The sequence below is a fragment of the Muscardinus avellanarius genome (assembly GCF_963383645.1).
Source record: "Muscardinus avellanarius genome assembly, chromosome: 10".
Taxonomy (NCBI): domain Eukaryota; kingdom Metazoa; phylum Chordata; class Mammalia; order Rodentia; family Gliridae; genus Muscardinus; species Muscardinus avellanarius.
The window spans coordinates 26,738,782-26,882,960 of NC_137796.1; the positions used below are offsets into that span (position 1 = coordinate 26,738,782).

General features: G+C 38.6%; 1 pseudogene across 1 annotated transcript; it reads left to right on the plus strand.

Annotated features, from left to right (window-relative positions):
- The first annotated feature begins 47,317 nt into the window (after window positions 1-47,317).
- Window positions 47,318-109,183, plus strand: LOC308268368 (SWI/SNF-related matrix-associated actin-dependent regulator of chromatin subfamily E member 1-like; annotated as a pseudogene). The gene is made up of 3 exons: window positions 47,318-47,403; window positions 62,129-62,774; window positions 109,021-109,183. The product of its transcript is annotated as an SWI/SNF-related matrix-associated actin-dependent regulator of chromatin subfamily E member 1-like (transcript).
- The last annotated feature ends 34,996 nt before the right edge of the window (window positions 109,184-144,179 follow it).

The window sequence follows — 144,179 nt, forward strand, 5'->3', positions numbered from 1 at the left end:
AGTCTCATATGTAAAATAAGAGCTAATCAGTAAATACTAAACAAGAGAGAGATGATTCAAATCCAGGTCTGCAGACATCATTCTCAAACTTGAAGTTAAATCTACTTTGCCTTTCAGCGCTTCAAACTAACTGGACAAGTATGTAACTTACCAGTTTACTCATCTGCACAATCAAGCTAATAGGCTTACTTTATAGGAATACTGAGAGGATGGGTGTGGGGATGTTTAAAAGGGGGGCCTAGCGCGAGCTCATTGGAGGTACTGCCCTCTGAAGGTATTGACAGTCCTCCTGGGACCCATGTCAGAGGTCTTCCCTGGGAGAGAGATGGTTGTAAAAGAGGAAGACTGGTCCCCCCCTGGTTTCTCTCTGGCTCCTGTCTCATCTCATTGCTCCCACCATTGTGATCTCCAACCATGTGGTCCTGATCAGATCCAAGCCAATGCTGATGACATTCATTGAACCTCCTATGAGCTATTCCTTGAACCAGACCTATGAGCTAAATAAACCTCTTTTCTTTATATATTACCAACCTTAGGTATTTTGTTATAGCAATGGAAAACAGGACTAAAGTTACACAACAACTGATTTTTTTAATCAATTAATGACACAGCAAATTGACATCAAATTAAGGTTAAAAACATGTAGTTTGGTGTTTTTCTTATATGCCACAATTACATCCCTAGAAATATTCTTAAAAGGCATCAACAGAGTTAAACATAAATGGAGTATGTGTTAAGTAAGCAATAAAATTAGTTAACCAACTTCTTACTATATACTTTTTCTAAACAGACTCATATTAAATGTTCTTCTCAGTAAGATGTTGATTTATAGCAATATTTAATGTGGCAAGTAAGTTCCATCTTATTATATTTTGGTTAAGGAAGAGTCTTAATTTTCTGGGATGTATTGACTAGAAGTCTCCTGTGGAGTCAGTCTTGTCAGTTGGTTTATTAGTTAATTAAGTGTCATTTTATACTTTATTTTCTAAATTTCAGGCACTCAACAGAGCTCACTCTAAGATTCTCTTCTCTATTAGCTATCTCCATAATTAGTCTCATCTTAGAATACCTATTATTCAATGCACAATAGAACAGAACAATTAATTTGGACCACATGCAATTATGTTGAAAGGTCAGGTGCTACCCATAATAAAACTCTGTTCCAAAATGTGTTTGGGGAGAGCATTAATATGGTTATCCAAGAGACTTTTTAGGGGCAGAAAATCTCCAAATGCAATTAAATGGGCTGTAAAATAATCACTAGCAATTTTTCATTTTTAAAGTAGGAGGCTTTTTGAATGTTGTACAAAATGAATACTTCTAAGACCAATCAACTTTGGGAGATTTACATCAGGAAGTGACAAATTCATACCCTAAAGCTAAAAAGCACATTATTTGGACTGAAACTTCCTGTGTGAGTTTCAAAAGTTGTAAAGAGCTTTCCTGGAGCAGTCACTACAAACCCCTCAAATGCACTTAATAAGGAAAATGCTGGATTTATCCATCTTGGGTAATTTTAACTATAGAGCCATAAAAATTACAGTTAGAAGTATAGATGTGTGGATTATAAAGAATCCCCTGTATCCAAATGTCCATGAATTTATAATTCTGTATTCTTCAACAATATTATGTTTGCCTGTTAAATGCAAATTTCTGAAGTAGATTTCACTCTGGAGGAAATTCCAAAGGTACCTCTGTCGCTATTAAATGTGTATGTATATTTTATGGCCCTAGGCAGGTTTATAAAATGCTCATTGTTTCCCTCATTTGGGGGAGATTCTGCTGATAGAAGAAAAATGATGGAGACACAGAAAGGCAGAAAAGTACAATATGAATCAACAACAAAACACTTTTCTTTGCGCTAACCTATTATAACACACATGTAGAGACAAACAATATTTTAGTTTAAGATGAAAGGGAAGAAATATTACAGTAGGAGTGATGAGGTATCTTATTTATTTCATGGTAACAAGAAAACATTAAACATGAATCTTTATAAAGGTACACTTCATTCAAGAATCATGCATGCATTAAACAAATATCTATTGTGTGATGTAGCAGTGATTATGTGAAGTAAAGCATGATTAAGATATAGTCATTACCAATGATTTGCCTTTATAACGGAAATATTGAGAGTCCATTTGCATGCCATATATAGGTTTGCACTCTGAAAATAGATCTCAATTTCAATCTTTATCCAACTTTTTACTAGCTATATGACCTTGGGCAAGTTCCTTGGGGTCTATTTTTCACATCTGTAAAGTGATCGTTTAAATACTAGTAACTACCAGGTACTCTCAATTTCTAGTGACAGGATAATTAGCTCAAACTAGCTTAAACAAAAAGGGCATCCATTTGCCCACGTAACCCAGGACCTGAGAGGTTAAAGGTAGAATTGACCTTGAGAAGACCAAGAGCCTAGGACTTAAAATCCTGTGAATTTTGGATTTCAGAAGTCCATACCATTATTAGTAATTGGTACATTATTATCAGAACAATTTTCTCCTATATTTTCATGGTATTTTTAGAGCTCTTACTCCACTAAGTCAGAAAAGAAAAAAATTATTTTCTTAAAGCATAAAATAGGAAAAAATTTGAATGTTTATTTAGAAGGGGTCTGTGCAAATAACTTGGAAGTTAACCTCCATTAAATTCTTGGGAGAATCCATATTTTACTAAATCACAAATTCCAAAGAGTAAAGCACTTTGCTTCTTTCATCCACAAAACCCATCTTTGATTTACTAAGTAGGTCCTACATAAATACCCTGAATTGGGTGTGTGAGTTGGTCTGGGTGTGTATGTGTGTGTGTGCACCCATGCATGTGTGTATATGAAGAAGCGTGGTGGGGTTCTGGTTTGGATCTGAAATGTTCTCCTAAAAAAGCTCATGTGTTAAAACCCTGGTCCCAGTGTAGCAAGGTTCAGAGGTGGACATGGCTGGAGAAGGTGGATCACTGGAGGCATAGCCTTTAAAGCTATATCTACCCCACACCCCTTCTCTTTGCTCTCTCTGTTTCCAGCAGCCCTAAGCTGAGAGCAGCTTTCCTCTGCCAAGCGACTATGACATTTCTGGCCCGGAGCTGGCAGACCATGGACAGAACCTCTGAGTCTGTGAACTCAGTACACTTTTACTCCTCTAAGTTGTGCTTATCAGGTCTTTTGGTCACAGCGACAGAAAAGTGGACTTTAACACCTGGTTACTTCAGAGCCCACGTGAAAACCTGTCAAAGTCTTCCTATTTCATAGATTGCCAAGTCTAATCTCATTAGCACAGGACCTCACAAGGTCCTTTGCAATATGCCCTGCAGTCTACCTTCCCATCTTTCCTCTCTGTTCACTCACTTCAGTTACATCTAATTAACTGACATTTTCAAAAATGCCGGACACTTCTCCATCTCCAAGTTTATTTTTAAGAACACATTTCTTTCTTGTTGAGGTGATTTTTACATTTTCGCGTTTTAAAAAGCCCTCCCCATCCTTTGGGGCCCAGTTTAGATAGATCCTCCACCAGGGAGTGTTTTCTTACCTGCCTATTCTGAAGTTATTTGAACAGGCATATTTAGTACCTAAAATATCCAAAGTGTTTGAGGTAAAATGATGGATACAACATACTGCTTTTTTGAAGAAACTCACCTTTTAATGGGTTAGGTTTTTCTTTCTTTTTTTTTTTTTTTTTTTGCAGTACTGGAAATTAAACCCAGAGGCATTCTACCTTTGAGCTACACCCCCAGCCCTATTTTTTTATTCTTTATTTTTTTGAAACAGGGTCTCACTAAGTTGAGTAGGGCCTCACTAAACAGCTGAGGTTGGCCACAAACCTGTGATCTTCCTGCCTCAGCCTCCCAAGTACTGGGATTACAAGCATGCGCCACTACACTGTCTAGATTTTTCTTTTTATAAGGAAATTAGTATTCAGAATTTATTTATTTTATTTTCATATACTTTCATTGGTGCATTATAGTCTCACATCATAATGTAAATCATAGTGATAGCAACATACATGCACCCAGCACTTGGTGGGCTTTTCCCCAGCACCCTTTCCATGCTCTCCCCTTCCCCAAACAGGGTATTGAGATTGATATTGGTTTTCTCACATATGCACATAATGTCAATAAAAGTGATTCCTTCATTGTTCTCCCTCTTCCCTTCCCTTCCTCTGGACCAGATGGAGTTATACATAGAGTACAAAAGGAGCTGCCCCATCCAGGCTGGGGACAGCAAGGATGCTTCCTGAAGGATGATCCTCTATGCCACTGTTACTCTCCTACTATGTCTCATTGAGTTCCCAAGAGAAACTCAATGAGGGTGTGCAGGTCTGTCTTCTCATTTAAAATATTAGTAATAACATAAGTAATAATCATAACAAAATTGGAGTACCTATTATTTGCCAGTTCCTGGGCCATTTTTTTTCCCACAGACTAGCTCAATTAATATTACTAGTTGCATCTCTATGAAGAAATTAAGCAGCCGGGCGTGGTGGCACACGCTTGTAATCTCAGCATTCGGGAGGCTGAAACAAGAGGATTGTGGTTCGCGGACAGCCTCAGCTACTTAGTGAGGCCCTCCGCAACTTAGTGAAACCGTATTTCAAAGTAAAGAATAAAAAATAGGGCAGGGTGTGTAGCTCTGAGGTCAAATGCGCCTGGGTTCCATCCCTAGACCCTCAAAAAAAAAAAAAAAAAGAAATGTAAGCATGCCAGGCATGGTGGCACACCTTGTAATATCAGCATTTGGGAGGCTGAGACAGGAGGATTGCAGTTCATGGACAACCTCAGCTGCTTAGTGAAGCCCTTTGCAACTCAGTGAGACCCTATTTCAAAATTAAAACTAAAGCCGGGCGTGGTGGCGCACGCTTGTAATCCCCGCGCTTGGGAGGCAGAGACAGGAGGATCGCGCAGGTTCGAAGCTAGCCCCACATACTGGCTTAGGAGACCCTGTTTCCAAATAAAAATGCAAAAATATGTCTGGGAGTGTAGCCCGGAGGTAGAAGGGCTTCCAGGAACCCCAGTACCACCAAAAAAAAAAAAAAAAAAAAAAAAAAAAAACTAAAAAATAGGGCTGGGGGCATAGCTTGGAGGTAGAATCCACTAATAATAATAATAATAATAATAATAATAATAATAATAAAGCATGACCTAAGCTGGGTGTGGTGGTGCACGCCTGCAATCTCCATCCCTGGGAGGCTGAGACAGGAGGATCACAGCTTCCAAGGCAGCCTCAACAACTTACGGAGAACCTATCTCAACATTAAATAAATGAGAAAAGAAAGGAAGAAAGGAAAGATGGATGGATGGATGGATGGATGGATGGATGGAAAGAAAGAAAGAGAAAGAAGAAAGAAAAGAAGAAGTTAGTCAGAGATAGAATACCCTTGGTTTCAGTCTCCAATACCAAAAATATCAAACAAACCCATAATCTACTTGGAAGTAGATTTGTTTATCTTTTTTAGTATGAGCATTAGTTCCAGTGCCTAGCATATATTTATTAAATAAACAAACAAGCGGCTAAAGGAATACCTGAGTGAAGTTTTATTTTTTATTTATTTATTTTTTATTTATTTATTTATTTATTTATTTATTTATTTATTTATTTATTTTTGTGGTACTGGGGTTCCTGGAAGCCCTTCCACCTCCGGGCTATACTCCCAGACCTATTTTTACATTTTTTAAAATTTGGAAACAGGGTCTCCTAAGCCAGCGCGCACAGCTGGCATCGAACCTGTGCAATCCTCCTGTCTCTGCTTCCCAAGCATGGGGATTACAAGCGTGCACCACCACGCCCGGCTACCTGAGTGAAGTTTTAAGGCTTGCTAGATGTACTGCCCTATGACATTTACCAGCAATAAACAGGTTCCTAGCTAAATGTTCTATTGTTTTCTTAAGATGCTTTGGGTCCTTTTTCTCATTTACTCCCCACATGCTAATTTCCACTCACTGTCCAACATTTCCATTTTTCTATTTTTTTCATGCTGTATTTTTAACACTCGAGATTATTGATATTTTCCTGCTGAAGTTTGTTCTTAGTGACAGCTGTGGAATACATCTCAGAGCAAGGAGCAGTGGTCGCTTCCTGAGACCGACCCTAACTTTCTCAGGAAAAAAAAAAGTACTGCATTTTTTCACCACGGGTCTCATTTCACAACAAACGTAGGGGATAAGATGACAGAATCCTGGGCTTTTATCCCGTGTCTCATTGTTCATCCTCCTAAGTATAGAGGAGAAGATTTGGATTATTCCAAATGAAAGACAGCGAAGTAGATGTCTCTGACACATGAAGCCACCATATCAGAGTTTCTTAGCAATGATAATCCTGTCACAGCTGTTAGAATTTAGTCCTTTATCCATGTGACATTTTAACAGGAGGCGAATCCAAGTCATTATGAACAGATAGAAACCATTGCATCCAAAATGGCTTATATTAGCAACTTCATCCTGCTGGCAAGCCTTGTTTCAGAAACTGGTAAACATTATTCTTTCGCGTTTGAGTTTTTTCCCCCTCCACAAATCTGAGCCTACTTCAGGCTTTTATCCTATAAAAATTTTAAATGCCAGCTTAAAATGTTCATTTAATCACATCCTAGGAGGTGAGAGATGGAAAGATATGACCACTTTACCAGCTAAGTGATGGAGAAAAGAGCGGCTGTGTTTGCTTGCTATTCATGTTCTCTCCGTACCAGCAGCCTCAATATCAGAGTGAGGAGGGAGCCGTGGATATTGTAGAATAAATTGGATGGATATTTGGGAAAGGCATTTTAGTAGAAGGAGAGTAAGAGCTTTCAAGTAAATTACTAGTGTACATCTATATTTCCCAGATGACTCTGAATTCTTTATACAAACTGACATGGGTTGGATAAATATATTACTATCCTCTTTACCTGATCCAAACAAGAAACAGACAGAAAAGGTGTGAAATTTAAAAAGTAAATGAAAACAAACACATGATAAGGGACAGTTTGCAGTTCCAAGGTCTATAATGTGGAAGCGTCTATAGACACACATCCCCAGCCTTACATAATGCTGGCAATTATTCTTACTTCTCTTCCCCTGGTGGGTAAGTGCTCAGCTAATGATGCTTGCTGAATGAATTATGAGAAAGGAGTGCGCTTTTTATTTTTTTCCTTTTGGATAGGCAGACCTGTTTTCAAACCAAAGGTACAACAGTAAAAGCTACTAAAAAGATACAATAAAACAACATACGCCAGACAGCATTGCAAGGTAGAAATGCACAATATTGTGGGGAATTATTGTGATAGGTATTTGTACCTGCGTACCATTTAAACTTCCCAGGCAGGATTTACTTATACTGAAATATACTTGCTTTTGCTTTTCTTGAGATCTTCTGACTACAGTGAGCAAAAGAATCAGTTGAAGATAAAACCAATAAGAAAGGGGACATCGAGTCAATCAGTAATCAGTACTTGTTTCCAGTTGTGCCGAAAAACCATGATGTGTACTATTCTCTGGCCTAGAACTTTCATCGTATTGTGTTCTATCTCCCATCATAGGCGTCATATGACCCTCAGGCAACTGAGCTTAACTCTCAGTTTTCACAAGGTACCTTGTACATATCCCAGGGCTATCAGAGGCCCTACAATTCGAGCTTTGCACTAAGACAGTGGTGTCCAGCTCTTATTCATTGCATCACAAAAACAAAATTTTAAGTATAAATTGAGTACCTGAAACATATAAAGTGAAAACATGAAACAGGTTGATTTGGAAGTAAAGAAACCCATGAGCCACTCTTTCAACCCCTCTCCTCCCTAAGAGAAGGCGTGCAACCATCAGGCCTATTCAAACTATCCGACTAGACCGGTTATGAAGAAGCATGATGCCTAAAGGGTCTCCCTTAGTACTGAAGGCTAACGGAATGAGAGAACACGGGAGCTGACACGAAAGACCAAGGTGTACGTCCTGGCCCTGACAGGAACCTGAACATGAATGGGAACCTTTCTAGATAAAGAAGAGGCATTCGTGCTAGCCTTTGTTTACAGTTTTTCTTTTACACACCATAAAATTTATACGTATATCTTCAGATGTTCAGTGACTCGGCCAATATCAGATAATATAGAAGTGACCCCCCAAAACTCCACCCTGACCTTGTCAGTTGAAGCAGGCGCTCATCACAATATTTCCTGAAATTCTAAGAGTCACGGGTTCAACACTCATGTCAAGGGAGAAGAGGATCTTGATTTGAAAGCTTATTTTAGGAGGGAAGGGAAGAAGAGAGGAAGTAAGTTGGAAGGAGGAAGGAAGGAAGGAAGGAAGGAAGGAAGGAAGGAAGGAAGGAAGGAAGGAAGGAAGTAAATGAAGAAAAAAGTGAGAGAGAGACAAGGAGAGGGAGAGGAAGGAGATAACTATCTAGCTCTCTATTTTTGGCCTTTTTAGCTGTCTTTCTGTAATAATTCTTTACTGGTCCTAGGATAGATTTTTTTTTCCTCTCAGAGCTCTTACCTTTTGTTCTTGAAATTTCTAAAATAAATATAACAACAAAAGAGCAACTACGTGTGTGTATCTGTTCTAACTCTGAGCTACATCTCCAGCCTTTTTTTTTTTTTTTTTTCTTTTTTTGGTGGTTGGGGGTGGAACCCACAGGCTTTCTACCTCTGGGCTATACTCCCAGACCTTTTTTATATTTTATTTGGAAACAGGGTCTCACTAAGTTGCTGAAAGCCTCACTAAGTAGCTGAGGCTGGCTTTGAACTCATGCAATCCTCCTGTCTCAGCCTCCCAAGCGCAGGGATTACAAGCGTGCGCCACCACGCCCGGCTTCCAGCCTTTCTTTTCAATGTTTTATATTTGAAATAGGGTCTCGCTAGGTTGCTGAGCACCTCGCTAAGTTGCTAAGGCAGCTCCCCAACATGTGATCCTCCTGTCTCAGCCTTTCAAGTAATGGGATTACAGGCATGCATCACCATTTCCAGCCACAACTATTTTTTTTTTAATATGCATTGTTCTGGACACTCAATACTTAATTCTCAACATATATAGCAAAAAAAAAAAAAGGAGGTGATACTTTATGCCTTTTTCAATTGTGAGAACTGGGACAAAGAATAGCATTCAAGTAATATACCAATATTCTCGATGCCCATATGTTTTGAGTACAGGCTGCTATTAACTGAAAGCCACCTTCTTATAAGAAGTGCCTCCTGCTGGCAAGAACTAGGGCATCTGGAAATGTGTGAGAAGCCACGCCTTTCATCCTGATATAGAGTTACAAATCGATGGCCCCCTTCCTCAAGGTGAGACAACCCTATGGCTGTGCATGGGATGAGACTTGCAGCGTGATGGAGTGGGAATGTGGGTGGACTTTGTCCATACAAAGCAACTCTAAAGATGAGCAAAAGAGTCAAAATTAAATTTTTCAGAACTCAGAATTTGACCAAAGGCAAACAATGAGCTCAAGATGCGACATTCATGTCCTGGACTGTTCCCATCTGCGCCTCCCCACCTCCACATGCTGATTCCTCCAGCGCTGCTGGCGCACAGGCTGGACAGGCAAGGCTGACCACCAAAACCACACAGCATTGCCTCTGCAAGAGAGAGGCTGCACTTGATTTGGAGTGTTTTCAGTTTTAAGGGGCAACCTCGGTGGCAGGAAAACAGAGGAAAATAGTATTTCTGCTAGCCTGAGATTGGTTTCAATTTCAAGTAAGCAATGGACCTCACCAGGGAATTAAAGGTGAGACAGCCCCAAGATTTGGTAAGCTCAGAGCACAACCGAGGTTGGGCGGAGGCTACCTTATGTGCAGCAGAGAAAGAAGAGTGTCCAACTCACACATATATCCCTGGCTGGCGGAGATCAGGTGCACACACAAAGGAGATGCAAGAAACTGGGGCAGAAATTAAAAGTCGGACCAGGCTCAAATATGGCCTGACCTTGGAATATACTCCTGAGCCCACCCACAAATCCCTCTCCTGGTAGATGGTGGAGGCTGCCTTAGTCAGCATTCTCACTACCATAATCCAAAGATCTGACCATGTCACTTAGAAGAAGAAAGATTTATTTGCTTATGGTTTTCTTTGTAAGGCTGGGGACCATGGCTCGCAGGACATGGCAGCCAGAAGCAGAGAGAGGGAGAGGTAAAGTTTTGCTCTCACATCATGGAGGCTGTAAGCAAGCAAACAAGCAAGGGAGGAGGAACCTTGTAGAATCCCCAAGGCCACAGCTTCAAGAGCCTACCTTCTCCACCCACACCCTATTGGCCCAGGCCACCACCCAGATAAACCCATTGTAATGCTGGGATTACATCAGCTCCAAACACCAACTTACGAGCTCTTTATGGGCCATTCTATAGCTAACTGTAACAGGAGCCTTGCTGGTTCCAGGTGTTAAAACACTTCTCTAACCATTCTAGGAAGCCAAGCCCCAAAATAACAGCAAGCAAAAGAAACCTCAGACTTCACAGATTTAGTTCAGGCAAGTTACTAAGACAAACAGCAACAACACCCAGAAGGAAATAAATCAGAACCCGGAGCTATTGCAATTTTCAATCTAAAATGTTTAACATTTAACCGGCAATTGTGAGAGATGCAAAGAGAAAAGAAACTATGATCTATATTTGTTTCAAAATACAGACTAAAAAATTGTACTGGAGGTATAGCTCAGAGGTAGAATGCCCCTGGGTTCCATCCTCAGTACTACAAAAATATTAATAAAAATAATAACAATGCCTAAAGTCTTTACAAATTATATAAAAAGTATTAATCGACAGATAAAATACATTGGTGAGCCCCAAGAAGGATAAACATAAGAAGATCCATCTAGACAACTCATAATCAAAGAGAAAATTTTGAAAGTATTAATTGAAAAATGATTTCTCATAGAGCAAAATGTATGACTTTATATATACCTATAAGAAGAAATGTATCAAATTTCTTAAAGGAGAATAAGGAAATAAAGCAAAATGCAAGCAGAAGAAATGAAACAATAAAGATCACACTGGAGCCAAGCATGGTGGCATTTGCTTATAATCCCAATAATTGAAAGGCTGAGACAAGAGACTTGCAGGTTCAAGGACTTCCTCGGCAGCAGAGTGAGACCTTGTTTCAAAACAAAGATTAAAAAGAACTGAAGGTATATCTTGGACTAAACCTCCTCCCTAGGTTAAACCTCCAGCACCAAAGAAGCCCCGAAAGACAAAAGGAAATTATACTGGAAATCAATGAAATAAAGTACAGAAATACAATAGAGAAAATGAAAAACTGTCTTCTGAAAGATCAACTAACATATTCATACCTAAGTTGACAAGAAAATGAGAGTAAACTCACATTAACAACTTCAATATGAAAGAAAGAAGGAATATCATTACTGACTCTACATAAATTACACATTTATAAAAGAATATTGTGTACAGCTTTATGCCAGCAATCTAGACAACTTAGAGGAAATGAATAAATTCGTAAGAAAATGGAAATAACCAAAATTGTTTCAAGAAGACATAGACAATTTGAAAAAAGATAGCAACATGTAAATAATTTAAATGAGTCATTTAAAAATCTTCCCACAAAGAAAAACGTATGTGGTTTCGCTGATAATTTTTATCAGATATTTTCTATAACAGAGAAGGGAACGCTTCCAACTCATTCTATGAAATTAATATGACCTTTCACTAAGGCAAACAAATACCTCAAAAGAAAATCAACATTCCGTGTGGTCATAAAAAATCTTCAACAAACACCAACTACATTCAACAATGTACAGAAATGATTATGTACTATATTATGTAGGACTTATCCCAGAAAGACATGGTTGATTTGACATCCAAACCCCAGAGAGTGTGATACACCATTGTTAACACTAGAGTGAATAAAAATTCCTGGACACCTCAATTTCTGTTGTTATTTTTATTAGGTGCCATTTTAGCCCTGGGATATTAAAATTTTTTACATTACTGTCAAAGAATCTCATATTTTGGCCTGAACCATTCTTTTCAAATCTATCTCTTATCCTAGTCCCCATTCACCCTGAATTTCAGTGTAAGAGAATGACTCACTCTTACCTGGATGGCATATAACCTAACTCTATGGAAAATACTAAGCATTAAAGTTAAACAAACACTTCCTTACATATCAGTGTGCATTCAGCCAAATGTAATTAAAGTGATTTAAAGATACCACGGATTCTTGACAGTTGTCTCCTAGGGAGCAAGCCTGATGCTATATTAAAATGTGTTTCATTTTATCTACTGGAAATTCAAGAGCAATGCTCTTTGCAATTCAAAAGAGACGGAAATCTCAGAATAAAAAATTCATTTTCAATCCCTGCAGAGTTCATTACGAACAACACAGTGCTAGAAATTAAAACATTTAAATGCATTTAATAAAGTTCTATAATGAGATGACATTTATGTTTAGATAGATTCTCTAGTTTCTCTCGTCCTCTTTTATCTCTCTAAGTTCTAGGGCTAGGGAAAAAGTGAACTGCCAATATGATTTAATTGGTTAATTATGACTAGATTCACTAGCAAAGTAGAGTTGAAGCAATTATATAGATTATTATTGTGGGGTGTGTGTGTATGTGTGTGTGTGTGCGTGAGACAGGATTAAATTCCAGGGGCATTCTAGCTCTCAGCTACAGTCCCAGCCCTATTTTATTTTTTATCTTCAAACAAGGTGTCACTAAATTGTTGAGGCTGGCCTCCAAGCTGCTATTCTCCTGTCTCAGCCTCCCAAGTATGGGGATTATAGGCATTCACCATCGTGCCTGGTTTACTTAGATTATTAAAGTTCAAAATATCCCCATATCCCGGTATTCTAGTCAAAGTGAGTTATGATTGTTGAACTAATTGAGAGCAAACTGTTTATAGCTATGAAAAAGAACATGCTTAGAAAATAAAATTGGAGTGTCTAAGCTAGAATTAATCGATCAGAAGAGGAAGTTAAGGCAACTGAGAAAGTTTATTTAATTTTTAGATTTTTTATTCCTGTCTCACATACTGTACCTCAGCTAAATTATATATGTATGTGTATATATATATTTCAAATAAAAATATCTTTGCCTAATTATACATATAATCAACTAATATAATGAGTGGTATGTATTTTGAAATGTTAATTTTATTTATGTATTTAATATGGAACTTGGAATTGAAACCAAGGGCATTGTATTTCTGAACTGCACCCCAGCCCTTTTTTAGAATATTTTTTTTCAAACAGGGTCTCACTAGGTTTCTAAGAATCTTGCTATGAAGCTGGAGTCTCAAGTCCAAAATTCTCCTGTCTCTACCTCCCAAATATGGGGATTACAGGCATGTACCACCGGACCTGGCTAAGATATTTAAATGTATAAAGAGCTTGCCATATATTTAATATTACTATTAGGGCCAAATATATACTTTCTTTTAAAATCTCCAACATTGGTCATACCTGATTCCCAGTGTCTTTGTGTAAATACAGGGTGAATCTCTTGATCAGCTTTGGAAGCAGAATGTTCCCACGCCATATTTCTAAATTGTTAACCTTCTTGCAGGTGAAGAAGATTAAATTTAAGGCTAATTCATGATGAGTTAATAATAATATAAAAATAATGATAATGATGATAATGAGTGAAATGTATGCATCTTATTTTTCCTGTCCTTATACATTTTCTATACTAAATATGCTTTTAAATATCAGTAGAAATTAAACTTCAATACTCATATTGATTATGATAATCAGGATTTGATATTATCTATACTAACTCTTTGTTCTGCATAGTTTGTTTTATAGTTCCCAAAATGATGATTTAATTAAAGGCTGAACTTACTTAAGAAAAAAATATAATATCCCCACATCTGGTAGTTATGACTTGCCAATTTGTACCTCACATAATCAAATTTTATTACACACACTTCTTATATTATTGGTCAGGATCTTTAATGGCTATAAAATCTCTGCGATGGATTTTAGGCAGACATTTGAATAACAATCTCATCCAGAATTTGTCTTGTTCATGCCCCATCTCACACATCTACTCTTTTTGTGTACACTTCACGCTCAGAGAAGCTGCCTCTTTATGGTAGTATCTGTAATACTAGATTTCTAAGGTATCTTTTCAACAACTCTTGAGTAAAAACAATTGCCTGTTTTAAATAGTACCAAGAGGCCGGGCATGGTGACACACACTTGTAATCCCAGTACTTGGGAGGCTGAGACAGAGGATTGCAGGTTTGCGGTCAGCTTCGGCTACTTAGTGAGACCTCCACAACTCAGTGAGACCCTGTTCCCATAAAGAATACAAAATAGGGCTCTGGGTGTAGCTCAGAAGTAGAATGCACCTGGGTTCCATCCCTAGTGCAGCAAAAATTCAATCAATCAATCAACCAATCAATCAATAGTACCAAGAGGAGTCCCAATGTAAAATCCCACCAACCTGATAAAGGGTCCCAATTTTCCATTTTCTGATCAGTTCGTTGTGTCCAGAAAGATATAATGCTCGATTGTCCAACACTAAATCTGCTATTGTGATGAGCCTCATTCAAAACCCACTGGAGTCACTACTCATAAAGGTGAAGACATGGAATCAGCCAGGCTACACATCAACAGATGAATGGGTAAAGAAAATGTGGCATATATGCACAATCCCACGTGTGGGTCACAAAGAATGGAATCCTGTTATTTGCAGAAAAATTGATAAAGTTTGAAGACATTATGTTGACATTTGCTTGAAACAGACAAGCAAGTACTATTTTTCCCATTTGTGGAAACTAAAAAAAAAAAAAAAATCAACTTGCAAGTAGAAAAATGATGACTGGAGATTAGGAAGCATGTGAGAAGGTGGAGTAGTGGGAAAAGAAGAGAGGAAGGGTGGTTGGATATGATCAGTGCATGCTCGCTCTCTATCTATCTTGTTTACTATAGATTTTTTTAAATAAAAAATGGCACCCTTAGTTGGGCATTGTGACACATGCCTATAATCCAGTATTTAGGAAGCTGAGACAGGAGGATCACAGGTTCCAGGCTAGCCTCAACAACTTAGCAAGACTCTTAGCAATCTAGTAAGACTGTGTTTTATAATAGCAACTTAGCAAGGACTTCAGCAACTTAGTGAAACCCTTATTTCAAAATAAAAAAGGTGGTATACAGAAAGAGAAGGGACATATATTTTTTCTAATATGCCCAAGCTAGGGAGTATTAGGAATACTAGAGGGACTCCAGAAAATGGAGGGGAAACCTCAGCAAAGCTAGAATGGAAGGGTAGGAGAGGAAGAAGGCTGAGGTTGATTAGTGGAGGAGCTACATTCGAATATGTGTAAAAGTATGAATGTAGCGTGGTCAACCTGGACACTCATTGTTGGGAGGGGGAAGGGGAAGTAGGGAGAGGAGAGGGTACCAAGCACAGTCTGAATGTATGCCATTTTCAATAAGATACACATAAAAAATAAATTTAAAAAATATGGTTTGCTTGCTAAAAAAAATGAATAAATATAAATGGTGGTATAACTTAGAGGTAGAATGACCCTGGGTCCAATCCCTAGTACCAAAAATAAATAAATAAATAAATAAATGCCACCCTTAGATTAATTTAAGCCCTGGCCTAGTCAGTCATTCCACAGTGAGAAATTGCTCACAAATAAACAAAGAAACAGCAGCAGGTATACCATCTACATATTTTCAAATTAAACACTTGTGCTCAATACTAAAGCTCTTAAGAAAGCAGAAGCTTCATGTGTGACAGCTCTTCACTTAGAAGTCATAACATGTGACCACTAGCTGTAGGGTCACCATGTTAATTTGGCTCTTAAAAAAAACCACAATGATGAAAGAAAGCACCGTTATGGAGGAAAGCAATGTTTCTATCCTTGCAACTGATTGCTGATGGCATGTACATCAGAAAATAAATAATGCTGGCTAACTTGAAAAGGAAAATTAAACATAAATAAATAGCTGTTCTTTTCTCAATGGAACTGATAATTACAGAACCACACAGTTTGTTCTGCTACCTGCTTTACCCATAGTTCATGGTAAACAACTGGTAGGGGCTTTTAGCACTTTTAATTGTCTTGAAATTGATCTGATTCTTGTATGTATGTATTTCTTAGATGAGTTTTTTTAATTTGCTTTTGAATGCCAACAAACTGCAAACAATCATATTTAAATCACTTGAGTTAATTCGAGTAGTTCTTCCAGGGCTTCTCCAACTTCACGCATATTCTTCTCCAGCTCGGATCCTGATCCAGTAGGTCTGCAGTGGGACCTGAGATGATGCGTTTCTGTCAAGCTGGTCTAATGCCATTGACCTCATATCACTGTGGCTGCTCTGCACACCACACATGAAGTAGCAAAGGTTTGCACAAAGATTTGTGATTATCCCAGCATCAGGTGTGGAAAACACAGTGCAGGCACCTTTGAGAGGGCTGGAACCCCATTTGTCAAGGTGGGCAGCTTGCTGATCCACTGAGAATCTAATGTACTACCAAGTAAGAGAAATGTTACTGTTAAGTCTTCTCCACTCCAACCCTAAGCTATCAGGGCTCTAATCACCTCTTATCCTAGTCAATAAAGCCACTCAGTGGCCAGTCATCCTGTTCCTTCTTGTGCCTTTTTAAAGTTTCTTCTCCATCTTGAAACTCCAATTTGAAATAAGATATATACATGTCATACAACTCATTTTCTTTTTATTTTATTTTATTTTATTTTTATTGGTGCACTGTATTCATACATTATAGTAGGATACATACTTTTGTAGACATACATGCACACTTTTCCCAGTCAGCCCCCACCCAATCCCCACCCCATTCTCTCCCTATCCCTCCCTCCCATGCTTGGCTTAGTAGTTGACATCTAAAATTATGGCAATTTATCTAAAATTAAAAATAATAATCTCACATAACAGTTTCATTTGTCTGATACCAAGCTTTTGGTGACTTAAAGATAACATTTCAATATTTCTTTTTGCTTTCTTTCTTACCAGAGAATATTTTTTTTCTATTTTTTAGGTGAAACTATCATATATTTATATATTTATTTTTCAGAAAAAAATCTATCCTAATATGGAATATGGACTCTAGTTACCCAAAACGATCTTGAAAAAGAACAAAGCTAGAAGATATATATTTTCTGATTTCAAACCATATAAAGCTACAATAATTGAAACAGTGTAGTACTGTTATAAAGGCAGATATATAAACCATTGGAGTTAAATAAAAGCCTAGAGCTAAATTCTACCCTATATTGTCAAGTTATTTTTGACAAGGTTTCCACGAACATTTGGTGGTGGAAATATTAATCTTTTAACTAAATATTGTTAAAAAATAATAATTACATGGAAAAGAATAAAATTGGACCCTTACCTAATCCCATATACAAATATTAACTCAAAATAGATAATAGACCTAAATATAAATCTTAAGACTATAAACATTTAGGAGAAAATCTGGGTCATTAAACCTCACAACCTTGAAATTGGCAGTGATTTCTTGGTTATGATTTCAATGGCACAGGCAACAGAGGAGTATACAAACTCCCTAAAAAATAAAAAAAAAATTGTATATCCAAAGACAATGTAAACAGAGTTAACAGTTACTAATAGAATGGGATAAAATATTTCCAAATGCTATATCTGAAGGTATATTAATATTCCAACTAGAAATCCTAAAAATTAACAACAATAAAGGCAAACAATACCATTTAGAGATAGGTAAAAGACTAACATGAGTAATGAATCTCCACAGATAACCAATCTTAGTTGTCTGTTGGATGGAAAATCTTGTTTCTCTAGTTCTGGAGTGTGTTACCTATTTCTTCTTTGTAGTTAATCTCTTTGAGTATTTTCTCTAGTGCTGGTTTTGAAGACATAAATTCCTTCAGTTTCTGTTTGTCATGGAAGCTTCTTATTTCTCCATCTAATTTGATAGAAAGTTTTGCTGGGTAGGAAATTTTTGGCTGGAAGTTGTTTTCTTTCAGAGTTTGGAATATGTTACTCCAAGCCCTTCTGGCTCTCATAACTTGGTTTGGGAAGTCTGGAGTGATCCTAATTGGTTTGCCTCTGAATGTCACTTGGCCCTTTGCTTTTGTTGCCTTTAAGATTCTCTGCTTGGCTTCCACATTGGTCATTTTGACAATTATGTGGCGTGGGGATCCTCTTCTCCGATCCTGTCTAAAGGGAGTTCTATAAGTTTCCTGGACCTGTGTATCGACCTCTTGCTCTATGTCTGGAAAATTTTCTGCTATTACTTCCTTGAAGAGATTGTTGATCCCTTTGGTTTCACTTTCTTTTCCCTCCTCTATTCCAATTATTCTTAGGTTAGCTCTCTTAAAATGGGCCCATATTTCTTCAATATCAGATTTCTGCTGTTGGATATTTTTTTCTAGATTAGAAACTATGCGTTTATTTTTGGTTTGCTCATCTTCTAAGAGTGAGATTCTGTTCTCCATGTGTTCTAATTGGTTGTTTGTGCTTTGAATTGAGGCCTTTACTTCATTAATTGCATCCTTTATCTCTTTTTGGCTCTCTCTGAGTTCTTTTCGAAGCACCTCTATTATTTCTACAGTTATTTTCCTGATTTGATCTTCTAGAAATCTCTGATTTTCAGTTTTATCGGGTTCTGATGTTGTGGGGTTGTGGGCATTTATTGCTCCAGTATTATTCCTCTTTCCCATGATTTCGGAAGTTTGTGCCTTCTCTAGGTTCTTCCCTTGGGTCACTATGACTTCACTTAAGATGCTCTGGATCTCGAGTCAGTAGTATCTCAGACCCCACTACTCCTTTACCGGGTTGTATCACAGAGTCTCCGACCCAGAGAGTCGATAGAGGCTGCTTTAGACTGTGGGGGGTGCCGGGTTGCACGTTCTCCTATGGTGTGATATCTCTGCCACCGCCCCTCCCCCACTGGGTCAAGTCCCAGGAAGTACAATACTGGGATTTCTCCTCTGTGGCCCGCAATTTGACTCACTGTTCTTGAGTACGCAGATGTAGCTGTACTGGACTCGCTGAATTCGGTGCTACGCCCTCGGCTGTGGGGCTGGTGTTTTTCTTCTTGGTTTTGATTTCCACTCTGAATCCCTGCAGCGTGTGCTGAGCTTGGCCACTGGGAGCTTTAGATGCTCTCTGCGCGGAGAAATCCCGCCTGGCTGTTCCGCAATGGCTCACCTCGGCTTGCTGTAGCCGTCCCGTGAATTCGCTGCTGCCGCCGGCAGTATGGCGCTGCTGCCGCGTCTGCCGCATCCTCAGGCATGAGGCCGATTATCTCCTCTGTGGCTCTGTTCTCAGTCCGCTTTCTCTCTGGAGCCTGGTGATTTTTTGTTTCACTGGTGATGGTGTTTTCTGGCTTTGAAAGGCGCTGATTTTGTGGTAATGGAGATTGGTTGTTAGCGGGGCTCTTAAGCCCCGCTTTTCTCGGTCGCCTTCTTCCCGGAAGTCCTCTATTTTTCATCCTCATTTTCTTTTTAAAGTAACCTGGTCATGTCCAAATAACCCAGCTCTGTAATCACTCTCAGAACTTTCCAGTTATCTCATTGCTAGTGTGTCTTTTTCAGTGTCATCTCCAACCACATTCTGACTTGATAGTTGCCCTCAGTACCTAACTATGAAACAAAACTCTTAATTTACTGGGCATGGAAGTGCATACCCATGATCACAGAACTTGGCTGAATCAGGAGGATCCCAAGTTTGAGACCGTCCCCAGAAATTTAGCAAGACCCTGTTTCAATAAAAAAAAAAAGAGCTGTGGCTATAGCTTAGAGGTAGAACTTGCCTGGGTTCAATCCCTAACCGCATGTACACACACATGTGCGCGTGCGCGCACACACACACACACACACACACACACCTATTATTACTCTCTTCAGCTTAAAAATGACTTTTTCAAATATCCCTCTTTATCTGGCTAATTAGTATTCATCTTTGAAGATTCAAGAGTAACCTTAAAAAGACCTCTCTGCCTTTTAACAGCACTGTACCACCTTCTCTCTCTCTCTCTCTCTCTCTCTCTCTCTCTCTCTCTCACACACACACACACACACACACACACACACACACCTTTCTCACTACACACAATGAGTTTTATTGTAAGTATCTGTTCCTGTCTCTACCAATAGTGAGAATCTCCTGGAAAGCAGGTCCTACTTAGCGAGCACCTTTCTATATCTTTTCTCTTAACTCACGATGAGGACTCCATAAGTGAACTTCTTTCTAAACTGAGTGAATGAAGTCACAATTCAAATCATGGAGACTTAAATATATTTTTACCAAAAAAAAAGAAAGAAAAATATGGGATTATTTTAGATCATTTAAGCTTTCCTTTTTCTCTACAAACTAGTATTTAGAAAGCACTGAGAAAGGCCTTATATTTAATGAAACAATAAGTAGTAAAAAAATAGTTACAGAATCAGATGAAGAAACATAGTGGTGGACACACAGTGATTATGTACCATATTGTACTTATTATCCTTATTTTTATTTAGTTCATGGACAAAATATACCTGTATTATCTGTACCTCATAAACTATCCAAAGTCTTCTTGCTATTTCTACATTTTTATTTCCCTTGGACCCTTCCTTCTTTGTTTCCTAATTTTTGCATTACCGTTTCCTTCTACTGTTTGACAGGTAACACTTTGAGTAGATGCTTCAAAGGATGGCTCCCTAGTTCATTTAGAAAGACATACTAAATCTTTGATAAGACCTTGAAAAGGGACAGAATCTTTTAATGTATGATCAAACTTCAGTTCCTGACCCATTTAATTGGGTGGCCAAAGGGAATTGGGAGGATGACAAAGCCATGGGCTTGAATATACCATGGTAAGGTATAAATTATAGAGTCTTTGTGTCTCAAAACTCCACATACAGAGATAACACAATGTACATAGAGCTCTGGAAATAGTAAGAGCTTAATAAATGTTTCTAAGATAAGGTAAATATATGATTGGATTGGTAAAATACGGATATTTTGCTTCTGATGGTCACTCTAAATTAAGGGCCCCAAATGACTATTAATAGCTAGAAAAATAGCCGGGCGTGGTGGCTCACGCTTGTAATCCCCGTGCTTGGGAGGCAGAGACAGGAGGATCGCGCAGGTTCGAAGCCAGCCGCGCGCCCTGGCTTAGGAGACCCTGTTTCCAAACAAAAATGTAAAAGTAGGTCTGGGAGTGTAGCCCAGAGGTAGAAGGGCTTCCAGGAACCCCAGTACCACCAAAAAAAAAAAAAAAAATAGCTAGAAAAATAAATAAAAGTTTTGATTCAGTGAATCACCAGCACCACAAAAAAAGCAAAGAAAGAAGATAAAAAGATAAAAAAGAAAGAGAAGCTGCTGCAATCCTGGACTAGAGGAACACCTGCCCACAGGTAGGGGCCTCAGGATCCTGGGCCATCATAAGTCCCCGGGTTAGAAGAGCAGCCTGGCTTTACCCTTCCTCCAGAAGCCTGATTTCCAACCTGGGCCCCAGTGAAGGAGCCCAGCCAGAAGCCAGCCGAGTACGAGTCTGAGAAAGCACCTGCAATGTTCTGTCAATAGAGCTGGTGGATTAGGCAAGAGGAAGAAAGCAAAGCCTGGCTCCCAAGTAAACACTAAAGCAACCAGTGTGAGCTGAGCAGGACTGCGCTCTCCATCATCACTAGGTCTCTTGACAGCCCACTTTCTAGACTGAAAGCTGTTTGGGGGAGGAAACTGTGTATGAAGCCCTGAATACAAAAACATCTATAAAACAGGCATCCCCTGACAGTCTGCCACTTTGACTCAAACAGCTGAGGCATCTCTGAATTCCTTCTGGACAGCCCATGTTCTACTCCCTCATCTCGGTGCTCAGAAGCGCAGTTCAATTTCAATTTCAGGGCAACAAAAAAGCAAGTTTTCATATAAATATGTTGCAAATATTGCATGGGGTTGCACCAAAACAAATTTTTTGTTTGCCTGAAGTTTGAATTTAATCAGGGGTCCTGTTTTTTTTTTTAATCTGCTAAATCTTACAGCACTAGCCCAGAGGAATGCAGAAAGGATGCACCCTTGGGTATTCACCTGTGCAGGTCACCCACATAGCTGAGGATACAAGGGGCACCGCAAGGTGTGATAATAAAGTCATTGCTGATGAAGACTGGCAGGCCCTCTGATACTTTTCACAGCTGTAAGGGAGTCCAGCTGGTACAGGAAAGAGCTTCAGAGACTCTCTAGGGACTCTTCACCCTGCCTGCAAGGTGTAGAAAAGCCCTGGTTGTTAACTCCTCAGCAGATGGCTTACCCACTACACCCAACCTCCAAGCTCTCTCTCTGACAAATAGGTCACAGACACCAGAAAGAACCAGATTTGATTTCCTTGGTCACTGTTAGAAACTATGGACCAGTTGCTTAATTGCAGTGTTTTATATAGTAGTCCATGTTGTTTAAGCCCCGTCTCTGAAACCAGACATGGTGGTACATGCCTGTAATCAACAGTACTTGAGATTCTGAAAACAGGAGGATTACCTCAGTTTCAAGGCCAGCCTCAGCAATGTGGCAAGGCCCCCTGCAATTCAGTGAGACCCCATTTCAAAATAAAAAATAAAATAGGGTTAGGGATGCAGCTCCGATGTAGAATGCCCCTGGGTTCAATTCCCCAAAACCACAAAATAAAAATATAAAATAAAACAAAATAAGATAAAATAAAATAATAAACCCTGACTCTGATATTCAGTAACTCTGAGTCTTGAGGAATAAAGTTTACACTTTTTTATGAGCTTCGTTTTCACATCCGTATAACTATAATTCTAATAATAATGACATTGAATAATTTATAGGGGTGATGAAGATTACATGGGCCTGGCATGTCAAGTTAGGATGTTGTACCTGGCAGAAAATAAAAGAAAGGGGAGCTGGGTGTGGTGGCACACGCTTGTAATCCCCGCGCTTGGGAGGCTGAGACAGGGGGATCGCACAGGTTCGAAGCCAGCCTCAGCTACTTAGTGAGGCTCTCAACAACTTAGTGAGACCCTGTTTCCAAATAAATTATAAAATAGGTCTGGGAGGACAGCCCGGAGGTAGAAAGCCCCTAGGTTCCATTCCTAGTACCACCACCCAAAAAAAAGGGAGGGCCTTTACTATACTTGTTTACAGGTAATTGTGGCTAACATTTATGAACCACTCTACATGACTTCTTTTTTCCAAGCTGTTTCTTCCAGCACCATTTGATACCCGACATGACCCTGTTCAAGCAGACCTCCATATGAACCCTTCTTTGGTACCCCTGAGATGATGGTCAACTGGCAATGGTATCCACATGAGAACTCTATCATGCCTGGTTCTACCCTCGGCTGCAAACTATTTGATGACAAAGCTTGCTTCATCATTTCTCTAATTTCCATGCCTAGATTTTGTAGAATATCACAATATAACAAGTGTTGGATAAATGTTTAGATGACATTGACTGTCCCTTCAATAAAGGTAATTAAAGGTTACAAATTATGATACCAAAATAATATTAACAATAAAACCAACAGCAACTACCTCATGTGAGGGGTTGACTCGTGTGCCAGACACTGCACTCGAAGCTTCACGTTGAATCCCCAGAAACCATCCCATAGGACTGTATCTATTAATAGGAATATCACATTTCACAGATTAATAAGATGAGGTATTGGAAGGGCAATTTTCCCCAGCTCTCACAGATAGAATAATGAAGACCTAATATTAGCATAATTAACAAAATTGCTCTTCGTTGAGGGTTCAAGCGACACATTGCATTTATTGGAATCTCAGCTCTAAGGAGCAAAGCAAAGATCAAAATGGAACCTGGTCTAAAAAGACACTGGAATCCAAACAACAACACAAAGCCAGTCATCAGGACCCATGGTGACGTGACCTGCATCCCAGGCTCGGGGGACCCTGATAGCTCACCATTCTATGTGCATTCCATCAAGAACTGAGTAAGGGATGGGTGTTCTGGATTCTGCTCTCTTTTTACTATTCTTGCAAACCTGCATGTGTGCTTTGCATTTTATGTGTCAGTTACCTTACAGCTTCTATTTATCAGTTTTCAAAAGCAACACTTCCTCATGAGCAATACTTAACCTTTTAAAAGTTTCCATTCCCTTCTTTCACCTTGATTTATTTATTTGGTTGGCTATTTATTTATTTATTTTTACTTTAATATTTTATTTATTTTTTATTGCTGCAGTGCATTTATACATCATAATGTGATAAAAAAAACAACTTGTGTAGACATACATGCACTCATCGCCCAGTTAGCCCCTACCTAATCCACATCCCATTCTCTCCCCATCCCTCCTTCCCACACTTGGCTTAGTGGTTGACATCGATATGTTTAAGTACATCATGTGCTTTAGAGAGCTTCCTTCTTCCCCCCCTCCCATACCCTCAGTTAGGTTGCTTTATTTGCTCCTCTATAGGATCTCCTTTTTCATCTAGAGTTCCTCCTATGACCCATTCCTCCTTAGCTTTCACATATTAGGGGAAGCATCCGATGTCTTATATTTTTTGACTGACTAATCTTGCTTAGCATAATGTCCTCCAGATCCATCCATTTCCCTGAAAATTATTTATTTATTTAATTTTGGTACTGGACATTGAACCCAGGGTAGTCTATCTCTGAACTTTTTTTATTTATTGTTTTTTTTTTATTTTGAAACAGGATCTCATTCAATTACTGAAGCTAGTCTCAAACCTAAAATCCTCTTGTCTCAGCTTCCCAAGTATTGAAATTATAGGCATGCCCCACCTTGCCTGGCTTCACCTTGATTCTTACTTTCATGTTTTATTTTGAACTCTTAATGAATTACTCAACTCTAAGAAACCAATAGTCTGTCTTTCTGCTTAAATAGCATTGTATTGCAGGGAACTTAAACTGTGCCTACAGGTAGCATCTCTACTTCTACCTGGAACGAATCATAATTTTTTAAAGCAAATCCCTGTCTTTCCTGCAGTTGTTTTAACCATTGATGAAATGAGCTTCAGCCTGGATTCTAATGCCTGATTTTCTTGAGGGAAAAAAATGCAAAAGCTTAGCTATATGATACTATAGATCTTTTTCTTGAAACCATCTGCTAGATTCTCCGATTCTGTAGGGAAATAGATCTGTTTAATGATCAAAACAGGGGGAAGAAAGTTCCACGTTTTTACCTTTCTGGCTGCAGACTATTTTCTAGTCTCTTTGTTCTTTTCTTGGGGTTTCCTGTCACTAACTTTGGTTTGTGAGTAAACACGCTGTATTCATTACCACTGACTTCCTATGATTAAAGTGAATGCGGTATTCAGAATTTAAACTTTCATCATTTTGAATGCTTCTGGTCTCTTTATTTATTTTTTCCTTTAAGACATGCCTCTACTTGCTTTGATCCACACTGAAATCACTAAATATAGTATCAGGGGGAGAAAGAGAGGGCTTCATTCCTCTGCTGTAGAGCCCGGCTTTCCAATCTGGGCCCTGCTGGCATTTGGGGCTAGATAATTATTTGTGGTAGCTATCCCGTGTGCATAGGATGTTTGGCAGCATCCCTGGCATCTATCCACCAGACACCAACAGCACCTTTATCCAGTTTGATAACCAAAAATATTTCCAAATATTATTGAGTGTCCTCTAGGGGTTGAAGTGGGGGTGCAAACATGTTCCCATCTTGCAGCTATGGTTAAAAAAATAATAACCAAAATACAATGACCACCTGTACATACCAAGCACTTAGCCTATGTTTTCTAATTCTACTCTTCCCAACAGCATTCCAAGATAGGCAGTAATTTCCCTGCTTCACAGATGGATAAAATGATATTCAGAGTAATATAATAGTATGCCTATGAGCTCACCATTCAAAATCAGCCAGAAAAGGTGAGTCTGACCCTAAAATTTCTACTCTCTCTTCTCATCTCTGCCACCTAGAGCACTGATCTACAAGCTCACCATGGCTGCCCACCATCCCAGTGACTCTGAGCCTTTTCTTCCTACCAAGATGTACTTAGCATGAGATAGTTACACAATCGCCAATCAATGTTACGATCATTCAACCACTTTCTCTCTTAGCCAACAAGATATCTCAGACTTCTTAAAAATCTAACATTAAAGCTATGGCCATAACATTTCTAAATGTATAAATAAAATATATATCCTATAAAATATTTAAAACATGATTTTTACAGAATTGAAAGCTATGACTATAACAGCATCAGTTTAAAATTTGTAAATTAATTCTAAACTAAATTTTAGTAGTTTTCAATTGAGAGAGGATACGTGCCTCAGCTCAGTCTTCTTTTTCAAAGTTCTTGCCAAGGATGGATCCATATTTAATGCTGTACCAAGTGGTGATCAATGTAAGGAAGCTTTGCCATTGAAAGATTTCCTAGAGCACTCCACTGAAGGATGTTGTGATAATCCAAGGGGGTGGCTTCCTACTTTCTACTCTTCACAAACTGATGACTTCCTCAGTCTGAACAATTGACACTGTGTGCTCAACAGAACAGATTGAGCCATGGGCTATTAGTCAATATTTCTCTGTAAACAAAAAAAAATCTTAGATAAGTGTTTTGGGTAATGATTGAAAATAGCAGAAGAGAACAAAGTCCTTCTTTCTGGGTTGTGTGCACCTTTAAGAGGAATAAATACTGTACTATAAGTATGTGCCCCACACTTCTTTGACCATTGATCCTCCATGTCCATCCTCTCAAAGAATCAGTGCCTTGAGAAATATTTTCTGAAAGATTTTATTGTATTTTCTCTTCTAAAAATTTTATCTGAATGAAATCCTCTAGAGTGCTCGGTTCTCTAATTTTTTCAGTTATTTTACAGTCAATTTTCTGCACTTATTTCATTTTATCAAACACTTTAAATGAGGGCACATAAATCACTTTGGGCCCAGCGTTAATCTTTGAAAGCTGTGAAACACTCAGATATAATGTAGAATTTCTTCTTTCTGGACAAATACATAATGTGCCAACTTGGGCACCAAGCAGGGAAGCTTTCTGTCATCTTTTCCACTTTCATTTGACAGTTTTTCCAGCAAAAACCCCACCTGCATCTATCTACAAGATGCGGAGGGGATAAATATCAGTCAAAGCTCATCTTTGGTCTGAGTAGATAACCTATCAACTCTGTTTTGCTGGTGAAGACATATGTCTTGCTGGCGCGCGCGCGTGCGTGCGTGTGTGTGTGTGTGTGTGTGTGTGTGTGTTTAGAGTATTCTAATCATTTAATGCCCACTGCTACCTACATTCCCTCTTCATTGATGGGCATGATAAGGACTTAGGAGAGCACAGAGTGTAGAGCTCAACAGAAACATTTCTGCTTGAAAAGGGTGTTAAGAGGATAACTACATTTTAGCTGCATTTAATATTAGCCAGCAGGAATAAGAACCATACTAGATCAGCAAATCTTAGCTCTCTGTGAACATAAAGCTTCACACTGGAGAGAGATGTATTTGTGGTGGGCACTAGGTTGCTCATCCAGGCCAAGGGCTTCCTTCTCCCTTGTTGCGGTGGGTTTCAGAAGGTGATAAATATCACTACTTGGTCCAATAAAAAGACTTAATAAGGACAGAAATAGAAACAGTTTGGTTGGCCTACATTTATACTTTTTTTTTTCTTTTCGGACTTCTTACCACTCTTTCTGAATGGTTGTTCATCCAGTTTGGAAAAGGTTTCCTGCTGAGAATATAAAATATGTGGCATCTTTTTCCTAAAACTTTATTGATTAAGATGTCACTCTCATCTATAAATTTAGTCTCTGGGTCCTAATTCTTTCTCAACCATCCAGATTGTCTCTCCTCTCTCCTACCTGCTTGAACTCCTCAGTGAAGTTATCTATACTTCCAACCTCTCTTTCTCATCTTACACCTCCATGATCATAGATTTTCCCCCTCCGAATAAAAATAAATTCCTCCAAAGGTCACCTATGGCTTTATAATTGCCATGTTTGACAAGAGTTTTTATCACTTCTACCTTTCTTCCTTTTTCTGGAAGCAAAAAAATATTTTTCCTTTCTCTTATTCATAGGCTTGTCTACTCCGTTATCTCCAAATTACCAGCAGGCCTGGGAAGGAGCCCACCTCACTTTGTCTTAGGTGAGGCTTCTGAAATCTACATCCAACCTCAAATCTCTATCAACACGTCATATCTACTAGACCTGAATATCAAATTATCTGCTATACAAATATAAAAGGGCATTTGAGAAACCTCCTTTTTTTTTTTTTTTCTTTCTCCCACCATTTCCATTTGATTTTTGGCAGTTCTCTCCCACTTTGGTGAATATCACCAAAAATTTGGTAGTGAGCCTGGTCTCGTTACTGATAGGCCTTTTAGGCCTGTTACGTTACTACTTCAATCAATAGGTCTTGATGACTTCATTTCCAACACAATTCCCAAAACAGGATCTTCCTCCCCTTCATAATTTCCTCCGCTTTAGTCCAAGTAGTCACCATGATTCTCCTGTGTTCATCCCTCAGCAAGCTCCTCTTTTGCTTTCTCAAGAATCTAAGAACCATCTGCGTATCTGAAGAACTAAAGAGGGACATAAAACGTTACGAGTTTCTACAACATGCTACAAGCTTTATTGAGAAGGTGGGGAGAACGCATGGACCACCAGGTTTCTGGTCTGAGTTGCAGGCCCACGCTTCCCCTCTCTCATGGCCCTCTCTTCCTCAGACCTTAAACTCCAGCAGCAGGAGGAGCACAGTGCTGTTTCCCATCCCCACATCTGTTCTCGTTATTTTATTTCTGTTCCTCCAGTTTTCCTCTCCATCCTCCCCTTGCTTCAGAAGGACCAGGTTCTCATACCCTTTCAGGTTTTATTGGGTTCAGCCAGTGGGAAACTCAAAGATCAGAGGGCTGATCAGAGGTCAGGGTGTTTATTTCCAGGATATTTATTTCTGGTTTGCAGTATTTATTTCCCTGCAAGGCAATAGTTTGACAATAGCTTCTCTAATGAAGGCCATATTCCTCTTTAGAGCTATAGCTAGGTCTTGCTCAGTTTGGGTAACTGATCCTTCCTCTTGTCCCTTTAAGCCAGATTTTTCTTGACCTGAGAATTCTTCTACATCCCTGTTGATTTTTCTTAACTTCGCATTTACATTCATGAATGATCCCTTCACTAGAATATCTTTGATCGCCCCTCTGGAGTTTGCTATCTGCCGAGATGCTGACCTATGCAAGGCCTTTGACTGACATTTTTTCTGATTCCTAGTCCCCACTTCAATATATATATATATATTGGCTGGTTCACATCCATCCTTTAAGATTCAACTTAACCTGAAGATCCAGGAAAAGTTGTCTGGAAGGAAAAATATTTGAAATGCATGCCAAATGTCTCCTTCTCTTTCTATAATTGCACTTATCACTCATTATTCTAATGATCTATTTCCTCTAATGGGAGGTGGAATTCTTTAAGCAGAATTTGTTTTGAATACTGTTTCCAACTACCTCATGCATAGCGAGTTCTGATTGAATAAATAAATGAGTTATTGAAAAAAATGTTTTGATTCTGTTCCCAGGTTGCAATGACCTCCACTGATATTGTCCTCATGTCATATAATAATCTCTGCAGTTTCCTCTCAGTTCTCATTAGTTGGACATCTTTAGGATATTCTTTATGATAATAGGCATTCATTTTTACAATTGAAACTATCACTGGAACATTAAGTAGATATTAATCATCTATATATATTAGTATAAATTAATTTAATAAAATTCTGTTAGATGTTAATAGTGATAAAATAATAAATTTGACTGGGATTATAAAAGAATTATTTGGTGTCATTAGACACTTTGAAATTTAGGTGGGACACAGTAGGGTGTTTTAATGATGGTTTTACCAACTAATATTTCTGAACATTGGCATATAAGCCACAAGTACCCTTAAGCATAGGAACTAAACTTAGAGAAATTTGTCAACTAATTAAACTTCAATTACAAAGTATTTCCTGAGCTTTTTCTACTTTTTTTGAGGGGGGGTGCAGGAAATGAAACTCAAGGGACTTCTACCTCTGAGCTTCATCCCAATCCTATTTTATTTTTTATTTGGAAACAGGTCCTTGCTAAATTTCTGAGAGCCTCACTAAGTTACTGAGACTGGCTTGGAACCTGTGATCCTCTTGTCTCAACCTCCCAAGTACTGGGTATTACATAAATTTGACACAGGAAAAAAATAAATCACTTATTCTTTTTTCCTCCTCAACTTAGGATCATCTCTCTCTCTTCTTTCTCTCGTTTTTTTCTTTTTTTTTTTGCCTTTTTGCTATACTTGCTAGTAGTTAATAAATCATAAAGTCTTTTTTATTCCTATTATAATTTTCAATATGAATCCATCTCCAAAGTGAGCTACCAGAGGTTTTACTTGTTAGAGGAAGACAGTTGGAAATGATACTATAATCTTCTGTCTACTTCCCCCAAAGTCAGGTTTCTTCTTTTAACCTAAGTATGTCTTTAGTTTATCTAGTACATATTTCTTTTTTTGACCAGTGTAGTGAGATGCAGTCTATCAACTCAGTTTAGTAAATAGTAATCAAGTGCATGACCTGGTAAGTATTATGGATATGAAGAGGGAGCTGACCACATCTATACCCAGTTTAGTTATTTCTTTTGATGCTAATTCCTGGATCCTAGTATAGATTTGTTAAAAGTCCAGTGTCTTTTTTTTTTGTTTTTTATTTCACCAGAGTAAAAGTGACATAGAAAGAGGAATACAGAGTTACCTGAAGAATCTTCAAGGGAGGCAACCTATAAGATAGAAAAACAAATCTCCTCACCATCCTTAGGACCCAAGACTGTACTCATTCAAAGACTACAAGAAGCCAGGCCTGGTGGCACACACCTCTAATCCCAGTACATAGAAGACTGAGGCAGGAGGATTGCAGGTTCAAGGTCATCCTCAGCAACTTAGTAAGACCCTGTTTCAAAATTTAAACAAATAACTAAATAAAAGGGGACTGAGGTATATTATAGAAGCAAAATGCCCCTATCTTCAATCCAATATATATGCTATATATATATACAATAAATATACTATATATATTTATATATATTTATTTGTGTGTATATATACATCCTATATATGTGTGTGTGTGTATATATATATATAAATATATATAGTAGTTAACAGAGCATAAAGTCTTTGTTCTTACTATTATAATTTGCAATATGAATCCATCTATAAAGTAAGCTACAATAAGGTTTACTTGTTAGAGGAAGACAATTGGAAATGACTCTAAAATCATTCTGTCTACTTCCCCCAAAGTCAGGTTTCTTCTTTTAACATAAACATACCTTTAGTTTATATAGTATGTGATCATATATATATATATATATATATATACATATATATATATATATATATATATAATTTTGTGAAGATTTGTGAGATACAAACCAGTATTAAAAAAATTCCCAATCCCCAAGCCTAGGTAAGTAACACCATTGTACTAAGTAAGCCATGGTGGCACTTGTGCGTAACCTTTCTACTCTGTCATCTCCAGCATGCGCATTCTCCATGACATGGATTTTTCCTTTCATGTAGGCTTTGGAATCCACAGCTGGACCATAATAAAGAATATAATAATTTAAGTCAGCTGATCTTGGTTTTTTTGAGTTTGGTGATAGAAATGTCTAAGAATCTCTATCAATTAAAAGTTCTTATTTGGGAGAAGAAGGGATTGGGAAGGAAGGGCAGCTAATTGCTGGCTGGAGTATAAAGAAAGAAAAGCCATCATGCTCTGTAACAGAACCACCAAATAGCTTTGAGAAAGGACAGCATTTGTCTTTTCTGTGCTGTGAAGACATTTTGAACTTGCTAAAGAGCCCAACTGTTCAGCCTACGTGGAGGCCGAAATATCAGCAGCTCCATACGACAATGGAGGCACGATCAGGAAGGACATTAAAATGGGAACCACTTGAAGCAAGTGGCAAAGGGAAATCAATCAGCGTTGTTATTTTTTGCTTCTCCTGGAGAGCTAGCAAGGCCACGCATAAAGACAGTGGCAAAAATGTGCCTTTGAAAAATCTCACTATAATTATCTGTCTAATGGTGCAGTGTAACTCTCGTTCAAGGAAAGGGCAACATCACCTCTGGGTGTCAGGTCCCACGTTTCATGATGACTATTAATCACTATAATGGCCATAATATCACTGTGCACCTGTCTAGTGCTTTGGCTTTTCTGCTGCACTTTCGGGGACATAACATCATGGGGGAGGCAGCGGGCAGACCAACCCTGCATAGTAGGCTTTGATTTCTATTTTGACTCTTCCATATGAGCCTAGAGAAACCTAAGCAACGTGCCTAATGTTCCTATGGCTCCCTACATGGGAAATGAGGACGACAATATCAGTCTTAATTAACCACAGCGAAGCTACAGATAATGTTCCAGAAGATACTGGTCACATAGGTATTCAATAAAGAATGAGCATTCGTTTTACTAGCATGATCAGAACCTCAATGTTCATTCTAAAGTTAAGCAGGACATATATAAAATACTCAGAAATAAATATGAGGAAACTGGGGTAACAATAGTTGTTTAAGATAACATGGGTTGGTTTTATGTTATTCTTGTTGTTGGGTTTTTGTTTTGTTTGTTTGGGTACTGAGGATTAAACACAGGGGCATTCTATCCCTGGGCTACAACCCTAACCCTATTTTACTTTTATGCCGGGCGTGGTGGCGCACGCTTGTTATCCCCGCGCTTGGGAGGCGGAGACAGGAGGGTCACGCAGGTTCAAAGCCAGCCACGCTGGCTTAAGAGACCCTGTTTCGAAAAATATATATAAAAAATAGGTCTTGGAGTGTAGCCTGGAGGTAGAAGGGTTTCCAGGAACCCCAGTATCACAAAAATAAAAAATAAAAATAAACATCTATTTTACTTTTTTATTTTGAAAACTGTCTCACTTTAGTTGTTGAGGGCCTCATTAAATTGTGGAGTCTGGCCTCACACCTGTGATCCTCCTCTATCGGTCTTCCAAGTGCTGGTATTACAGACATAGCCTCCACACCCAGCTAACACAGCTTGTTAATAAAAGTATCAGACTTCCACCCCTAGTCTGAGTAAACCAGAACCTTCAGGACCTCTTTCCACTGGGAGAATATTGACAATAAGAATAGTTGTTACAAGGGAGTGAGAACAGAGAAAGACTTTCACCCACTTTTTATTTGTAAAATATGCATTCTGAACATAAGTAGGGTAAGTATACTATGCATTCCAAAATAGGTCTAATATCCATATATTAGCACACCATCTTTCCCAATGATGAACTTGGGAAAATATACTTCCTGGGTCTATATAAATCATTTTCACACCAAAACAAAATTGGAGACGGGAGTGTGCTTAGAGTTTAGGTCCTTTAATTCATCTGGAAGAACTTTTTCTAAAATATATATAAATTATACTCTGCCACAGATGCTGAGCCAAATTAAGCTATGTCCTAGAAATCCACGTCTTGAGAAGCCACTGCTATATGTTGCATTTTCCTTCAATTAAATCACATTTTGGGGGTCTCTAATGATATTAATAAATCACATAACTAGAACTGTAAGCAGAGGCAATGTGATAGGGTAAGAGGTGGAGAAGCTACGGAGGAGCTTGTTAAATTATTGATTTAGGTAATCCGCAGACGGCAAATCATTATTTTGTTACCTGATAGATTTGAAGGTCTTGTACCACAAAAGATCTTTTAAGCAGCAGGACTGATGCTTTAAGTTGGGAAACAGTGTATCAATAAAGGTCAGTGTGACAATATGATTTATTCAAATGCCACAGGACTGTGAGCAGTTTTTACTTTCCAGAAGAAGTGGGAGGTTTTTTGTTTTGTTTTTTGTTTGTTTGTTTGTTTGTTTTCTTTTTTTTTTTTTTTGGTGTTCAGATTCTTTCACAGAAACCATATTGGAAATGTTGCATTATTTATCATTGCTTTGCTTTTTAGAGATGAAAAGAGCCCATTTATTTGCCTTTCATGATGGTCTCTACCTGGTAAGAGAAGGCAGGGCCTACAGCAAAAATCAATTGGTTAATAAAATAGTTAATTGACTAAGTGCTTGTTCTGATGGGTCAAAAGCGCAGAGAGTACACAACTGAAGTCAGGGTGCTTAATTGAAATGGGCTGGCTGGACCTGAAGAAGCACCACCATGCAGGTAGAAAGAGATGCTGGAAAGACATCTGCATCTATTATCACACTGCAGAATGGGAGTGAATTAAAAGTAGCCCCGTTACGCTTTTACTCCATAGAAGGGACTTGTGGCTAGCACGGCAGAGAGGAAAAATTCGATGAATTATTTCCCAAAACATGAGAACCCATTAGTTGTATATGTCATATTAAAATATGGCATATGAAATAGAAACTGGGAAAAATTAGCTAATAATACTCTGATTATTTGACAAAGTATGTTTATTACTACAAATAGATGGCGATAATGATGTATGGTGAAAACTTATTTGTATGAAAGGTTTGCGAATTTTACTTTTTTTTTTTTTTTTTTGGTACTGGGAATTGAATCCAGAGGCATTCTCCCTGTGAACTACCAGCTCAGCCCTATTTTATTTTTTATTTGGAAACAGAGTCTCTTAGTGAGGGTCTTGCTAAATTGCTGAGGCTGGCCTCAAACCTGTGATCCTCTTGTCTCAGCATTACAGACATACACAACTATACTTGGCTAAATTCACCTTTTTTTTTTTTAACAAAGTGAAAGAAAATCTGCAAATGGCAACTAACACTGCCTACTTGTTTTATTAGCAATAACATGGCAATGTGAATGATCCCTCCTCAAAACTATGAAAATTCTACACTATGCTCAGAGAAAACAGGAGTTCCCTCTGAATTTTTTTACCATGTCTTTTTAAATTTTTAAAATCAAGGTAAAGTTTGCATATGATAAGATTCACTAATTTGGTGTGTATCTTGGTGAGCTTTGTTTTGTTTTCTGGATTTTCTATTTGTTTGTTTCTGGCTTTTGTTTTGTTTTTGTAGTACTTGGGGTTAAGCAAAGAGGCACTCTTGCACTGAGCTACATCCCCACTTCTTTTTACTTTTTATTTTGAGACAGGGTCTCACTAAGTGGCCCAGGCTGGCCTCCTGACATTCCCCTGCCTCAGCCTCCCAAGGAGCTGGAATTCATACTGTACACCACTATGCCCAGCATAAATGAACTTTTTAACAGTATTATTGAGGTATAATCGACTAGCTGTACAACTGATTAGCTGTACGTTTTTAAAATGCATATTTGGCTAAATATGCATCATTTTAACTTAACCACAACTAAAGTAAAAATATAAATGATCACCTTCATCTCTTTGTACTCATAATTCCAGTTCCTCAAAAGCACTGACCCTTTTCCTATTGTCCACCAATCTACTTCCCATCATTATAGACATTGGTTTTCTAGAATTTGAAGTCTTTGTTTAAATTGTTTAGAATGTGTACATCATTTTTTACAAAGAGAACACTGTTTGATTTTTTTTTATTTTTATCAGAATTGTACTGAATCCATGAGTCAATTCTGGAGAAACCATCATCATGACATCATAACTTTGTTTTTTTTAATCCACAAATATCCACTCTGTCCATGTTCTTAGGTCATTTTTAATTTGTCTCAGCAATGTCTTGTACATTTATGTGTACGCATTTTTACTAACTTTTGTAATATTTAACTTAAGCATTTCATATTTCTGATGTCACTATAAGCAGTATTGATTTTTTCTGATTGAATATTAATACGTAAAAATACAACTGACTGTGTACATTGATACCCTATCCTGCACCTTGTTAAACTCACTTGTTAGTATGAGAGCTTTTTGGTAGATTCTATTAAATTTTCTACGTACATGACAATGTCATATGCAACAAATCACAGATTCACTGCCTCCTTTCCAATTGGATGACTTTTTCAAAATTTCTTGCCTTATTTCTCAGGCTAGATGCTGATGAACAAAAATAATATAGTAGACGTTTCTGCCTTCTTCCTGATTTAACCTCCCAAATTGAAATTATTCAATGTTTCACCACTAAGCATTTAGAAATGCAGATTTGGGTTGATACTCTTTATCAAGTTAAGACAATTCTGATTGATTTCCGATGTGCTTAGATTTGATCAGGAATGCATGTAATATTACTTCAAGAGCTCTTTTTTTTTTTGCATCTACTGAGATGATCATACTTCTTTTCTTTCTCCTTTCCCATTTGTTAATAAGGCAAATTACATGGATTTCTTAATGTCACTTCAACTTATATCTTAGAATAAATATCATTTGGTCATGCTTTATTAGTCTTTTTTACATGTTGTTGAATTCAATTTGCTAAAATTTAAAGACCTTTTTACTCTTATTTTTGAGAGATATTGCTTTGATGCAATTCTGCTCTTGTAATGGCCTTTTCTAGGTCTGGTGGGATAATGATGCTGGTTCCTAGAATATGTTGGAACATTTTCCTTCTCCAAATTTCTAGAAGATTTTGTGCAGAATCAGAATTATTTCTTTCTTAAGTGTTTGATAGAATTCTACAGTGAAGCTATCTGGGCCCTAAATGGTCTTTGTGAAAAAGTTTTTCCTATAAATTCAATCTCATTTATAGACATGAGTTTATGCATTTGATTTATTTTTTCTTGGATAAATTTTGGTAATTTTTATCTTTCAAGGAATGTTTCCATTTCATCTAAGTTGTCATGTTGTTTGAGTACCAAGCAGCCACGGTTCAAGGAGTCTATAATCGCCCATATAGTAATAAAGATGTTCATAATATTTCCTTATTATCAATTTAGTCTCAATAGTAGTAACTGTAGTGATAGGACTCCTCTTAATTTTTTTTTTGTGTGTGTGTATATGTGTATGTGGTACTCAGGATTGAACCCAGAGGCATTCTACCTTTGAGCTACACCCCTACCCCAACTTTATTTCTTATTTGGAAACAGGGCCTCACTAAGTTGATGAGAGTCTCACTGTTTGCTGAGGCAGGCTGTCCTTGAACCTGTGAGTGATCCTCCTGTCTCCGCCTCCCAAGTACTGGGATTACAGGCATGTACCATCACACCGGAAAATATGACTCCATTTACTCTTTCTTGTGTATGTGTGGGAGGGTGCTGAGGATTGAACACTGAGGCATTCTCTCTCTGAGCCACATTCACAGCCCAGTTTAAAACAGGTTCTCACTAAGTTTCTGAGGGTTTTGCTAAATTGCTGAGGCTGGATGCCAATTTGTGATCCTCTTGTCTCAACCTTCCAAGTACTAGGATTATAGGCATGTGCCACCACGCCCAGCTTCTTTAAATTGGAAATGTTGTGTGTTCATTTTTTTTCTGATCAATCTAGCTACAAGTTTATTCATGTTATTGATCTTCTTAAGATACCAGCTTCTGGTATTCTTGATTCTCACTACTGTTTTTTTTTTTTTTGCTTTCAATTTTATTGACTTCCAACCGAATTTTATTCTTCCCTTTCTACTACTTACTTTGGGATTTATCTTGCTCTTCTCTTTCTAGTTTCTTAAAGTGTAATGGGCAGTCATTGATTTGAGATCTGTTTTATTTTCCACCAGTCATGCTGACAAATACTATAGGTTAATCTGTAACAGATGACAAATTTCTTTCTGGATAAATATCATGTCTTTTTTTTTAGCTTGTATATTTGTCCTTACAACTTATCATGTGTGACTGGCTTACTGCATATTTCCAGAACAAACTTAAAGACTCTAGGAAACAAAATTGTCATGTCTACATTTATTATGAGATTTTAAAATTGAACATCACCTTATAGATTTGTCCAATTTCTATACTTTCTGGTGGTGGGTAACAAAGTTAATTGATTTGCACAAGGTTACAGAACTAAGGAGTGGCAGAACTAATTCTGCCAACCAATATTAAATACCTGGTAGGTAACAAGAACAAGGATTACAAAGAGGATCTTCTATTGCTGAATTCTGGCCTATTTCCAAAATACCTAGGAAGATATTTTAAATCACTCATATTGGAAGATAAGCTCCATAAGAGAAGGATTTTATTCAGTTCTGTATCTACCCGTTCTGCAAATTAAGCTGTATCTGTCATCTGAATATTTGAAGAATAAATTAATGACCCATCAATTTTCGTACTGTGTCAACATCTTTTGATGATTTTCAAGGTACTTAGGAATCTTGCCAGATTATCACTGGGAAAGTCGGAGACGGGACTTAAGGACTCAGATGAGGCAGGTTTCTGTTTCTCATAAAAGTGGCAAAGGTATAAAAAAAGGTTTCAGCCGTGTGTGCTCTGCAATTGCATGTAATAGAAGGAAGAGTCGATTTCCTATTCTGTAGAGAACACTTGCTTTGGGATGAATTTTTTTTTTTTTTTTTTTTTTGCATTTCTTTGCCCTGTTTGGGTACCAGGCAGCCACAGGGAGAGTCTATAATTGGCCACGCTATCACTTAGCCAATGGAGCTGAAGCCTCATGAAAGCAAGTTTGCTTCTCATGTTCACAGTAGTGTGTTGCCTCTTCCAAAATGAGGCTCTTCCAAATCATTATCAGTGAGAAATAATAAAAGGCAGTGGGCACTGGGTTTGCATTGCTTCTCTTTAAACCTTTTTACAAAGGTATACTTGACGGTGCTGTTTTTCAAAATCCTGTTCTGACAAGTTAAGTACTAGCATTTCTTTGTTGAAAGAAAGGTCTTTCATCTTTTTCCCCCCTTTTTCTTCTTCTTTTCCTGTTTAGGAAGGGTTTCTTCCTCTGAGAGAGCCTCATTTGGTGAGTAATGTGCCTATTGTGTGGCAGGCTAGAAATCCACGGATTCTTTTCCCACCATATCCTTTATTTTGTGCATAGGGAAATTGTTGGCTGTACAAACCACTTGAGTCTGAAGTCAAGCCACATTCTCTGTGTTTCAGTAATATGGATTTATCACTTGCAAATATTTTCTGAATGTCTAACATGCAGAGGAGCTAAAGAGGCTACAAAGTTCCCTTGTAAATAAAGCACATGTATGACACAAATTCCTTTCACTGCTTGCCTTCTACATTCCCAGTTCTGCACTAACATCATAAATTTAATGTTCAGAACATCTTCATAAGATAGGCAATAAAACAAACAGATTTTTAACATTCTCATATCAAAAAATTGATGAGTTGGCAAGGAGATGAATACTTTGGTAAATATGATAATCAGTATTATTGATCAAAACATCACATATACACCATAAATTTATGCAATTGTTATTTATAAATTTAAGTTTTGTTAAATAACTTTCCACAAGATACACGATAGAAGCTCATCCACCTCTTTCAAACTGGTCTTTTTGCCCACAATCTTCATATTCTTGCTACAATAATAGGTTATTCAGAGTTGAGAATTCCCAAAAGAGGTACACAGACAAGACCTCAGGTATAAGGGTGAATATCATGGTATTATACAGCATAGAAAAAATATAAGGAAGGTTTACACATCAAATTTAATGAAAAAAACAAAAATCACAAGACAAACAAAAGAAACATTTCAAATTAATCAATTTTAAAGCAAATTATGCATTTATACGAGATCGATATGTTGAAATGTTTAAAATTCATCCTAAACCGGGCATGGTGGCGCACGCTTGTAATCCCAGCATTTGGGAGGCTGAGACCTGGAGGATCGCAGTTCGCAGACAGCCTCAGCTACTTAGTGAGGCCTCTGCAACTCAGTGAGACCCGGTTTCAAAATAAAGAAAAAATAGGGCAGGGGGTGTAGCTCGGAGGTCAAATGCCCCTGGGTTCCATCCCCAGACCCGCAAAAAATAAATAAATAAATAAATAAAATAAAATAAAATTCATCCTAATACTTATACCTCACAGCTTTGAAAGTTTACAAAGCTACTTTTTTTTTTTTTTTTTTTTTTTTTTTTTGGTGGTACTGGGGTTCCTGGAAGCCCTTCTACTTCCGAGCTACACTCCCAGGCCTATTTTTACATTTTTATTTGGAAACAGGGTCTCCTAAGCCAGCTCACACGGCTGGCTTTGAACCTGCGCGATCCTCCTGTCTCTGCCTCCCAAGCGCGGAGATTACAAGCGTGTGCCACCACGCCCGGCTACAAAGCTACTTTTAAAGGTTTGATTGGTCCAGATTTTAGATGCCCTGTCAGGAAAGAGAAGCATGACTGGTAATTATTTCCAAGCACCCTCCAGACCCCAGTCTTCTGATTTGGAAAATTAAGAGACAGGATCTCTCCGTAGTTTTCAAACTGCATGCCTCAGGTTTCCTTTTTCTATTGAGGAGGCCCAGGGACCCAGGAGAAAAGCAGTGCAACAACTTTCCTATCCTCCCACCCTCATCCACCTACCCCATGACACACCTTCAATCGCAGCAGCTGCATCGCTACCAGTTGTTTATATTGGATTTCTGCTCAAGACTGTCTTTAAAGAAAACATTCCACCTTCTAACAATAAATTTTAAAGATCAAGTTTGATAGCTACCTGACTATAACTTTTGAGTCAGAAGCTCAAATCTTTAGACGCAATGATTCTAAGGTTAAGTAGTAATCTATGTCTAGAGCAGGAATCATAAGTGCATATTACTTCAAAGTCCATGAAGAAATAATAAACTTAATTTTTTTTATTTAAAAAAATGAGCTTGGCCAGGTGTGGTGGTGCACGCTTGTAATCCCCGCGCTTGGAGGCTGAGACAGGAGGATCGTGCAGGTTCGAAGCCAGCCTCAGCTGGCTTAAGAGACCCTGTTTCCAAATAAAATATAAAATAGGTCTGAGAGTATAGCCCGGAGGCAGAAGGCCCCTGGGTTCCATCCCCAGTACCACTTTAAAAAAAAAAAAAAAAAAAAAAAAAAGGAGCCTGGAGCCTGGTTTGAAACTATATAGATGATGCTAGCCTGTGACAACTTGAAAAAGTATGCCCCACTGAAAGAAATTTAGACTCTACCTTTTCATCTCTAAGACCATATTAACAAGCAAGTTTCTATCTTCAAATGTGTGACTTACAATGAAGAAATCACTAGAATGAGAAACTGTCCAAGAGGAACTCTGAGTGACAGAAACTGTGAAGGGAGGATTTTGACAATATTGACCATCTAGTATGGAATATGTATCATTATTATTTCAGAAGAACTTTGAAAGGGCATCATTATTGTTTCATGCAAGAACCCGATGAAGACTCTAAACATAACTCTGACTAATGAACTTTGTGCCCTATTATCCACACTGAGACAAGATGAGAAAACAGATCAAACACAAGCACACAGGTAACTCATTACCTCCTGTTTGTCCTCAATTTCCTCATATGTAAAATGACCTTCCGGTAGGCCTCTATCTACCATGACCTCTGTCTAGTTCATGAAATCTTTCTCTCCAGTTACGATCTTGGGTGGGTTACTTTTAAATAGCAGGCCATAGACTCTCCACACTTGCTAAGAATGACTGTGTGCATATGCACACACGCACACGCACACATATAGGGCCATGATGTGAATATGGTGAAACTTAATCCCTGCTGTTCATTGTTCTCTGCATCAAAGGGAGCCTGCCAGCCACTTCTCTGTGAATGCACGAGTCTCAGAGCAGGGTCAAGGAGAACCTTCTTCCTCAGGCTCCCAGTGCTGACTGTCTTATGTTTGACACCTCGTGCTGAGATACCTTACTTGGCTGGAAGCTCTGCACGAACTCAGCACAGTCTGATGAGGCACTTGGAAGAACCGAGTTGAGGCTGTCTTGAAACAGTGAAAAAGAGCTAGAGGGTCAATGTAGTCACTTTGTAAAGAATCAACCTGGCTAATGAAGGGGCCAGGGTAGTCCTAGTCTCCAGTGTTAATGCTGCCTTTTGATTCTGCAGGGGAAAGAAATTAATGCTTTTATTTTACAGTTAATCTGCTTTGTGACGCTGGATCTCACTTTTTGTCCCTTCCATTTTATTCCACTTCAGAATAGGAGTTTTCAGAGGGCACGAAAAGAATGGTAAGATTCTTCCAGAGTAATAAAGTGCAAAGATCTTAGAGGAATTAGGGAAACTGTGAGAAAGTTGTGAACACGGAAGAAGGTTAAGCATGCTTGAGGAGGGGGTTTGGGGGAAAGGTCTGAAAACAGGTCACCAACTGCTGCTTGCTCCTGAAGCACAATGATACTTACAAATCAGAAACTGCCTGGCAAAGTGTTTCACAGAGTTCTTAGTACCTACCAAGTGCTTAATAAATAACGGGTATAACTTGTTGTCAATACTGCCATTATAGGAAATAAAAGTTTTAGAAATACATTAACAAAATTACTATTTATAAAGCTTACTAGGTGATTTTGCAGAGTGCTTCACATATATTGACCCATTTAACCCACATACAACCTCATAAAGTAGATACTATTGCTGTGTCAGATGAGAAAACCAAGATAAAATGGCATGCCCAAGAACATCTAGTTGGTAAGTGGATGATTAGAATTCAAAACCAAGGTAATGTACTCCTAAGGCCATGTTTGAGTACCAGGCTCTAAGGTCTCTTCAGATCTTGAATGGCCAGGAATGTGAAGTTAAGAAATAGCAATTCGATTCTTTCTTTCAACAAGAAGCTATTTTTTAATTAAATTATGGTTTATATATATGACACAATGCCTTGCCACAATTTAAAAAAGGTTTTTTTAAATTTATTTTTATTGGTACATTGTAATCATACATCACATTGGAGTACAAGACTTGAGAGGATATACAAGCACACATCATCTAATCAGCCCTCATCCACTCCCCATCCAATTCCCTCCCCCTCCCTCATCCCATACTTGTCTGGTGATTAACTTTGATACATTTGTTTATGTACCTCCTGAATTTTAAAGAGGCTCCATCCTCCCCTATTCCATACCCTCTGATTGGTCACCTTAATTGCTTCACTATAGGGCCCTGTCTATGACTCGACCTCTTCCTATTGCCCCTTTCCTCCTAATTATTGCTGATTAGGGGAAGCATCTGGTTTTTATTTTCTGCGATATTTCTCTGTGCATGCCGCATTGCAAGTACCGACCCCACTCTTGACGGCCCCAGTAGTGGCCTGGCTACCCGGTGGACTGATCCAGACCTCGCTGGCTCAAGCAGCGGCCCTTCCTCATGGGAGGTCCCGATTCTGGCCTCGCTGATCCCCACACTGACCCAACCCCTCGGCTGGCTCCGATCCCAGCCTCACTGGGTGGTCACAGCACCGGCCAAAGCCACCCCTCGGTGGCCACAGCACCGGCCAAAGCTCAAGGCAGGCTCTGTCCCAGCCTCACTGACCCTGGCACCGGCCTAACCCCTCAACTGACTCCTCTCCTGGCCTCGAAGGCCCCATACTGGCCTTGCCTCATGGCAGGTTCCAATCCCGGCTTCGCTGGCCCTGGCACCAGCCTAACCCCTCGGCAGGCTCCGATCCCGGCCTCGGAGGCCCCAGCACTGGCCTTGCCTCACAGCAGGCTCCGATGCCGGCCATTGGCCCCGGCACCGGCCCAACCCCTCAGCAGGCTCTTATCCTGGCCTCAGAGGCCCCAGCACCAGCCTTGCCTCATGGCAAACTCCAATGCCGGCCTCGCTGGTCCCAGCACCAGCCTAACCCCTCAGCAGGCTCCAATCCTGGCCTCAGAGGCCTTAGTAGTGGCCTTGCCTCAGGACAAGCTCCAATCCCAGCTTTTCTGTGTCCATCACCGGCCTAACCCCTCAGCAGGCTCCAATCCTGGCCTCAGAGGCCTTAGTAGTGGCCTTGCCTCAGGACAAGCTCCAATCCCAGCTTTTCTGTGTCCATCACCGGCCTCACCCCTCAGCAGGCTCCAATCCGAGCACCCTCTTCGCCCAACCAATTGTCTCACATTCTCGAGGGTGTGTGGTGGTAACATTCTGCCTCTGGGGTTATTATTTCAAAGGTTCCAGGTGTAATGCATCAGATCTCTGCCTCCCCTGAGTACTGGCCACTGCCATTGCAACTGACTACACCACTTCAAATCTTTCCAAGCTCTTTTTCCCCTCTGAATGTTGTCCATTGTTCCTGAGCATGCGCGACAGTAGCATTCAATGTTTGGTGTAATTTCTCCAATAAATAAGGTTGGTAGGATCCGATTTCTGCTTCTCCTGAATACAAGTCTCCCCCGCCATCATAGAGACTACTTCCAACACCGCCTTTCTCCTAGGTCTCTGCTAAACTGTCTCCTTACAGGTGATATCCAATATTCTTAAGACTGTAGAGAAGAAGCAGTCCTCCTTCACGGGAAATTTTTCCAAAAGTTCCAGATCGTTTGGATAAGTTTTGTCTGCATCTCCAGTATACTGGCATCCACCACAGCCTTCTTGACCCCTCTCCAATATTTTTCATTTTTCTTTTTTGTTTCTTTTTTTTTTTTCTAATAAGAGAAGACAGTATGTGTGGTTTGAGGAGGTTGTGGGATCAGGCACTCAGTAGCACTGTGACCCGGGCCCGGTTTCCCCCGGGGTCCAGCGTGCTCCACATGACTCCGCCTGGGGTCCAGAGTCCTGTTACCCGGGCCCCGTCTCCTCTGGGCTCCGGCATGCCCCGCCTGACCCTTGCCCGGGACCCAGGGCCATGTGACCTGGCCTGGTTTCTCCAGGGGTCTGGCGTGCACAGCGTGGTCCAGCCCGGGGTGGGGGGGGGCAGAGTCAAAGCTATTTTTTTTATGGAATTAAAATGTCAGGCTATAACTAGGTATGGTAGCACACGTCTGCAATCCCAGTACTTGGGAAGCTGAGACAGGAAGACCACAGGTTTGAAGCCAGCCTCAGCAATTTAGCAAGGCTCTCAGCAACTTAGGGAGAACCTATTTTCAAATAAAATAAAATAGAGCTGGGGATGTAGCTCTGAGGTATAATGTAATGACCCTGTGTTTAATCCCTAGGAACACACACACACAAACACACACACACACACACACACACACACACACACACACACACAGAGTCAAACTATGCAAAAGAAAAAAAGTATTGGAGGATACAGAGGCTCCCAACACCAGAATCTTTTGATAAGTTATGGAAAGACAAAAAAGTCACAAATCAAAGCAGTGATGAGATAGAAGTAGAAAAAAGGGAAGCAGAGAAGAATACACCTGATCTGAGATGAGAGAGACAAAAGGAAATCTCAGAGACCTCCAACCTTTCGAGTCAGAGCAAATGAAAGAACAAAGGGGCACGATGATTGGAAATGATGATATAAAACTCATTTCACAGACAACACAACTGCAATTGATAGGTGAACTATGTGAATAAGTGAATGAAGCAAGGTGGCTGGATAATACATAAAATTTATAGAGCTGGTGATGCATGCCTGTAAATCCCGGTACTTAGGAGGAAACTGAAATAGGAGGATCACAGGTTCAAAGCCAGCCTCAGCAACACAGCGAGGGACTCAGCAACTTAGAAAGACAGTTTCCAAATAAAGATTAAAAACAGCTAGGGGTGTAGCTTGGAGGTAGAATGCCCCTGAGTTCAAACCTCAGCACCACACACATACACACACACACACACACACACACACACACACACACACAGAGTAAATTCATCCATCAATATTATTTATGATTCCTTCAAAAATTAAGTACCTATGGATAAATCTAATGAAATATATGCAAGCCTGCTAAATTGAAAACAATAAAATACGATTGAAACAAATAAAAGAAAAAATAAAGAATTATAAATAATGCCAAGTCTCCCCACATTGGACCCAATTCTAATCAAAATTCCTGTAGGAGGTGGGTGAAGATAAATTGACTAGCTAATACTACAACTTATATAGAAATGCAAAAAGGTAAAAAATAATCATAACAATCTTAAAGAGGGCAGAAATGGAGGGCATACATTACCAGATATTAAAACTAATAATAAAGTTATAGGAATTAATACAGGGCAGTACTGACATGAATTGATCAGTGAAACAGAGCATAAAAACAGATTCACACACAGTTTTCTGAGCATGCTTATTGAAAAAGAATATTCTTTTCAATAATTAGCATGGTACTATATATCTATAAAAAGGGAAAAATAGACTTCAACCTGTACCACACACTATACACAAAAGTTGATTTCAGATGGATTGTAGAACTAAATGTAGAAGAAAAATATAATAAACATTTGGTTAAAAACATATAGGAGAGCTTTACTACTTTGGGATAGATTTACATTTCTTAAACAGAAACCCAGACTTTCTAACAATAAAAGAAAAAAATTATAAATTATATCACATTCAACTTAAGAAGCTCAGTTTGTTATTAAAAGTATAAAATAGCAAATAAATAAACTAATGAGAAATTTTTTAAAAAGAGAGATTGAAACTTGGAGTTAGGCAAATGGGGATAGAAAAAGAGAGTGTCAGAGACAGGCCCCAGGGTGTAAAAAATAATGAGAGCATGTGAATGGGGTGAGTTAGTGTCACCCAAAAACATATGTCTAAGTCCTAACCCCTGGTACCTGTGAATACACTCTTATTTTAAATGGAGTTTCTGAAGATGTATCCAATTAAATATCTTGAGATGAAACCACCTTGGATTTAGGGAGGACCTTAAATCCAATGAGTGTTGTCCATAAAAGAGATGGAAAGGGGCAATTTGGGACACAGAATCAAAAGGGAGGGAGCCCTGGGAAGGCTCATGCGCAGTGGAAATGGAGATGAGGCATGCAGCCCCAAGTCAGGGAATGCCTCCGACTATCAGAAACCAGAAAGGAAAGGAAGCAAATACCTTCAACACATCAAGGAAGCTTGACCCTGCTGTTTGGTTGCAGACTTGTGACATCCACAACTGTGAAAAATTAATGCCTACTTTTATTATTATTATTCTTGCGGTACTGGGGATGGAACCCAGGGGCATTCTACCTCCAAGCTCCACCTCCCAGTCCTATTTTTTTATTCTTTATTTTGAAGCAGGTTCTCAATGAGTTGTGAAGGGGCTCACTCAGTAGCTGAGGCTGTCCTCGAACTGTGTTCTCCTGTCTCAGCTTCCCAAGTGCTGGGATTATAAGCGTACGCCACCTCGCCCGGCAATATCTACTGTTTTAAGCTACCAAGTTTGCAGAAAACTGTTACAGTAGCCCTGGAAAATAAAAACTATCAAAAGACTTATATCTAAAAAACCACATTATTTTGCAAATATCATTAAGAGATGTGAAAAAAGGGGGGAGGGAATGCTTCACCGGAAAATTCACGTAAGAAAGTGTGCAAGTGGCCAGTGAACATACATACGAAAAGATACTAGACTCCTTTCATTATTAGGAGAATTAAAACCAAATTAAAACCAAACTGTGATAGATAAAACTCTATGCCATGGCTTGAATGGCCCCACCAAAACTAATTTTAAAATTTAACATCCATTGTGAAGGACTGTAGGTAGGACTAAGTAGGATTCATGGGTTAACAGATTATCTTGAGAGTGCTTCTATTATCAAAGCCAGGTAGCTCTGTCCCTTGAATATTCCCCTCTTGCCATGTGATGTTCAAAATTAGGATGCCCTACTTCACTTCAGGACTCTGTAAAGAGCCCCTACCAGAAAGAAGGTTTTCAGTAAATGGAACCCATCAACTTCGGACCAAACAGCCTACAGAAACATGAGCTGAATAAGCCATCTACTCTTCACAAATTACCTGATTTCAGGTATTTTTGTTACAGAAGCAGAAAATTGACTATTATTATTATTATCATTATTGGCACTGGGGATTGATAATACTAGGTATTAAAAATATAACGAGATAATAATAATTATTATTAAAATAATTGATTTTAAATATTGGTTATTAAAATAACTTATAATATAATGATAGTAGTTAACATACTATAGATATGATCCCTGAAAGTATAGCCTTAATGATAGTAATTAAATAACAAAATAATTTATGATATGATTAATATAACTATTAATAATACATTATAACAATTATTATTATTATTATTATTATTATTATTATCATCATCATTTTCATTATTTGTTCAAGGTGTAAAATTCAGACCAGGTATGTTTTTCTCTCAAGTCTCTGTACTATGGCAAAGATTATCCTCAGAGAATACAGGAGTCATTGGGATTATATGTGGAGAAAGTTAAGAGCTCCAGAGTAGAAAGAGGTAAAGCAAAAAAAAAAAAAAATCATAGTAGGTGAAGTGAGAACATAATTTACAAATTATATTATTATAATTATAATTTTCAAATTATATCATATAATTTACAAATTATAATTTATAAATTATATTCTCTATAATTTACAAATTATATCATATAATTTATAAATTATATTCTCTATGATTTATAAATTATATAATTTATAAATTATATTCTCACTGTATATAATTATAAAAAGAGAGAGGAAGATTGGTCAGAGATAAAAGGAAAAAAGGATGAAGGGAGAAAAAAAGGAGGCAGAAGGGAGGGATAGATAATCAGTACTGATCTAGTGATTAAAGCTTCTTTTTACTGGAGACAAATCTCTGGAGCCTTATTACCCAATATCCCCATTTTACAGAACAAGGCTTCCCATGATCAACTAGCAGAAAAGCTAAGTTCCAGATTCTCGTTTCCAGCTCCATGTATTCTCTTTTGCCCCACGCAATCTTCAAAAGCCACTTCTCAACATTCAGATTCATGCACAATTGTCATAAAAGCTTCTCCTGTATTCAGCAAGGGGACTGACAAGAAATCAGAGTTTTAATTCCATCAGTTCCTCTAATGGCTGAATTAAATAGATCTTATGTGAAGGGGGTTGCTTAACCAACAGTCCTTCTGGGACTATTACAATATTTCTAGAGGACTTGTTTTTCATCCACCTGGATGCCTCTAACTGCTGCACATGTCTCCATATAACAAGTTCTATGGAAACATATAACTGGACCTCAGAGCGCTTTTTTAAACATTGTACTTCTACTCTGAAGCATTTTCACTGCAATTCTGTGAACTATTTAAATCTCATCTAAGTTAGTCATAAATTGAAGTGATCCAAAAGTTACAAATAGAAGGATAAAGTCTAGCCCAGTGGGGGAAACATTAAACCTCCTTGCAAGTCAGCAAAAGCAGAAGTGACAGCCTGGTAGCAATTTAAAATTACTCTGAGACCACGGCTGCCAATTAAAATAGACTTTCGTGGTAACAGATGAACATCTGGTATCTTCCATTCGGAAAGAAAAATTAAAAAGAGTTTACATTTTCATGGTAATGAAAAACTTAGATATAAGACTACAATGTTTTAGTTCAGGCTTTGCTTAAATTATATGTTCTTTCATTGTGCCTTCCAACAGTAAAATGTTTCTTTGTTTGGTTTTTAATAGTCATGAAAGATGGCTATTAAAACAAACCAGGCAAAAGTCAGAATCCAGGATTCATTCATAGCTGATCTAAAGGCTGAACATTATCCTCCTCTTATCCCCAGAAAAAAGAGATTTGGAAGAGATTATCCTAAAGATGCTACTTTGATGAAATGCATTTGATCTGAATTCTGCAGAGACATTCAGGGTAAAGGACTATTAGGTCCCTAAGGGGGAAATAATGAAAGAACAAAAGAAAAAGGGAAAAGAAGAGGAGTTAGAGAGAAAGGGGAGCATGAAGGAAAGGAAAAAAGGAGAAAGAGATGATGGATGGATAGATAGATAGATGATAGAGATAGATAATCAATATGACCTAGTGATTGAAGCTTGATTCCTACTTCATACCATATCCTTCTATGACCAATTTTTTGAATGTGTAGGTTCTTTAATCAATTATCGTTTGATTCAAAGAAACCTTACCAAGCATCATTTAACCTTTTAAGATAAGACTAGGATTGGTCATGGTGGTACATGCCTGTAATCCCAGTACTTGGGAAGCCAAGACAGGAGGATCACAGATTCAAGGCCAGCCTCAAGAAACTTAGTGAGGCCCTCAGCAACATGGTGAGACCCTGTTTCAAAAAAAATAGGACTGGAGATTGTCCTCAGATGAAGAATATCCCTAGGTTCAATCTCCAGTATCAAAGTAAGTAAGCAAATAAAAATAAGAAGACTAGGATAATAATCCATTTAAAGATATATGACTTAATTCAAACATTATATCTTCTGAGGATCCTCCATACAGTTTTCCAAAGTGGTTGCACTAATTTGTAACCCCATCAGCAATGAGTTCCCACTTCTCCATACTCTCACCAGCATTTGTTGTTTGTATTTTTAATGACTGCTATTCTTATTTGGGTGAGTTGAAATCTCAGGGTAGTTTTGATTTGCATCTCTCTGACTGCTAATGATGTTGAACATTTTTTCATATATTTATTGGCTATTTGAATGTCTTTTTTGTGAAGTATCTATTTAGTTCTCTTGCCCATTTTTGATTGAGCCATTTATTGTCTTAGCATCTTTGGAAGAATGGGAATGAACCTACCATACAACCCAGCAATATCACTTCTGAGTATCTACCCAAAAGAATAGAAAATGAACTACCATACTAATGCATACATATTTATGTTTATAGCTGCATAATTCACAATTGCCAAATGATGGAAGCAGCCAAGATGTCCATTAACAGATGAATGGATTACAAAACTATGGGATATGTACACCCTGGAATGTTACTCAGCCATAAAGAAGAACAAAATTATTTCATTTTCAGGGAAATGGATGGAACTGGAGAACATTATGCTAAGTGAGATTAGCCAGTCACAAAAAGTGAAAAGTCAGATGTTCTCCCTAATATACAAAAGCTAGGGAGGAAGTGGGACATAGGAGAAACTCTAGGCAAAGGAGAAAAATCAGACAAGTGAAGCTGTCGACCTAACTAAGGAAGATGGGAGAGGGGAAGAGAGAAGCAGCCTAATGCACATGATGTCCATTCACAAACACATCAAAGTCAGTCACTAAGCCAAACATGAGGAGGAGGGAGGGGGCGGAAACTGGGGAAGGGCTAAATGAGTAATATATGCCTGTATGCCTCTACACCCTGTACCTCATAATGATGTATGGTTATAATGCACCAATAAATTAAAAAATAATAAAATTCTAAAAGTTACATCTTTTGAGAAATATTCTCATCACTACCTCAATTCATGCATGCTATCTATTTCCTGTAATATTCCTATAAGCTTCTATTACAGCCATTAGGATTGAATCACATGGTTCATTCTCACGTCTTCTTGCCACTTGTTTCTAAATACATTTTAATATATTTCTTTCTACTTCTTATCCATGACCTAAAAACTCAGAAAGGACACCAAATAAAACTTGATGACTAAGTGAATAAACACAATTTTGAGAATCCAATAGAAAAGCATCAGAAGTGAACCTCACTCATTCTGCCAATCATTCACTCATCAATCTCATTGATTCAAAAGGAGAATCCTCATTTCTCCTCATGCTTAGAATTTATAGTTCCTACTTTTCTATTTCTTTAATAATGAGTGCTGGGGTGCATTAAGTAGTATTGAAATGTGATCATTTTCACACTTAACCTGACAGATCTATAGATACAAATGTTCCTCTAGACTTTACCCATCTTAGGTATCACCCATTTTCCCCACATCTTTTGCTTATCACCTGCTTTAAAAGTCTCTGGTGTTATTCTATTTCCAGACACACAATGCCTCTGTTTTTAATTTGACTCAGTACATTCAACCTTTCTTCAAATTGCTTCTCAAAGCCTTCAGTTAGCATGGGAATTAAGATCTTGGAACCAGAGGAAGGAAAATCAGGGGTAAGAAAAAGAGCTGTGTGATGTGAAATTCCCTGCAGGTAGCACTGAGTCCAGTCTATAAGGTACATATGTCACTTCTACCTTGGCATATGGTAATATTAAAACTGGTCCTAGGAGAGTCTCAAAGATTTCTTTCCATTCTCTAGAGAAAATAAGTATGAAAACATACATGCTACGAGTGAGTGCCATGAGCTTCATCAATGCTGGGGCTATGTTTTATTAATCTTTATACAAAGTGATATGTCACTTAACCCATTCATGCCTGTTACTTGCATGGGCAAAATGTGTGTATCATAGAATATCCCTATGCTGTCCTACCTAAAGATTCTACCCTCCCATTACTTTCTTCAAGGAAAAAAAAAGAATTATGATGTACAAAGTTAATCATTTGTGGTTAGCTTTTTCATTATTTAGATAAGAAAGTTGACAACCAGAAAACTTAAGCAACCTGCCTACTGTCACAAAGCTAGTAAGTTAAAAAAAAAGTAAGATTCAAACACCAGTTCTATCTAAATACTATAATCCATGAGGTAATCATTATGTTATTTTCTATTTATCTTGCCAACTCATTAAGGCATTTATATTGCTTAAAACTGAATATCCAAACACACACTCTAGCGGTAGGAGTAACTACTTACTGATATATAAGAAACAAAGACAAAAGAAGGGAACAATTCAGAAAAGGTTATTTCATACCTGAAGGTTTCCCTGCCAATCTCACTAACATGTAAAGGGAGGGAGGAGGGGTGAACAAGGTAGGTTACAGAGGAAACACACCATGTGATGCATGCATGTGTGTTTGTATTACTTTGAATCTCACTAAGATCTATAATTATAGTGCACCAATAAAAGTAGTAAAAAAACATAAAAAACAAAAGGGACTTCAGACAAATGAGAGAAACCAGTAAAATAGTGAAAGGGGGTCAGGGGAGGGAGGTGGGAAGAGGAAAAAGGAGAATTGATGAAAGCAGCAGTTCAAATAATGCTATGTCCATATATGAAAGCATCACTATCAATATACAGGGAACGAGAGGAAGGGGGAGGGTAGAGATGGGAATGTGGAGGGAAATGTACCAAGTGCCATGTGCACATATTCTGTATTACTTTGAAATTCACTATGATGTATAATTACAATGAATCAATAAAATTATAAAAAATAGAAGACGCCGGGCAGAGTGGCGCATGCTTGTAATCCCCATGCTTGGGAGGCGGAGACAGGAGGATCACACAGGTTCGAAGCCAGCCTCGCTGGCTTAAGAGACCCTGTTTCCTAATAAAAAATATATATATATATTAAAAAATAGGTGTCTGGGAGTTTAGCCCGGAGGTAGAAGGGTTTCCAGGAACCCCAGTACCACCAAAAAACAAACAAAAAAATTACAGCACCTTATGTGCTAGGCCTTGGGATTCTTTCTCAGGTGTGCAGAGATAAAACAAGTCCCCAGTTTATATTTAACAGGCTTTCTTAAATAGAAAAGAGGCTACCCTCTGCGTGTTGGACAAAACACTCACAGACCCACACACTCACCTCTTGGTATTCAAAGAAAACTTCTTATTTATCCTTACTTCCCCTTCTACCCTGCTCATTGCCCTCTTCTTTATTCTCTCTGGCTGGAGTGATTAGGTTAGGAAGCTGAGCTAATCCTGTTAGTGCCAGAATGACTTTTCTCACACTCTGTGTCCCCCAGCTCTTAGAAAGTCAGAAGGAATTACTGGGCATTGAATTCACCTTGCCAGAAAGATGACAAACAGGGCAGGGAGGGAGGGACAGGGAGCATGGCTGCCCAGCTGCCCTGTTCTTTAACCTTTCCCTCTGGAAGCCATTCTTCCCTCTGTGGGTGTCGGTGCTGGCCAGAGGCATGGCTAACTCTGCCCTTGAGATACAAAGAGAGCAAAGTTGACGTCAGCTGTTTCTCCCTGAGCAAACATTCCACTAATTCCACAGCCAGACAGCTTGCAAAATTGCCTTTGGAGGACTGCTGAGGTCTCCTTTCCCGTCAAGTTCACTTTGTATTTATTCAGCAAAGATGCACCTACCGCAGAGTGCACCCAGGGACTAGGTGTCAGAGTCCTGGCGAGCCCACTTCATGGATGATTAGCATTCTCTGACCTGGCCACCATTTTCAATCACTTGCAACTGTAGACATCTGGCTGCAGCAATTACTCCTATCCTTCAAAACCCTCTCCTCCTCAACCACATCAGGATAAGTTTCTTAAAGTGCTCTGTTTCAAATGATGCCTGGCTTAGAGCAGCTCTCTTTGACACAAAGTCTATATTAAAATACACTTCTCAAAAATATGAACCCTGGAAATCCCATGCGGATTCCCTATTAAGAGGCCTGGAATGAGATGAGGAACCATTTGTCAATTTGGTTCACATGAATGGTAGAATTCCTAAAATGAGTTCATTTGATTCTACATCAGTCCTGCTCAGCGCTTGGTCTGCAGAATGGCAGCATCGGCAGTACCTGAGACTTGAGGCAAATGGAAATTCTGGGGCACCACATAATATCTGCTGTGGCAAGGTCCCAGGATACCGTAGTTTCATGAGCTCTTCAGGTGATTCTTCTAGAGTTTAAGAAGCACTGGGGTAGATTATATGTAAAGCCAAAATAAAAGCAATCTGACTGTTGATATCTAAATATAATTGTTGAAACCTGGATTTCATAGCTAGGGCATATTATTCTACTAGGCCTCCTCAACAAAGTACCTTAGATTGGGTGGCTCCGATAGTAATAATTCATTTTCTCACAGTTCTAAAGATGAAAAGCTTAAAACCAGCAGGACCGATTTCTTCTGAGGACTATGAGACTAGGATGCTCCAGGCCTCTCTCTAGGGCTTGTGGACAGCTGTCTTTTCCCTGTGACTCCTCATATGTGTATCTCTGGGCAAGTTTCCTCATTTTGTAAGAACATCAATCAGACTGGATTAGGCTTCACCCCAGTGGCCTCATTTTAACTTGATCAACATGTAAAGACCTTAAGGTCTCTTCTGAGGTAGCTGGGGTTACAGGACTTCAACATATTAATTTGGCACAGGTGGCAGGGACACAATAAGTGCATAAGACTTGAGAATTTTCTAAGTTTTATAACACTAGGGAATGTCCTAAGTCTGAGTTTACAAATATGTGACTTTGGCTGTCACTTTCAATCTTGAGTCACCTTGGAGATTATACTAATCTTTGGTTCTCATATGAATTCTAGGAATTCAAGTTTTTGGTGAGTTTTGGTAGGCTTTACTGTATCTTCAAGGTGAGTGTCATAGAGATAGGAATGTCAGTTATGGCTTAGGACCTACCCTTACTCATTTCTCTTTCTTTCCTTCTTTCTTTCTTTCTTTCTTTCTTTCTTTCTTTCTTTCTTTTTTTTTTGTGGTGGTGGTACTAGGAATCAAACCCAGGGCCCCATGAATGTGCTAGTGCTATGCAAAAGCACTTAATCACTGACTACTGACTTATATCATCTCCAGTCCCCTCTTTCATTCTTTATCCATTTTTTATAGTGGTTACCCAATTTTTTAAAGCCCACACTCTTTACCAGAACCTAGGCTAACTATCAATGACTCACGGATGAAAAAGACATGGTTTGATCCTTCTCCTATACACTGAAAGGCTGTGCTTCAGTGCTGTCGTCTCTGATTTAAGTTAATATGGTTAAGACTGATGCATGTAACACGTGCTTCTCATTTCCTTTGAAATTCTTGGTATAGATAGTGTTAAATATGCTGTTCATTTCAATTTTTTAAAAGGAAAAAAATCATATTCTTCCAGATACAAATGACTGGTGAGATTCTAACTTCCAAATGCCTGAATGTTGTGAATGATCACTTATTTCTTTATGAGTAGCTGAAATGTGAACCATGAATCACGTCACAGTTCTATTAACTTCATTGATTAGGGTGCCTGCCTTTCTCCTTTCATGGACACAGATCTTCTGCCACCTTTTCAGTAGGACCATTGTCAATATTCGTATCAAAGTGAACTTCATCGACTGTTCTTTTTGCTGGGTGAGTTACCATGGTATAAGAAAAATTCCATAAAGCGTATTACTTATTCATTGATTAATCAACTAGTCTCTCAAATCAGTATAATGCCTAATACTCAAAATGCCCCCAACAGAACTCATGATGGTACCCTCCTCAAACCTCCTCCTTCCTTGCTTTTCTCAATATCATCCCATAGGCATTAACACCAACTACTTATTTCACTTCCCATATTCAATCAATAAATAAATTTGTCAGATATTAGCCTCACAAACAACTGATCATAAATCAGATCACTTCTCTCAGCTTCCATTTCTCCCATGGCCCTGAGCACCATACAGATTGCCTAGATGTCTGAAATAGCCTTCTGGATGCTTTTTTTTTTTGGTTCTCAGGATTGTACTCAAGGGAATCCTACCTCTAAGCTAAATGCCCAGTCCTATTTTATTTTATTTTATTTTATTTTATTTTGAAACATGGACCCACACTAAGTTGCTGAGACTGGCCTCAAACCTGTGATTCATCTGTCTCAGCCCCCCAAGCACTGGGATTACAGGTGTGTGCTACTGCACCTGGCTGATCTCAACCTTTCCACTAAAACACAGTAGTCGAAGTGATGGCACATGCTTGTAATTTCAGCACTTGGGGAGACTGAGACAGGAAGATCGCACAGGTTCAAAGCCATCCTCAGCTACTTAGTGAGACTCTCAACAACTTAGTGAGACCCTGTTTCCCCAGTACCACAAAAAAAAAAGAAATAAAAAAATAAAAAATGAAACCTCAAACACATCTCTCCATATCTCTAGTTGAAACTCTCCAAGGCTTTGCATCATGATTGAAATTCAATCCAAACTCTTTACCTTGATTTACAAAACTATGCACAACACTGCCCTTTTGGATCTCAGTGCATACAACGCACATAACTAGTAAGTTCTGCAATTAGATTCATACCCAATTTTGAATAATTACCAACATTTAATACATACTATGTGTCTGACACCAGGCTAAATGCAGAGGCTGGCCTCAAACCTGTGATTCTCCTGTCTGAGCTTCTTAAGTACTGGGATTATAAGTGTGCACCACGATGCTTGGCTCTGGCTAAGTCCTTTATAAGTAATTACTTGTTTAATATTTATATCTGTGCTGTGAGTAGCATTATCACCCTTATTTTTTTAATAAGAAAAGTGAGACTTAGATAAATTAAAGAGCTAGCGTATGGTCAGACAGGCAGGAATGGCAGAGGTGGGCTTTAAACCCAGGCAAGCAGTTCCCAGGCCATGCTGCTGACACTGGCTATTCTGCTGTTCTCTTGTGCCATAGAAGTTCTCTACATCTCAGCTTCCTTATCTTTAAGACTCAATTAAGATACTTACCTTGAAAGTTTGATTAAGGATTAAAGGGTCAATGCATCCATAAAGTTCAAAGTATAAAAAGTAAAGACTGATCACTATAATGAAGGAGAATCTAGCTCAGGGCTTACTCATGAGATACAATAAGAAATATAAACCTCTATGCTTGACAGTAGATTAAGACAGGCTGAAGAAAATAGAAATAAGATCATCTAGAAGATAGACTCAGATCCATGTCAACGCATTTTTTGTTTTAAAGGCTCTGAGGAAAACAGATAGTCAAAAGAAAGACACAGATGACCTAAAGTTCAATTTCTTAAATACACTAAGCCCAAAGCAACTGAGTTGATGTGAGATCAAAACTCCACCATGTTAATTTGCACCTCTTTTGGGTCCGGTCCCTCTGCACCACGTACACAGGCTTCCTGACAGAAGCCAGGCAGCCAGCGCAGGGGTGTGATCCCTGGAGAAGGCCACTTGGCATCTGAGTCTGAGGTGGTGTAAAACCGTGTCCTGCTGTGTTTCACAGTTTTACTTGGAGACGATTCACAGGATGGCCCTTGAGGTTTCTTTCTCAGCCAGGGGATACAACAGTGGTGATTTGACTTGCAAGAAAAATTAATTTTTCTAAGTTGGAAACTACCGTGACCAGTTAGGGGTCTCCCATTCCCAGCCAAATGTCATGAAGTACCAGAAGAAAAAGAGCTATCTTAGCAATGTCTCCCTGCATGTCCCCCGAGAGATACAGCAGCAGCTGCCAGCAGTGAGACTGAATGGATATCCATGATGTTCCTGTAGCTTCCAGAGCTTCCTCTCTCCTCCTCCTCTACCCTCTCTATTCAGACCGCTAGTTCCTGTGTCCGGCTCCTCAAATTCCATTCCAACCAGGGACTTCCACGTGCGTTCTTCTCCCTGACTCACTATCCTTCCCACTTGCCACAGACTGGACTGTGTCTCACCAAAAACATATGTTGAAGACCTAACTCTACTCTAGGACCTTAGAATGTAACCTTATCTGGAAAAGCAACTTTTGCAAGAGTTAAAACAAGCTCATCAGGGTTCTCCCTAACTCACAATAACGTGTGTGTGTGTGTGTGTGTGTGTGTGTGTGTGTGTGTGTGTAAAGGAAATTTGGGCACAGATTTAGACACACACAGAGGGAAAATGACATGAAGAGACAGAGAAGATGGCCATCTTAGGAATGTCAGAGGCTACCAGAAGGGAGGAGAGAGGCCCCAAATGAATCCTTCCCTACTTCCCTCAGAGGAAGGATGCTCAGTCTGTGGGCATGTGAGGTCTGGCCATGAGCTCTTGCCGGTGGATACTGAGAACAAAGAAACCCAAGAAAAGGTGTGAAAAGCAGGAAGACACTGACCCAGCCCATAAATTTACCAATTCTGGCCCAATGTTAAAGCCTACCAATCGGAGGAATATACAGCTACTTTTACTTCTTACCCGCTTCCCAAAATTTCCATAAAAAGTCCCAAGCCTGTAAGGTAGCAGGCCTCTGACTCTCAAGAACTCTTTCCCCAGTCAGTGACTCCCTCAAGGATGTTATCCCTGAATAAAGCCTGTTCCTTGCTGTCCATCCATGCCCATTTTTGCCTCCATAATTCCTAACACAGTCAATGCCTTGACTTCAGACTTCAGGCTTCCAGAACAATAAATTTCTGTTGTCTTAAGTCTCCAGTTTGCAGTTCTTGTTATGGCTCCAGCAGACTAAAGCACGGCTTTTTGTCACTGCTCTTGCTTAATTCTTCAACCATCAGAAAGGCACTGTCTGACCATCCCACCCGAAGTATCTCTGAGTGTTTTTATGTCCTTTCATATACAAAGCACAACAGACGCCTGTTCAATCCCTCTCACTGACCTCTTTCTCTCTGGCTGTGTGTGCATATGTGTACCTGTGTGTGTTAGTGAGCACTGCACATTTGATAAGAAAGGAACTATAATTTTCCTATTCATATTTGTATTCCAAGGACTTGGCATAGTTTCTAGCAAGTGATATGTAATTTAAAAATAGACCTAATGAACAAACAAAAATCTAGAAACAAAAATAGAATGACTTCTTAAGAACTTTTAGAAGGGCCGGGTGTGGTGGCCCACACTTTTCATCCCAGTACTTGGGAGGCTGAGACAGGAGGATCACAAGTGCACAACCAGCCTCCACAATTTAGTGAGACTCTATTTCAAGAGAGACTCCAGATGATGGCGGATAAACTTCAGTGGAGCCAGGGAGGAGATCTAAGGGTAGGGGAGGAGGAAAACCGAGGTTCAATAAAGGAAATACTACCATAGACTATGTGTATACATATAAACATACCAATGTCAATCTGGGCACTCTGTATTGGGATGGGAGGGATGGCGGGGGAGGCGTGAAGTGCTGTGTGCATGTATGTCATTGCCAACATGATTTATATTATGATGGGAGACTATAAGATGTTGCAGTTCCTGGACTCTGACTGTTACTGTCTGGGGGAACCATCCCCAGGGATCTTTGTTCGACCCCTGGGAATAATTCCCCGAAAAAAAAATAAAAAGTGCAGGTTCTTGTCCTGAGCTAAGGATAGATATGCAATAGCCCAAAGTCCTGCTGAAGATTTAAAGGAGTTTATTAAAAAGATAGAAATACAGAAGAAAGTTACAGCCCCATGCCATTCAGGAGTGGCATGGGAGAGGGGGGTGTTCGAATGAATTCACAAAAGACACAACAGTTGGACCATTCTTATGGCCAGCGAACAGATCCATGGCAGGTCCTTTGATATGTAGATGTGCTGCCCTGCCTCTAACCCAGGTATCCTGCTCTGTCTCCACCCTAGCCAGATCTGTCCCCTCTGGGCCAGAGGGGCAGCTCTGTCTCCAGCACAGACCCCCACACCTTTTGTTACACTCCAAAATGTGTTCAGTTGCTTATCCAGACTCTGGGATTTCCTCAGAGAGGGAGTTTGCCTCTCTTCAGAAATGTAAAAAGGCCCTTTTTTCCTGAAGCTGCTGGCTCTCTTTACTACCAAAGACATATTTTAAAATTGGAAATCTTTCCCAATACTGGTACATTAATACATTTTGAAAACTCTTCCCAATACTGGTATATAATATACCAACAAAAGCATAAATAAGTAAATAAATAAATAAATATTTTAAAATGAAATAAAATATATGATCTACATTTAGGAAAAAAAGAGAATAAAAAATAGAGCCAAGCATGGTGGCGCATGTTTGTAATCCCAGTACCTGGGTAACTAAGACGGGAGGATCACAGGTTTCTTGCCAGCCTCACCAACTTACTGAGGCCCTCGGCAACTCAGTGAGACCCTGTTTCAAAATAAAAAATAATATAGGGCTGAAGGTATAGCTCAGAGATAGAATGTTCCTGGGTTCAATCCCCAATAACCCCATCCCCAAAAATATAGACCTAGGGTGTAGCTCAGAGGTAGAATGCCTATAGGTTCAATCCCCAGTATTACAAAAAAAAAAATTTTTTTTACATATCCCTGGGTATGGTGACACAGCTATAATCCACTACTTGGGAGGCTGAGACAGGAGAATCACAGGTTCTAGCTCAGCAACTTAGCTAGATCCTGTTTAAAAGAAAAAAATAAGCCGGGCGTGGTGGCGCACGCTTGTAATCCCCGCACTTGGGAGGCAGAGGCAGGAGGATGGCGCAGATTCGAAGCCAGCCACACTGGCTTAAGAGACCCTGTTTCCAAATTTTAAAAAGTATAAAAATAGGTCTGGGAGTGTAGCCCAGAGGTAGAAGGGTTTCCAGGAACCCCAGTACCACAAATAAATAAATAAAAATAAATAAATAATAAATAAATAAGTTAAAAAGTCCTATGCTCATATCTCAGAGATATAATGCCCCTGGGTTCAATCTTAATGCAATAAGTAAATAAATAAATCTTTTTGAAATATGACTCAAAAGTCTGAGAGTTTGTCCCAGCAAAATGCAGTTAAAAAAATATGGCCCCAATGGAAGCTACACTAAATACTCTTCATAAGCTTTTCTCTTTCCCTTTCTCTCTGTGTTTTTGTTTGTTTGTTTGTTTTGTTGTTGTTATCATTGTTTTGTTTTGTGTTGTGTTGTTGGCTTGGGGGGCGGTTTGGGGTTTTTTGCACTGTAGATTAAACCCAAGGAGATTCTACCTCTGAACTACAGCCCCAACCCCTTGTTTGTTTGTTTTGAATCAGGGTTTCAGTAAGTTACTTAAAGCCTCGCTACATTGCTAGGCTGTTCTCGAACCTGCTACCCTCCTGTCCCAGCATCCCATGTACTTTAGATAACAGGCTTACAGCACCACTTCTAGCTCTTTCTCTTTCTCTTGCTATTAGTCATCTGGGAACATTTAGTCTCATGTTACATTTCACCAAACTCATGAGTTTGTAGGGAGCCACTCACTATTCATTTTGAGACTCCGGGAAGTCCTGCTGAGGTGGGCTCTGCAGGCCTCTCACCTACCAGGTGGGAAAGAACTTATGAAAGAAGAGAGTGCCTCATGACTCTTCAGGGAGGCAAAGGGAAAGGCGAGACCTCAGCCTTGGCATTTACCAGCCCCTGCTGGCACCTTCATGCCTGAAAATCAGCATCAGGGAAGGAAAACAAAAGCTGCCTCCCACTGCCCATAGCTCAAAGGTCAGAACTAAATAAATGCTGATATTGCACAGGAAATTGCCTCTGAAAGATTCTTCTCTCCTTAGATCTGTGTCCTCCATGCAAATATGGTTGTGTCTTATTTTTTCTTCCTAACACCTGCAGGTTGTAGATGAGTGTAATCACTTTCATACCAATGATGATGAAAATTTTGATCATGGATTCTAATTCTGAATCCCACAGTTTAAATTGAATATAACAGGATATAATCAGAAGGTCATAAATGAGGTCACAGAAAAGGAGGTATGGTATAAGAGCTATATAAAATCATAGATCACCATCATGTCTGAAGGACTAATGATGTTTATTCTAGAATACAAAACATGTTAGAATCTATAGGGCTCAGGAGGAAAGACCAAGGCCAGAGAGTATGACATTAGGTTGAACAGGACTTTAGCTCAACCTATTAAACTTCTGAAATTCTAAAACATCTTATATTGAGATGTATTCTGTTAAAAGCAACAGAATTACCTATGCAAGAAGAGGACACACCCTGGTCAATTCTACAGACAGGTCTCACAAAAGCGTAGGCCTAGGCAAGTCTTCAGGTGGACTGGGTCCCTTCAGCCCTAAAAGAAGAGAGTCTGATAAAACTTTCAGAGGGAAGTAGAGCCCGAGGTATGGGCGGGGGCACTTTTTCCCAGTGTCTCAGATTCATTCTTAAGGAACTGAGAATTTAATCTCCCAACATCTCAAAAAAGACCTACTTATGCCCCATCTCCCACCCCAGCTCCTGCAACACAAATGCCTAGCACACTAGGGTTTGTGGGATACAATCCACACAGTCATCTCACCTACAGGTACAGACTGGAAGGGAATCCGGGCACTAACAGCCGGATCACAGAGTCCTCTGGTATTACGATTTCAAAACTTCCAGATAAGCCACTGATGCCCTCCATGAGGTACAGCAGAAAGGTCTGGAACCAAGTAAAGGCTTCCAACCTTGACCTAAAGCTGTGGGAGATTGGCAAGATTATTGGTGAAATGTGGAAGATCTCACCGATAAAGAAAAACAAGAATATTTAAACAAATACGAAGCTGAAAAGATAGAGTACAACAAATCTACAAAGGCCTTTCCTAATTCCCCAGCATATCTTATTTACATCAATGCAAAAAGTTGGGCAGAAGCTGCATTAGAGTAAAAGAGTCGACAGAGAGTCTTGGTGGAAAAAGGAGAAGTGTTCAGCCCGCTGCAGATCCAGATGATTATGATGATAGCTTTTCAGGGAAGCATGCAGCGACCACTCACGTCCAGAGAAACCACCACCTCATCAATGAAATCCTTAGTGAGAGCATGGTGCTAGACATGTGGAAGGGCAATAGCAAACACAGCCCAGGAAAAGGAAGGTGAGGAGAACATCCCCCGATAGAGACAGAGCAGGCACGCCTGGAAGGAAGGACAGAGAGCCAGCAGAGCAGAGATGTCCACTCCTGAGGCCAAGGAGAGGGGGCAGAAGGGGTGGACAGCACGGTTGGGGAAGAGAACAGTGACAGTGACCCTGGCCAGAGAGCACTAGTGCAACATTGGAGGAGACACTGATAGGTCCCACTCCAGAGGACAAGAAGGAAACATTGTTGCCTTGTCTTCTAAATACTTTTTTAAATGAAAAAAAAATGTCTTTTGATTTTAATAGTGTTATGTGGTCTGCATATTAAATTTTTTTGTCTATTTTACACCACCAAAGGCTATTGGTCCAGGAGGGTCCAAAACGTAGTCGTGAGCCCAATGCAGTAGGTCACCTTTTGTAGCGTTGTGGAGCTGACTCTTTTCTTTGGATAATGTTGCTAGCCCTCAAGTGCTGACAGCCTTAGAATTTAGATAAACTGAGAAGACACCCACCTCTTTTAGAGAGTTTTCCTTCGATGCTACAGAATCTCCTCTTACAAATGCCTTCCTCCAGCTCACTTGGGTGCTTACCAAAGCCAGAGCTTTAAACCTTCCCAGTCTCCATCCACAGCTTCCTGCAAGACCCCTCTCTTGTGTATTGTCCAGGGAGTGCCCTCTTAAGGACACGATCGTGTGCGTATGTATTTGTTCACTTGCCCTTTTTATTTTTAATCAGTGTCAGATCTCAAGAGTTGTGTTATGGGGTAGAGTGTAGCCTGCAAATAACTGCACTTGCATCATGCTGAGCCAAAAACAGTCTCGACAGGTAGAGTAGTTACCAGCTTATAAAATAGTCATTAAAGTGAGCACAGCACATTCACATTATCTAGACTGCCTTTTGTTCTAATTAATATTGGATATGTTCTGGTAAACTTATCCTTACTGTACAGAAGAAAAAAGAAAGAAAACTCTTTTACCAAGTTTTCCTAGGACAAAAATAGATCACAAAGCTTAAGGAATAGAATATTCTTGTAATGGACTGGATAACTTTGAAATAATTTACCCAGAATGGATAAAACCCATTCTTTTTCACCCAGAAGAAAAGCAGCTGGGAATTAAGTTTGTCCTCTTGAGTTGTGTTACAATAATCAAAACATAGAAAAACATCAAGGCTCAGGGTCCCATAGACAAGAGCCTACCTTTTGATAAACTCTCAGTAAAGTCTTAGAGATGAGAAGAAAGATAATTTGAGACACATATGCTTACTAGAGTATACTTTTACTGAATAATGGTTTATCTGATGGTATATGTTTCTTAAACGTCCAAATGTAATTGTGTGTGTGTGTGTGTGTGTGTGTGTGTGTGTGTGTGTGGTACTGGGGGTGAAACCTAGGGGCTTTTCTACCTCTGGGCCATACTTCCAAACCCATTTTATATTTTTATTTGGAAAGAGAGTCTCACTAAGTTGCTGAGAGTTCCTGAGAGCCTCACTAAGTAGCTGAGGCTGGCTTTGAACCTGTGTGATCCTCCTGCCTCGGCCTCCCAAGCGTGGGGATTACAAATATGCGCCATCACACCCAGCTCAAATGTAATTTTTTTTTTTTTTTTTTTTGGTGGTGGTGGTGGTACTGGGGTTCCTGGAAACCCTTCTATCTCTGGGCTACACTCCCAGACCTTTTTTATATTTGTATTTGGAAACAGGGTCTCTTAAGCCAGCAAGGCTGGCTTCGAACCAGAGCGATCCTCCTGTCTCTTCTAGATATTTTTTCTTCTCTTATATTTTTAATTTTTCTTCTCTCTTTCATCCTTCACGTCTAAATAGAAAACTAAGGAAAAGTCTACATCTGTGTCCTCAATGAACAAACACATCCCTAAACCACTGGCTAAGGATATCATAAATTGCTTCTATTCTTACATAGCCCTAATATTTGCATCGTTCTCCCTTAGTCATCTTCACAATGGGTATTAACTGCAAAAGGGCTGTACTGATCTTCCAGGCAGCCACAGAAGCAGCTGTTGGGAAGGACTGGAGGATAGATTGAGGATGGATAAGACCACAGACTCCTTTCCAAAGGTTGAATATTACGAAAGACTTAAAATGTTTAATAATTGAAATGCTGCCTAATTAAGCAGCAGTACATCCATGAGGATGAAATACTAGAGATTCAGTAAGAATAATGGCATGGGTCATATTTACTGACCTGAGAGTCTGCCCATGACATACCTGTCTGTGGAAAGGCCGTATACAACACAGCATATATAGTGCTGTGTTCTAGGTGATGGTGCACAATCATTGCTGTGCATAAAGGGACACAGAGGTATCTGAGCAAGATATTAAACAAAAGACATCATTATTTACATCTCTGATGGGAAATTGGTGCTCCCCTTATCTTTTCTCTCTGCAGAGTTGTGGATTTATTTGTTGTTTTTTTTTTTTTGTAAATTAGTATGTATTCAAACAATAGCAGCATTTAAGGGCAGTGTTCCAGAATCTGACTATTAAGTCCAAGCCCTTTTGTTTACGAATTTAGAGACTATCAGCAAGCTGCTGGCCCTCTCTGTGATGGAAGAAGAGTAACAGTTAACTCAAGACAGATGGTCTGAGGATTGAGAAGTAGGAGCAAACTTTTAGAATGGTCCCCGACACACAATGCTTAATGCATTTGAACAATTACTATAATTAGTAGTAGTAGTAGTAGTAGTAGTAGTAGTAGTAGTAGTAATAGTGGTACTGGGGTTCCTGGAAGCCTTTCTACTGCCAGGCTACACTCCCAGACCTAATATATATAATTTGGAAACAGGGTCTCTTAAGCCAGCGAGGCTGGCTCCAAGCCAGCGCGATCCTCCTGTCTCCACCTCCCAAGCGCGGGGATTACAAGCGTGCGCCACGACGCCTGGCTATAATTATTATTTAACAAAAGCAATTAAAATACTTTTACATAAAATTATAAAAATATAACTAAACTAGGTAGCTTCTTCAAATCTAGAGTCTAATTTCATCTCGTAGAGCACTTCCCTCGAATTGCAATCTCCCCCTCTTGTGTTCGTTCTCTCTTCTCTTTTCTCTCTCTCTCTCTCTCTCTCTCTCTCTCTGTGTGTGTGTGTATGTGTGTGTGCATGCGTGTGTGTGTGTTAGGGAATTGAAACCAGGGAAAATATACTTCCCGTTTATGCCTCCACTCTATTTTTTTTTTTTTTGAACAGGGACTCACTAAGTAGCTGAGGGTTTTGCTAAGTTGCTGAGGCAAGTCTCAACCCTGCAATCCTTTTGTCTAGGCCTTCCAAGTACTGGAACTATAGTTGTGCACCACTACACCCGGGTCGTTGTGCACCACCACACCCGGTCGCTCTCCCTCTTTTTTTTTCTTCAAACTCTAGAATGTCTTTTTTTATTTTGTCTCCTCAGCGCACACACCCTTGAACACACCATGGAATATATTTATTTGGCCTGCTTAATATTTGTCTCTGCCCAAGGACTATCAGGCCAATGAAAAGAGAGACTCTTGTCTGCTTCATTAATGTATCGTCCACACCTAGAGCAGTGTTGGTACTGTGGACACTCCGCAGATAGCTGCCAAATGAGTAAATGTCAATAATGAGTTTGTAAAGATGTCATCTACAGCATCTCCTGGTCATGTCCACTCAATTTGTCATTTTAGTAGAAAACACCTTAACTAAAACCACCCAACTAGTGAAGCCCTGTGGAGCTGCTGTCTATACATGGCTACCAGATGAACTGATGAATATGGTGACTGATCTGAGGGGGCAAAGTTGACACGGATGATGCAGAAAAGAGAGAAGGATCATAGAAGAAAGAAGAAAGACCATAAACAAAGTCAAGAGTGAGAGGGAAGCTGGCCAGAACCACCTCTACCCCTAAGGACTCGCAGTTCCATATCTAGTCCAGAGCTGCCATTCAAGAACAGAATATGCTATTGCTTTATTTTGTTTGGTTAGTTGATTGGTTGGTTTTTTTAAGTGGACTGAATTTTGGGGGGGGGGGGTCTTAACAATCCAATGTTCTAAATTTCCAATTGAAACTTCTAGAATAACTGGCTGTTAAAAATTAACATTTGAAAACTGGCTAGCTATAACAAAATTACACATCAAACATCATCATCATTATTATTACCGGACTTTTTGCCTTTTTATACTTTCATTGATGCAATGTAATTATACATCATAATGAGATTCAGAGTTATATAAACATAATACAAACATCACTTGGTGAATTTTCTTTTTATATATCATATTTTTTTATTTTATGTATCTTATTTACTTCCAAAATGGGCCTAGCTAAGAAATGCATAATATTTTTACAGTTTATGTAAATTATTTTAAATGTATTTTAGTAAATTAAAGACCCCCCATATATGTAAACTGCATTGCTCTTGCATATCACTACTTTTCATAGCCATAAAAGCATACTAGAGTGAAATTAGTAATGTCATGTCACAGTTTCTTTGATTAAATATTATTCTTTCATATGTTAATCTTCCAAATTTAGGACAGAGGTTGGCTCAGTGGTAGAGCATCTGCCTAGCATCTGAGACCCTGGTTCAAGTCCCAGAACTACACACACACACACACACACACACACACACACACACACACACAGACATACACTCACTCATTATCTTCCAAATCTGCTACAGTGAATATAAGGCTGGGACATTCAAGATCAAGCAAGATACCAGCAGGTTCAATATCTGATAAGGGCTGCTATTTCTAAGACTGGCACCTGTTGCTACAACCTCCTGATGGTATGACCACTGTGTCTTCACATGGCCAGAAGGGGTCACCTCACCCCTTCAAGGCTTTTTAAGAGGCACTAATCCATTCATGAGGCTGGAATTCTCCTGGCCTAATCACCTGCTAACTGTCCCACATCTTAATAATTCTTGGATTTAAAACTAAGTTTCCATAATAGACACCTCCCTTGTTGGTAACAGTATGCAAACATGGATGTTTTGTGTAATGCCTGTGAGCCCACAAACAAAGCCTCCCGCAGAGGTAGAGTGGATCTGGGGTCCTGGCAGGCTAAGCTCTTCATGGCAGCTCAGCTGGTCAAATGCTCATGCAGCAAGAAATTGGGTTCTGCCTGGCCCAGAGTAAAACTAGTTCATGAAATAATAACAAGAATTGACAAGTGGAATGACATCAGACTAAAATGCTTCTGCACAACAAAGGAAACAACCAAGTGGAGAAACTGCCTATAGAATGGGATGAAATCTTTGCCTGCTATTCATCTGATACAGGATTAAAATCCAGAACATAAAAAGAACTCAAAACCAACCAGAACACATAATCCAATCAATAAATGGGCAAATGAGCTCAACAGACTCTTATCACAAGAAAATGCAAATAGCTAATAGATGAAAAACTGCCCAATATCATTAGCCAACAAGGAATTGCAAATCAAAACTACATCAAGATACCATCTCACCCCAGTCAGAATGGCTATTATAAAAAATAAATAAATAAAAGAACAAATGCTGGAGAATAAAAGAACCCTTTAATGCTGTTGTCAGGAATGTAAATTAGTACAACCACTATGGGAAACAATATGGAAATTCCTCAATAAATTAAAAGTAGAACTACCAAACGATCCAGCTCTATCATTCCTGGGTATATACCTGAAGGGACAAGTCAGAATACAAAGGAGATATCTGTATTCCCATATTTATCATGACACATTCACAAAGCCAAGTTATGGAATTAGGAATTAGCCTAGTTGCCCATACAAAATGGATAAAGTATGTTATATATACAGATATATAATGGAACCATAAAGAAGAATTAAATTGAGTTATTTGCAGGAAAATAGACAAGTGAAATAAGCTAGCCTCGACAAGTACTGAATATTTTTCTCAAAAAAAATTGTGTACATTAAAAACCAACAGACTAGGGTGGTATCTAAGAAATGGGTGGGCCCAGCTCAGTTACAGAGCTCAGATCTGAAGTGTAGGCAATCTCAGTGGGCTTCAGCTTAGGGGTCAGGGAACCAGATGGCTACCCATTTTTTCAAGCTGATCTACAGCACTTACTTCTTGAGTGGTATGGATGTTCAGCCACATCCCCCTCTCTAGGGTTCCCTGATGGGAATGGCTGTGGAACAACGAGGACTGTGGTGTTTCCTGCAAATTATCAGCCTGATTGGCCTCTGCTCTTTCATTTGTTCCTACCCATACACTGGTATCTCAGGTATGTCAGTTTCACTATTGATCCTTCTTATTTTCTTTGCTGAAAGCAAACCTTTTTTGTGTTTACTCTAGGGAATAAGTATTCAGTAGTTGTATCACTGTTCATTTATTCATCAAGAGAACTAAAATGATTTGCCACCTATCTCTATGGAATAATAAGTGAGATGATGTCATTTATAAGTTTCAAGAGTTATTTTGAATTATTGGCCATGTCCTTGCAAATTAATATTATATTTTAAAACTATTGTGAATTATAATAACACTTTCTCAAGTGAAAATTAATTGCTTTTGAGAAGGGCAAGGTGTAGGAAAGCCTTTTTCAGTTATAACTTCAGGGATGATGCTCAGATTTTGATGTTTTTACCTGTGGAAGAAGATGAAGGTCAAAGTGTTAATTTCACTATCATTAATATTATGATTCTAATTATTACCATTACACATTTTTATAGCACGTTTCATCTTAGAGACTCAGAGTAACTAACTGCTTTGTCTATGAGCTGATTAACTCTGCTCGGTGTCAGAGGAAAATTTCTAGATGAAAAATAAAGTCGATTGTCATAATGGGGTTCACATATCTCCCCATGAAGTGGAATGAAACAAATGTGGTTGGTTTCACCTTCTTTCAAATCTGATATCATCTGAGCTCAACAGAAACTGACTAAAAAGTCCTGAAATTATCTCACCCTGAATGTGAAGAGTGACAGTATCTGATTTGGCAGTTCCAGAGAGTGCATTCAATTTTGAAAGGCCAGTTAGATAAGGGAATATTGGCACAACTCTCCAGATATCCATTCCCCAATTAACAATGTCATTTTCTATTCTTCTAAGTGGAGACTGGGAAGCTTGTCTTGGCATTACGGGTCTCTGCTTGGAGCCTATTCTTTGCCCAGTTGCTCATCACTCCAGTTCTACACCCTTGAAATGATGTGCGTATAAGTGATGGAGGGTGATGGGGAGAATGAGAATAATAATATGTAAATAAACAACATGAATATGCAACTATAACTTCAGGGACCACTATGTTCAAACTTCCGTTTACAGGAACCAGGCTTTTAGTGAGAAAAAAGATCTCTATTAAGACACTGTAATAGGATTCAACTACATGGGTTCTCTTATGTGGGTTTTTGAATGTTCACAGCATGATAAATATCCATCTGATAACACAACGAAAGTAGGAATAAAAATAAGCTGAACTTTTCTGTTGAGAAATTTTAGACGTGGGACGGGTATCAGCAATCCACTTTCTCACCTCTTTGTGATAGAATGAAGACTTGACAAATGTTAAGGATGTGTATGATTATCTGAGTGTAGTATGGGAGACGAATACATGTGCTAAACATCCACATGTAAAGCACTAAGAATGGTACATCTGCCCTACTCTTGGTCACATCAAATTTCTTTGCAGTCAGGGATATGTATATATGAAGCCAGGTGTGGTGGTACACGCTTGTAATCCCAGTACTTGGGAGGCTGAGACAGGAGGATTATAGGTTTGAGGACAGCCTCAGCAATTTAGCAAGACCCTCAGAAACTTAGTGAGATCCTTTCTCAAAACAATAAATAAAAAGGGCTGGGGGTGCAGTTTGGAGATAGAATGATTCTGGGTTCAATCTCCAGTAATACACACACACACACACACACACACACACACACACACACACACGGATATGGATGAGTTCCTAATGTGGAAGATATTAAGGTCTTAGACAATTATCTCAAAGGGAAAAAATGAAGGAAAAATATCATTAAATCTAGAATAATTATTCTGGTTTGGAGTCCTCTTACTCTTCCCTTTTATACCTAGCAGCAGTTCAAACAGGCATCTACCCTGCAGCTTATGAACCATTTCAACTCTAGCCAATAAACTACTTTCTAACTCCCTCTTTTCTTAACATTTCTTGGAAGAGCAATTGTGTTTTGTGCTTGAACTAATCTAGGAGAACACGAATGAGGCTGTTTTCCATGAAGATTTTCTTTCTTTGTCATGAGATCCTAACAAAGAAAGTTGGAGTTTCTAGTATCAGAAACTCTGACATCAATTTGCATGTCACCAGCAGACACCAGCCAATGAGGCTCCTTTTGGCTCTTCCAGAAAGGTCGGATGCTGAACCATCAATAACTGGCAACAATGACAAGAGATAGAGCTATCTGATGAGAGTCAATGGGGCCTGTCACTGGGAAGAGCTTATCTTTGCCAAACACATGCAATGTTCCTCTTGTAAAATATGTCTTTTGAGGGAAAAGTAATAATATCCACTTGTTTAATTGATGGGGAGTCCATTCACTCAAATTTTATCTGGACAAAACTAGGAAAAGGAATGGACATTGCCAGACTGTGTGTGGCAATGGGAAGAGGGGAGTGCAATGTCCCAAATCAAATAAACTCATTTTTAGAAGCCAGACAATAATAAGTGAAGAGGCATTTCAAGACTTATATAAAAGTATTTAGAATAGTATTCATAAGAGCTAGCAAGTGGAAGCATCTCAAAGGTTCATCCACAGGAAAATGTATATTCATACAATTTGGTACATATTCTCATTTATTGAGACAATGGGATACTATTCAGCAAGTTAAAATGGGCAAACTATACCTTCGAAAACACAGATGAACATAAAAAAATGAGAAGTCAGAGACAGTGGAGTTGATACTGTATGATTTCACTTATATTGAACTCAAAGAACGGACTAAACGCAAAAACTGTTAAATAGTGATCCCACCTGTGGTGCAAACAGTTGTACCTCTTCTTCTACATATAATGAAAATTACGGGAAAATTATGAGGACAGTTACTAATGAGACTTGAGATGGGAATTCCCAAACATAGGTCAGTTTACACATGATCATGTGTCCACTCTTGTTTCCAGGTGCTGTGCTAAGTATGAAAATCAAATGATAGAAACAAGCTCAGCCTATGCCCTAAATAAAAGTAAGGCAGAGCAAGTAAGAACCTATGTGTTGTAAATTAACTGTACTGAATTGATAAAGTGTTGAACAAAACTTCTTAATAGGATGGACTTTGTTCATCTCCAGCCTTTAGATCCTTTTCCTTATTCTACACAGAAACAGGGTAATTTACCCGGCACCAGCTTCAGTCCTTGGGTGCTTATCTTCTCTAAAGAGGATACAGAGGCTGAAGGTCTGTCCTTAACTACAGCCATGTGAAAAGAAGAGCACCATTTTCTTTCATATCTCCAAATCCCTCCTCCATTCTCTTTAGGATATCTAAGAATTCCTTGTCTCTTTCTTTATCAAAACACTTATTCTGTTGTACTACCTAATTTTTTTCCCCACAGTATTGTGAATTCCTTAAGGACAGAGCATTAGGTCACTCATCTTAACTGGGAAAATTATGAACTTAAAATGGAGCCTACACCCCCATGATCCTTCTACCTGAACATTATGCACTGCCTGACACTCCAGCACCTATGGACTGATCTAATTTAAAGGTTTTAAAGCCCTATGTATCTTAGGACTAGATGAAGGCTTCAGTCTTCTATGGGATACAGAAGATGTTGATCTTGAATTAGACCAAAGTTCCCAAACTTCATATGTCCATCAATGGCCTCAGGGTCATCCATTCTAGCTTATCATCAGCCTTCCTGCATCCAATCTAGATATCAGATCAAATCTCAGCTTTTGAAAGAGGGAAGTAATGGGGAAAGGGAGAACTTCATCTCACTCAACGCACTGCTGTTGGCTTCCTAGAAGTAGTAAATTGAACCAAAGGAACAAAAATATCCCAATAGTAAGGGCTAAATTTTAAAGTTCCCTTGTGAAATTACAAAGTGGGTCAGAGTAAAAATGATTTTCCTTGGAAAGTAATTCCCATAGAAGACGTTGTGAAGTGATTACACTGTGACAAAATACTCAATGAAAAACACAGACAACTCATACTGATGATTTGCTGCCAGAAAGACCAAAGCCTAGTACTTCAAATGATATTTTTTTCTTCGGGTCAACAATATGGCAGTATAGATATGAGTTTAAGCAGAGAACAGATATCGTGCATGTGTCTACCTAGCACTACCAATTTGCATCATTTGATGGGAGAGAACATCTGCCCAAATGCTCATGGCCTGAGCACTGGCTGATTAGAGCTTTCTTCCCAACCCACACCTCCTCTTCTACCATTAAAAAAAAATGTTATGTGCTGTGTAGTCAGCCTCCATTGGAGCCTCAAGAGTGATAAAGATGTTAATGTTTTCTTGCTATTGCTATATGGATTTCGCTTATAATTTCTTCCAAAGTATAAAGTTTCATTGAAAACATATTTATATTTCATCATAACAATGGAAACAAATAAAATTTAAGACCAGATGTATTAATACTCTTTTACCATGAGCATATGTTCAGCTTAAGGGTATTTATTCAGGACCCAAGATATAGCGCTAGGCTTTTCTTTTTTTTAAGTTCAGTCATGAGTCACAAAGAGGCTTCATTATGAAAATTTAATTGAGGCGTGTGATTGTGTGTAGATGTTCACTGTGAAATATTCTGTTTCGGCCAGCTGGAATGACACTATGCTTAGTTACATTGATAAAGTCAGTCTTCTCTACTATTCTGAAATGAATCTGGTTTCTAGAGAATTGAGTCAGGAAGTAGAATTTATTTTCTTTTTTGTAATTGTTTAATTTTCCCCAAAAAAATAGGTACAACATGGAAAAATGAAGCGGGGATGAAACAAATGACTGTCAACTCAACAAACCTTAAGTAAATTTTATGCCCAGTACTGCCATTGGTATTCAATATCACTAGATATTTTACCTTGAATAATCACTGATGGACATTGATTTTGTCTTTGCTCTTCACAGCACAGCAAAATTAATGTGAAAGTCAGACTCAAATGAGTCCCAATGGTGTCCTCCGATCTCTGCTGAGAAGCACATTTCAAATACAGAAGAAATGGCAGCCAGCTGAGACCCAGGGTATCTTGTATTGTAACAATTAATGGATATGAATAGCCCTCACAGGAGAGATCAGGTTACCTTTATATCAACTTTGGAGGTGAGAGTCTGAAACAGTTCATCGAGGTTAATACATAGTGGTTATATGATTTGATTAATCTTTACCAATTAAAATGATGATGTTTCTTTATTCCACATTATATTTTCATAATTATTCTTTGGGGTATGTGGATATAATCGTGAAATGTCAACAAGGGGGGAATAATTGTATGGGAGTTTAGAGTCAAGGAAGAAATATTTTCCTAAATGTACTTTTTTTAAAAAAAGGAAAGGATGGAACACAAAGTGGTGTTTAGTGGAAAGAACATCAGTGAGAACAGGGAATGATACAGCTCTTTATCCTTCATGCAAGAGGGCATACTGATTATTTGTGATGTTGACAGAGGCCAAAATACCACTTTACCATTTTTTTGGTCAGCCTAATTCAGACCATGTGGTAGAACATTGAGAATCAATAAGCAATCATCTAAGCTGAGCTTTTGGATTATAAAGATGGTAAATCTTCATAGATAGAAAAATGCATCTTCTCCCTTTTTGCACCTCCCAGCATCTAACCCAACTCTGCAGCAGAGAAGGTAGGTAGGTACTTAGCAAATTTTAAGATGAAACAAATAAAAGACTTGCCCTACATGCACGTTAATAGTACCACATAATAAGAAATCAGATGCTCTCCCTAATATGCTAAAGCTAGGGAGAAAACGGGTCATAGAAGGAACTCTAGACAAAGAAGAGGATACTATAGATAAGCAAATAAGGTGACCTGAGGGGATGGGAGGTGGGAAGAGGGAAATTCTCTGATGTCCATGATGTACATTAACAAACCTATCAAAATCAATCACTAAGCCAAAACAAGAGAAGGAGGAAGGGGGAGGGAATAGGGAGGAAATTAGGTAAGGGCTAATTGAATGATGTGTGCCTGTATGCCTCCACCATCTTGTACTCCATTAAGATGTATGACTACAATGCACCAATAAAAAGTTAAAAAAATAGTACCACACAGTTGGTACTTTATCCTTCAGCTATTGGCTCTCACTTCTGAGCTCTGCTCTTGCCAATGGCATTTATGGCAAATAGATCCAATTCTCTGCCTAACAATTATTCTGGTCTCCAAACATTTTTGGCCAGTCATTTACTATCACTAGATAGAGTTTTCAATAAATGGCAGCAGGTCTTAGTGAGGAAATATCTCAGCATCCTTATGTCTTGGGTAGAAACACCCTGAGGGGCAGTCTGCAATGTCCTAGAGAGTTCCTTAAAGAGTCTAATCTCAGGGCTTACAACACTAATCATATGACTTAATGCATTCTGTATTCTCTCCTTTCCCTTCTCTGTCTCACTTTGCCACTCCCTTCCAGGTACTTTCTGGGATAATTTTCCAAATATACTCGATGTGCTTCTTATCATGGATCTGCTTATAGAAAAGCCCAAATTAAGACATGTTTTGGGTCGACATTTCTCAGGATGCTCTAAAAAAAATAAATAAATGCTAGTACATGGCATCCTGTGGCACACTGTGCATTAAAAGTCAATACAAGCCGGGCATGGTGGTGCACGCTTGTAATCCCCACGCTTGGGAGGCGGAGACAGAAGGATCCTGCAGGTTTGAAGACAGCCACACTGGCTTAAGAGACCCTGTTTCCAAATAAAGATATAAAAAATAGGTCTGGGAGTGTAGCCAGGAGGTAGAAGGTCTTCCAGGAACCCCAGTATCAGACACACACAAAAAAAGTTAATATAACCAGGAAGTTGTAGTGCTGGGTCTCAGTATCTGCAGCGTAACACCTTTGCATCACAATATGTTTCCAGGCACAAATATTAACTGTAGAGCTCTTGGAGGTGTTTCTATTGTGTTTACAGTAGTAGCTATGAGACCAAAGCAGTTTTCACAAAAGCAAAAATGTTCTACATGGTTAATCAGATTGCTTCGTGGACAGGAAAACCAAATCCAATCATTTATCTCCAATGCTCTTCCAGTCCAATTGTATCCCTTGAGCTTCTTATATAACAGAGACTGAGGAAGATATTTGGCAATTATTTGATATAATTTCATCAGAATAGATGGCAAATCAAATAATAAAAGGCATAAAGTTGCACAGGGACTATATTTCATCTATGTTGATGGTATAACTGCCAAATTACCACTTTAATCTCTACTGAATCTTTATCTCCCTTAATGAAACCAGTTGTAGTATCACTGGATTTTCTTTTTACCATTTCATATGCAATAAAAATTTGATCAATTGAATTGATTTTCTCATTCTCATTCCATCTCAGCATTTTGAAATATATTATGTCAAATATTAAGCCTAGATTACTCTATGCTTAAACAGGAGGTTTCTATTAATAAGCAAAGAAGGGGAGGGGTGCAAGTGGGTCCTTGAAGTAACAAACTGCTAATTAAGTTTATTACCAATTGTGTGACCTGGAAGAAAGTTCTTGATCCCTCTAAGCAAAATTTTTTCTATCTTCATAGTGGAAATTATAATTCCTAATTTTCAGAGAGTTTTTGAAAATTAATAATAAAATAATGAATGCTGCTGGCACAGCGTAAGACCTCAGAGTCATAATTTTTGTTTTGCTGTTGTTCAATCTTTCCCGGCTCATTTCTAGTCCAATTGTATTAATTGCCTCTGAGGCTGATCCAGTGTCTTTGGAATGTTTCATATCCATTTTTCTCTCAATTCATGTAGGACTAGTTTTAGCCAAGGCTTTCATATGCTTACAATTTCAATCAAGTCAACAAATAAAAGTTTGCATGGGCAGCTCATGAGGTAGAATTGAAGGCGCCTATTTCTCTAAATGAAATGGTTTCCACAGAAAGAAAATGCAGTTTCAAGATAAGTCTAACAATTTAATACAGTTTAATATGTCACTAATTTAGAAAGAAAAGTAAATCTGAAATTATCATCATTTTGGAGTTTATGTTTTAGAATTCAGTCTACTAAATTTCCAGCTGTAACAAATAGCTATTATAGTCGTCAAAAGATTAAAGGAGATAATATAATTAAACTAGCTGGCACAAAAGGCACTGAAATAAGTATAACTTCTTAACAAAAAAAAACATGAAATTGCATTACTATTCCTGCTATATCATGGTACAACATAATTTGGATTAACATAGACTATTTTACCCTAATGTTATACACCGGAGGTATTGATTATGCAACATCTTATGCATTTAAGACCCAGAGATATCATCCATAATGAAGAAGAATTTTAAATGCTTTCTCTTCTTTGCCCATAAACTGCATTTGTTTCCTGTCATGAAAGTAAACAGCAGGAAAATATTCCCGATCATTCATTCTCAGTGATTTAAATTTAAGATTTGGGGGTTTATTTATTTATTTATTGGTGGTGGTACTGGGGTTCCTGGAAGCCCTTCTACCTCCAGGCTCCACTCCCAGACCTATTTTATATTTTTATTTGGAAACAGGGTCTCCTAAGCCAGCGCACGGCTGGCTTCGAACCTGCGCCATCCTCCTGTCTCTGCCTCCCAAGCGCGGGGATTACAAGCGTGCGCCACCACGCCCAACCAGATTTGGGGGTTTAAAAAGAATAAAGCATGACGGTCTTGTTTCCTCCTCTGGACTCAGATTGACAGGCTAAGACACATCTCATGGTACACAGCTCAATTTATAAAAGAGATTCAGGTTAACAAAAACCAGTTTGGGGTCCGGAAAGCATTCCTAAGCTTTCTTTGTGGAATGTGCATTCCCAAGAGGCAAATTTAATCCAACAAAGAGAAGAGATCTCCTACTCCATTGAAAGTCCGAAAGATCGAGATATTTTAGGTCTACGCCACAGTAACACAGTGTGCATGCAGCACACATACACACATACAAGATTGTAGCTGGTGTTTTTATTTTATATTTCATTCATTTTAAGTTAAAAACTTTCCACCAAGCAACTGATCGGAAAGTAAGTGCTAGATGCAAAGAACCTTTTATTTTAAATTAGTCATACCCATTAAGTAAATGAATATGAGGATTTGGGTCCTCTCCACCCTCAGATTAGCAGGTACATTAACTAACTTTCAATAATAAATCATTTAATAATTCATAAGAAGATAAATATTACATAAAAACAACTGTAAATGTGAACCGGTTGTTTCCTCTCCATTTTAAGTGAAGAAGAGAGTTGGCCCTGTAGCTTGGTCAGTTTGGACTTCAATGCTGAAAATGAGTCCAAAAATCATGATCCTACACTATAAACGCTTCATCTTGGAACCCGTATGGGAGTCAGGACTCCTTTCCTATTTCAATAATAACCTCTTGTCTGGCATATACCAATAGGTACTGAAGCCAAGTTCTTTGCAAGAAAATGAATATTAGGTCTCATTGCATGAATAATAATTAAATTGGCTGGTTAACTACACTAGAAATGACAATCTGTTAGGGAATGTTCCGTTACAGAACTGAAGTATCTGGATATATTATAGTCAGAATGGGTTTATAAGTCCCTTCTGTATGAAACACAGACATGATCTCAGAATTATCTTTGCAGAGCTGTGAATTCATGGGCATGTCTGAAGTGCCCAAATGTCTGCAAATAAACTAGATTTTGTGACCATAAAGTACTCTCCAAGAGATTCAACTTTTATGAGAAAAAAAAGTTTAGCAAATATATCTTATCTACCTCATTGTCATGAAGTTCCTTTCAAACTGAACATTGCTATCACCATTTTAGGGACAGAAACTGAATCCTAAAATACATCAGCAGCTTGATATAAATCACATGATGTAGCAGATTTAATTTCCAAAGATAGCCAAACAAAACCTCCTATACCACATGCTCCTCTACAATGTGACCTGGAGGTGACATTTCCACCCTTCTCCCTTTATTTTGGGTAATCTCGTAATTATTCTGACACAGCATGGCAGAAGTGGTTATCTATGACTTCCAAGGTTAAGTCACAAAGAACCATGTATCCCTCTTGGGATGCTCATTCTGGGAGAAGCCAGGTACCATGTAAAAAAGTCCAACTACCCTGAGAAGTCATATAGATTCTCTAGTAAAGAGTCCTTACTGAGTTCCCAGCCAATAGCCAACACACATTGGCAGCAATGTGTGTGAGCCATTTGGGCTATTTAAGTTGATTGACTCTTCAGATCGATCCAGCACCAGGTAACATTCAACCTCAACTCTATGACAGGCCACAGATGAGGACTTTCCAGCCTGGCCCTTTAAATTTTAATAATTGCTGGCCCACAAAATTTTAAGCAAAATAAAATGATTGCATTACTCCACTAAGACTAGGGGGTCATAATAAGACACACCTAGCAAATAATCAAGCTAAAATAGGAGCTAGGTATCTGAATACAGGTGTGTTAGTTAGCGTTCTGTTGCTATAACAAACAGATGAGCTAGTCAGCTTACAAAGAGAAAAGGTTTACTTTAACTTTCAGTTTTGGGGGCTTCCGTTCATACTCAGTGATGTGGCCCGTGACAAGGGAGCACATCATGTTAAGGAGTGTGTGACAGAGAAAAAGTACTAACTTTATTGCCAGAAAGCAAAAGAGGAAGAAAAAGGATCTAGGGTCTCACTATCCCCTTTCAGGGCATGCCCCCAGTGACCTACAAAGACTTCTCAGTGGGCTCCAGCTGTTAATGGTTCCACCATTTCCCAATACTAACATGGGCTGGGGACCAAGCCTTTGACACATTGGCCTTTAGGGGACTTATCCACACCACAGAAATAACACTTTTTTTTTCATTGTTCAAGATGTGCAATTCAATAAGAGAAAATATAAAATTTTCAAATAACCTTTTTTTTTCCGGTGGTATTGAGGATATAACCCTTCTCAGGCTATACTCCCAGACCTACTTTATATTTTTTTTACTTGGAAACAGATCTCTTAAGTCAGAGAGGCTGTCTTCTAACTTGCACGATCCTCCTGTCTCTGCCTCTGCCTCCCAAGTGCGTCAAATAACCTTTTCTTTAGGTAGATTCAGTCCAGATAAAAATGGAACAAAGGTCAAAGTATGAGGTTGAGCCAGGTGTGGTGATGAATGCTTGTAATCCCAGTACTAGAGAGGATGAAATAAGAGGATGGAAGATTCAAGGACAGCCTCAGTTACTTAGTGAGGCCCTCTGCAACTTAGTGAGACCCTGTTTCAAAATGAAGAATAAAACATTAGGGCTGAGGATACAGCTCGGAGGTAAAATGCCCCTGTGTTCAATCTTCAGTACCACAAAAAACCAAAAAATTTAATGTGGTTGGATATTGTACTAATTCATTTTCTGTGGCTATAACAAAATACCTGAGGCTGGGTTTCTTATAAAGAAAATAGTTTTACACTGCTCATGATTCTGGCAGCTGAAGGGTCCAAATCACATGGTACCAGCATTCTGGCAAGGACCCTTGTCTGTGTCACAGCATGTCAGAGAAATGAAAAGGGAATTGGTGCAAAGGAGGGGCCTATCTCATGGTGAAACAGAACGCCAAGGAAGTTCAGGAACCACACTTGCTCTTTTTATGACTACCTTCTCTTGTGGGAACCAACCAGGGTCATGTGGGAACTACATTAATTCCCTCGGAGCATGGGCCCCAAGTAAACTAATCCCCTTCCACTAGGCCCCACCTCTTAAAGGTCTCACACTGTCACATTGGGGGCCAAGCTTCCAGCACATAGATCTTTGGGGAACATGCTCAAACCATGTCCAAACACAGCAGGTGTTGAGATGTGACACCCAGTAAACCAGTAAGCTAAACCAAAAGCATAAAAGGGATCTTTGAGAAACTAGAATCTAGTCAGTTCTTATGACAGAGTGATTCATTAGGAAACAAAAATGTACCAGAATAAGAGTCTCTTTCTTATCCCCATATCCCTGAAATAGCCTCCATTATACCATGCAGGAGTCGAATAAGGCATATCTTTGAAAAATGGACAACTAGTTAGATTTTAGCTTCAATCCAACTCACAAAAGGGAGAGTACAAAAGAGGATTGAGGAAGGGAACAGTTCAAATAAGGTTATGTCCATACAAGGTTTCACTACCAATCTCACTAACATGTATGGGGAGGGAGGAAGGAGCCAGGGTGGATGTACTGAGGGAAACACACCAAGTGATGAGTGGGTCTATGTTTATAGCACCTTGAATCACACTATGGTATATAATTACATTGCACTAATAAAAGTATAACAAAAGGATGAGACAGTTAAAAGATGCAGAGATCTAGTGGAAGTGAGCATCTTTCATAAGGGTGAAGCAGAACAGTTGAACTTGTCATTGTCAAGCAACCTCTAACAGGGTATGCTGAGAATCCATGGGGGAAAAAACATGCTGAGGTGGAGGGGCAGGTAGCATTCATTTCCACCCCTAGGGAGCTTCAGCGAGTGCTCTAGGGGTCAGACAAGCACATGTGTAGTGATGACACAATTAACTTAAAATGGGCTCAGGCACGTGTGTTTCCACCAAAGCCCTCAAGCATCATGAATACAAGGAGAGAGGGATCCAGTTGTAAGAGAAGTAATCTAAAAATGTGAAGGCGCTGGGCAGACTGCATTTTTATAATGAAGGTGTAAAATTCATTGCTTCATCGACAAAAAAAGACAAGATCGGAGAGGTGAGGTGACGTGATCAGCCACACAATGGAGTCGGGTTTGGTTTTGCAGCCTGCCAATTTAGAATCATACTTCCCATTCATTGTGCAGGGTGGTTGGAGAGGGACAAAGTACAATAGAAACTGAAAGCCAGGTTCAGGATAGTGCTCAAGATTGAGAGTCTATAAGAATGAAATGACATCTCCTCTTACACACACAGAGACACACAGAGACACACACACACACACACACACACACACACACACACACATCCACCACGCTAATTTGCTTTCCCTGTATTACTTGATTTTCTTAACCCTTTGGTTCTCTGAGTTAAATTAAAGCTGAACTACTTACCCTACTTAATTTCTAAGATCATCTTTATACATCCCATGTTGGGGGCCTCTAACGAATTTCCAAGCCACATATGGTTACCCAAATCATGTAGTGTTACTTTTTTAAACCTTGCATTCATTTCTCTTAATTCCTTGATGAGAGGAAAACCTGAGGAAACTTAGGCACATTCATCTATGCTTTTAAATTATGTTTCCCTCCCTTGGACTTGTTCCTCTGATTTTTAAGAAACCTAGACATCATATTAAAAAGAGTTCAAAAAGAAAACTCTACCTGGACCTGGACTTGTCTGGAATATTTCCCTTGATTACACAGGGCATGAGCATGACCTGAAAAACAGCAAAACGACTTGAATCATCAGGAAAGTAGGAAGAATATAATTTCATGGAGGGGTTGAAGGTATAACAAAATCTGTTTATTTTTCAGTGAGAGGTTGTTTTGTCTAAAATTTAAAATAAAAGTTACACTTCTCTGGTACCTACTTTGCCAAGCACTCTGCTGTAAAGTTTTTATGCAGGACTCTGATCATTAGTAGGGATTGCACAGTAATGCTGGTGAGAGGATGGAGACCCCATGGTAGGCTAAATGGCAGGCTCAATCCACTGTGGCTCGAAAACTTTTTTCCCCATCACAAGACCAATGATGTAATCCCAACAGAGGAGTCTTGAAAAGACAATTTTGTACTGAAGACCCTCCCAGATGCAAATGGCATCTGGAGTAGTTACTTTAATGCCCCCTGTACTCTCATGAAGCACTCAGTGCTTTCTGAAAAGGTTTTCCACCCTTTTAAAAATAAGCTTATTGGAACTTTATTTTAACTATCTTTCGGAGGCACTAAAGAGAGAGACTAGATGTTTATAGAGCTTTTAAGTTTTTGTTGTCGTTGTTGTTTTTAGCCCAATTACTCTCTACCTGTGCTGATTATAAGGACCTTCCTTCTTTCCTTTTTTTCTTCCTTTCAATTCTAGATTCTAGCTCGTCCTGTGGTTTTAAACTGATGCCTGCACACATCAGATAAGCAAAAACTTGTCCTGCTTTCCCCCTTTTTGCTTTTTTAGCAAATCTCGCTGCACAACATTATGTTAACTAAAATAAGCCAGACTTAGAAAGCAAAGAGTCATATGTTTTCTCTCATATACGGAAGCTAGGAAAAAAAAGGGGGGGAGGGACCTCATGAAAATAGAAAGGAGGCCAGTAGGGAGAAGAAGGGAATTAGGAGGAAAGAGGGGGGAGGGTAAGATAAGAGACGCTGAGAAATCAAATTGACCAAATGTTATGTGCATGAATAATAGTGTCACAATAAACCCCACTATTGTGTATAATTGTAATTAACACAAAAAAAAACCCTCACAACTCTAGACTGAATATTTTGTGACTCCTCAAACTCACCTCAATGTATTAGGACATGGGGCTTTTGGCTGGTGATTAAGTCACAAGGGTAGAAGATTCGGAGATGGGATTTTTCTCTTACAAAAGTCCCTGGAGATCTCCCTGCCTTTCCCCCACATAAGGCTGCAGAGAGGACCCAGTCTATGGGCCAGACAGCAGCCCTGGCCAGGCCCCAAGTCTGCGGTACCTGACCTTGGGCTCCCTGGGCTCCATTATGGCATAGAGCCCTGTTGTTCTGAAGCTGCCCACCTATGGGATTTTGTTAAAGCAGGCTGGATGAACTAAGACACTTGCCATTGGACTGTCATTTATGGAGAAAGTTAGCATAAGAGCAAAACTACCCGCATCCAACTCTCAGTTCTGTTATATATTATAGTAGCAGCAGGGACACACTTTAAGCCTTGTACTCAGCTTTCCTATGTATAAAATGAGGATAATACTAGTATCTCCCTCATAAGGCCTTTACAAGACTAAGTAAGGTCATATTTATAGAATAGTTTGGTAGATCCCTGGACTATTAAGTCCTTTCCATGTGTTAGCAATCGCAAGTATTGCTGAAAGATCCAAGAGGACAGGAATTTTTGTCTGTGTTGTTCATTGCTGTGGCTGTTGTACCTTCTCTAGCTCAATAGATGAGAGCTGTTACCCACAAACATAAGAATGTATTACTACACAAGGAGAACAGAGGCCACCTAGACTCATGGTTCTCAAGAAGGAACCCTAGCCAGCCTCACCAGCACCAGCTGAGACCCTGGGTTAAGAAATGCAAATTCTAGTGGCAGGGACATGGTGGCACATATCTATAATCCCAGTACTTGGGAGACTGAAATAGAAGGATCACAGGTTAGAGGGCAGCCTCAGCAATTTAGCAAACCCCTGTTTCAAAATAAAAAGGTTAGGGGTGTACCTCAGAGGTAGAATGCCCCTGGATTCAATTCAAAAAAAGGAGAAAAATTCAAATTCTAGGCCTTCACTCAGAAAAGCTTGAGAGTGGAGTTTAACGATGCATTTTTAAAATCCCTCCAGAAGATATTCAGGAACAGGGAACAGGGTCTTAATACAATTATTCAATACATATACACGCTTATTTTTCATAACAAGGTAGAATCTGCTAAAATTATATTATTCCAGAAAATTATAAATAAAAATTTAAAGACAGGACATTAAATTCTGACCAAATAAATTAGACTAGGCCTTCACTCAGAAAAGCTTGAGAGTGGAGTTTAACGATGCATTTTTAAAATCCCTCCAGAAGATATTCAGGAACAGGGAACAGGGTCTTAATACAATTATTCAATACATATACACGCTTATTTTTCATAACAAGGTAGAATCTGCTAAAATTATATTATTCCAGAAAATTATAAATAAAAATTTAAAGACAGGACATTAAATTCTGACCAAATAAATTAGACTCAAACTTAATGAATTAAACCATTGAAGTAACTTTAATGGGCTGGGCCACTGGAGTAAACACATAGCCTTGGGAATTTCAAGATGAGTTACAGTAATGTTTGTGGTTGTAGTGAATATATTTATTAAGCATGTACTATACACTAGAAACTCGACATAGATAATTTTATTAAATGCTAGCATAACCTTTGAGGGTACTGTGATTTTTGTCCTGGTTTTACAGATGAGGACTTTGCAACTCAGAAAAGCTATACATCTTGCCCCAGGTCACACAGCTGACAAGTGTTACTGCCAGGTACATAACCCAAGGACTTTAGACTCTGGAGATTAAGTTGTAGCCAGTTTACCAGGTGCTAGTGGATTCATTTAATAAATAATGCATCATAAGTCTAAAATGTGTCAGACTCTCTTCTGAGTCCTCTGCAGATGAAGATGTGACTGAGGAAAGGTTTCAAGGAAACAATAGCAGAGTTGCAGCAGGTAAATAAAAGGACAAAATGGTCACCTTAGTAATAAATCTAATGGGATATCTAAACCAAACAGTGATGTATACTGAGATATTTTCAGAGTGAATTGGGATCTGGTCCTAATTTCCACCAGGGCTCAATGCCACAAAATTCAAGGAGCCAGAAAGTAAGTTCAACATAAAATAATAGTGTTTGTGCACCTTTTTCTAACCCATGATAATGCAAAATATTTATATCTTCTTTAAAGTATCTATGACAATTTGGCTTTTTTTGGTGGAGTTGTTTTTTGTTTTGTTTGTGCTAGAGTTTGAACCCAGGGATGTTCTACCACTGAGCAACATCCCATCCCTTTGAGGTTTTTTGTTGTTGTTGTTGTTTGTTTGCTTGCATGCTTTTTTTGTTTCTGTTTTTGTTTTTGTTTTTCTGAGACAGGGTCTCACTAACTTGCCCAGGCTGGTGATCTTCCTGCCTCAGCTTCCCAAGGAGCTGGGTCACAAGTGTCCACCACTATGTCCATCAGACATTTTGTTTTAATCTATCTATACACTGAATTATGTAACATATATGCCCTCGAGAAATATAAATTAATCAAAGAAGTCAGATGCCTCTCTGATATGCCTCTGGGAATGTACAGGTATAATAGCCATCTGTGCAGTAATTATTCCATGCACTGTGAAAGGTTATCTACTCAGATCAGCAAGCTATGGCCCAAGGGCCAAAACTGGTACTTGCTTTTATACAGGCCACAAGGTAAAAGTTTTGTTTTTTATACTTTAAAATGGTTAAAAAAAGATCAAAAGTAGAATAGTCTTTCATGACATATGAACTGAACATATGAAATATAAAATTTCAATGTCCATAAATAAAGATACTGGAAGACAGCCACACTCAGTTATTTATATTACCTATGACTGCTGACCTGCATGGCAGAATTAAGTAGTAGAACCATGTAACCCACAGAAATTCTGTTCTACCTACTACTTTGTAGAACAAATATGCAGAAGACCCCTAACATAAATTACCTCTAATACTGTTAAAAACCCTAATGTTGTTTACACAAAGGCACTAAAATTTAATCAGGTTATTACCTTCCTGTGGTGGTTCAAAAGAGATAGCCATGAAGCCTTTGGCATTCCTTCCATTGAGAGATTGGGTCTATTTCTCCTCCACTGAGTCTGGCTATTAGAGGGGTGTTAGTCAGTTTTCTATCACTATAACAAAATGCCTGAGATATTTAACTTTTACAGACAGAAGGTTTATTTTGACTCCTAATTATTGAGGTTTCAGTCCTTGATCTCCTGTCTCCATTGTTTTGGGCCTGTGTCAAGGCTGTTCATTATGGTAGGAGCACATGACAGAGACAATTTACTTATATCTCAAACTAAGGAGCAAAATAGAATAAGAAGAGATACAAAGTTCCACAATCCCATTAAAGGGATTACTCCAATGACCTAAATTCCTCCACTGGACCCAATATCATAAAGATGACATCACGTCCCAACCAAGCCTTTGGCAAACAAACTTTAAAGGGCATTCAAGATCCAAACTAAAGCAAGGGGGAACATTGTGACAGCTTTGGTGAAGGAAATGTGACAGAAATCATACTGTGAAATGTCTTTCTGAACACCTGCTCTCGGGTGCTTCCTCTCTTAAAAAAGATCAAGAAAGAAAATCCCAGGAGGAAGCTCCAGTATACAAGCCCAGGTGACCTCAGCTCTTGAGATGTCCTAGCCTGAGCCCTAGACATGTGAATGACTAGAATCTCAGATATTCAAGTCTTCCCAGCTCCACGTATCACAGGCCAGAGAAAACCCACGTCCTCATAATTTCTGTTATGAATATAATAAGATGGTTGTTGCTTCCCATGATTAGTCTGGGTGACTGGTTAATGCAGCAACAAACAACAAAAACTCCAGCCATTTAAAAAATAATAATAATAAAGGCTGGGAATGTAGCTCAGTGGTAGAGCACTTGTCTACCATGCATGAGGTCCTAGGTTCAATTCCAACCACCACAATAATAACAAGATGGAGAAGAAGAAGAAGAAGAAGAAGAAGAAGAAGAAGAAGAAGAAGAAGAAGAAGAAGAAGAAGAAGGAGGAGGAGGAGGAGGAGGAGGAGGAGGAGGAGGAGGAGGAGGAGGAGGAGGAGGAAAAAGGAAGGAAGGAAGGAAGGAAGGAAGGAAGGAAGGAAGGAAGGGGACTTAAAGATTACACTACAATAAAAATTTTTAACACCAAAGGAATATAAAAATAAAAGTGAGGAAGCTGGGTGTGGTAGTCCACACTTGTAATTCCAATACTTGGGAAACTGAGACAGAAGGATCGCAGGTTTGAAGCCAGCCTTACCTACTTAGTGAGGCCCTTCACAACTTAGTGAGACCTTGTTTCAAAATAAAGAATAAAATAGGGCTGGGAGTGTACCTTTTAGGTAGAATGCCCCTGCATTCAATCCCCAGTACCGAGAGAGAGAGAGAGAGAGAGAGAGAGAGAGAGAGAGAGAGAAAGAAAGAGCGAGCGAGCCCAGGAAATCATATACGTTGAAATGTAGACTGTAAAGTCAAAAACAAATTTAAATGCTGGAAACTGGTAACTATGATTCAAAATCTAGAAGATGTTGTATAAGGACTAAAGAGTTCATAATTGGTGTGATATTGTTCCCAAAGAGGAACTCAAAACCCGCTGCTAGGTCTGTCCTGATCTTGGAGCTCTCTTGTGTCAGAGGATGTTGAGCCTTAGACCCTGGATTCAAGAACTCTACCACTGAGCTACATCCCCAGCCAGGTTTCCCAGCTTAGACCACAGAACTAGATTATAATCTTCACTGCTTATCTAGTCTCTGCCAGAAACCTCACATTTATCTTTACCTCCTGGCACCTTACCAAATTCTGAATTAGGTAAACATTTTCCAATTATCTGTTCTATTAATAATTTTCTAATTCTCACAGTGCAAGACACTGACATGAACATTCTCTAGAAGTTTTCTGGGCCAATAACCCACATTGTGTTTTATTGGACAGGACCTATCAAGGAGCTCATTAATCCCTGATACTTTTGAGGACATTTCCAGTAAGTGATAGAGCATTTCTTATAAAAATAAGCATTCACATACTGTGTTCCTTTTAAGAGTTTAGGGCTACACAGCATAATAAACTCTTGGATTCTTATCAAAATGCAGACACAAAAGGACACATGTTGTATGATTCCATTTATGTAAAATGACCATATAATGGCATGGATTTAGAATGTTCCCCTAGCCATCATGCAAACCAAGTAGTAATGTTAGAAGTGGGGCTTTGATGCTAAAAGAAGTCCCTGGTTGTGTGGCTTTGTAGATTTTTTTTTTTTTGCAGTACTGGGGATGGAACCCAGGGTCATTCTACTTCCAAGCTACAACCCCAGCCCCATTTTTTATTCTTTATTTTGAAACAGAGTCTCATTGAGTTGTGAAGGGCCTCACTACATAGCTAAGGCTGTCTGTGAACCTGCCATCCTCCTGTCTCAGCCTCCCAAATGCTGGGATTACAAGTGTGCGCCACCACGCCCAGCTGCTTTGGAGATTATATATCATCCTTCTCTCCCTGTTCTGTCTCCAGCCTCCATGATGTGGGAGCAGAGCTTTGCGCCCTCTCCCTCTCTCCACTTCCTGTGGCCATGTCCCAAACTCTAATGAACTAAACCTCTAAATATCCAAAAACTGTGGGCAAATAAATCTTATTTCCTCCAAGTTGTGTGGTCAGTCATTCTGGATTGTAGCAGTGAAAATACTGACCAAGACAGAAATTGGTACCAGAAAAAGTCTACCAGAAAAAACACGTCTGACGATGTGTTTGTGAATCTTTGGAACTGGTTTATGAGAGGAAACTGGAAGGGCCAAACTATGACTAGAAAGGCAGGCAGTAGAGGCTGTGTTCAGGGGTATTGGGAAGGCAAAGAAGATTCCATGGGAAAAATGGAGCATGTGTAACATTCTGACAAATAACTTATCAACATTTTACCCATGTCCTGAAACTCTGCATGAGGCAATATTTAAAGACAATGGGCTGATTACATTGGCTGAGGAAATCTCAAAACAGCAAAATATCCACACTTCATGATGGATATTAATCTCTGCCATCAGCAATTTATACACTGAATTCGGGGAGCAGAAAGCAAGGCAGAGAGACTTTATAGATTTGCAGTTTGGCCAGAAAGACATGTAAAGCTGGGGCCCAGAGAGATGGTATTGTGAAGAAAGTAAGATGGATGAAAGGGAGGAAGCAGTAGTAAGATGCAGCCAGGCTCAGAGGTAGCCATGATGAAGGCAGAACAGCATCTGTAACTGAAAAGGGTCTGGTGAAATGATTAAAGAGAGCATGACTATCTTTCCTGCTGGTGGTAGATCTCAGAGCACACACAATGCTGGCTTTGCTGGAAAAAAAAAAGAGTCATGGAAACTTTAACTCAGATTTCAAAGGAAGGCCTGGAAAGCTGAACAATACATGGTAGGGTTGGTATTCCTGCAAGCAGGCCCAAATGGTGCAATTTGTGAAGTTGTGAGGGAGAAGCCAAGGTTGTAAGAGAAATTTCTGAGATTTGCAAGTTCCAGAAACATGGAACACCTGTGAGGAAAGGCTGCAAGCTGCAAGCCATTGAGCCAGGCTAAAAGATCCAGTTTGCCACCCACTGCCATCAACCAAGCCCTAGAGGTGGGGCTGTCAAAGCCCCTTGGAGATCAAATCCCACCATCAAGTGCCCTGAATGGCCAAAATGGAGCTGTAGGATCAAATGCTTGCCCTACTGGATTATACTATTTGTCTGGTCCCATTTCTTCTTTCCATAGCCCTATGTCTTCATTTTGGAATGCAAATGTGTATATTAGATGCATGTAACTTGCTTTTTGTTTCCACAAGGGTACACAGCTAAGAATTTACTTTGAATCTCAGAGACAACTCTGAACTTAAGTGATGTTGGAACTGTCAGAGACTATGGGAATTCTTACAGATGGGCTAAATTCATTTTGTATTGTGAGGTGGCCATTAGGTCTAGGGTCCCAGGGCAGAGTGTAATGGCTTGGGTTTGGAATGTCCCTCTAGCCCTCATGGAAATAGGAGAGCAATTTTGGCAACTGAGCTTGATTCTCAGGAAGAGTCCCTCAAAGTGTAGCCTTGGGGATTATATATTCTTTCGCCGGCCTCTGCTCTCACTCTGCTTCCTGACTCGGTGATGTAAAAGTAGAGACTTGTGCTCTCCCGCCCTCTGCTTCCCATCACCATGTCCTGATCTCTGATGGACTGAACCTCCACAACTCCAAATACTGTAAGCAAATAAATCTTCCTTCCTCTAAGTTCTATAGTCAGTCATTCTAGATTATAGCAGTGAGAATATTGACTGAGACAATCCATGATAGCCAAATACATACATGAGACAGAATACAAGTTGGTAAATTCTGGGGACTCAGGAGAACAAGAAAGGAGAAGTTGCATAATGATTGTGATAAAATGTTCTGTAATTAGGTAGTGATAACAATGGCATGACATTGTGCATGTCCTAAAAGTCAGTAAATTTTGTGCTTTAAAATGGTTAAAATGTTGAGTGTACATTATGTGAATATTACCTCAATGAAAAAAAAACACACAGAAATATTAATGAAATCTTTAGCCTACAGAAATTCATTCAAATTTAGTTCAAAAGAAACAATTCCATTCATAATAAACTCAAAAACAATAAAATATCTAGCTAAAAATCTAACCAAGGAGGTAAAAAGCCTCTAAATGAAAATTATAAAACACTAAAAAAATTTAAAAAGATCTTAGAAGATAGAAATATCTTCCATGCTCTTGGATACACAAATAAATATAATCAAAATAGTCGCTCTACCAAAAGTGATCTACAGAGTCCATGCAATTCCTACTAAAATACCAAAGTCACTCTTCACAGAGCTAGAAAAATCAATCCTAAATTTCACATAAAATAACAAAATACTCAGAATAGCCAAAGCGTAAGAATAATAACCATGCAAGCAACATCACAACACCTGACTTCAAATTATACTACAGAGATATAGTCATAAAAACAGTATGTGACTGGCACAAAAACAAACATATAGACCATGGAACAGAATAGAAGATACAGAAACAAATCAATACACTTATAGCCAACTGATTCTCAACAAAGGAACCAAAAAACATAGATTGAAGAAAAGACAGCCTTTTCAACAAACGGTATTGGGAAAACTGGTTATTCATTTATAGGAACAAAATTAAATCCCAGCCAGGCATGGTGGTGCATGCTTGTAATCCCAATACTTGGGAGGCTGAAGACAGGAGGATCACAGGTTCAAAGCCAGCCTTGGTAACTTAGAGAAGCTCACAGCAACCTAGTGAGACTCTGTTTCCAAATAAGAAATCAGGCTGGGAGTGTAGCTTGGAGGTAGAATACCTCTGGATTCCATTCCTGGTGCCAAAAATAAAAAAATAAAAAATAGAATTAAATACCAACCTTAAACCCTGCCTGCACAAGAGTCAACTCTAGGTGAATCGAAGACTTTAAAATTAGACCAGAAACTGAAATTACTAGAAGAGGGTATAGGTCAAACACTTTAACATATAGGCACAGGTAGAAACTTCCTCGTTAAGACTCCTAAAACTCAGGGAACCAAAACAAAAATTAGTAAGTGGGATAGAATTAAACTAAAGAGTTTCTGTTCAACAAATAAAACCATCAAGAGTCTAAAGAGAGAGCCAATAAAATGGAAGGTCTTTGTTGACTATTCTTCTGATAGAGGACTAATATCTAGAATATACAAAGAACTTAAAAGACTTAATACTAGTCAGGTGTGATGGTGCACACATGTAATCTTAGCATTTTGGAGGCTGAGAGAGGAGGATCACAGTTTGTGAACAGCCTCAGTTACTTAGTGAGGCCCTTTGCAACTCAGAGACTGTTTCAAAATAAAGACTTAAAAAATAAGACTGGGGGTATATTTCGTAGGTAGAGAGTTCCTGGGTTCCATCCTCAGTACTGCAAAAAAAAAAAAGACTTAATACTAAAAAAAATCAAGAAATGGTCAAGTGAACTAAATAGACACTTTGCAAAAAAAAGAAATACAAAGGGCCAATAGATATATGAAAAATGTTCAACATTATTAGCAATCAGGGAGATGCAAATCAAAACTACACTGACATTCCATCTAGCCCCAACTAGAATGGTAATCATCAAGTAGTCAACAACAATAAATGCTGGCAAGGATGTGGGGAAATAGGAACTCTTATACAATGTTGGTGGTAGGGCTACATATTAGTGTGGCCTCTATGGAGATCTGTGTTGAGATTCCTCAGAAGACCGAGAATCGATCCACTATATGATCCAGCTATATCACTCCTGGGTATCTTTCCAAAGGGATTGAAAACATAATATTACAGTGATATATGCATATCCATGTTTATAGTAACAAAATTATGGAACCAAACTAGGTGTCCATCCCAGATGAATGGATTACAAAATTCTGGAATATAAACACAATGGAATTCTATACTCAGCAATAAAGAACAAACTTGTATCATATGTAGGGAAATGGATGGACCTGGGGAACATTATGTTAAGTGATATTAGCCAGTCACTGAAAGTGAAGGTCATATGTTTTCTCTCATATGTGGAAGCTGGGAAGTAATTGGGATACCAGAGGGACTTCAAAATAATGGAGGAGAAGCCTCAGTGGAGCCAGATATAGAGGAGGGTGAATTAACAAAGAAATCACATCCACTGACCTTATAATAGCATGTCAATCTCAGTATCATGTATGGAGAAGGTGAGGGAAGGGGAAGGGGGGAGCTCACCAAGTGCTGTGTGCATGTATGTCACTATTACTCTGAACTACATTATGCTGTGAGACTACAGTGTACCATAAAATCATATAAAAAAAGCAAAGAAAAAACAAAAAAGGACTAGGGTGTAGCTCAAAAGTACCTGGGTCCAATCCCCAGTACAAAAAAAAAGTATTAATTGCTTGTCACTTTGAGAACAGTAGTATTCATTGAATGAATGTGCGATGACAATTTAATTATGTTTTAAACACACCTGTATAAGAGATTTCTTAATTTAAAAAAAGGAAGAAAGAGAAAAAATAGTGAGAGAAACCCAATAATAATAATTGTTATTATTAAGTAATTGTATTGTCATTAAGTAATATTATTATTAAGTAATATTGTATTATTATTAAGTATATTAATATAATAAAATGTTAATATTAATATAATAGCACTGATTCTTCTAGCTCTGTGAAGAATAATATACTATTATATTACTTAATATGTTATTATTATTATTACTAAAATACTACTAATAATTGAAGGATAAATATTATTATTACTTAGGATAATTATCCTATATAGGATATATTTTATATAGGATAATTATTATTATATGTATCCTATATATCCTATATATGGATATGCCCTATAGAATTATTATTATTATTATTATTATTATTATTATTATTATTATTTAGTTCCAAAGCCTCAGGATATTCATCTGAAATCAAACATATTCTGGAAGTTGCCAACATTACTCCTACAGAGATGGAGAAATGGAAGTAAAGAAGACCAAATGGTTTGCACTTTTAAAAGGAAATTAGTCTCTTTTCTAAAACTATAATCACAATAAGAAAGAAAACCATCTTAGACCACTTGTCCCCAAACTGATCTAGCAGTGCTACCCTGGTACTTGAGTAACATGATATGTCTTGATTTTCATAATAAGAACACTTTAGGGAAAATGAGAATACTTTACAGAAAATAATTATAGATGGTATAAAAATATTGTTCTAAATTTTTGAGTAATTATTAAAATCAAGAAAATAATCAGTGTTTATTTGCAGCAAACAAACCAAGGAAAGGAATTTGTAGCTTAAAATAACTTTTTCAAATAGTATTACTTACTCACTTCAATTTTTTTTTTTTTACTACTACCAAATAAACCAAGTTCATACCAGTTTTTCTCATCCCACTTACATAGTTCCATGTAAAATGTCTCAGCTCCTTAAAGCACTTTGCACAATTACTTCTCTGGTTCCCCATTTACATATAAGATGGTAAAAGTATTGGCAAGGAAGGAAGAAAGGAGAGAAGGAGTAAAAAAGGGAAAGGAAAGCCCCATGGACAAGACAGAGGAGGTGAAGGATATGAAGTGTATTGAGGATTATGAAGTCAAGACTTTAGAACTCACTGACTAAAGAGAATTCGTGTTAATGAATTGCTATTCCTGGTCCATGGCTCATGAGCATAGGCTGACATTACACAGAAATTTTAGTATGGGGTTAAGGTAATGGACTTGGAGTCACACACATAAGTTTGGATCCAACTCCCTATGAAAATGTTCAAGCCAGTCTCATTTTATGCATATGTAAAATGAGATGAATGATCATTAGTTCATGAAAGTATCATGATTAAATGAGATTTTGTTAGCAAATCACATAACATCATATAGAGTTCATTTTAAACTTAGTATTACCATCAGAAAGGTGAACACATCCTTTCTATTATCAATATTCCGGACCTTACTATCTCCTGCAAACAGGCTCTAAAGACATATCATATTGTTTTTATATGACATATTTGCCATACTAAGCATTCAAATAGCATCCCAATGGTTATTTTGACCATCAATAAATTTTATAGCCTCATCTTAATTTTTTCCTTACTTGAAGACTTTTACATTTGTTTTCACTCCATCTAGTATGGTATCATTCCTTGTCCCAGTTTGTAACCCTCCAATATCCTACTGTTTGCCTTTAAGTAGACTGATTTTAGTTTCTCCTGTTTTTCTCGCTGTGATTCAAATCATATTAATGAGCAAAACATTAGTCAACTGATAAAAACAAAAAAGCAGGCCTTCTACTTCCATTTGCCTTTTAGAAAAGACTAATAAATTGATTCACAATCCATGGCTCAGGGAAGAATCTGGAAAGTCTGTTCCCAGCAGGCAGGGCATATGCCTTCTGTGTAACAGCTGTCTCTTTGTGCAGTAACTTCAAGCACAGTATTGTGCTAAAACAGCAAGTAATGTAATAAAAATGGGACAATTCTGTTTTCCCACTGTGAGCTGGGACATGTGAATAGGAAAAAATAAAGAAAAAAAATCTGATTTTTCATCAGTGAAATGGAGGAACTGCCCAAAAACAGCTGGGGTAGAGGAAAGGTCTGGAAGATGATCTTTCCATTTCTCCTTTGCTAAAGAGAAACCCCAATTATTGTCTGGCTTGCCTTCTGATCTCTTGCCAATAGCATCAGACTCTCTGAAATGAAAGCAAAGAGATGCTGACAGCTGTGCCCAGCATGGAAACCGCCAAGCTGCAGCAGACCTGGTTGCCCATCACATGGCATCAAGCCAAAGGAGGATATCGATGATGCACATAATAAGATCCCAAAACAACTCGCACCCATCAGAGTATTTAAAGGAATTAGAGGGCAGAACATTTGGTAGAACCATAGAATCTACAGTGTAGCTCTTTGCTCCAAAACATGAAACTCAGAATTCCCAAGAGTGTGCTAAGTGGATGGATCCAGTAAAGACTGTCCTTCTGCACCATATCAAATGAACTTCAGCGGGGGAAAGACAATTGCACGCTATATAATCACAGTGAATGGCTGTTCACATATATTATTCAGATGACTTTCATGCTAGCCTTCTGAGTTAAAGAGCACTTCTTATTCTTGGTAGTAGGAATTGAACCAAGAGGTGCTTTCCCTCTGTGCCTCATACCTAGCCCTTTTTATTTACTTTTTATTTACTTTTTTTTTCCTTCTTGGTACTGAGGAATAAAGTCAAGAATATTCTACCTCCAAGATAAGTCCCCAACCCTTTGGATTTTGTTTTGTTTTGTTGTTTTGTTCTGCTTTTGATTTTCAAACAGGGTCTCACTAAGTTGCTGACGCTGACCTTCAATTTGTGATGATCCTCCTGTTTCCCACCACTCTAAGTACTTTTTTTTTTTAAATTTTGAAACAAAATCTCATTAAGTTGCAGAGGCTGGCCTTGAACTTGCAATCTTCCTGCCTCAGCTTCCTAAGTAGTTAGAATTAAACCTTTTAGTTGATAGATATCAAACTAGATTAGGCAAGAAAGGGAAATTATTGGCTAGTCCTATGAATAGGAGATGCCCTAGTATACCAATCACATATCAAACTGACTTGTCCTTAGAAAGTGGAGTTAATTAAAAGAGAAAGAAAGTCTTAAGCTTTCTCCCAGGTCCATTCTGTCCACTTGTCTTTTGTGAGCAGTCAGATTTCTCCTCTGTACCCTCCAGGTCTCCCATCTCCACACTGACAGCCATGTATCAAAGATCTTTGTTGAGAAAGGAGAAAAGATAGATGGTAGAGAAGAAAAGGGAGATATGATGGGTTATAGAAAACAGAAGAGACAACCAATTGAATGTAAAAGTAAATGAATGCTTTCATGTGCTCCAGTTTTTCTCAGAACATAATGATAGATTAGGGTTTTATTGTAGGATTTATCTACATGCATACATTAAATCTGCACTAACATAGTAGCCACCAGCCCATTGTGGTTCCTCAAATTAATTTCACTTAAATAAAATTAAAAATTCAGTTGTACTAGCCACCTTTAAGGTGCTTGATAGCCAGGTCTTGCTAGCAACTGTGATTCTGGACAGCATGAACATTTCTACTACTGCAGGACAGTCTATCAGACAGCCCTGATCTATTAAACAAATGAGAAGAGGAAGACAACTTGAGCTTCTTAAAGCTTTCGTTTGAAGAGCAAAATAAAGTGAGTGATTATCTGTACTGGAAGCAACAGAATTTGGAATTGAAAAACAAAAGGAGAAGAAGAACTTTCTGATCGAGGAGATATTATTATGTCAACAGAGTCTTCTTAAAGACACACAGAAAAAGAATAGCAAGCTAGCAAAAAGTAAATAAATCAACCTTTCATGGATAAATCTTTCTACACTCTAAAGAAGTAAGAGGCCAGGCATGGTGGCGCACGCTTCTAATCCCTGCGCTTGGGAGGCGGAGACAGGAGGATCGTGCAGGTTCGAAGCCAGCCTCGCTGGCTTAAGAGACCCTATTTCCAAATAAAAATATAAAATAGGTTGGGAGTGTAGCCTGGAGGTAGAAGGGTTTCCAGGAACTTCAGTACCACAGAAGAAGAAGAAGAAGAAGAAGAAGAAGAAGAAGAAGAAGAAGAAGAAGAAGAAGAAGAAGAAGAAGAAGAAGAAGAAGAAGAAGAAGAAGGGGAAGGGGAAGGGGAAGGGGAAGGGGAAGGGGAAGGGGAAGGGGAAGGGGAAGGGGAAGGGGAAGGGGAAGGGGAAGGGGAAGGGGAAGGGGAAGGGGAAGGGGAAGGGGAAGGGGGAGGGGGAGGGGAAGAGGAAGAGGAGGAGGGGAAGAGGAAGAGGAGGAGGGAGAAGGAGGAGGGGGGAGGGGAGGGGAGGGGGAGGGGAAGAGAAGGAAGAGGGAGGAGGAGGGGAGGGGGAGGAAGAGGAGGGAGGGGGAGGGAAGGAGAAGGGAGGGGAGGGGAGGGGGAGGAGGAGGAAATAATAAGAGATGAGAGTTGAGAGTTGAGAAGTTAAGAAATGAGATTCATGCTGAGGAGCCCAGATGATATAGACAAAGTTCAAACTCAGACTTGAGGATCAGAACTATGTCCCTTAAGGTGAAAAGTTACTATTTGACTAAAAAAAATGTAGTAACTAAAACAAAGTTACTGTCATTGTTTACAACTTAACTGGAATAAAATTTACTTTTATTTGGCCAATTGATAAGACTATCAACTGCATCTCCTAGGTCAAATGCTAGAACATGCAAACCTTATAAGGAATTAAATGCCAAGTAAGACATTGTCTTTTCACTCTCTTGATGAGCAATCATACCCAAATGGAGCTATTTGAGTAGGCAGGGAATTCACAGACACAAATAGCCATCACTTTAAAAAGGAAACGTTACAATATTTTTAAACCCTCTATATTTAGCGTAAAGTGTGTCACCAGATGTCACTACATGTACATAATCTGAAATTTTTGTAAATCTGAACCTCTTTGTGATGTGAAGCAGAATTTGTTCTTGCCCTAACTTTCCAGAGATTAGTACATTGACCCTGGTATCAGGAAGTCCTATGATTCTTGATTTACCAACTAAAACTGACAATGAAAGTCACTATTTTCTCTATTTTTGTGACCACAGGCTGACCAATAAAAGAAAGTACAGGATTTTCAATTTTAAAAAGTTAAAAACGTGTTTTCAATATCCTTGATGGATAATTTTTAAGTGTCAGACTTTGAAATGAGTTTATTATTTCTACAACAATATATCCTCATTGGGGGCAATTAGGAAATATAGGGAAAAGTAGACTAGAGAGAAGTATTCTAATATACTGGCACAACTTAAATACACTACTCATTAATATTTTTTGTTGTTGTTTTTTGAGGCACTGGGGATGGAACCCAGGGACATTCTACCTCTGAGCCACACCCCAGCTCTATTTTTTATTTTTTATTTTGAAACAGGGTTTCACTGAGTTGCAAAGGGCCTCATTAAGTAGTAGATGAGGCTGCCCTCCAACAGTGATTCTCCGGTCTCAGCCTCCCAAATGCTGGGATTACAAGTCTGCACCAACATGCCCACCTCTCATTAGCATTTTTATGTATGTATTTTTTATCTTTTTGTTATATGCAGCCTAAATATGCTTTTATTCCACATTTATGTTTTTTTTGTTTGTTTGTTTGGTTTGGTTTGGTTTTTTTTTTGGTGGTACTGGGGGTGGAACCCAGAAGCTTTCTACCTCCGGGCTATACTCCCAGACCCATTTTTATATTTTATTTGGAAACAGGGTCTCACTAAGTTTCTGAGAGCCTCACTAAGTAGCTGAGGCTGGCTTTGAACCTGTGCGATCCTCCTGTCTCAGCCTCCCAAGCTCGGGGATTACAAGCATGCGCCACCACGCCCGGCTCACATTTATGTTTAAAATTATCTTTGCAAAGCTATCAACATGAAACTTGTTGATAACATTTTACATAATATATTTTTAATTGTTCCCTCTACTTTTTTTAAACTTTTGGATCTTCATAAAATAATGGCAACAAATAATTTAGAGTACATTTTGGAGGTAGTGTTGAGATGTAGTGCTCAAACACTGATGTTACAGTCACTGGCTTAATGACCTGACTCTACTTAATTTCCTATCTGGAACATCTCTAAAACCTTTTGTGTGTGTGTGTGTGTGTGTGTGTGTGTGTGTGTGTGTGTGTGCATTTATTGAGATGAGCATGAGCATGTGGTTTTTCCCTTTATTCTATGACTATACAGTATTACATAGACTAACAATCATTATATGAACCAACTTTACATTCACGGGCTAAATTCAACTTTGTCATGGTACAGATCCTTTTTAGCTATCACTGCATTTAATTTCCTATTTCATCAATGATTGTTACATATTTATTTATTTATTATTTATTTATTTATTTATTTATTTATTTATTTATTTTGAGGCACTGAGGGTGGAACCCAGGGACTTTTCTACCTCCAGGCTATACTCCCAGACCTATTTTATACTTTATTTGGAAGCAGTCTCACTAAGTTGCTGAGAGCCTCACTAAGTAGCTGAGGTTGGCTTCGAACCTGTGTAATCCTCCTGTCTCAGCCTCCCAAGCACAAGGATTACCAGCATGCACCACCACATCCGACTTATATTCTTTTTTTTAATTGGTGCATTGTAATCATCCATCTTGATGGAGTTCAAGGTGATAAAGGCATACATGCACATACCACTAATTGAGCATTCCCCCAATTCCTGCCCTGTTCCCTCACCCCCATTATCCTTCCCTCGCTCAAAATGGTGGTTGACTTTGATGAGTTTGTGTATGTGTATCATGTTCATTGAGCTCCCTGCATCTCTGTTTCCTCATTGGCAATGCTGGATTCATAGGATTTTTTTAGTAATTAAAAAGTATGATAGCACCTGGCATAAAATAGCAGCCCTTTCTCATCATAATCAATAGTTATCTCCCTAAGATAGATTCTCAGAACTGAAATTACTAAATCAAAGCCATAAAAAGTCTTAAGTCTCTTGAGAAATCTTGCTGGGTTTGCTTTTTCGAAAGTTTCTGTTCGTGGTCAGTGCGCCAGTCATTTTTTCAGTCTGCCCGTTCTCTACACAGTCACCACACTGTTTCTGATTTCTAATCTCCACCAAGCAGTCATAGAAACTACAGCCTTTGTCAGCCAAAGTAGAAAGGAAAGTTCTTTTTAAAAGAAAAGATATATTTAATATCTTGTTCAAGATACCTGGAAGAAAATAATCTGTGCATCTATGTTTAAATATTTAGCATACCTTTCTCAGAGGCCTTCCTTTGTCATGACATTCTCCATGGGGAGGACAATGTCCTACCAGCAAATGGGATATGCTGTTTGTAAGTAAGAGGAATGGTATTCGGGGGATTTGGAGCAGAAACGATAAACCTCATATGATAAGGGTTTCATCTTTCTCTTGTGTTGCAGCTAAATAAAGCTTTACAGTAGATCCCAGTTGAGGGAATCCACTGGCAGGTTTAGACTACCTAGAATTTCTATCACATTTCCCAAGGTTAAATGCCTTGCCTTGAGGCAGATGCTCAAAATGATAAAGGGGACACTGTAGGACAGTGGTGCTCTTTGTAATGTTAATAACCCTTGATTCTGATATCTGATGCAACTCTGGGGAAATCTGCCAGTTCCAGGCTTTAAAAATGTAACTCAGTTAAGTGCATATTATCACAAAAAAAATTTTCTTATTTGACAGAAGCAAGAAGATAATTTGAGTTACACATATTTAGATACTTTCATTATTTTTCTCGCTGAATTGAATTTTCACAGGATAACATGTTGTGATATAAAATTAATGTGATTTTTCATTATAAAAGCAGATGGTACTTTATTTCAAAATTCATATATATATATATTTATAATGCATATAGGATACATTTTTATGGTATAAGCAAACCTAAGTAGTGATCTTTTTATCATATTTATTTATTTATTTAAGATTTATGTCCCATCTGGCTTCAAAAGGGCAGGAGAAAGTTTGCAGATAAATGTACAGGTAAAATGGGACATAAGAAAATAAAAATAAAAATAAATGGGACATAAATACATGTAATTTTAATTTTAAAAAAGAGCAGAAGAGATGAACACATACTGAATCAGATAATGCAGGGACAGCTTTGAGTAAAATAAAAAAATAGATTATATTTTCTTGCTAATGTAAAAGAAAGAAAAAGAAAAAAGTAAACAAATACTTTGAATCATCGTATAAACCCCCTCTTCTCTACTTTTTAATGGAAAACGTCATGTAAATTCATCTAAAGAAGAAATGAATGTGATAAAGGTATGGAGGAATCCTTTAAACTAGGGAAAAGAGAGAAAAAGCAAAGAAAAAAAATACTACAATGAAAAGTTCCAAAAGGAAAAAAAAAGAAAATGCCTTTGTGGAGAGCACATGCTCTGTGACAGGCCCTGGAGAGGTGACATAATGCCATCATGGAACAAAGTTTGGCAAATAGTCACTGTTTAGTAAATGTTGGAACCAAAGAGCACTAACATGTGTTACCTCCTTTAATTAACAATGTCTTGGACTTGGACTACATTTGAAGACAGCGGCTTCACTTAGTAATACACATAGCCCACTGTTTTATAGAAAGAATTTTTGTCTTATCCAACGTACTACCATGTTAACTCTCAGCAAATATCGAGGGCAAAAGATCACTATAATCTGTATTCTGATCATCTAATCTTAAGGGTAGAATTTAAAAAGTAGGAGAAAGTGACAGAAAAAATATAACCACCACAATAATAACTTTCTCAAATATGGACTCCCTTATAAATGATATAATCTGTAGACAATGATGACACAGGATATCTGTCATCCAAGTTCCTGAGAGGCTGAGACAGGAGGATCATCATGATGGGGAATGTGCCGGTACTGGAAAATGGCTTTGGTATTAATTTCAAAATGTAAAAAGTAGTCAGGGTCTGGGTAATGCACAGGCACTCAGGCAGGGAGGGGAGGCAGCTGTTACCAAAAGTGATTACCAAGGACACAAAAGAGTTGTAGCCCGGGCCTTCATATTTTAAAGACAAGTTTAAATAAGAAATAACTTCTAGCAGATAGAGATTTTAAAAAGGCTAAACTCCCCAAGGATGCAGGAGGATGGTACAGGCCTTCCTCACAGAGGGTATATACCCCTAACTTGTTAACCCTTGTTAACATGTGACCCCTAACTTGTTAACCAAGTAACACATCTTGGTCATAACAAAGGCTTGCAGCACAGATAATGGGAAGGCCCACACCTATATTAGGAACAGATAGAAAGACTTGGTTAAACAAGATGGGTGGTAATGAATCCTTATAAAAACTGTTCTATGTTCAAAAACTTCAGTGTTTTATTTTCAGGGCACTCCACTATATCCCTTGATGTAGTGCTTTATTATTCTGTCCCTTCCTTCTACCTTTTTAATGATAAAAAGTGTTTAAGCTTATAGCAGTATAGTTCTGGCTACTTTTTCTAAACTAGCTAAGAATAAGAACCCACATCGACATCTCACACTGTTACAGTTTTGGCGCCCAATGCCTGGGCTGTGTTACAGTTTTGGTGCACAGTTGCGGGACTTTGTTACAATCACAGGCTCAAGGCCAGCTTCAATAACTTAGCAAGACCCTCAGCAACTTAGTGAGACCTGGTTTCAAAACCTAAAATTAAAAGGGCTGGGGTGTGTAGCTCAGGAGTAAAACTCCTGGATTCAATCCCCAGTAGTTAAAAATTTTTTGAATTTTTTTTCCTTGAGATACCATGCCACATGCAGAGTTTATTCATGCACTTACTAATTATTTCATCATTCTGTGTTTATGTTCAGTCACTGTTATCATCCAGCCATCACCTCACTGCCTGTGTATGTGGTAATGTTTAATTTTTATTTCTGAACTGCCACCATATAGCCATTTCAGTAGTGTCTTCAATAGTGAAGTAAAATGAAGTCAGAAGACTCAGATATCAAAACAAAGATAATGATGTTCAGACTAGAATAGCTGTGATCCAGCAAAGAGAGGAATGGCAGGCCCTACATGAACAATAAGTCTGAGGTGGTTAAAGATGTCAAATTAATTTGGTTAGATTCATCCTTCATCAAGAGGCTGTTGGAGAGAGGTGACTAGCAGAAGATACTGAAACAAACAACAAAAAAAGGAGGGGGGAATGGAAGATTTATAACTGAGTCAGGCATTAGCTCCACCCATAATCCTCAGCTTTGGGTTCTATCTTTCCAAGACGTAGGATTCTTTGTAAACTAAAATAAGGAACTCTTCACTACTAAACACCAAAATGGGCAACTGGAATATTACGAATGGATTAGAGCCCATGTCTACTAGGAGGACTGATTCTTCACCTAGGCCTGCAAGTGCCCAAAGGGTAACTAAAAATAGGATTAAATTTTACTCAGCCATAAAGAAGAACACAATTATGTCACATGTAGGAAAATGGATGGAATTTGGGAATATTATGCTAAGTGAGATTAGCCAGTCACAAAAAGTGAAGGATTATATGTTTCCTCTCATATACAGAAGTATGAGAAACTAGGCAGCAGAGAGGACTTCAGACAAAATAGGAATATTTGTTGAATAGTGGAAGAGGATTGGGGAGGAACATGGGAAAGGGAAAAGGGAGAGCTGATGATGGAAACAGTCCAAATATCCTTTGTTACCATATGAAGTTATCATTATCAGTGTTAACATTCTGTTTGAGTGGGAGGGAGCAGGATGGGACCCAGAGGGAAATACGTAGTGAACGCTGTGTGTATGTATGTGTCTATCACTCAAAACCTCACTATAATGTATTACTAGTGTGCACAATCAAATTTTAAAAAGAATAATGGAAATAAAAGTTGGGTATCTCTACCATCATTTTTAATCTGTCTCCATTATTACTTTACATTTGAGTTACATTTCTATCAGCTATAGGTATGCTTTTCTCTTAAGGGGTATCTCTAAAATCCAGTAATGTAAGGATTACTAGCCCTAAATTTAGCTAACCTATCTTATCCCCCTTCAAGACCAAGGATACTAAAATAAAAATCAGAATAACCAAGGTAGACTGAGGGCACTAAGATAAGAATAACTAAAGTGTTTTCAAGATTTGTAGGAACATTCAACTGCCAGCTTTTCAAGATTTATAGGAACATTCAACTGCCAGCTTTTATACCGTCCCATTCTGGACCCCTGGAGTGGTGCCTGGAAGTCTTCATTCACTGCCCTGCAGTGAAACTTGCAGGCTGATCACTCCATGATGGCACTCAACTCCTCCCACCACCCCAAAAGGAGCAATCATCTCATCAGAACCCAATTGCACTCTCCTACCAAGAGCACAGGGCTGATAGCTAAACATCCCTGAAAAGAAATGAAGACAGTTTCTCACTTGCTCTGGACTTCTCTGGAGCCACCTGACAGAACCAGAACTGAGATAATGACTGACAAGACCAAGGTGTGACCAAGACTGCTCAATTATACCTACCTCTCACTCCCTGTTCCAGTTCTTCCTCTATTGAGGAACTAAGCTCATGTCAGCGCCCCCCAAAACAGGGCTGGGGCACTTCACCTCACTCATCTTTCCAATCTGGCCACATTGGCTATAGCTCCTTTGCTACAGTATAGACCTGACTTGTTGAGAACCCTAGAGTTGGGCTTCTGGCCTAAGACCCTGGTAATCAGATAACTCTTTATAGGAGACCCAAAGAGAGAAATAATGATAGTCAAAGCATTCCACCATAATATCTTATAGAGATGGCCCATAATCTCTGTTCCTGGTGTTCCAAGGGCTCCTAAGGCTGCAGGTTCCTTCCCAGGTGTCTATGGCACCTGTCTCCTAAAAATTTCCCCTTAAGCCTTCAGATAAGCAAAGTTGCTTTTGAGTTCTATAAACGACAATAACAAAAAAATTACAGAAGGCCTAGACTTACTAACTCCTGCTTATTTTTTAAATGAAGTAATTTAGATTTTAAAGGTTTAAATTATTTTTCCAAGAACACAAATCCAATAAAACGCAATTTGTTGTAGTAATTTGGGAAAAGTCAATGACTAATTTCCTCAGTGGTATATGAAAAATATTTAAACATCTTAAACATACATTGTATACCTTTCTCACCTACAGTTTTATTGATAGGTACTTTTTTCCCAATATCTTTAGGTAGGATTGGTTAAAAATTATTTAACATCACTTTTCTAATTCTGTAGCTGGAAAGAAAAAGAATAACGAATCGTAAAATAATAAGACTAACAGCTGAGCAACTACTAGAGCTAGGTAATATTTTAATCTAAGCCATTTACATGCATTTACCAATTCAATTTTCACTGCACCTTTAAACTATAGTTCTATTACAAAATTTATTTTGTATATTGGAAAACTGAGACACAAAGTAGTTAAGTGATCTTTCCAAGAAGCCCCACTCTAAATCGGTACGTTGAACCACTGTCTACACTTGCCGGTATTATGCACACGTCCTTGACATGCTCTAACTTGTTTCTTGGCCAATCTACGTATCAGGAAGATCCTCCTAGAACACTATTGAAGCCTGAGGAAGGCAATACCCACAGACTGAAGGAAGCTTCCACAAAAGCCTAATAGAAATGCATTTGGTACTTGAGAAGAGTGCAACTCAAGTTGAGTGGTGAAAATATATATATATGGTAAAGGATGTAATGAGGAAAAAGTATAGAAAGGAGTTTGTGAAAACCCATAGAAAAAACGGGGACAGAAATACCACCTACTTACCTGTCCTAAGTTTGCTATCCCTCCCTGCTATAGTTAAACAAATAAATGTATTTAAAACACACATGGTAAAAAAAAATCTTCTAAATCCATGTAAAACAATTCAGCTCAGCATATGCTCTATAAACTCTAAAGATTTTTATCCTCTATCATCATCTTTACCCTACACATATATCCTACACATACCCTATATCTCTCTCTCCATTGTCCCAGATTTTTTTTATTTTTCTTTATTTTTTATTTTTTATTTTTTTGCAATACTGGGGATGGAAGCCAGGGGCATTCTACCTCCCAGCTACACCCTCAACACTATTTTTTATTCTTTATTTTGAAACCGGGTCTCACTGATTTGCAAAGGGCCTCAATAAGTAGTAGCTGAGGCTATCTACAAACCATGTTCCTCCTGTCTCAGCCTCCCAAATGCTGGGATTACAAGTGTGCACCACCACGCCCAGCTTCCATTGTCCCAGAATTTTGATAGCATTAAAATATGACACCATTTCTACTGTGAACTGAAATTTGTAAAACTGCCAAGGACTTGGTAAAATTACATAGACCATAATGAAAAATTATTATTTCTTATTAGAATATTAAGAGAAAACATTTGCATAGTACTTGTCTTGGCTGGTATATAGAAAATGGTCAAAAATTGATGCTATGGTAGCTCAGCTGCTAAAAAAAAAAAAAAAATAGATGCTTAGAGCAGAGTGCTTGCCTAACATGTGCAACGTAGTATTTCTGTAAAGTAGTAAGAAGTCCTTATCAAATAGAATCACAGCTAATAACATGTAGCCCTTTGAAATCAGGATTTAACTTTTTTTTTTAAAAAAAAAAGGCTTTTTTTTAAACATAAGAAGAGAGTTTAGAACCTAGGCAAGATATTGTGGTACTCTGAAGTTCTATTCCCCTCCCTCAGTCTGGTGGCGTAACAAGAAGGGAGAATTCGCTCACACTGTGCAGGGATATGTGCAGAGGGCGACCCTGTGGCTGCTATAAACTTAAATAAAAGCCTGAGCCCCCAGGAGTTGAGGCAGTTCACTCTCTACATGCATTCCTTCATCCTATGGAGTCTATGCAGCTCACCCTGTCATGGCACAACACGGGGTGGAAAGAGGTCAAAGAGGTCCCGGGGAGGCAAATGGAAGGTATTCCACCCAGAAACTACTTAAATAGGTCAACCTCTGTATTTGTGCAGAGGCACACCTGGCCATGCATCTACTCACTAGAAAAGTAGGTATAAAGCTCTCATCTGTCACACCATGTGTTCTGGTAACAGGTTTTCTTTAGAATAATGGCGGAAGATGAGGTCCTATGTATGTGTTTCTAATTGTTAAGTTCTTGATGTCCAAGACTCATTTAGTGTATCTCAGTTTTCAAGGTCATCCAGTATGTGCTGAGTTCAAAGTACTTGCTCCGTGTGTGATATTTAGGTTGAATTGAACTAAAAGTTTATCAGAAGCTACCTTTTTATTAAACAATGAATTCCCCTTCTGTAGGACTTTCTATTAGAAGAAGGACTTTACAGGAAAGTTTAAAGGATTTAGTCAAGATCACAGAGCCCATGAGCCATGATACTGGATAATAACCAGAGCCCCGATTTCTCATCTGGATGTTTTTTCTAACAGGTCATTCTCCACACACAGACTCATCATTTGAGCATTCATACTTTATCCATTCAGCACCCTGGACAGTGCCCGATACATGGAAATAGGATGGTTTTTGTTATCTGATCCTAGCACAACACAGTGAACACTCTAAGTGTTCCCGAAGAGCTTGCTGTAGAGGTGACAAATGTGAAAAAAGAGAGAAATTAAAAGGATGCCTCAAGAAAACTGTATTTCTTCCTTATTTGAATTCTTGTCCCTATAAAATGACTATACATGGGTACATGGGTACTGTGCTTGTACATACACACACATGCACTTATACAAGTACAGTGCATCAACAGTTAAATGCTGGGGCAACATGAACTGAGTGATATTCTCAATCATCTGATTTCAGAGCTCTGGAAAAACCAAATGGAAAAATGTAAGTTGAAATATATGTAAAGAAACTGGTCATTTTTCTGTGTTTCTTTCATGCATTAAAATACTATTTCCTCTTTAAATATATATTTTAAAAGTTCTTCATGTACTGAGCTCATTCTGGGCTAATCTCCCAATCTCTGGGTAGAATGACTGGCTCTAACTTTTGTCTCAATGAAAAATTATTAATGGAAGAGATTTAGAAATCATTTTCTTGTGAAACATAAATCTGTCTCTTTGAATAAAGCATTCTGACAGGCAACCTAGAAAGTACTAATACAGCATAACAATCTATCTCTACTACTGAACTTTATTTGACTGTGAGAAAAACAGTATAAAATTCTATTACAACATATCAGAAAACTCCTGGCTCTACTAAGGCCTTTGTATTTCTTTTACAGAAATACTCATCAATCATTTAAAATCATTGACCATATCTTACACCTCCCTTTCTGGCTATAGTTCAGACGGAAGCTGTGTTATACTCTAAATGGCTTTGCTTCTCAGATGTAAAGCAGGATTTATGTTTACTATTCTTCTTCAGACACCCACACTTCCCTTCTGCAAGATAAACCTTATAACTGCATTAAATCATCCCTTTTTTTCTTGTGATTACTGAGAGAATGGCAGATTTACAGGCCTCAGCCCATCTGTGCCAAGTAACAAAGATAGTTTTTTTTTAATAGAAGAGATGGCATTGTTTTATTGATGCTTTTATAATCTTACTTATCTGCACACAGACATTCTCCCTGTTTGACCTGTAGGCGTTCACTTGGTACACTGTGAGAGCCTACTTTAAGTTTTCTCTCTCTCCTGTGAACCAGTGCAACATGCCCACCTGTGATGGTTTGGTTTGGGGTTATCCCCCTAACCCTCACAGAAACAAGGTAGAGGGGGTTGGCTGGGAAGGAGGACTCCCTGGGGTTGTGGCCTAGGAGACTGTGTATTCTTCCTCCTCCCTCTCCTGGCTCTGAGGTTCCAGCCTACACAATGTGAGTGAGGATCTTTGCACACTCTCTGCTTCCCACCCCAATGCCTTCAGTTCCAAAGTTTCCAGCCTCACATAAACTGAACCCTCAAATCTCCAAAAACTGTGAGCAATTAAATCTTCCTTCGTCACAGCCACGAGAATGTTGACCGAGAGGGGACAGATGCCAAACCAGGGTTTTGCAGTCTGCGCACCATTCACATTTTGGTAACTGATGGTTTTGATAATTCTCGGTCATGGAGGGCTGCCCTGGGCATCAGAGGAGAATTAGAAGCATCCTTGGCTTTTACCCACTAGAAGCCAGAAGCACACCCAATGTCCAGTTGTGATCATCAAGAAGGCCAAATGTCATATTGCAAAAATGTTCCCTGGGAGGTAAGTAACCCTCACGTTGAGAAACACTATAAAAGCACTGATCGAAATAAGGCGCGGCGGGTCCCACAGATATATGCGTGAGTCCGATATAAGGATGCCAAAAGCCTTTATTCGTAGAGAGTCGGCCGCCCACCCCCACGGGCCCATGGGGGCTTGCGAGAGAGAGCGTGCTTGTCTGTCTCTGTCTGTGTGTGTCTCTGTGTGTGTCTGAGGTAGCAGCGTCTACCTTAAATCGAGGAGAGTGGTCTCCTCTGTGGGAATCACGGAGCTCTGCCTCCTGGCTTCCAGCCCCGCACCCCCTGCACTGGCAGGGTACTCAAACCTTTCAAGCACCTCATATTTGCTCAATAGATTGTGAATAGAGAATTAACGCGAAGATAAAACTACCAAAAACCTCAACAGAATGGACTTCAATGCAACCATTCATTCATTCAGCAGTCCTTCTTTTCATTAATCATTCAGTGTGTGTGTGTGTGTGTGTGTGTGTGTGTGTGTGTGTGTGTGTTACCAGGGATGGAACCCAGGAGCATTCTACCTCTGAGCTATACCCCCAGCCCTATTTTTTATTCTTTATTTTGAAACGGGGCCTCACTGAGTTGCAAAGGGCCTCACTAAGTAACTGAGGCTGACCGCAATCCTTCTGTCTCAGCCTGATCATTCATGCTTTCCTGAGCATTTGGTGGTTTATCAGTAGATTGACCCTCAGTAACAGTATTATTGTGATGAATGGCTTTTGCAGTGGAGAGGTGTAATTATACGTTAAGTTTTTTAAAGGATTTGTTCCATAGCACCAGGAGAGAGTAAAAATCAAATAAATCTGAAGCCTGACTTATGGACTCTGGGAATAAAGCACTTATAGTCACCAAATTCTTACTCTATAGACTGGAGTTAAGTAAAGGCGAGTCGCAACAATAAGTTTTAGGGTGTTGGTGCGTCATAAGATGCTTTTACTTCAAGTGTTCGACCTCTTAAAAAAAACACATGTTAGTAAACAAAGACAGACTTGAACACATTCCTTCAGAATTTTAAAGTATGTACTAAATATAAGGCTTTAATTGTAGGAAAATTTTTATTTTCTCGGTATCTGTCTAGAATTTCAAGTTTTTCTGCAATGAGTATGCATTTCTTTTATAATTAGGAAAAAGCAATAACCTTTATTTAAAAAAAAAAAGCTCATTTAAATTTCCGGCTCCCATACATTTGAAATTAAGCCCAGCGCAGTAAACACCTTACAGTAACTTTCAGCCCCAGATGGGATTATTTATGGGCAACCACTGAGTACCCCCAGAGAGCAAGGAAACTAAGTTGACATGACAGCGTTTTCCAAATTGCTTGTGAACAGACGAAACAGCAGCAGGCCTTTGAAGCCCAGCCCCCTGGTCTCTGCCCAGTGAGCAATAGTCCATGTAACAAAGTCCGGTCTCCAGGGTCCTCCTGACTTCTCCCCTAAGTGATTTCTGCTGTGGCAGCTAAAGCCCCTCATGCCCCCAGGCCCAGGCCTCTGGAAGGTCACATTTGCATTGGCTGGAAGGACAGCCCAGGTGGTACTATTGCTGGTTTGCTTAATTATGGATTCTTCCCCTGCCGGCCCTTCTTCCTAGTCACCTCCTGCTGTGTGCAGTTTAGGCTTTTAGCTAGCAATAGGGAGAAAGGAAATACAACAACACACTGGAACTCAAGCTTCTGATATGTGAAAAAGACAATCGATAGGTCCATGCAAATTGCTTATATTGAATAAAGATATTTTTAAACCATAAAAAATACTTGGAGCAAAATTTGTGAGAACATTATTTTTTTTTTAAGTACAAAATTTGCATGGAGCAAAATTATCCTGAGGACACAAATGAGATCCTTGGTGTGGTTGTCAGAAGCACAGGCTTGGGCACCCTGTTGACCTGGGTTCCAATTCCAGCTCCATTAGCTACGCACTATGGGAACTCAGGGAACCCTGTTAAGCTCCAGAAGTCTAGTTGTTCTCTTCTGAAAAATGGATTTAATAAAACCCATCACAATGTGCAAATTACATGATCACTATAAACTATCTTGAGGGTACTTTTATAGTTACTCACTAATTCATTAAAACAAATGATGGGGTGCACAGTATGTGCCAGAAAGTCTATTACACATTCGATTGACACTCTCAACTAAAGTAGACCATGTGCTGGTATTGGGAAATGTCTTTGGTACTGATTTCAATATATATTGACTTCAAATGCTTTGGCATTAATTTTAAAATATAGAAAGTAGTCAGAGCTTGGGTGTTGTGCAAGCACTCAGGAAGAGAAGGAACCCTACAGAGTTCCCAGAATAGAAGTAGCCCAGGGCCTTTGCATTCTAAAGAAAAGTTTCACACAATAAATAACTTCTAGGACAAGCTAAAATTCCCCAAGGATGTTGGAGGATGCCACAAGCCTTAAAGAGATGCATGACTTGGATAACCAATTGACACTTTTGGGGGCATAACAAAGGGCTTGGGTCTGTACTGGAGACAAGTCAGGTCTACAGGAAGAAATCATCACTTAAAAAAACTTGCCAACACCTATGTCGGGTCAGGAAGATGATTGGTTAAGCAAAGATACAGGATAAAAATCTTTATAAAAACTTTTCAGTATTCAAAACTTCAGTAACTTATTTTCAAGTTACTCTACTACATCATCCCTCTGGTGTAGTGCTTTATAATTTCGGTCCTATTTTTCTGCCTTTGTAATAATAAAATTGCTTAAGCTTACAGCAAAAAGAGTTCTGGCTATTCTTTTCTAAAATAGCTAAAAACAAGAACCTACATCTCTGCTGGGCTTGGTAGCATACACTTGTAATCCCCGTGATTGGGAGGTGGAGACAAGAGGATTGTGCAGGTTCAAAGCCAGCCGTGCTGGTTTAAGAGACCCTGTTTCCAAAAAAAAAAGTATAAAAATAGGTCTGGGAGTGTAACCCGGAGGTAGAAGGGCTTCCAGGAACCCCAGTACCACCAAAAAAAAAAAAAAAAAAAAAAAGAATCTACATCTCACACACCGATACAATTTTGCTGTCCCACCACACCAGTTTTTGATGCCCAACAATGTGGGGCACCATAAAAAACATTCTTTTTCCTCATGGAATGTCCAGTCTGATTAGAACTCCTTATATTTTGCAAATATGCAGAGAAGTAAGCATATGATTGTAAGGGTGATACATGCCACAAAGCAGAAGTTTGTGGCAGCCATTTGAAGGTGGGGAAGACTGACCTGAGGTTCATGGATTGAAATCTGGAAGACAGAAGATTAACCAGGTGAGGATGGAAATAAAAGCAATCTATGTAGACTAAATAACATGGAAAATCACTCCCAAGTGCCACATTAGCTAAGTCCACTGGTACTCCAAGCCCAGGTCTTTATGGGGTTCTCAAGGTCACACAGCTAAGAACTGATGGAGGTGGGACATAGATGCCTCTAAATACTGATCCTCTTTGAGTACCCAGTACAGAACACAGTGCCTAGAACATCTATATCAAGAAGTATTTGCTTACAAAATAACTCCAGGTATTTTGTGAATGTTGCTTGTTAATAGTGAAGTCTTTGGCAAGTCACTTAATTTATCTAAGCCTTAGTATTCCTATTGATAGGCCACTACTGTTTGTAATAAATGTCTGGATTACTTGGGGAATTGTATAAAATAACCTTCATAAAATATTTGTAACATGCTGCACAAATTTTAGTTAAGTCTCCTACAAATATACACCTAATGATAAATACCCCTGGGGGGGTGACCCATTCAGACATAGGAGGCAAATCTGCTTTGTTTTCCTCTTCATTTATAGCATCTGCCAAGGTATCTGGACCAAAGTAAGTGATCAATAAATATCTGTAAATAAAATGCCCATAGATATTGATTATGCTTTATTTTTAATATGCATACATATATCACTCTGCTTTAGGATCCATGATGTCTCCCATCTAAGGCATCAACTATCAGTAGCAATACCAAACCAAATGTGCTTCTGTAGGGCATGGTGGGGCATGCTTGCAAACCCACTACTTGGGAGGTTGATCACAGGTTTGAAGCCAGCCTAGGCAAATTAGTGAGGCTATCAAAAAGCTAATGAGATCCTGATTCCAAATAAAAAATAAACATAAAAATGGGGATGTGGCTCAGAGGTAAAGTATCCCCGAGTTTAATTCTCAGTATCCCTCCCAAAAAAAAATCCCACAGAAAAACAAAGTATGATTCCATAGTCTTTCTCTTTTTTTGTGGTACTGGGGATGGAACCCAGGGGAGTTGTACCTCTAAGCTACACTCCCAACCCTATTTTTTATTCTTCTTTATTTTGAAACAGGGTCTCACTGAGTTGCAAAGGGCTTCACTAAGTAACTGAGGCTCTCCACAAACTGTGATCCTCCTGTCTCAGCCTCCCAAATGCTGGGGTTACAAGCCAGCACCACCACGTCTGGCTCTATAGTCTTTCTAATTGTGTCCCCTATCCTCACCACCAACTGTGTACCTGTTAGCTCTCCTGAAAAGGCCCTGAACCATTCCTAAGCAGAGCTGGTGCTCCTACTAATTGAGCCTGTCCCTTTTATCACTAACTCAATTTGCTTCTGACAAACAAGAGTAGGGCAAAGGAAGAAGGAGGAGTAGAAATTTATAACCTATTAAAATATTTATTTGCCCATGTTCTGTTGCTAATCTCACAATACCACAGACTGGGTAAGTCAAAAAGAAAAGACTTTGGCTCGTGGTTCTTGTTCAAGATCAGAGGCCATATCTACTAATGGCTTTTCTGCTGGCAAAGAACCAAGAGGCACAGGGCATCAGGTGACAAGAAACAGGGATATAACTGTGTGTGTCCTGGTCTCTTTCTGTCTTCTTATAAAGTCACAGGTATTCATTCATGGAGCTCCACCTTGATGATCTTATCTAATCCTAAATACTTCCCAAAGGCCCCACCTCTGAACACCATAGCTGGATTAAATATCTACCCTCCTCTCACTCTCTCTCTCTCTCTCTCTCTCTCTCTCTCTCTCTCTCTCTCTCTTTTGTGTGTGTGTGTGTGTGTGTGTGTGTGTGTGTGTGGTACTAGGGGTAGAACCTAGAGGCTTTCTACCTCTGAGCTATACTCCCAGACCTATTTCATTTGGAAACAGGGTCTCACTAAGTTGCTGAGAAACTCACTAAGTAGCTGAGGCTGGCTTCAAACCTGTGTGATCCTCCTGTCTCCCAAGTGTGGGGATTACAGGGATGCACCACCATGCCCAGCTAATGTCGACCCTCTTAATACCTCACAATGAGAATTAAACTCCAACATGAGTTTCAGAGAACAAAAGCCAAAGAAAACACTAGCATGGCCACCTTAGTGTTTGAAAAGCAATGGAGCAGTTAAATGTTGGGACAGGAGGTCTTTCACCGGCCTTAAGGAGTCCTATACATTTTTACATAGTGTGCTAACACAGCAAGACCTGGCCTTTCTTTATCTGGGCCATGTTTTTAGGGCTATGTTGTGAAAAGCAACTTTAATGGGCTAGGTACATCTCTCCCCACTCTCTCCTCACCTCACCATCCTACTCCTGACAAAAGACAGGCTTGTTTCCACTTACACTCAAAGTGGCAAATCCCACAACTCTTCCTGTGTAATGCATTCCACTCTACATGTAGGCATCTGTCACGGGTCTCTTGAGTCACTCCTTTAGACATGGCGAGGAAGAGAGGGAGTCCACACAATGGAACATGAAGTTCTGGTAACTGTATTTGTCGTGAATGATAGCATAGTTTGTTTCTGACCAAGAGTCTCAGATTTTTGGCTAGTATCTATGATACTGTGGTGGATTAACTTGTTAACTCATAAATAGAGTAAACTAAGAAATCTTTCAACATCCTGGACATTGGGTAAAAATTTTGGTATTAGGTTTTGATGTATCTGGGTCTATCTTTCCATTTAACTTTGTCGAGATTAAATTATGTCTTGTGTACTCTGGGATCATAACTCTAGCCACAAGTACCGAGCAAGAACTGTACACATTCACTTGTGACAAATAAGTCTGACTAGGGCATTGTGCTAACAACAAAACAATACAAACATAAAACTTATTGGAAGGATTCAGAGAAATTTACCGACTCTGGAAAATAGTTAAATGATATAGCACAGAATATTCAGAAATAGTTCTGGGAATCAGAGGAATGGAAACCCACAGATCAACTCTGGAGTCTTTTTAGATGATGCAATTCTTAATTGTCTTCTGCCTTTATGCTCAAGATTCAAATTCTCATGAGGAGAGGAACAGGGATTTGCTGAGTTTGGGCCATGGATTTTATTTTACCTTTGGCCAGAGTGGTGTCATAAGGATAAAAGACAGGGAGGTATGTTACTTAAACTAGTCAAAAGAGTAAATGTCTAAGCAAAATCACAGATATGCATCATATATACCTTTTGGTATATATAAATGGTCAGTACATATTTAATGTTACTACCTTGTCTTTTAGTTTTCTTGTTTTTTGTTTGTTTGTTTTGGTTTGGTTTGGTTTTTTATTTTTTTGCGGGTCTGGGGATGGAACCCAGGGGCATTCGACCTCCGAGCTACAGTCCCTGCCCTATCTTTTATTCTTTATTTTGAAACTGGGTCTCACTGAGTTGCAGAGGGCCTCACTAAGTAGCTAAGGCTGTCTGTGAACCGCGATCCTCCGGTCTCAGCCTCCCAAGTGCTGGGATTACAAGCATGTGCCACCACACCTGGATTTTATTCTTTATTTTGAAACAGGGTCTCACTGAGTTGCGGAGGGCCTCACTAAGTAGCTGAGTCTGGCCTGGGATCCTCCTGTCTCAGCCTCCCAAGTACTGGGATTACAAGCATGTACCACCACACCTGAATCTCATGAAGAATTTGCCAAACTTTTAGTTACATAATAACTGCTGATCTCAATTGCTACTCATAATTTCTGAAGAAAAAGGAAAAAGAAAAGAGGAAACCATCGTTTTCCTGTCTCTTTGCATATGTCCCTTGCTTTGGAAATTCTAACTGCCCTGGATCCAGCCAAACCTGAGCCCAAATTCTACCTTTACTATTTACTCCCTACATGACTTCACTCTTCAACTAGACTTGCTGAGCCCTAGATCTCAGGGATCCTGGCCTTTTAACTTATTGTGTCTGTGGGAAATAATCACAAAATAATGCTTCCACAGCTGTGCTGTTCAGTCTTACCAGAATGATCCTTCCTCAAATGAATGAAACTGGACACTATGCTAAGTGAGATTAGTCAGTCACAAAAAGTAAAAAAAATGGATGCTTCCCCAATATTCAAAAGCCAGGGAAAAAGGGGGTCATAGGAGGAACTCTAGACAAAGAAGGAGAAACCACAGATGAGCAAATAAGGTGACCTAACTGAAGGGGATGGGAGGGGAAAGAGGAAAATCCCCTAATGTACATGATGTACATTCACAAACATATCAAAGTCAGTCACTAAGCCGAACATGAGAAGGAGGGAGGAGGAGGGAATGGGGTGGGAATTGGGGAAGGGCTAGATGAATGATGTCTACATGTATGCCTCCACCATCTTGTACTCCATTGAGATATATGACTACAATGTACCCATAACAAAATTTTTTTTACAAAAAGAATAGTCCCTCTCGCAGATGACTTCTTACCAACCCAACTAGCCTGCATCTTCCTCAGCCTGATACTCTTGATCCTAAAGCTGGCCTTCTATAGCAAAATCCTTTTCTGCCTTTCTTCCTGCTGCTTTATCCATTCCTTAGTCCCCAGCTTTGCGTCTCCTCCTTCCTACTGTCGCAGGCATGGAGAGGCCTCAACAGGCCCGTGTTCTCAACGCTTGGGTCCCCTTGCACGTTCATTCCTAGAAAAAGCTTTTACAAATCCTTATCCCACTAGTCGTTGGTGCCAGCTGGAATGACAGGCATTCTAATTCTTGCAACAGCTCTACGAGTAAGTCCTAATTGTTTCCTCTTTTACACGCTGGTTTTTATTCCTGGCCTTCAAAAGAAAACTTAAAACCAGGTTTTTCTGACTCTAATGAGGCTACACTTTAATCTCCACACACTGTTTCTTTATTTACAGCTCTTGGTTCTAGACTTGGTCACCTAAATTCTTAATTTATGTGTACAGTTAATTAGATCTGGGTATTTTACCTGAAGGGTTATCAATTTCCTACAAAGAGACTCCCCCATGGCCATCCCAGCTTCTACCCATTAGAATCACCATCATCCTCGTAATTTCCTTAGCTGCTGGGATAATGTAGTTCTACCCTTGGAAGATCAATTAGAAGGACAAAATTAGTGCATAAATATAGATGGGCTGTGTCTGGCACGTGGTCCACTATTGAATTAGATCTTGATAACAGTAGAAATAATTAGTTAATTCTTCTCATTGCTACTCTTATTTTATTATTATTACCGCTTCTAAGAACACTCCTAAAATGCTTTAAAAGTTTAAGATCCAGAAAATGAGAAGATATATGCAGAGAGTAGCAATCTAATTAGTTAAGTGCTCTGATATATATATTTTGCAAACTCCTCTCTTACATATTTTTGTAAAATGCTCTATGATCACAGCTGACAGGGCCTAAGCACCTAATGCCTGCACTTTCAATACCTAGTTATTGAACAAACAAACCCACTCAGAGACTCTGTGTGCCCCCATATTTTGGAGAGGGAACACATATTGACAGACATCCTCTGGACCATCCTCTACGGGTCTGAAATTCTCAGTGAATTCCACTTTGAGGTAAGAATTTCTATCTTTGGTTAACAGATTGTCCCCTAAAGTAATTGAAACCCATAAGCCTTGGATAGAAAGCAGCTTAGTGCCACCCATTATAATAGAGCAATTTGAGTCTAGGTGACAGTGCTATTTTGGAAATGGAAGGATCTGCTAAACCCATATGAAATACATAAATACATTTTTATTTAAACATTTTAAAAGGATGTGTGCCTGAGTGGCCCAGCTCCTGAGTCTTTAATTACACTTAATATACTCAGTCCGCCTCACCACTATTTCCCGCCCCTTCTGACATGGAAGGAAAGTCACAATAACCCTCGAAGAAGGGTCTCAAAGCAACAGATATGAACTTAATCCACACTGCTCTTAACAAAGGGACAGTTTCTTGGCCACTGCCAGAAGGGGTGAGATGCCAATCCCTAGACCCTTTACTGTCATCCCAGCAGATTCTGGAGAGGAAGAAGGAAGAAGCCACTCTATTAATTGTTTGTTAGCTTTGCCTATGAAAAAAACCCTTGGAAACCTAATTCTCGTTGAAACTAACCCAGAAGAGGAAGTAGATGAATAGACAAGGGACAGCATGTTTCTTAATGATCTCAATGTCACTAGCACACCCTGAAGAAGGCGCCAGTGTGCAGCAGCCATGTCTCAGACCCTTGTTTCATACAGGGACACAAAGTTGGAACGGGCTGGCATTCCAAGGAAAGGCAGGTGAACTCTGTAGTCAGAACTTCCTGTGTTTAAATCTAGGCCATACCACACTTGCCAGTTGTATGGCCCTGAGCCAATGGCTTATACCCTCTGACTTCCAGTTGGTTTAACTGCATGATGGAAACAACACTTATGTTAGATGCCTGGTCATAGAATTAAAGAAGATGCTGTGGGTAAATGCTGTTGCTTGGAATAAATATCTAGCCAATTATAGTTTTCTTCTTGGTGTTGCCTTATAACCCTATCTCCTTCACATTGACATTAAAGACAAACCTACTGAGGAAGAAAACCTGGTCCTTGCCTTCCATTAACCAGGTGCATGAGGACAGAAAAGACATACAGAAAAGAAAACACAATGGATTAAGTTGTAAAGGGGCATATAGATTAACAAATACATGTAATAAATGATAGTTGTTCAATTTCATAAAACATATAGTTGAAGGGTGATGGCTTTAAAAATATGACCCCAAAGTACTTATATTCTCTCTTTTCTCTTCCTTTCTTTCTTTCTTTCTTTCTTTCTTTCTTTCTTTATGGTATTAGAGATTGAACTCAGCGGCAGTCTATCTCTGAGCTATACCCAGCCCTACTTTATTTTTTTATTTTGAAACAGGATTTCACTAAATTTCTAAGGGCCTCATTAAATTGGTGAAGCTGGATTTGAACCTGTGATCCTCTTGTTTCAGCCTTCTAAGTTCTGGAACTACAGGTATACACCATGACACTCAGCAATATATTCCTCTTTTTTTTTTTTTTTTTTTTTGGTGTTGGTGGTACTGGGGACTAGAACCCAGGGGCTTTCTACACTCCCAGCCCTATTTTATAATTTATTTGGAAACAGAGTCTCACTAAGTTGCTGAGAGCCTCACTAAGTAGCTGAGGGAGGCTGGCTTCGAACCCATGTGATCCTCCTGTCTCAGCCTCCTGAGTGCTTTGATTACAAGCATGTGCCACCATGCCTGGCTACTCCTCTTTTTATGCGTGTGTGTTTGGTATTGGGGATGGAAGCCAGAGGCATTCTACTTCCAAGCTATACCTCCAGCCCCATTTTTTATTCTTTACTTTGAAATAGGGTCTCACTGAGTTGCAAAGGGCCTCATTAAGTAGCTGAGGCTGTCTTTGAACCGCGATCCTCCTGTCTCAGCCTCCCAAATGCTGAGATTACAAACATGTGCCACCACACCCAGCAATATACTCCTCTTTTCAAAAACTGGCGGCCTATCTCTCTTGGATATGGTTGAGATTGTGATTTCCAAAAGCAATTCTCTAATCCCAACCAGATGTCCTACAAGTCAATCAAATGGAGACTTTCTTTCAGGTCCAATAATTTGCTAGAAAAACCAGCAGAATCGAGGAAATTACTATACTTAGCTGCTATTATTTTATTATAAAAGATATGAATTGGTAGCCAGGGCAAGGACCAGAAGTGTCCCATGCACAGAGATTTTGTTCTCTGAAGTTAGGCTGTGCCTCCCAGGGCATCAATATATCCACAAACCAGTACACTCTGTATACCTCATGATTCAGAATGTATCCCAAGGCTTCCCTGAACAGGCATGATTGATGAAATCACTGACATCAAGCTTCTACCCAGAAGCTACATAGGACATTCATAGTGAGCTTCCCTTTGCCCTGTTTAGCATAAATTCAGGTGAAAAAATAAACAGCTACACTTCCATGCAGGTACCCTGATTGACAGCAATGGCTCCCATGTTTTTGTCTTGAATGACTATGAAGAGGATGGGCCTATTAATTCAGATATAGAATAATAAAGAAGGAGGTTTAATTGTGGTTCAGGAAGAAATGATGATCCATTGAATTTTTAATGTGTTGACTTAAAATGGCTTGAGGAATTGAGGTGGATATAGCCAGCAAAGTTTTACAAGCCTAAAGCTTGGAAAAGTGAGGATGGATGGAGGGAAGTCAATCTGAGGATCAACAATGTCTACAGTTATATCGGTGAAGCATAAATTAGATCATTTAGGGAAATAAGGTGGAATAAAGCAAAATGGGCACTCTCTGGAGAACACCAATATTTGAGAGTTTAATCGAGTTAAGAATGAAAAGGAAACAAAGGAAACAAAAGAATAACCAGAAAGAAAAGGAGTGACATGTACTTCAAGGAGTAAAGAATAAATTTTAGGAAGGCTTCATTGCTCCTTATCATTAAATGCAGCAGAGAGGTCCCCCCCAACCCTATGCTGACAGCTTTGCAAGACACGGAGAACATAAATTTAAAAACATCATCATCCTCACTTTCACAGACACACTGACAGGTAAACAATTATGTGAAAACAGAATGGAGAAAGTGCAACAGAGTCATTGTACAGAAGAGGAAGAAATGGACTTCTCAGTGGAAAAAAAAAAAAAGAAGCCTTTAGGTGGCATCATATATCACATCAGGCTTCTGTCTCCTAAAAACAGTGTGAACGCCACTTGAATCCAGAACGCTTTTCATACTCGTGCCCCGAGCACCACTACATGGAGTTCAGTACACTAGTATATATAAAGAACCCGTTGTTCAGCACCCTCTGGGAAAGCCCCTCAGCCTGAAATAGACTATTTGTTTGCATGCATGTGGTATGTGTGTGTGTGTGTGTGTGTGTGTGTGTGTGTGTGTGTGTCCCACCAGGAAAAGGAATGGGACTACTCTGCACTTCAGTCCTCCAGGGAACTGGACCCTTCTCCTTATTTGGCATCAGTACAACTAATCTGTAGACTGCCTCTCTGTACACAGGACCTCCCTGCTATTGTTCTGACCCTGTACCATTATGTGAAGTGGAGAGCAATTGAAAGAAGCATTTATTACTGCCTTGAACGGAAATCCAGAAGCCAGAATTGTTCCGGAGCTAAAAGCAATTTAATCCCAGGCTTTCATTTTGATAAAGTTGAGATGATTTTCCCCTCCTCTCAGCTTTCCATCTGCAAGTTCCAGGACAAGGGTGTCAGAGTTGGGGGCTGGTTCAGCTCTGGATGATTTCAAGTGAATTCACAAACCTAAAGATTCCCACAACTCCAAGTTTTGCCTTTAAAGAAACCAATGTGCAGTTTAGATAAATTTCTCCCAACTTCAAATGCACAAAATCATATAAGTACAATGCATCCAATTGATAGTTCTAATAAAAACCCTGCATCTTCTAAGTAGTATTTTTATGTGTGGGGGAAAGACTAGAAGGAGGGGAGAGGGACAGGAAGATGAAGAGGGAAAAGGAGGAAGTGGGGGGAAAGAACAGTGATTTTCAGCTGGGGTAATTTTGTCCTTCAGACATTTGACAACATGTAGAAATATTTGGGGATCTCACTTGGGGTGCTACTAACATCTAGTGGTTAGAGGCCAGGGATGCAGCCTCTGGATATCATAACATAGGATAGCACTCCACAAGAAGACATTTTCCAGGCAAAATATCAATGATGCTGAGGTTGAGAAATCTTAAGAGATAAAGACAAGAGAGACATTTGACTGGGGGTATGGTGTGTGTGTATATGTGTGTGTGTGTGTGTGTGTGTGTGTGTGTGTGTGTGTATGTGTGTGTGTTTGTGTGTGTGTGTGTGTGTGTGTGTAGAGACACACACAGAGAGAGAGAGAGAGGAGGAGAGAGAAAAAGATAAAAGAAGAAGAATCAAGTAATGATTGCAGAGCTCTTTTTTTTTCCTACACAAATTAAACCTAGTCACACAAATCTAGTCAGGGCCAAAAAGACATTCAGTCATCACAAAGTCTCACATGTCATGAAATACAGCTTCAGGATGGTAAGCTGGGCTTGTGCGTTACAATGCTATTAGACAGACCTACTTGGATAAAAGAGAAAACACGGAGTAGGACTCCATGATAAGGCTCCAAAATGTCTCCCTACTGCTGTGACTAAAAAGAGGAAAGCCCTCAAGCAAGGAACAGAAGGGGACTGGCTGCATGAGGAGAAAACAAGAGAGAAAAGATGTTTAATGTTCCATTTGAAAAGAAGTGCCTGCTACATGTAGCCCTGAGATGGTCGTGTGCAGTTAAGAACCAGAAGGGAAAATGGACTTTGACTTGCAGGGGATGCTGGGAAGCAGATGCCTAAAGATCCCAGGGAAGAAGTTTTGGCCCAGCAACAAGCTTCTTGCATGTGTCAAATGATATTTTTGTGTGTGTGCGTGTGAAATATTGCTGCTTCTTGCTCAAATACAAGAAAATGTCCAAATTATCATGCAGCTACCCTGAGGCTTCAGCTCATCTGTCTGGTCACACTCTCAGCTGGAATTCCTGGTACCCAAATTCTCTCTCACTGTGTGGTGCTTAGGAACTTACTGTTCTGGGGGGTGGTGTGGGGTTTCCCCGTGTCTCATGGCTCACTGGGCAGCACACATATTTGTAGAGGTTTCAGAAAGTCTGGTGTTTATTCAGAGTGCAAGAAACATGAGCTTGAGGAACAGGCGAGCTTGCATTTGAATCTCAGCTAGACACTTATCCTAGCACGTGACCATGATAACATCTGAACTCCAAGCCTCAATGTATGAATAGGCAAAAGTGGAGATAACACTGTCATGAGAATTAAATGTAACAACATATTAAATTCTGCCAACACCGTTCCTATTTCATGGTAGGTTTGCATTCAGATTGCTAGCATTGCAACCAGTATTATGTCTGAGGAAAAAAAAAGTCTTAAAAATACTTTTACTGTATCTATTTTTTTCTTATAAACAAGCTGAACCAAGGACCAAGTTGAAAACTGTTCCTTATGCCTCTTATTTGATAATCACACTGGTGATAAAGGGACAAAAGTTTAATCTACACATAGTGGAGGGGGGGAGTACTAGGAATTTAGGGAGAGATGGATTTTTCTTCTGAAATAAATTTTAGAGTCTGCTCAGGTCTGTCCTTATTTTCCTGAACTTCTTCACAATGGAGGAAATAGAGTGGAATGTCTTTAATTAGAGCAGATAAGGAAAGGTGATTCATAGGAATGCATAGCCTCTCATAAGTAAAAAAACTTCTTATACTCAAGTGCATTCAGTTTCTGGAGAGGCACAGTATGAATCATATTTACCTTCAGGGGTCCACTCTTACACCCTTTAGCAATGATCCTCAAGCTCAAAATAAAGTCCAGATTTTCAAGAGGGTAGTTAAGGGGAATGAATATAGTCATCCCTCAGGATCTGCAGGCAATTAATTTCAGGATTCCTACAGATACCAAAATTCACAGATGTTTAAATCTCTTATATAAAACAGTATATACACACAATAGAATTTTGCTCAACCATAAAGAAGAATAAAATTGTGTCCTTTGCAGGAAAATGAATGGAGCTACAGAATATTATGCTAACTGAGATTAGCAGAAAGTGAAGGGTCCTATGTCTTCTCTCATATGTAGAAGTTAGAAAAAATTGGAAACAAAAGAGACTTCAAATAAATCAGAGACACCAGTACACTAGTGGAAGAGGATTTGGGGAGGAAGGAGACTTGATGAAAGAATCAGTTGAAACAATCTTATGTACATTTGTGAAGTTATCAATACCAATTTCAATATTATGAAAGGGGAAGGGGAGAGAGGGGGAAATATCAAGAGCTGGAAGAATCTCCAGGCAGAGGAACAGTAGGAAAAAAGAATCTTGAGATTAAAAAAGCTGTGGGTTTGTATGTAAGGGTGAGAGGTCAAGTTTCCAGGCTGGGAGACCAGATCATATGAAGTAAGATAGGCCACAGAAGGGTTTGTAATGTGTTAAAACTTGAAGTCAATGCATGTGAAGTCGGGATGGGGACACACCTATTTACCTTTTTAAACATTTCCCTCAGGTTTTATGGAGAAGCTGGTCTGTCATATCTGTCCATAGTCTCCATGATTGGGCCTTCTCATCTATATTCCAATTTTCAGAGTTGAAAGATTTAGTTTAATATTTCCATCATCTTATATGTTTTGATAATTTAGTTTCTGACACAACAGAGTTTAAACCACAGTCTTGGTTCCTATCTTAACACATTTTCACCATTCTTTCAAGGAACCAGGGTTTGTATACTTTATTATATTTAGGAATGCATTTTAAAAGAGTTGTAGACAATGAAGTCAGTATAGTTTTTCAGAATCCCTTTATTACCATTAATGCATATATTTGCAAGGCATTAAGGTTATAGTAATCAATAAGATTTATTCTGTTACATTTGAGTGAAAATAAATATTAAAGGGTTAAAGTCAAAGGCCATACTAACTAATGAAATTTACCTATAATATTTTTTTACCTGGAAATGGAGATGATAGTGGCATATGACTCAGAATTTTTAGAATAATCAAATATGTAAAATTTATGTCACACTGATTAGTACCACACTAAATACATTTTTAAAAAGCCCTGTTTAGATAGCTTTTCATATTAGAAAAAGATGCTATTAGAATTAAAGCACTACCATGATTTTCTGCCTAATAATCAAGGTTTCTTTGAGCAACAGAAGTCAATGGATTTTAGAAATGGACTTGTATATGGTCTGCTCTGGATGAACAATTTCTTGGCATATTACCTGGACCAGCTGGGTCCATCCATCCTTCAGTTATACTGCATATGCCCTCGAATATTAATACATATTTTGTCAAAAAGATAATGATTTTGGTTCTAAAAGCAATTTTAGGTATAAAAATCTAAATTTTAATGTACAGAAAGAAGAATATCAATCTGAATCTGACCAACAGCAGAGCAGAATGTAGGGACCAACAGTGCGCACTACTTTCTCCAAAAGAGGTAGGAGATTATATCACAAGTATGGTGGTAACAATTACATCATTTGTATTAGGGTGGAATGGAACTTTATGATTAATAATCCATTCTTCTGGATTGATTATAAGGATGACGATGATAATAGCATTTATTGAGCATAGCAATAACTATAATGGTTTTTATTGAACCCATACCATGTGCTTTGCATCTCAACCCTCTAACAGCCTAGTAAAATACTCTGTTATCTCCATGTATATATAGTAAAACTAGGGCTGAGCAAGGTTATCCAAGTCATTGATGGAACTGCTAGTGACCTCCAGGCATTCTAATTCCAAAGCCACGCTCATGGTAAGTGTACTAGATAGCTAGCCACAGGACGGAAGTGCTGTGCAGTTATGCCTACCAGTCCAGAGATGATGCTTCAGACCTGCTTCTCCCTGGATGAGCAAGGAAAGCTGCTCAGCAGACATCATGCTGGAAATGAGCAGCTTTCAGATGCCACTGGCAAGGACATTGAAACCAAGTCCATTGGTGGTAAAAAAAAAAAAAAGCCTTTTGTAACAACCAGCATAAGACTCCAGGCTTTTGCCAAAGATGTAGTCACACCCTGGCTGAAAAAGCCACACTTTTTCTGAGAAACCTGCAATTGTGCATGCTTCTGTTGTACTACGTTACTTCTGAGCATGCTGGATTTTAAAGCATTCTCTAGGAGGGGAGGGGGGGAAGCAAGCTCAGTAAATCCTAGTATTTTTACTGCCTTTGCCAAATTTGACATCTTTCAAAGTAACTGTGAGAAGCACGCACAATCTCTGCCAACTGCATGATTTAGCAGCTATAAAATCTCTCTGAATCAAACCCATTTTGAAATAAAAAGGAACCTGCTTGAGAATTTCATTGCACTGTTGGATACCTACTCAAAGATCAATCACCTCTCTTCATTCTGTATTCCTGGTATATTTTTAAGTTTAATCTTTTTTGCAGCTTACCCATTTAGTTAAGGGTAGAATTTTAAAAGACTAAAGATTGAGCACGGAGGAGGAGGAGATCGAGTCTGAACAAAGAGTTTCTTTATATTCTGCACAATAGAGTTGGAAAAGATGGTCTATTTTCTTTTCAGCTCTTTCCCCAATGGTGCACTACCTAGATTTTCAAAACTTGAGTGTCCTTTCCCCCAAGGAAAATAGTATCTCTCTGCAGGATGCCTACTAGGATAAAGCAGCTGTGTTTCCTACTCCACAGGGAATTTCGGTAGATGAAAGTCTATTTTTTAGGCTGAATGTGATTGGATGAGCAGAAGGCTAAACACATTGTTTACGGTTTGGCCTCCAATGACAATTGAAAAAAATGTGTTCATAAAATGTGGTACAAAAGCAATTAACCATCTTGAAACTGAAATACACATTGTAAATAAAATGCTGGCTAAAAAGAAATGTAAAGGTGTGAACAGCACCAACCCTCGAGGGAATATAAATAAAATTGCTTGAATTTGAGTTTCTATAAAGATTTAGGATATAAAAAACAGAAATATTTCTTGGCCCTCACTTAAGTTTCAATTTTAATACAGAATTTTAATTATGATATGGGCATACACTCTTCACTCATGTAGATATGTGCATATAACATGTTTAAAGGTGGAAGCAACTGAGAATGACTTTATTTCACAATAAGGATATTTATAAAGGACTAATATACATTCACCTACATATTTCCTAAGAAAATATTAAAAGTCAGATATGAGCTAAATTCCCCTTAGAGGAACAATTATTATGTTATAAATGCTAACACATAGCCTTTCTTCCCCCCCACCTCTCCCTACAACAGTCCCCAAAAGAATTATACCTAGAAATCATTAATAGGCTACAAATATCTACTAGGCCATATTTTTCTGATTTTAACAACCAATAACATCCTATTAGACCAAGTTCAATTCAACAGTGGTCAAAGGCTACATATATCCATTCAGGTGAATTTGGCATGGAGCTCCTATCATCAGGAATAGATCTGTAATCATGTTAGTAAAAGACAAAATTTTATAAATGGAGCATGTTCATCTACATAAACCACCAAGTTACTAAATTATGGTTAGGGCTGTGCAAAATGCATCAAATTATGTCATTACAGACTGTCTGCAATTTCCTTATAAAATCCACCATAGTGTGTGTGTGTGTGTGTGCGCGCGCGCGCGCGCGCATGCGCGAGCACACACAAGCACACACGCGCGTGCACTGGGGAGGCTAGAGAGATTGAGTACAGTTAAGACTAGAAATAATTTGCCACCAAAACATAAATTTAAATGTGGGTAATTAATGAGAAATCAAATAACTTATTGCCTAAGTGAATATTCATGAGAATTAAATGAGCACTATTCATATACTTGCACTGAAACAATAGGCATAAATCAGAATGCATGCTATAAACTTAAATAATAGCAAAATATCCTCTCCTTCATAAGTGTACATGGTGCATTGTGATGGGAGGCTAATTTAAAAATAGCTATCAGTTGTGTGTATTTGTTCCCACACCTTTTAATTTCCTCGTGTGTAAGATAACAGGAACATCTGACTTGGATCTAGTGTTTTCAATGCACAAATCCATATGCTATGGTGTAATATTGTATTAATCAAATTTGCATAACTACAGCTAGACATATGACTACTTATGAAGGAAATAACAGTTTACATCGGTTCCTGTTTCCACAGGTTCAAATCCAAGTCTGTGCAGCCTACTGTTGGGCCCCTTGTGATGGAAGCATATCATGGTAGGAACACGTGTTGTAGTGACTACTCACATCTTTTTTCCTTTTTATTGGTGCATTGTAATCCTACAGCTAGATGCAGTTCAGGGTGATAGATGCACACACGTGCACACAGCGCTCATTGAGCCCTTCCCCAGTTCCCACCCCACTTCCTCTCCCTTTCCATCTTCTGGTGCTCAGCAAAGTGATTGTCTTAGATAAGTTTGTGTATGTACATCATGTTCAATGAGGTATTTCCCTCTTCAAGTCATCCTCCCCGCTTTTGCCTCCCTCAATTAGATTCCCTCCTTCACTTCACTAAGATTTCTCCTTTGTCTGGAATCCCCCATATCTTGAACCAGGAAGCAGAGGATGAGACCAGATCCCCACAATTCCCTTTGAGAGTATGCACTCAAAGACCTAAGGACCTCCCCTAAGGCTCCACCTCTTAAAGGTCCACAGCACCTCTCCAATATCACCACCCTGGGTGCTAAAACTTTATATATGGATGTTTGGGGATACTCATGCAAAACACAACATAAATTGAATAGTTTAACTACATCATGTTGTTGCTATTTTCTCCTTTTACACATAGAGCAATGGCTTGCTCATGGTAGTAAGCAAATAAGTGATAGAATTTAAATACTAACCCTAGCAGCCTGTCCTCTGTGTCCATACTCTTAAACATGGAGATATTTCTCTCTCTTTTATCATCTCTCTCATTTCTTTTTTCCTTTCTCTCTCCCTCCCTCCCTCCTTCCCTCCCTCCTTTCCTCCTTTTATCCCTCCCTCCTGTTGTTGTTTTGGGGGTTTGTTTTGTTTTGTTTTGTTGGGACTGGGGATTGAACCCAGGGGTATTCTACTTCAGAACTACATCCTCAGCTTTTTTTAAATTTTGGTCTTGCTAAGTTGCTAAGGCTCTCACTGAGTTGCTAAAATTAGCCTTGAACCTTCAATTCTGTCTGAGCCACCCAAGTACTGAAATTACAGGCATGTGCCACAGTGCCCAATCATTGTAATGTCCCAGATAGTAATATTAATTGTAATAAACAGTAATATTAATTGTTCAGAGTTCTTGTTAGAGCTGACTATATATTGGATTTGAGACATCTATCACAATGCTCAAAACAGAGAAAAATGAAAACCATGTTGCTAATAATGGGATTTAAAATGCTATTATTCTTTTAAAGTAACTATTATAAGACCACCTTGGAGACAATAATGATGAATATAATAAGGCTCTGGTTAGTTCTGTATCTAAAGCTCCACTGACTAGAAACCTCTACAAATTTGATCTATACTGGATAATAATCCATAAGTCACAGATCCATAGATCAGAATGAGGTAACAGTATATTTATTTCATATTTCTGGTAGCCTAGGATAGCAGTTATTATGGTATTTTTTCACTCAAGTCATACAATAATTTTTGTCTGAGAAGTATTTCTTTTCAAGAAGTGAAAAGAATCAACGAGGTTTAAAGTGCTCTGTCAAAAAGCATTTGACAAAAGTCAACATCCATGCATAGTAAATTACTTTCAGCAAACTAGAAATAGAAGTTTGGTGATAAAGAGCATTTAGGAAAACACTTTCAGTTGACATCATTCATCATTGTGAAAGACAGAAAGCCTTCTTCCTAAGAGAGAGAACAAGAAAAGGATATCACACCTAACTCCAACTAGAATGGCAATCATTCAAAACACAAACAACAACAAATGCTGGCAAGGATGTGGAGGAGTGGGGACTCTAAAACATTGATGGTGGATTGCAAATTAGTGCAACCACTTTGGAAAACAGTATGGAGAATCCTCAGAAGAATGGGAACAAATCTACCATTCAATCCAGCAATACCACTTCTGGGTATCTACCCCAAAGAAAGGAAACCAAACTACCAAACTAATGCATGTGTATGTATGTTCATAGCTACACAATTCACCATAGCCAAACTCTAGAACCAGCCAAGATGTCCATCAACAGATGAATAGATTACAAAACTGTGGGATATGTACATAACGGAATTTTACTCAACTATAAAAAAATACAATTGCAGTATTTACAGGGAAATGGATGGATCTTGAGGACATTATGCTAAGCGAGATTAGTCAATCACAAAAAATAAGGAATCAGATGCTTTCTCTAATATGTGAATGCTAGGGTAAAAGGGGTCATAGGAGGAACTCCAGGAGATCCTATAGAGGAGCAAATAAGGCAACCTAACTGTGGGGACAATGTGCTTACTCATATCATAGTCAACCACTAAACCAAGCATGGGAGGGAGGGATGGGGAAGGAGTGAGGTGGGAACTGGGTAGGGGCTGGCTGGGTGATGTGTGCATTTATGTCTGCACAAGTTTTTTACCCCATTATGATGTATAAATACAATGCACTAATGAAAATGTATTTAAAAAAGAATAAAGAAAAGGATATCAGCTCTCATCATTACAATTCCACATTATACTGAAGATCCTTGCCAGTGCAATCAGTCAAGAAAATAAAATAATAAGCATTTATATTGGAAAAGAAGAAATAAAACCACATCTGCTTACAAATTATAATATTATCTTCAAAACGTACACTTGAATAGGAGGAAGAATAACTTCTAATGTTATATTGCACAATAGGATAACTGTGGCTGACTACAATTAATTATATATTTCAAATAGCTAGGAAAGAGGGTTTTGAATGTCTCTAACATGAAGAAGTGATAAACATTTGAGGTGTTGGTTATTCCAATCATCCTGATCTGATCTGAATACATGTAGTGAAATACCACATTGTGTATCTCATAAATAAATTTAAATAAAAGAAATTGTCTAGAGAAAAAATCCTGGGGACTCCATTCTTTAAAAGCCAGAATTGATAAGTTTAGCAAAGTTACCAAATCAAATATCAATATAAAAATCAACTATATTTCTACATATAGAAACAAATAATTGGAAATTAAAATGTAAAACATTATCATCTTTCTCTTAGTACCTCGAATTCAAAGATAACATCACTTCTACTTAACTCTAAGAAAAGTTCATATTTTTTCTCATACTTATCAAAGAGCTGAGGTAACACAAGCAAGTAGCCTGATATCTGAGGGAAGCTGGTCACTTCTGAAGAGATATAGACCAAGAACAGCCTTATCTGAGGGGTGGCACTGAAGGAGAAAGAGCTGCCATATAACCAGGTAAAAAATGTTCCAGTTAAAATTTTCAACAATTTGCTGAAGGTGGGCCAGCATGAGAGTATAAAGAGGAGTGACAGGCACTAGGAGAATCTATATCCTCTTGCAGACTCCCCTCCACAAAACCCACTGGGTGTTCATTATGGTCTGAATTGTGTATCCCCCATCACCAAATTTACATGTTGAAGTCACAATCCCTAGTACCTCCAAAAGTGACATTATTTGTAGACTGAGTCTTTATAGAAGTAGAGTCAGGCAGGGTCTAATCCAATAAGGCTTATAAAAGGATAATTTATAAGGATATAATATAAGGATATAATATCCTTATAAAAGGATAATTTGGATAGAGTTATACATAAAAGGAAAACAACATAGAGACATAGGGAGAAGATGGTCATACACAGGGTCTGGAAATGATTCTTCCCTCATAGCTCTCAGCAGAAATCAACCCCATCCAACCTGATTTTGAATAATCAGCCTCCAATAGTCTTAAGTCTTTTGTCGTACTTTGTTAAGGCAGCCCTAGAAAACTATACAAAGCTCATGAAAAAAGCAGGTAGAGTGAGAAACCAAAGCCAGCTTACTTCAGAGGGGCCAGCCTGGGAAAAGGAGCAGCTTTCCCTTCAGAAAAGGCACAAAGCCACAACTGGGTCCTCCTCTCAGATCTCCCCTACCCAGAGAAAGCCAGAAGCAGCAACCTCTAGGAGCCCCATGGTACCATGTGAAGACCCACATGTACAAGTCATCGTCATCATTATCATCATCACTATTATTATCAACTTCATCATCATCATCATCATCCACATCATCATCATCTATGACTGGTCAAGAAGTAAAACTCCATTCAGAACCATCAGAGATACCCTACCACTGCACAGGAGCAAGATCACTGAAAAAATCCCTCCTTCAAGACCAACAACCTAGGGTCTGCCTGAAACGGAAGCTGCAATAACACAAGAGAGAATGTATCATTGACACAGATCACAGGTAGCAATTAACAAGTAATTCAAGAGGGAAATCACAAGAAGGAGAGGAAAGGGCCTGAGTTGTCTGCTCATGTGAATGGTCTAAATCTGTGGGTAAACAGAAGCAATGAGAGAAACTGTCCAACGTACAACCCTACTCCAAGCAAAAGGTAATGTGAAAGAATCCAAAGCCAGTGATTCGTTGACAAGACAATATCTGAAAATTTTCCAATCATGGGAAAAATAACCAGTACACTTCTAAATAATTCAGAGGTGTCAAAAGCCCAGTCACGGGGGTGGGAGGGGGCAGAAGAAATTTCTGCAGAGATATCCTCAGGAAAATACATGCACATGGAGCCACCATCTGGAGGAGAAAAAATAACTTTATTTCTAGACCCTCCCTGGACAAAATGGCACACACCTACACCAGGGTGACTTGCACATATGTGTTGTACTTTGATTAGTCATTGTGTATAACTATATATAGCATTCATGTACAGGGTCAGCTGGTCACTGACAGCTTCAACTCCCTCTGGGATCCTAAAAGGGACAAAAAGAAATTCATAAAGAAAATTAGAAGATGTTTTCAATAAAAAATTAAAACACACCTTATAATGCATTTTATGTGTAGTACAGAGGAGAGTATATAGCATAAAATGTTCATATTGACCAAAAGAATACTAAATTAATTTTCTGCCTGAAGTAACTAGAAAGAGAAGACTAGGTGAAACTTCCAGCAAAAGAATGAAGCACATGAGAAAACAAGCAGAAATAAAACTGAGAACAGATAATAGGTAAAAATCAATTTAAATGGAAGCAAAGTCTATTTCTCTGAAATTAATAATAAAAATAAAAAAGCCTCTAATAAAAAACTTTTAGCTAAGAAAAAATAGAAAAGAGGACTGGTAATATAGCTCCGTGGTAGAATGGCTGATGAGCATATGTGAGGCCATACATTCAATCCCCAGTTCAGCAATAAGAAAAAGGAAATATTATCAAGAATCTCAAAAGAGAGCCAACAGAATGGGAGAAAATTCTTATCCACTATCCTCTAATAGAGGACTAATATCTAGAATATACAGGAGAACTCAAGAAACTCACCAGTAAGAAAACAAATAACCTAATCAAAAGTTAACTAAATATGCACTTCACACAAGACGAAATTCAAATGGTCAATAAACATATAAAAAAAGTTCAAGATGATTAGCAATCAGAGAGATGTAAATCAAAATCTTGAGATTTTTACCTAACTAGAATGGCAATCATTAAAAATACAGACAAAAACAAATGCTGGCAAGGATGTGGAGAAGTAGAAACTCTAATACACTGTTGGTAGGATTGCAAATTAGTGCAACCACTTTGGAAAACAGTATGGAGGATCCTCAGAAGAATGGTAAATTAACCTACCATATGATCCAGCAATACCACTTCTGAGTATTTACCCAAAGAATGGAAACCAAAATACCAAACTAATGAATGCATACCTATGTTCATAGCCACACAATTCGCAATTGCCAAACTATGAAACAAGCCAAGATGTCCATCAACAGATGAATGGATTACAAAACTATGGAATATGTACACACTGGAATTTTACTCAGCCATAGAGAAGAACAAAATTAGGTCATTTGCAGGGAAATAGAATTGAAGAACATTATCCTAAGTGAGATTAGTCAGTCAAAAAAAGTAAAAGATCGATAATCTCCCTAATATGCAGAAGCTGGGGAGAAAATAGGTTATAGGAAGAACTCTAGATGAAGAAGGAGAAACCATAGGTGGGCAAATAAGGTGACCTAATGAGGAGGGTTGGAGTAGAAAGAGGGAAATTCCTTAGTGTATATGATGTATATTTACAAACGTTATCAATCACTAAGCCAAACATGAGAAGGAGGGAAGGGAAAGGGAATGGTGTGGAAATTGGGTAAGGGCTAAATGAGTGATGTGTGTACGTATGCCCCTACCATCTTGTACTTTACTAAGATGTATGACTACCATGCACCAATAAAAAAAAATGTAAGGATAATCCTAGTTAAAAATTTTTTAATAACATATTTATCATTGGAGACATTATGAATATTGTTTGACATGAATATTATTTGATGTGTATTTTTTTCCTTTCTACATAATTCCCCACCACCACCACCGACAACATGGTGAGGATTGTGTTTGTATAGGTAATCTGAATTATAGTTACCTTCTTCCTTCATCTCTGAGATTAGGCTGCCTTTTCATTTACAGAAGATGAAAATGGGAAAAATGATAAAAGCCAAACTCATTTTGTTTTCCTATTACTTAGGAAATAAGATGTTTCAGAACTCTAGATTTAATATGAATATAAAATAATTTTAATGCATGTCCTTATAATATTTTATTCAAATATGAGGAAAGTCTACAAATTTAATATTCTGGATAAGTCCTTAGTTTATAGATTCTGTACAAATTTACTAGTGATCCTCTTGAGTATTCTTGAGGTTGTGAATTATGCCTCAGTTTTGGTTTTGGGTTTTTTTAACCTTCTTTAATTTTTATAATAACTATTAACACATCAATTGTATAAGTTAATGGGTTTCACTGTGACACTTAACCTGAATACACATACTACTGTCATTACATGACAATATTCATCTTCCCTTCTGCTCTCACCCCACCCACAGCCTCTTCCTCTTCCCAAATAAGATAGCCCTTTGGTCCTTTCAACCCTTCTCATACTTTCAGGTCACCTCTTTTTTCTTGTTTCCACATATAAAAGAAAAATTACCAAAACTTGCCATACTTGCCTTTCTTTGTCTTGTTTCACTTAACATGATGTCCTAAATTTTCACCCATTTTCCTGTAAATGATGGAATTTAATTCTTTTATTATGGCTGAATTCTACTTCCATGTATCTATATACTCTATTTCCTTGATTCATTAATCTGTTAATACCTATCTAAACTGATTATCCCTCTTGGATTTGTTTTTTTTATATTTTATCTTGTCAGGCATGGCAGTGTACACTCATAATCCTAGTACTTGGGAGGCTGAGACAGAAAGATCACAGGTTCAAGGACAGCCTCAGCAACTAGTGAAACTCTTATCAACCTAGCAAGACCCTGTTTCCAAATAAGGAATAAAATTGGGCTAGAGGTATAGCTCTAATGTAGAATGCCTCTGGGTTCAACCCCCATTTCCACAAAAAATAAATAAATAAAAGATTTTATCTTTCACTTTTGTTTCTTTTCCTTTGTTCTTTATTCTCTTTTACTAATGACATAATGCACAATGACCTCCCATAATTAAAACATGGACTTGTCTTCCCATTTTTGAATTGCAAATTGTAGTGATATTGAGATTATTCAGACAATTCTGTGCATATTGTTATACATAAGATATTTTTACTTTAATTGAATGACAGCAAAATCAGATATGTTAATATCTTACATCTTTATCTGCAAGGTACATTTTGAGTATATTTTAATTGTACCATGGTCAAGTGGAAGTTTTATATGTAAGGTCAATTAGTAAGGAGAAAAAGTCAACTCTGTGTGTACTAAATTTTGAGTTGTGTGATGTAAGAAATTAAAAAGAGAAGACATAAATTACTAATATGAACAATGAATAGTGAAACACAATTACAAACCCTTCACACAGTAAAGTGATATTAATCATAATGTAAGCTCAAGAACATAATAGCATATGATAAATTATCTGAAAGTCATAAACTGACAAAGCTCACTCAAGAAGGAATAGTTTACCTAAAGTTTACCTATATCTATTTAAAGAAATTCAATTCGTAGTCTACAACTTCCCATAAAACCCTCCAAAAAGAAAAACTAAGGCCCAGATGGCTTCGCTAGTAAATTAAAACAATCACATAAGAAATAAATATTATAAATCCTACACAAATTTACACAAAATAAAAAAGTGGAAATACTTCCCAATTTACTTTATGAAAAGTATATCAAACCCAGGAAAGGTCTAGACAAATACACTGAAGGGAAAAAAAAAACTAAAAATAAAACTCTCAAGATGAAGCAGCTTCCAGGACAACACTGGCAAAATAATTCAAAATAAATAAAGCCTTTTTTTCTAATATCTGGATTCAGATATTCAATCTCTTGCCAAATCACTGACTGATTATGGAGATAATGGAAGAGAAACTCCATGGCTGCACATGGCAGGAATACAAACTTTACAAAAATAATTTTGAAAAGTCAAGGAACAACTGGACTTTTGAAGCCTTCAACAGCAATCTCTGAATTTGATAGACGCCATCCCTGAAGAGACCCAGCATTGGACATACTAGACAAAGACTTTAAGTGAACTATAGTAAATGTGCTGAAAAGCTGAAGGAAAGCAGAGAGAAAGAATTAAGGAAAATAGAGAGAATGGTCTGTGAACAAGTAAAGAACACCATTAAAAAGAAAAGTTATAAAAGAGAATCAGGGTTCTGGAGCTGAAAACTACAATAGCTAAAATGAAGATGTCAGCCATAAAAAAAAAAAAAGGAATGGAGTGCTGATACATACTATACTACAAGTTGGATGACTCTCAAAAAATATTAGGCTAAGTGCAAAAAGGTAGACACTAAAGATCACACATTGTATGGTTCCTTCTATAAAGTATCCAGAAGAGGAAAATCCATAAAGAAAGAGAATTAACAGTTGTCCTGAGGATTCGTGGTCAGGAAATAGAAAGTGGTTACTTGACACCAGGAGTTCTTTAGGGGATGTATTAGGCAAGGTTCTCCAGAGGAACACAACCAAAAGAATGTAGGCAATTATAAGAATAGATGTATGAGACTGGCTTACATGGTCAGAAGCGGAGGCGTCCCACGGTACCTGTTTGCAAGCTGGAGACCTGGGGAAACCAGTAGCCACTCAGGTCAGGAAGCTCTAGACACTTCAGGACAAGAGAGAACAATGATGCCGCCCCAGTCCCAGGATGAGGCCGGAAAGAACCCTGAGAGCCACTGGTACAAGTCTGCTTTCAAAGGCTGAAGGCTGTGGCATCCCTTACCTGCATCCTTCTCTGCTGAGATGTGGAGCAGGCACAAGTGCACAGCATGTGCAAGGGCCTCCTCTTGCTACTGCTTTCTGGTTCCATCCAGGACCTCTAGTCTACTCATCACAGCACCCATGTTCAGGGCTGGTCTTGTCGCTCAGTTTGCTGTTGACCCTCACTTACATCATCTCCGGTAACACCCTCACAGCTATGCCCGCAAGTATGCTTTACCAGTTTTCTGGGTATCCCTCAATCCAGTCAAGTTAACCGAAATTAAGTATCTTAGGAATGACTAAAATACTTGAAACTAGAGTTATAAAGACACAACCTTGTGGATACCAGAAGTGTCACTGTGTTCTACACGTTATATGGTTAAATGTAAATTATGGGAATTTTACCTCAATAAAAAATAAATGAACAAGTAGAGTTAATTTCAGAAATGAAAGGCATATTTAACATTGGAAACCAGTCAATGCAATTCACCATACTCATATGCTGAGAAAAAATAATATTTTCATCTCAATAGTTGGTTGTAGGGAAAATCAAACAAAATTCAATATCCATTCTTGAGAGATATACATATATCTCATTCTTGAGAGATATACACACACACACACATATATATACATGTATATGTGTGTATACATATGTTACATATATATTTATAAACTGACTAGGAAAAGAAGGGAACTTCTACAATGTGATAAAAGGTATCTATGCAGAACATTTAACTAGCATCAATTGATTTTTGACAAAAATAAAAAAGTAATTCAATAGAAAAGAATATATTCCACAAATGCTGCTGGAACGAATAAACATGCAAGTGCAAGAAAAAAGAAAATAAAAAGGAGGAAGAGGGAAAGGAGAAGAAGGAAAAGGAACTGAAAAATACCACTCAAACCCTACTTCATATCACATATAGCAATTAATACAAAGCTGGGCATGGTAGACATGCCTGTAATCCCACTATGTGGGAAGCTAAGACAGGAGGATCGCAGGTTCAAGGCCAGCCTCAGAAACTTAACAAGACCTTCAGCAACTTAGCAAGACCCTGTTTCAAAACAAAACATAAGCCAGACGTGGTGGTGCATGCTTCTAATCCCCGCACTTGGGAGGCGGAGGCAGGAGGATCGCACAGGTTCGAAGCCAGCCTCTCTGGCTTAGGAGACCCTGTTTCCAAATATGTGTGTGTTAGTGTTTGCATGCGTGTGTGCGTGCGTGCGCGTGTGTGTGTGTGTGTGTGTGTGTGTGTGTGTGTGTCTGGGAGTGTAGCCTGGAGGTAGAAGGGTTTTCAGGAACCCCAGTACCACCAAAAATAAAAAATAAAAATAAAAATAAAAATAAAATAAAATAAAATAAAATAAAATTGGGTTGGGGGTATAACTCAGGGGTAGAATGCCATTGGGTTCAATCCCCAGTATGTGAGATAATATATATACATATATGTATATGCATGTATACACATGCAAACACCAAAATACATCATAGACCTAATAGAAATTTTAACATGAAAATTTAAATGATTTTCATGTTGGTCAATGATTTCTTAAATTCAATACCTAAATCTTTATTCACAAAAGAAAAAATGGTAAACTGATAAACTAGATAAATAAAAAATATAAATTCTGAAAAAGACAAAAGTATAAGAAATCAAGCCATCAAATGAGAAAAAAATTCAGAATACATATCTGAAAGAAGGGTTTGTAACCGGAATATATATTCAGAATAAACTCTCAAAACACAAGAAAGAAAACAATACTATAAAACATGGTAAGACAACAAATACATGAAAAAATGCTCAATATCACTAGCTATCAGGAAAACTCAAATAAAAACCATAGTGAGATATCATCTCTTTACAGTTAGGATGATCATTATCTATTTATCTATCTCTCCATATATCTACATATAGAGAGAGATCACAAGCATTGGAGAGAATATGAAGAAAAAAGGAACTCCTATTCTCTTTTGGTAGGAATGTAAATCATTATAGTCATTATGGGGAACAGTATGGAAGTTCCTCAAAAAACTTAAAAACATATCTACTGTTTGATCCCACTAACTTTGTGGTGTACACCCAAAGGAAATGATACCAGCATACCAAAGAAATACCATTTTTACCATAGCACTAGTTACAATAGGCAAGATATGAAATCAGCCAAGGTGTCCTTCAACAGATGAATAGATAAGAAACGGTGGTATATGTATACACATACACACACACACACACACACACACACACACACACACACGAGCAGTATTCACCAAAAAGAAGAATGAAATAGTGCCATTTGCAGAAAAATGGGTAGACCTGGAGGGGGCACTATGTGTCAAGCAAAATAAGCCAGACACAGAAAAATAAATATCCCGTGTTTTCTCTCATATGTGAGAGCTAAAAATTTGACCTTAAAGTAGCACAGTAATTACTTAAGGTTGGGAAGTGGGTGAGGGGGATTATTAGGAACAATTTATATATGTGTTAATAAATATTTTAAGTTAAAAAAATGACAAGATGTGAACAGATACTTCACCAAAGAAGCTATTAGAATGGTAAATAAGTCCATGAATGATGTCTAATATTATTAGTTATTATAAAAATGTAAATTAAACACATAATGAGATATAACGCCAAGAGCTAGCATTACTGCAGAAGAATGCAAAATGTTACTGCCCCTTTGAAGAAGTTTGGCATCTAATAAACACATGCACACGGAGACCACATGACCACAGTCCTACTCAAGTCTTTTTTTTTTTTTTTCTGTCCCTCCTTTGGTGCTAGGGATAGAACCTAGGGACATTCTACTTCTGTGCTACACCTTCCAGCTCATTCTTAGTTTGTTTTTTGTACAAGGGCTTGATAAGTTGCTAAGGGTCTAAAAAGGTTGCTGAGGTTGGCCTCAAACCTCCAATCCTCCTGTCTCAGCCTCCCAATAACTAAGATTCCAGTTGTGAGTCAGCATACCTGGCCCACTCTTATGTATTTACTCATGAGAAGTCCAAACTCAAGTTCACACAAAAACCTGCACATAAATGCTTGATGTTTATATTCATTATTACCTATCCTGGAAACAACGAAGTCTCCACTGGTGAGCTGATAAACTGGTTAAGTCTGTAGAGTGGAATGCTACTTGCCAATACAATGGATTGAACTACTGTTTGCAACATGGATAACTCTTAAGTGCATTTTGTTAAGGGCAAGACACAAAGGGCATGAGGGAATATTAGAGGATAATAAGGTTTTTACATATCATAATTGTGATGGTGGTTACATGACTATATGTTTTGTCAAAACTCAGAACTCTACACTAAAAAAAGGGTGAATGTCACTACAAAAGCGGCTCCATCTAACCTTACTTAAATTACTTGGTTTTACTCAAATTCTTTAGAATCAAAGAAGAATTTGCATATTTCACTTGCCCATTCATAGAACTATAATTAAAATCAGAGAATGATGGGGACCATTAGAAAGACTGTGCAAACAGAGAAGTATTAGAAAATTAGTTTGTTGGTTCATTCTCTCAAAAATTTTAAAAAATACCCATAGAAGACAAACTATTAAAATAATAGAGTCACGCCATAGTCATGTGACTTAAGGAGCCAGTATGTTAATTCCATTCATTCTACCAGCTCATCATCTCAGGAGGAAGAAGTTGACTAAATTGAGTGCAGCAAAAGAGTTTTGCATCCAATTTTATTTGCCTCTTAAGTAAATTTTACATGTTCATATATAGACTTTTTTCATTTGCTTATGGAAGATTTAATAACTTGGAAAATGTACCAAAATGACACTTAGAAAGATATTTTAACAAAACTCCTTAATCAGACTTTTAAAAACCTTATGACTATGATTTAGGATGCTAGCAATAGATAACATTATTTTCCATCATCCGTTTAGAATATTTGATTACTAATTTACATAGGCAAGGCACCAGAATATAATGAATGTGTAAGTCACCTTTGGAAGAGAGCCTTTTCAGCATTGAAAGTAAGAGTCCTGCTGCCTTCAGCCTGAGCATCCTAATGATTCAAATGCACTAAAATGTCAAGACATTGAATGTTGGTTGGTACAAAGATATGTGGATGGATGCAGCAATCTTTCTCCATTTGATTATGATGCACCACCTTTGCCCTGGGACTACAAGTGATTTACTGAAAGATAATTAAGACACTATGTGGATATCTAAGAACAGTTTTAATTTATGACAATTTCACACAGAATCACAATGGTCTCACAGTCATTCTAAGTTACATCTTATGTTTTAATATAGAAAAAATAAATTTAAAACCCACCACGAACAGTTCCAACTCTCCCTCATGCTCTTGGTAAATTGCTGAGGCTGGCTTCGAATCTACAATCCTCCTATCTCAGCCTCCCAACTACTGGCATTACAGGCATGTACCACCATACCTGGCTTGATAAAGATTTTAATAAATCTCAGGTTATCTCATTTTTACTCAATTAACCACAAAATTTTGCTCATTACTCTTTTAAAGGATTAGAACAGAGTGCCAGGAAGAATTCTTTAGCAACTACAGTATAGATAACATCTCACACACTGATTAGAAGTACCTTTCCATCTGATATGTCCTGTCTGAATATTGTTTTCTTTATTAATACATTATTTTATTTTATTTTTTATTGGTGCATTGTAATCATACATCTTAATGGGATACAAAATGGTAGAGACATACATGCACAGATCATCCAATTAGCCCTTACCCAATTCCTGCCCTATTCCTCCCCCTTTCCTCCTTTTCATGCTTGGCTTAGTGATTGACATTGATATTTTTTTTAAAGTACATCATGTGCATTAGAAAATTTCCCTCTTCCCCTCTCCTACCCCTTCAGTTAGGTTGCCTTGTTGCTCCTCTATAGGATCTCCTTTGTCATCTAGAATTCATCCTGTTACCCCTTTCTCCCTGGGTTTTTTATATTAGGAAGAGCATTTGATTTCTTTGTGTGTGTGTGTGTGTGTGTGTGTGTGTGTGTGTGTGTGTGTGTGTGACTGACTAATCTCACTTAGCATAATGTCCTCCAGTTACATCCATTTTCCTGTAAATTATGCAATTGTGTTCTTCTTTATGGCTGAGTAAAATTCCATTGTGTACATATCCCACAGTTTTGTAATCCATTCATCTGTTGATTCACATCTTGGCTGGTTCCATAGTTTGGCTATGGTGAATTGTGCAGCTATGAACATATATACGCATGCATTCGTTTGGTAGTTTGGTTTTCTTCCTTTTGGGTAGATACCCAGAAGTGGTACTGCTGGATTATATAGTAAGTTCATTCCCATTCTTCTGGGGATCCTCCATACTATTTTCCAAAGTAGTTGAACTAATTTGCAATCCCACCAACAATGTTTTAGAGTCCCCACTCCTCCACATCCTTGCCAGCATTTGTTGTTTTTTGTGTTTTAAATGATTGCCAGTTTAGTTGGAGTTAGGTGAAATCTCAAGGTAGTTTTGACTTGCATCTCTCTGATTGCTAATGATGTTGAGCATTTTTATGTATTTATTAGCCATTTGAATTACTTCCTGCTAGGCGTGGTAGTGCATGCTTGTAATCCCCGTCCTTGGGAGGCTGAGACAGGAGGATTGCACAGGTTCGAAGCCAGCCTCAGCTACTGAGTGAGGCTCTCAGCAACTTAGTGAGACCCTGTTTCCAAATAAAAGTATAAAATAGGTCTGGAAGTATAGCCTGGAGGTAGAAAGCCTCTGGGTTCCACCCCCAGTACCACCAAAAAAAAAAAAAAAGATGAATTATTTCCTTTGTGAAATGTCTATTTTAAATTCATTTGTCCCTGTTTTATTGGATTATTTGTTTTCTTAGGGTTAAATTTCCCAAGTTTTCTGTATATTCTAGATATTAGTCCTCTATCGAAGGAATAGTTGGCAAAAATCTTCTCCCATTCTGTTTGCTCTCAGCTGAAGTTCTTCATAAGTTTCCTATGCTGTACAGAAGCTCTTCAGTTTATGCAATCCCACATATTGATTCACCTTTTAGTTTGCTGTGCCTTTGGGGTTTCATTGAGAAAGATCATATCTGTGCCTATGTGTTACAGTGTTGGACCTATGCCCTCCTCAAAAAGCCTCAAGGTCTAATTTCCAAGTCTTTGGTCCATCTTGAATTGACTCTTGTACAGGGTGAGAAAGTGGATTCATTTCCATTTCTCAGCATATGGTTAACCAGTTTTGCCAATACTATTTGTTGAACAGGCTATCTTTTTTCCAGTGTATGTTTTTGACCCCTTTGTCAAAAATCAATTGGCTGTAAGTGTATGGATTTGTATTTGAGTCTTCTATTCTGCTCCATTGGTCTATATATCTGTTTTTGTGCCAATGCCATGCTGTTTTTATTACTATGGCTTTATAGTATAGTTTAAAGTCAGGTATTGTGATTCCTCCTGCATGGTTTTTGTGGCTGAGAACTACTTTGGCTACTCTAAGGTTTTTGTTGTTTCAAATAAATTTAAGGACTGATTTTTCTACATCTCTGAGGAATGATCTTGGTAATTTAATGGCTATTGCATTGAATCGGTAGATCGCTTTTGGAAGTATGACCATTTTGATGATATTTATTCTGCCTATCCATGAACATGGAAGATCTTTCCATCTTCTAAGGTCTTCTTCAATTTCTTTTTTCAATGTTTTATAATTTTCTTTGTAGAGGTCTTTTGCCTCCTTGGTTAAGTTTATTCCTAAGTATTTTATTTTTTGTGGGAAATCCTGAGTGGAAGTGTTTTCTGGATTTCTTTTTCAGTGGATTTATGGTTGGTGTACAGAAAAGCTTCTGATTTTCTAAGATTGATTTGCTGAATTTGTTGATGAGTTCTATAAGCCTTTTGGTTGAGTTTGTTGGGTCTTTTAAGTATAGTCATCTGCAAATAGTGAAAGTTTAAGTTCTTCTTTTCCTATTTGTACTCCTTTGATTTCCTTTTCTTGCTTTATTGTTCTGGCTAGACTCTC